The 115,901-nt window shown below is 43.1% G+C and overlaps 1 protein-coding gene across 4 annotated transcripts; it reads left to right on the top strand.

Moving 5' to 3' along the window:
- Positions 1-52,406: 52,406 nt before the first annotated feature.
- On the top strand, positions 52,407-110,258 carry dnajc3a (DnaJ (Hsp40) homolog, subfamily C, member 3a). 4 transcript variants are annotated; one of them, XM_048532969.2, is made up of 14 exons: positions 52,407-52,878; positions 76,103-76,213; positions 83,793-83,917; positions 84,599-84,673; positions 89,634-89,723; positions 94,510-94,662; positions 97,103-97,284; positions 98,700-98,819; positions 100,776-100,881; positions 101,114-101,234; positions 104,593-104,725; positions 105,133-105,281; positions 107,892-107,940; positions 109,882-109,985. In XM_048532969.2, exons 1-13 carry the CDS (start codon positions 52,797-52,799, stop codon positions 107,924-107,926), a joined length of 1,482 nt encoding a protein of 493 aa, XP_048388926.1. In that variant the 5' UTR covers positions 52,407-52,796; the 3' UTR covers positions 107,927-107,940; positions 109,882-109,985. The 4 variants fall into 4 exon arrangements, with proteins under 4 accessions (XP_048388926.1, XP_048388924.1, XP_048388925.1 ...); XM_048532967.2 differs by lacking the exon at positions 107,892-107,940 and having other exon boundaries at positions 52,408-52,878; positions 109,882-110,258; XM_048532970.2 differs by lacking the exon at positions 107,892-107,940 and having other exon boundaries at positions 52,774-52,889; positions 109,882-110,258.
- The last annotated feature ends 5,643 nt before the right edge of the window (positions 110,259-115,901 follow it).

The raw sequence follows: 115,901 nt of genomic DNA, 5'->3' as shown, positions 1-115,901 counted from the left end.
GATCTGGACAACATCTAGGTTTTGGTTGATAAGTAGTAAGTAACAGTCATGCCACACATGCCGAGGCAGTAACTTGCTCTGGCAAGGGGGAATCTAACCCCTTGACATTTAACTGTATTCCTGCCACCGAATACTTGCTATCAACATCCTAGGAAATATTAGTACTTGAGCACGAAGCACAAAAAGCAGCACACAGGTGCAACATATAATAAGGAAGGCTTTATTTCCTTTATCTCAAGGGGGTTGAAGTGTATATGTGTGGATGTTTTGCTGCAACTGTACAAGGTGCTAGTGAGACCACATATGGAGTATTGTGAGTAATCTGAACCACTTATTTAAGTAAATATATTATATCATTGGAAGCAGAGAAGGATCACTAGGATGATCCTGATATGTAGGGTTGTCTTAAGATTAAACAGGTTGGGGCTCTACTCATTGGAATTTGAAAGTATTTAAATATTGAAACATATACGATTCTTGATAGGTAGATGCAGAGAGAATATTTGCCCTGATGGGTGAGTCTAGGACCAGAGGGCATAATCTCAGAATTAAAGTTGGCTAATTTCAGAGGATTGAGAGATTTGGAACTCCTTGCCACAGACAGCTATGGAGGCAGAGTCCTTGTGTATATTTAATTCTGAGATAAATAGATTCTTCATTCATTCAGGGACTCAAGGGTTATAGGGAAAGGTCAGGAAAATGGATAAATGGGCATGCAGAACATCAGATCTGCAATGATCTTATTGAAGATGGAGCAAGCTCGAGGGATCAAATGGATTACTCCTGTTCTTATTCATTATAGTCTTATTAACAAAAAAAATGAACTGGACTTGCCACATAAAAAGTCCAGGTCAGAAGCTAGGAATTCTGCAATAATTCCCCTTTTGTCTCAAATACCTGCCCACCATCTACAAGGCACATGCCAGGATTGTGATTGAATACTCTCTGCTTGCTAGGATTAATGCAGGTACTACAATATTCAAGAGGCTCCACTTTATCCAGTGTAAATCTGCCCATTTGGCTGCACTCCAATCACCACCTCCAACATTAACGTACTCTATCATCAATATTTAATGGCAGAAGTATGTATCATTTACTAGATGCACTGCAGTAGCTCACCAAGGTTCCTCCAATAATACCTCCCAAACTCATGACCTTTACCAACTGGAAGATCAAAGGCAGCAGATTCATAGGAACACCACCATCTGCATGTTTCTCACAGAACCAGTTACTATCCAGACTTGGAACCATACCATCATTCTTTCAGGGTCAAAATCCTTCCTAATAGCACTGTGAATGTCCCTACCCCTTAGATGATTCAAAATGGCAGCACAATAGCACCTTTTCCAGAGCAAATAAAGAAAACTAATGAATAATGTCCTGGCCAGCAATACCGACTCTCCATGGTCAAATAAACAAAACAATTTTTCCTGAAATTTGTGCTCTATCTATCAAGCTAAATAGAGACAGAGATCATACCTGCTCTACTATATTGCTAACTTCAACAGGATCAATTCAACTGTATCTGTAAATCCCTTTGAACCATCAGGACTTGTAGAAAACTGCCTCTCTTCACCTCCTCCACAATTCTCAGTACTTTAGTATGTCCATGTTAACTGATGTTCATGAATCCTCTTTTCCAAACTGTTGGTTCCTCTGTATTAAATCAGTGTGTTTTCAAATTCTGTATTTCCCAGTTTGTTTTAACTGTAAATTTAGTTTTGTTATCATCCCCATTTCCTATTTCTAGATATTGTAAACATCTCCATTTCCAATCTGCATACTACAACCACAGGGAAAATACAGGAAACCAGTATGCAAGTGATAGCCCAGAGAAATCTCATGATTAGATGTAGTCAATGTGCTTCTTATAAAAGGGAAATTGGCCCAACAGATGTAATGAGATTTTTGAAGATGTGACTAAAAGACAGATGAAGGAGACAAGTGGATGTCATCCATGTGCCTTGTTTTTTAAAGGTATGTTGATAATTACCACTTAAAATGCTGATGCAAAGGGCTCATATTTGGGCATGAAATGATTTTTGGCGAAAGGATAGGCAAGGAATAGAAATAAAGGGGCAGTCTATTAATCTATGTTTGGAATAAAGATTAGTGATAAAGTTTCAGCTATTGAAATCCATATCAATGATTTAAATGAAGGGACCCACTGTAATATATTCAAAATTGCTGATGAGACATTGCTGTGTGGTAAAGTAAGCTATAAAGAGGGCAGAGTCTGCAATCAGACTATATATATGTAAAAATGAGTGGATGAAAAAGGTTCACATTAGCATAACGTGGGAAAATGTGCAGTCTCATTCACTCAGTTGGAAAAATAGAAATGGTTATTGACCATGGGAAATTCACTGATAGAACATAGAACAGTACAGCTCAGTACTGTCCCGTCGGCCCACAATGTTGCACTGAACTTTTACATGAAACCCAAAGTCTATCTAACCTCCACCCTGACCTTATACTATCATCCACATGCCTATCTAACTGCTGCCCCAAATGAGGCCGACTCCATTACCTTCTCCGACAATGCATTCCATGCCCCAACCACACTCTGACAAAGAACCTACCTCTGACGTTTCCCCAATATCTACCTCCACTCACTTTAAAACAATGCCCCCTCATACTAGCTACCTCCACCCAAGGAAAAAGTCTCTGACTGTCTGTTCTATCTATACCTCTGATCATTTTGCACACCTCTATCAAGTCACCTCTCATCCTTCGTCGTTCTAAAGAGAAAAGCCCTAGCTCTCTCAACCTTTCCTCATAAGACCTTCCCTCCATTCCAGGCAACATCCTGGTAAATCTCCTCTGCACCTTTTCCAACGCTTCCACATCTTTCCTGTAATGAGGCAACCAGAAGTGGACACAATACTCCAGATGTGGCAAAACCAGGGTTTTGTACAGCTGGAGCATAACTTGGCGGTACTTGAACTCAATCCCTCTATTAATGAGAGCGAACACACCACACGCCTTCTTAGCAATTCTATCCACCTGGGTGGCAGCTTTCAGGGAACTGAAGAAATGAACCCGATATCCCTCTGTTCCTCCACACTGCCAAGAATCTTTCCATTGACGCTGTATTCTGCTTTCAAATTTGTCCTTCCAAAATGAATCACATCATACATTTCAGGGTTAAACTCCATCTGCCACTTGTCAGCCCAGCTCTGAATCCTATCAATGTTCCTTTGTAACCTAGGACAGCATTGAATGTCAAGAGGCAATGGTAAGACTCTCTTTTCCTAGAGATGACCATTGCCTAGCATTTGTGTGGTACAAATGTTACTTGCCATTTCTTAGCCCAAACCTCTGCATCATCCAGGTCTTGCTACATTTGAACATGCACTGCTTCATTATTTGAGGAGTCCCAAATAATGTTGAACACTGTGCAATCATCAGCACACAGCCTCACTTCTGAAGTAGTGAAGGTCACTAATAGAGGACTGAAGAGATCTCCTGGAGCTGAGATGACTGTCCTTTTACAACCACAATTATCTTCCTTTATGCTGTGATTCCAACCAGAAGAGAGCTCTCTGATGCTCCAGTCAAATGCAGCCTTGGTGTCGCAAGCACTCTACCTTCCCTCAGAGGTTCAGCTTGTTTTGTCTATGTTTGAATTAAAGTTGATATGAAGGTAGGTGCTGACTGGTCCTAGCAGAACTCAATTAAAGCATCAGTGAACAGACTATTGCTAAACAAGTGCTGCTTAAGAGCACTACTGATGTCTTTACTGATGATTGAAAGCAAACTGATGGCAGTGCAATCTAGGTTGGGTTTGTCCTGCTTTTTGTATATAGAATATATACCCGTACAATTTTTCATATCACAGGCAGATGACAAGTGTCTCGCAGTATGAGAATAGTTTGGCTAAAGGCACAGCAAGTTCAGGAGCTAAAGCTTTCAGTACTATTGCAAAAATATTGTCAAGATCCAAAGCTTTTGTAGAACCCTCACAACATTAGCATGGGTTCTAGATTAATAATAATATTATTAGTATCCTATTGACATCCCCATATCATAAATTTGGCATGCCAGGATCATAACGGTACTTATATAATCTTGATATCACACTTAAACTCCAGTAAACTCGATTAAGTTTACCTCAATGTTGTTTCTGAACTCAGTCTAAGATAGCATATAGCCCTTTGCATAGCACCTTATCAACTGCATTTTGGAGATCTAAGTGCGCTATATCTGCTGGTGACAGCTGAGAAATGTTACATGATATACTAATATTAGGCAACGTAGTCTAGGATAGAGGAAGCCAACTTCTCGGTAGATTGTTTATTCTGATGCAAACTGTAAGCTCTCTGAAGGCAACCTATTTTTCCTTTAAACTCATAAAATTAATTAGTAAGGAGTCCACGACACTGACTGCAATGGGGAAGCAATGTTCCTTTTAGCTCCCAATTTATTCTGAAAGTGCCAATTATTTCAGGCGTCTATGACATCACGTGTAGGAATGTGAGATATCAACTCACAACTCTGACAACTGCAGCAATAGTATCCACTCCCGCCACCACTCAGTAGCAGCAGTATGTACTATCTACAAGATGCACTGCAGAAATTCACCAAAGATCCTCAGACAGCACCTTCCAAACCCAAGATCACTTCCACCTAGAAGGGCAAGGGCATTAGACATATGGGAACACCATCACCTCCAAGTCACTCACCATTCTGACTTGGAAATATATAGCCATACCTTCACTGTTGCTGGGCCAAAATCCTGAAATTTCTTCCCTAACTGCATTATGGGTCAACCTACAGTTAGGGGGCTGTAGCAGTTCAAGAAGGCAGCTCACCACTACCTTCTCAAGGGTAACTAGGGATGGGCAAGAAATGCTGTTGAGCCAGCAATGTCCTCATCCCGCAAATGGATAGAAAAAAAAATGATGAGAAAAGTCAGTGCAACTGCTGCAAATGCAATCATTTTTCGGTTTCCAAAATAGGTACCTGTCAGAAGTGAACTATTGAGGACTCTTCTCCATTCCTTTACTGAACTTCAAATTTGACAAGAGGGAGGTTCATTTGAAGAAAATCCTAAAGGATAGCAGAAGGAAGACGAGGCTTATGAAGCTAGAAAATAGGTCTCTTCCCTTCTTCACTGTTGTTAAACTACCAGTCTGCTTGCCTTCCTTTCCTTTCATATATTTCACTTGCTCACCACTGACTCCTCTCTCTCCCTGGAAATTGTCCAAGACTGATTCAGATGGCTCACAACCTTAATGTTACATTTCAGCCAAACCAAGAAGAGTTTCTAGCATATCTGCAATCTCTAAGACCAGCACCTTCATCTTCATATGCCCATCGTTGTGGCTGCCTCAGTTTATCTGTGGGTGAAAACTCGTCTATTCCTTGGTTGCTACCATACATCACCAACCCTTTCAAATTTCTAAGAACACAAGCTGACTTGTAGAATATAAAATTTTAACTGTTGGCATGGATCACTGCCAGTTTTAAATAGGAAAGCAAAAATATGAACCTGGTAATTGAAACTGAATTCATATGGCACGGTTTATTGAATGAATAACGGTACGAAGATACCTTTAATAATATTACAAGTGTTTTAAAATCATTAAATTCATTGCTTCGGAGTTCATCAAATAATTTGAAGTCAGTTTGACTATGACATTAAGACAATGCCGAACTGGATTAGATTTGGCAATTCCAGTGTTGGAATCACCTAACCACAACAAATTATTTTCCTGATCATCCACTGAATTGAATAGTCTACATTTTAATAAGTGACCTGATGCTGACATCCCCATGACTTGATAATGAAACTGTACAAAACTTCACAGGCACAACTTCCATCTGCAAACAGATTCTTTTACCCCTCCAATCATCCACCAATTCCATTCGCTACAAAGATGAGCCTTAAGAGTGCTGACATCCAACACCACCACCAACCCCCAAACAAACACACACACACAATCTTGGTGTTATGGCTTGATCTTGCACAACCAGGAGGAGACCTTTTCCACAAATCATTTCATAACTTCACTCCAGAAGGACCAGGGTTCAGGAGCCATGCAGCTATGCAGTTTGGTTTCTTCAAAAGCAATTGTCAACCCACCTCTTGAGCAGGCACCATTGGTGGAACAGTTGCAGGGCAAAAAGATAGGCACATTAGAACATGTGTACCACCTAGAGGGAAAAGGGCAATAGATACAAGGGAACATTGCCATGGGCAAGTATCGCTCCAAGCCATACCATACAGACCTGGAGAATTAGTGTTCCTTCATTGGCACTGAGTCAAAATCTTGGAACTATTCTCAACAGCACTATGATTTTACCTACCCTACATGGACTACAATTCAAGAAGGATCCTCTCCACATTCTCTTAAGGGCAATGAGGAATTTGAAATAAATGCTGGCTGGCAAGCGATGCCTACATTACATGAAAAAAACGTAAATTGGCATCTCAAAACAATGGAGAATAACTACCAAGATAACTACCACTGCTCAAGATTCTCCAAATCAATTGGCAACTAAGGGGGTCCAATAGAGTATCCTTTCCCTTAGGGTGGCACGGTGGCTCAGTGGTTAGCACTGCAGCCTCACAGTGCCAGGGACCCGGGTTCGATTCCAGCCTCAGGTAACTGTCTGTGCAGAGTTTGCACATTCTCCCCTTGTCTGCGTGGGTTTCCTCCGGCTGCGCTAGTATCCTCCCACAGTCCAAAGATGTACAGGCTAGGTGGATCGGCCATGCTAAATTGCCCGTAGTGTTCAGGGGTGTGTGGGTATTAGGGGGATGGGTCTGGGTGGGATGCTGCAAGGGGCGGTGTGGATTTGTTGGGCCGAAGGGCCTGTTTCCACACTGTAGGGAATCAAATCAAACCAATACACCCACTTTAAGATGCTAATCACTAAAAACCAGTTCTGCTGCTGAACATGTTGCTCCCATCTACACCTCTAAATGCTCTAATAAGAGTTCTGTCACATGACATTGACAAGTGGACAATGAAAATTAGAGGGGTCATCAAAGCATTCCTGAGATTTGTCAAAACACTCCAGTATCTCACCTGTACCACCACCAAGCACAAAGTGCAAATTATACAATTAGATCTATCCCTGATCCCAGAACCCCTTTGAGTCACTGAACTAAAACATTCATAATCACAACAAACTCCTTCAGACGCTGAGGGAGACTCTGCAGCATGGTTTGATAGGATAATGACCCCATTCCTTCAACTTTATTTTGAAAGCACATCCGATAACTTACATTATTTCCATGGCAAGAATTTTGTTTGCAACTGACTGACAAGTGTAGAGATAACTGACATAACAAATAAATAGTCACACCATTTATTTATTATAAACTAAGTTCAGCCAAAATTGAAACTATATCTTGAAAGCAATCGAATACCATGTGACAATTATTATTGAGCATTGAAAAGCTGAGTAAGATTCTAATTTTATATTTTTACTGAAGCTTACAAAAAGCACAAGTTGGAAGATTTGTGTTTATTAAAATTTCACTTTTATATTGAAGTCCAGCCACAGACATGTGTTAACACCTCAAAGAGAGTGATAGGTAATTGGTCCATTAATGGAAAAGTATTTATGGAAAAGTATTATCTTTTTGCCCTGCAACTGTTCCACCAATCAGCAGATTCTAATTCCTCCAGTGCAGTGCTCAAATTAAAGAAAAACCATAAAATAGAAAGTGCAATTGCCTCCTGGAAGCAACGTTCAATGGCGTAAACAAAATTGCTGGAAATACTTAGCATGCCTAGCAGCATCTATGAAAAGGCAGAGTTAATGTTTCATCATGCTGAATATTTCTAGCATTTTACGTATTTACATCAGCTTGCCAGCATCAAAAGCACTTGGCTTTTCAGTTAACACATAACTACACAGGCAGCACTTGAATATTCAAACACAATATTCAAATATGGACAGCATTTTTAGAGAGGTGGGCCTAAAGAAGGAAGAGAATAGGTGACCACCAGGCAGTCCAAAAGAAAGGAAATTGAGGAGTAAATATGTGCACAATTCACAGTAGTGTGTAAAAATAATAATTTTAGGGTAATTATACTAGGTGATTCAACTTGGCCAACACTAAGATAGACGTAGTGCAAAGAATTTGGATGGGGTTGATTTCTTGAAATTTGTACAGGAGAACTCTTTAGGCCAATATGTAGAGGGCCCAACAAGGGATAAGGCTGTTCTTGACCTAATTCTGGGAAATGAAGCTAGACAGGTATTTAGGGAGCATTTTAGTGATAGCAATCACAACATGGTATACTTTGAGCATATTATGGACAAAGCAATAGACAAGTCGCAAAACATAAAATAAGTTTTGGATTGGGGAGAGCACATTTTTTTGTAAAATAAGGCAATATATGGCCAAGATAGACTGGGAGCTGCTACAAGCGATGAAATCTACAGAATAGCAGTAGTGTTCAAAAGGTAGTGGGGAAGGTACAATCCAACATGTTCCCTTTAGGATACTATGAAGGAGTAACAGCTCAGAGAATCATGGATAACCACAGATATTCAGGATACAGTGAGAAGGAAAAGAGACAGTTTTAGCAAGTACAACGGGAACAAATCAATGGAGGCATTAATTGAGTACAGAATGTGCTGTATGAGCTCCTGAAAGCAATCAGGAAACAAACAGGGGATATGAGAAAGCTCTGGCTGCTAGAAGTAGGTAATATCACAAAACATTCAATAAGTATATCAAAAGGAAGAGAGGATAACCAGGGAAAGAATAGGGCCCATTAGGTTCCAAAGGGACAATCTGTGGGTGGAGCCCAAGGACATTGACAGAGTGTTGAACCAATAATTTACAACCATCTTCACTCGAGAATCACGATGAAGGTATGGAATCCAGGGGGAAGAGACTGCGAGAAGCTTCAGCAAAACCGACATCGGGAAGGACAAGGTATTGGAAGTATTGGCAAGATTAAAGGTAGACAAATATCCAGGACCAGATGAATTGTATCCCAGGCTGCAACAGAAGATAAGGGAGGAGACTGCAGGATTATTGGCCAATTTTTTAAATTCCTCTCTAATCATGGGGCAGCTGTGAGAGAACAGCTAAAGTTGTTCCAATGTTGAAGAAGGGTTGTAGAGATATGCTACAGAACTACAGATCAATGAGTTTCACACAATGGGAGGGAAACGACTGGAGAAAACGCTGAAGGACAGCATTTGTCTCGACTTGAAGAGATAGGACTTGATCAGGGATAGTCAGCAATGGCTTTGTTGGGGGTGGGTGGGCGGCATGCCCAACAAATTTGTTTGATTATTTTTGTGAAGGTGACTAAGCGTGTAGATGGAGGATAGCATAGGTGATATAGTTTTTGGATTTCAGCAAAACTTTTGACAAGATCCCATACAGGAGACTTATTAAGAAGGCAAATGCATACAGGATACAGGGTAATTTGAAAAAGTGGAATCAAAATTGGCTCAGTTGTTGGAGACAGAGGGTAGTGACAGGAAGTTACTTTAGTGACTGGAAGCCAGTGTCCAATGGTGTGCCACAGAGGTCTGTGCTGGGTCCTTTATTATTTGTCATTTATATAAAATACAGATTACTGTGAGAGAGTTTGGATTAATACGTTTGTGGATGACACAAAAATTGGTTGGATTGTTAACAGTCAGGTTGTGTGTCTTGGGCTACAAGAAAATATAGACAGGATAGTCAAATGGGCTTATAAGTAACAGATAGAATTCAACCCTGAAAATTGGAAGATGAATCGCTTTGGAAGGAATAATTTGACAAGAAAGCATTCAACGAACAGCATGACACTAATAAGTTTATGGAACAAAAAGACCTTGGCATCTTTGGCCATAGGTCTCTGAAGGCAGAAGGGCATGTTAGAAGGGTGGTGAAATAAAGGCCACAGCTAGCGTACTGTGTGTATTTTTGTTTGCCACAATACAAAAAAGATGTGACTGTACTGAAGAGGGTTCGGGGAGATTCACCAGAATACTGCCTGAGATGAAAAATTTAAATTAGAAGGTTGGTTAGGCTTGGGTTATTTTCACTGGAGCAGAAAAGCTAAGGACCGATGTGATCAAGGCATACAAAATTATGAAAGGCATGAACAAAATGGATAAGGAGGAGCTGTTCCTTAGTTGTAGGGTCAGTCTCAAGGGGACACAAGTTTAAGGTGAGGCGCAGGAATTTTTGGGGGAGAATGTGAGGAAAATCTTCTTCATCCAGAGGGTGGTGACTGTCTGGAATGTACGGCCTAAGGAGTTGGTGGTAACAAGTTGCTTCACATCCACCAAAAAGTACTTGGATTCACTTGACATGTCATAACAATGACACATGGGATTACAATAACTACAAGCCAAGTGCTGGTGAATGGGGTTATGTTGAAGGTCAGGTGTTTCTCACGCATTGGTGTAAACTCAATGGAAAAAGGGACTCTTCCGAACTGTATGATTATATGAGCTCCAATGGAATTTATTGTTTGGGGCAGTGGATCAGCAAACTCACCTTGCGGCTGGAAAAACAGGTTAATGTCCAGCTCACTCCTTTAGTCAACCCTGACAAAACTGCTTAATCTCATTTCACTCCCTTCCTTGGTTAAAACAAGTTGAACCCGGCTAAACTATGTAAAAAGCAAAAGGGAAGACAAAAAAAAATTCTACATCAGTAGAGGTGAAATGCTGAAGTCTATTATAAAAGACACAACAACAGAACATTTGCAAAGTAGTATAGCTGGAGAGAACGAGTGGATTTGAGGTATTTGGATTTTCTGAAGGCCTTTAAAATGGTCTGTCAGAAGAGGTTAGGGTAAAATTATAGCTCATGGGATAGGGATTTATGTGTCAGAATGGACTGACACGCAGAAAACAGTAAGTGGCTATAAATGTGATAATGGGAACTGCAGATGCTGGAGAATCCAAGATAACAAAGTGTGGAGCTGGATGAACACAGCAGGCCAAGCAGCATCTCAGGAGCACAAAAGCTGACGTTTCAGGCCTAGACCCTTCATCTGATGAAGGGTCTAGGCCCAAAACGTCAGCTTTTGTGCTCTTGAGATGCTGCTTGGCCTGCGGTGTTCATCCAGCTCCATATTTTGTTCTCTTATAAGTGGCTATAAATGAGTGGTTTTCCAAGTTAAGGGCAGCGACGAGTGGGGTATTTAAAGGACTGAGTTTGGGCCCAGCTATTCATGATATATATATATACAAATGACCTGGATGAGGACACCAGAAATAACATTTCCCAAGTTTGCTAATGACAGAAAACTGGGCAGGATTGAGCATTGAGGTGGTGACAGGGAAGCTTCAAGATGGTTGAGACAAGTTCAGTGGAGTGGCAGATGCTGTACACTGTGGCTAAATGTGAAGTTTACACTTCAGTGAGAAAAACAGAAAGGAGGAACATTATTTAAATGGAGATACAGGGGAAATATGGATATGCAAAGGCATTGTACTCCAGCCACAGAATCCCTACAGTAAGGAAGCAGCCCATTTAGCCCCTCCAGGCCACATACCATCCACGCAGCATCCCACCCAGAACTGCCCTGCTAGCCCATCCCCGTAACCCTGCACTTCCCATGGCTAATCCACCTAGCCTGCACAGCCCCTGGACATTATCCACCTAAACTGGCCATCTTTGGTCAGTGGGAAGAAACTGGAGCACTCAGATGAAATCCCGCAAAGACATGTATAAACTTCAAACAGACAGTCGCCCAAGGGTGGAATCGCACCTGGGTTCCTGGTGGGGTGAGGCAGCAGTGCTAGCCAATGATTCACCATCAGTTAATCTCTCTACTGTCTTGCCATTCCTCCCCCTCCCCCAAAAGGTTATTTCTCTTCCTCTCCCCTCCTTTTCTATTTGAACTGCGCTGAACGGCTACTTCCAACTAGTTCTATCCCTTTTTAAGCGGCTAGCCATATTCTAACTGGCTCTACCCTGCTGTAACCTGTTGAAACTGGCTCAAACCGATTTCTCCCTCTGGGTCTATCCCACTCTCAATGGTTTATCTCCAGTTCATTCCCACTAACCACTTTAATCATGACGTCCATCCCGGCTCATTCCAGCTCCAACCGGTTTATACTCCAGATTTATCTTCTGCCCGTCCAGGTTCCGACAAATCTATACGTCCCTGACCACTCCAGAACTGTTGTGTCGACCAACTGCCACTTGGTCTGCCCTCGCACTGTCTGAAACAAACATTCTTTGTTCCGGTTTGGGACAGGATCGACGTCACAGGCAATGGGAATTAGGTTGCCCTCCAATTCCGCTCTTTTGAAGAATATATTTCTTCTTTCAGGTGCAACGGTGAGGCTGATTAAAATTATCTCTAATGTTTTTCCTAGCGTCCAGACTCACTACTAATGGAGAAAATGAGTCGTAACTATTCTGGACCTCTGGATGAAAAACTGGCTGTTACAAACAGCTTCAAAAAGGACAGAGTTTTGATCCTACCGCAGGAAAAGATACATGAACTGATATGACCTGTATCTCACCGACTGCTTATTTGGCTTTTAATGATTAGGGTTGTTCACTCTGATGAAACATACTCCTGGGAGTTTTGCTCGTCCCACACTCTAGCCATTAGTGGGCCAACACAATCATGGTTGTGTTGCACTGGTTTCCTAAACCAATTTAGAAAGCAACATTTTACAAATGGTAAGGACAAATGGCAAAAAAAATCTTTTTTGCCCTGGCTATGATTTTTTCATCAGGGTTACACACGTGTGTCTTGGAGATTCATCTTCAATGTCTGGAGACTCCAGACCAATCATGGGGATTAGCAAATCTACATATTTCACAAATTGCAACATAATATATGAAATAGAGATTTTGTTGCTGTCAGACAAATGTTTATGTTGATGTGTTCACCAGCAAAACTTCAATGTTTCTTCAACTTGGCAACTGGGCAAAATAACTGTTGATGTTTGTTCTGTACTTCTTTCAATGTGTTGTATTTGGTATGTTTTAGTTATGGATCATCTGAGCCTTGAAATAGAGCAAAATCAAAATTTGCAGCAAATGTGAAATTGGAAGATGTGACTAATTAGAAGAAAGATTTGTCCCTGGTAGTAAATTAGTGAAATTGGCAGATTGTTGGAAAAAAATGAAAAATGGGGAAATAATTTTGCAAGGTTATAATAGTGGAAGGATCTGCAGACTTGCTAACCAAATCTTATTCCTATCCATGATAATGGGAACTGCAGATTCTGGAGAATCCAAGATAATAAAGTGTGAAGCTGGATGAACACAGCAGGCCAAGCAGCATCTCAGGAGCACAAAAGCTGACGTTTCGGGCCTAGACCCTTCATCAGAGACGGGGATGAGGTGAGGGTTCTGGAATAAATAGGGAGAGAGTGGGAGGCGGACCGAAGATGGAGAGAAAAGAAGATAGGTGGAGAGGAGAGTATGGGGGGATAGGTCAGTCCAGGAAAGATGGACAGGTCAAGGAGGTGGGATGAGGTTAGTAGGTAGGAAATGGAGGTGCGGCTTGGGGTGGGAGGAAGGGATGGGTGAGAGGAAGAACAGGCTAGGGAGGCAGAGACAGGCTGGGCTGGTTTTGGGATGCAGTGGGGGGGAGGGGATGAACTGGGCTGGTTTAGGGATGCGGTGGGGGAAGGGGAGATTTTGAAGCTGGTGAAGTCCACATTGATACCATTGGGCTGCAGGGTTCCCAAGCGGAATATGAGTTGCTTTTCCTGCAACCTTCGGGTGGCATCATTGTGGCACTGCAGGAGGCCCATGATGGACATGTCATCTAAGGAACGGGAGGGGGAGTTGAAATGGCTCGCGACTGGGACGTGCAGTTGTTTATTGCGAACCGAGCGGACGTGTTCTGCAAAGTGGTCCCCAAGCCTCCACTTGGTTTCCCCAATGTAGAGGAGGCCACACCGGGTACAGTATTGGCAGATGTGCAGGTGAACCTCTGCTTAATATGGAAAGTCATCTTGCCTCTTTGTAGGTTACATGGAACAGTCCCTCTTCCGCACCTACACAGGCCTCAAACCCCATCTCTTCCTCCGTTATATTGATGACTGTATCGGCGCCGCCTCTTGCTCCCCAGAGGAGCTCGAACGGTTCATCCACTTCACCAACTCCTTCCACCCCAACCTTCAGTTCACCTGGGCCATCTCCAGCACATCCCTCATCTGCCTGGACCTCTCAGTCTCCATCTCAGGCAACCAGCTTGTAACTGATATCCATTTCAAGCCCACCGACTCCCACAGCTACCTAGAATACACCTCCTCCCACCCACCCTCCTGCAAAAATTGCATCCCCAATCCCAATTCTTCCGCCTCCGGCGCATCTGCTCCCACGATGAGACATTCCACTCCCGCACAACCCAGATGTCCAAGTTCTTCAAGGACTGCAATTTTCCCCCCACAGTGGTCGAGAACGCCCTTGACCACGTCTCCCGCATTTCCCGCAACATATCCCTCACACCCCACCCCTGCCACAACCGCCCAAAGAGGATCCCCCTCATTCTCACACACCACCCCACCAACCTCCGGATACAACGCATCATCCTCCGACACTTCCGCTATCTACAATCCGATCCCACCACCCAAGACATTTTTCCATCCCAACCCTTGTCTGCTTTCCGGAGAGACCACTCTCTCCGTGACTCCCTTGTTCGCTCCACACTGCCCTCCAACCCCACCACACCCGGCACCTTCCCCTGCAACCGCAGGAAATGCTACACTTGCCCCCACACCTCCTCGCTCACCCCTATCCCAGGCCCCAAGATGACTTTCCATATTAAGCAGAGGTTCAGCTGCACATCTGCCAATGTGATATACTGTATCCATTGTACCCGGTGTGGCTTCCTCGACATTGGGGAAATCAAGCGGAGGCTTGGGGACCGCTTTGCAGAACACGTCCGCTCAGTTCGCAATAAACAACTGCACCTCCCAATCGCGAACCATTTCCACTCCCCCTCCCGTTCCTTAGATGACATGTCCATCATGGGCCTCCTGCAGTGCCACAACGATGCCACCCGAAGGTTGCAGGAACAGCAACTCCTATTCCGCTTGGGAACCCTGCAGCCCAATGGTATCAATGTGGACTTCACCAGCTTCAAAATCTCCCCTTGCCCCACCGCATCCCAAAACCAGCCCAGTTCGTCCCCTCCCCCCACTGCACCACACAACCAACCAGCTCTTCCCCTCCACCCACTGCATCCCAAAACCAGTCCAATCTGTCTCGCCTCCCTAACCTGTTCTTCCTCTCACCCATCCCTTCCTCCCACCCCAAGCTGCACCTCCATTTCCTACCGACTAACCGCATCCCACCTCCTTGACCTGTCCGTCTTCCCTGGACTGACCTATCCCCCCCATACTCTCCTCTCCACCTGTCTTCTTTTCTCTCCATCTTCGGTCCGCCTCCCCCTCTCCCTATTTATTCCAGAACCCTCACCCCATCCCCCTTTCTGATGAAGGGTCTAGGCCTGAAACGTCAGCTTTTGTGCTCCTGAGATGCTGCTTGGCTGCTGTGTTCATCCAGCTTCACACTTTATTATATCTCATTCCTATCCAAATTGTTTGTATAAATGACAAAGAACAGTGGACCCAGCACTGAGCCCTGTGGCACTCTGCTGGTCAACGGCCTCCAGTCTGAAAAGCAACCCTCCTCCAACACCATGCTCACTCTACCTTTGAGCTGATTTTGTATCCAATTGGCTAGTACTCCCCATATTCCGTGTGTGATACAACCTTGTTAACTAGTCAAACATGCGTAAGCTTGTCGATCACCTTACTGAAGTACACATAGACAATGTCCATCACTCTGCCTTCATCAATCCTCTTTGTCACTTCAAAAAAAATCCAAGTCAGAGACACAATTTCCTGTGCACAAAGTAGTGTTGGCTATCCCTAATCAGTCCTTGCCTTTTCAAATACATGTCCCTCAGGATTCCCCGCAACAAGTCGCCCACTACTGATGTCAGGCTCACTGGCATATAGCTCCCTGGCTTTTCCTTACCACCTTTCTGAAATAATGACACCATGTTACCCAACCTGTAGTCTTCTGGCACCTCACCTGTGGCGATCGATGATACAAATATCTTGTCACGTGGCCCGATCACTTCCCTAGCTTCCCACAAAGGTTTAGGCTACATCTGATCCAGTCCTGGGGATTTAACCACCTTTATGCATTTTAAGACATCCAGAACCTCCTCTGTAATATGGACACTTAGACATCCCTATTTATTTCCCCAAGTCCTCTATTCTGGACAGTAAACACTGATGCAGAATAGTCGTTTAGTATCTTCTTGATGTCCTGCGGTTCCACGCATAGGTGGCCTTGCTGGTCTTTCAGGGGCTCTATTCTCTCCCTGGTTACAATTGTTGTCTTTAATGTATTAGTAAAAACCCTTTGGATTCTCCTTAACCCTATTTGCTACAGTTATCTCATGTCCTTTTTTACTCTTCTGAGTATACTCCTACTGCTGTTGTACTCCTTTAGGGATTCACTCGATCCCTGCTATCTATACCTGAAATATGCTTCCTTCTTTTTCATGAAAAATTTCTCTAGTCATCCAGCATTCCCTACAACTACCGGCCATGCCCTTCACCCTAAAGGAATATACTGTCTCCGGATTCATTTTCTCATTTTTGAAGGCTTCCCACTTTTCAGCTGTCTCTTCCTGCAAATATTAGGGGCGGCACGGTGGCTCACTGGTTAGCACTGCAGCCTCACAGTGCCAGGCACCCGGGTTCGATTCCCGCCTCGGGCAACTGTCTGTGTGGAGTTTGCACATTCTCCCTGTGCCTGCATGGGTTTCCTCCGTGTGCTCCAGTTTCCTCCCACAGTCCAAAGATGTGCAGGTTGGGTGGATTGGCCATGCTAAAAATTGCCCGTAGTGTTCAGGGGTGTATGAGTTATAGGGGGATGGATCTGTTTGGGATGCTTCAAGGGGTGGTGTGGACTTGTTGGGCCAAAGAGCCTGTTTCCACACTGTAGGGAATCTAATCTAATATCTGCCCCCAATTATCTCTCAAAAGTTCTTGCCTAATACTGTCAAAATTGGCCGTTGGAAAGTTAAAATCTTCTTCTACCATTACCACCCTATTATTTTTCTAGATGGCAGATCTCCCCACTAATTTGCTTCTCAATTTCCCATTGACAATTGAGGGGGTCCACAGTATAATCTCAATGAGGTGATCATTTCTATCTTTCTCAGTTCTACCCAATTGACTTACCTGGATGTACTTCCTAGAATATCCTCCCTAAGTACAGCAGAGATATTATCCCTGACCAAAAACACAGTTCCACCTCCTATCTTCCTCGTGCCTTTCCACCCTTCGTATAGTGTCTATATTCTGGAATGTTAAGGTGCTACTCTTGTCCATTTCTCAACCCTGTCACTGTAATGGCTTTGATATCCCAGTCGCATGTTCCCAACCATGCCTGAGTTCATCTGCCTGAATTGCCAGGCCTTTTGCATTGAAATAAATGCAGTTTAATTTAACAGCCCTACCCCAGTTCTGTTTTGCTCCTGCTTGCCTTGACTATCTGACTTGCTTCTTCTTCCAACTACACCAACCTCCGACTGATCCCTTTTCTCAATATTTTTTGGTTCCCCCCACTAGTTTAAATCCTCCTGGGTGGCTCTAGAATATTTCCTTGACAACATATTAGGCCCTTTCCAATTCAGGTGCAATCCGTCCTCCTTATAAAGGTTGCTTCTACCCCAGAAGCAGAGAGATTCCACAGATCCAAAAATGTGCACCATAGAACATAGAACAGTACCGCAAAGTACAGGCCTATGGTCCACGATGTTATGCCAACCAATGATCCTACTAAGGTCAATCTACCCTGCATACCCTACATTTTACTACCCTCCATGTGCCTAATCTAGAGCCACTTAAATGTCTCTAAAATGACCACTCTCTCCGGGACTCCATTGTCCGCTCCACACTCCCCTCCAACCCCACCACACCCGGCACTTTCCCCTGCAACCGCAGGAAGTGCGACACTTGCCCCCACACCTCCTTCGTCACTCCCATCCCAGGCCTCAAGATGACTTTCCACATCAAGCAGATGTTCATCTGCACATCTGCCAATGTGGCATACTGCATCTGCTGTACCCGTTGTGGCTCCCTCGACATTGGGGAAACCAAGCAGAGGCTTGGGGACCGCTTTGCAGAACACCTACGCTCGGTTCGCAATAAACAACTCCACCTCCCAGTCGCGAACCATTTCAACTCCCCCCTCCTATTCCTTAGATGACATGTCCATCCTGGGCCTCCTGCAGTGCCATAATGATGCCAACCGAAGGTTGCAGGAACAGTAACTCATATTCCGCTTGGGAACCCTGCAGCCCAATGGTATCAATGTGGATTTCACAATCTTCAAAATCTCCCGTCCCCCCACTGCATCCCAAAACCTGCCCAGCTCGTCCCCGCCTCCCTAACCTGTTCTTCCTCTCATTTATCCCATCCTCCCACCTGAAGTCGCACCTCCATTTCCTACCTACCAACCTCATCCTGCCCCCTTGACCTGTCCATCCTCCCCGGACTGACCTATCCCTTCCCTACCTCCCCACCTATACTCTCCTCTCCACCTATCTTCTCCTCTATCCATCTTCGGTCCACCTCCCCCTTTCTCCCTATTTATTTCAGAACTCTCTCCCCATTCCCCTTTTCTGATGAAGGGTCTAGGCCTGAAATGTCAGCTTTTGTGCTCCCAAGATGCTGCTTGGCCTGCTGTGTTCATCTAGCTGCATACTTTGTTATCTCTAAAGTATCTGACTCCACTACCACTGCTGGCAGCGCATTCCACATGCCCACCACTTTGTGTGATAAACCTACCTCTGACATCTCCCCTATTACTTTCTTCCAATTACCTTAAAATTATGCCCCCTCATAATAGTCATTTCCACACTGGGAAAATGTTTCTGACTATCCACTCTATCTTTGCCTGTCATCATCTTGTATACCTCCATCAAGTCTCCTCTCATCCTTCTTTTCTCCAATAAAAAAACCCTAGCTCCCTCAATCTTTCCTCACAAGACCTGCCCTCCAGTCCAGAGAGCATCCTGAAAATCTCCTCTGCACCCTGTCTAAAGCTTCTGCATCCTTCGTATAATGAGGGGACCAGAACTGAACACAATAATCCAAGTGTGGTCTAACCAGAGTTTTATAGAGCTGCTGCATAACCTCACGGCTGTTGAACTCAATTCCTCTGCCAACACACCATACACCTGGGTAGCAACGTTGAGGGATGTATGGATGTGGACCCCATTACCCTCTGTTCCTCCACACTGCCAAGAATCCTGCCAGTAACCCTATATTCTACATTCAAATTCAACCCTCCAGAATTAATCACCACACTTTTCTGGGTTGAATTCCATCTGCCACTTCTTTGCCCAGCTCTGCATCCTGTCAATGTCCCAGTGTAACCTATAACAGCTGTTCATGCTGTCTACAATTCCACCAACCTTCGTGTCATTGGCAAACTTACTAATACACCCTTCCACTTCCTTTATAATTTGTATTGTCATTTATAATTGGTCCCAGAACAGATCTCTGGAGAACACCACTGATCACCGAGCTCCACGCTGAATACTTTCCATCCACTACCTCCCTCTGTCTTCTATTGGACAGCCAGTTTTGTATTCAGACAGCCAAATTTCCCTGAATTCCATGCCGCCTAATGAGTCTACCATGTGGAACCTTATCAAATGCCTTGCTGAAATCCATATACATCACATCCACTGCTCTACCTTCATCGATATGTTTTGTCACATCCTCAAAGAATTCAATAAGGCTTAAGAGACATGACCTGCCCCTCACAAAGCCTCGCAGACTAGTTGCAATCAAACTGTGCTTTCCCAGATAATCATAAACACTATTTCTCAGAATCCTCTCCAATAAGTTGCACACCACGGAAGTGCAACTGACTGGTATGTAATTCCCACGATTATCCCTATTCCCTTTCTTGAACAAAGGAATGACATTTGCCATCCTCCAATCTTCTGGTACTACTCCAGCAGACAGTGAGGACGCAGAGATCATTGCCAAAGGGGCAGCAATCTTTTCCCTCGCTTCCCATAGCAACCTTGGATATGTCCCTTCTGGCCCAGGGGCCTTATCTATCCTTCTCCCTGCACCAGCTCCTCAGCCATGCAATCATCTGCTCTATCATCCTATTCCTACCTCTCCCTAGCACATGGCACCAGGTGTAATCTAGATATTACTATCCTGCAGGACCCACTGTTTAAACCTCCTGCTTAATTTCCTATATTCTCTCCACAGAACATTGGTTCCAATGTGTAGAATGACTTCCTGCTGGTCTTTTTCCCTTTGAAAATACTCTGCAAACTTTGAGGCATTCTTGACCCTGGCATCTAGAAGGCAATACTATTCTGGCATCTCAATGCTGACGTCAGAAATGTCTGTCTGGGCCTCTGACAAGACAGTCCCCTATCACAATTGAATGCTTACAACCTGATATACCCCTTGTTCCAGTACAGCCAGCCTCAGTACCAGAAACTTGATTATCAGTGCTATATTCACCTGAGTGTCTATCACTCCCTACATTTTCCAAAACAGCATACTTGTTTGAGATGGGGATATGACAGAAGACTCCTGCACTTACCTGTCTACCTCTCCCAGAGGTAGCCCATCGAGAGGACTGTATCTGTGGTTTTTCTACCTTCCTGAAAGTGCCATTTGTCATATCTGCTAGCAATTCCTCATTGCTTCTAACTGCCACTCCACCTGTCCAAGCAATCCTACAGGATTCACAACCAAACACTTCCTGCAGACATCATCAGTAACATTGAAATTCTCCCTAATCTCCCACATTTGATAGGAACAGCACATCACTCTACTAAAGACCATCTTTGCACCTAATCTACAGACCTAGAAGATAGCACAGCCTTACCTCTCGCTACATTTTATATTTAATGTTTTATATTTTAACAGAAGTTTAATCTAGTGACAAATCTCAATAAAACATGTAAACAAACCAAAAATACTCTACCCTCTATTGTAGATTTACTAAATAAATGTATAGGTGGACTTAAAAAAAACACTTAGCAGTTCCTCAACTGTGAGCAGTTTTTTTTAAGATTAGATTAGAATACCTACAGTGTGGAAACAGGCCCTTCGGCCCAACAAGCCCACACTGCCCCTTGAAGCATCCCACCCAAACCCATCCTCATTCCCCGAAAACCCACAAACCCCTGAACACTACAGACAATTTAGCATGGCCAATCCACCTAGTCTGCACATCTACAGTTCCCAATACAGGTTCCTCCACGGTCAACTATGAATTTCACTTTATTTTTCTTTGACCAAATTTTGATGTCTAGAGATAGTAATTAAACGGCACAGACTATCAGATGTGAAAGTTCACTGCTCGATCATCAGCTGTGCAGGTTCAGTGCTCCTTTTTTCACCTCCCACATGGTACCTCTTCTCTGTCTTACTTTAAAGCACTTTTTTGATTTTTTTTCAAAAGTTCCAAAACAAAGCAACAGCTTAAGACAGTAATTACTGCTGTAAGAAATTGAGCAAATCAGTTCCATCACTGAAAAAAACCTCAAAAAAAGCAGCTCTTACAGCCACAATTTTCTTCTGTCCTCCGTCTTTGATCACCCAGAATTCCAGACTTATACAGCGATCAATATACCTTATAACTCACAGGCTCTACTTGCTTTATTTCCAACTATATTGTAACATCTGTTTGTAGTCCAGCTGAGCTTCAGCTAACAGGCATTTTGCATTGTTATATCGCAGATGATGTAAGCATCTCAGGAGAGATTGAACCAAATTCACAAGCTTCTATGAGTCATCCTTACCTGCTCAAAAACCCCAATACAGATTTCTCTGTTTCTCAAATTGTTGTGTAAAAACAATAGCACCTGAGAATTAGAAGAGTTTTAGAATCATAATATTAATTAACTGTGTCAGTCAGTTCTTGAAAGGCTTAGTATTTGGTGCCTCAGAGAAAGTTTGGCTCCAAAAGACTGGAAAAGCTGCAGCTGCACAGGCTGTTAGGATAATTACTCATTATTTTTTCATCTGCCACAATGTTGTGTGCCCATTAATTCCACATACTAAGCCCATCCTCAACAGGTGTGGCAAAAGAATCAAGCTTCCCAAACAAAGGCATGAAGTTAAAAAAAAAATGCTTACCTCAATTCAAAGACAATTGTTGCCAGCAAGTTTCTTCAGGATCATGCTTTACTCTCGTTGTCAATTAAATGATTCTACAGAGGCCTGTATCCCATCACTGAGTTACCCTTTATTTGCAGGATATGGGAGGTAAGAGTTAATAGCAGTGACTCTGCTGACTTCACCTGTGGGAAGTGTATCCATCTCCACCTCCTCAAAGACCGCGTTAGGGAATTGGAGCTGGAGCTGGATGAACACAGGATCGTTCGGGAGGCTGAGGTGGCAATAGAAACGAGCTATAGGGACATAGTTACCCCTAAGAATGCATGCAGTTGGGTGGCAATAAGGAAAGGGAAGGGAAGAAAAACAGTCAGTGCAGGGATCCCCTATGGTCATTCCCCTCAACAATAAGTATACTGCTTTGGATACTGTTGGAGATGACGACCTACCAGGGGTAAGCCACAGGGGCCGTATCTCTGGTACAGGGTTTTGCCCTGTGGCTCAGAAGGGAAGGGGGGAGAATAGGAGAGCAATTGTAGTGGGGGATTCAATAGTTAGAGGCACGGACAGGTGATTCTGTGAATGAGAACTAGACAAAGGAATGGTACGTTGCCTCCCAGGTGACAGAGTCCATGCCATCTCAGATCATGTCTTCAAGATTCTTAAGGGGGAGGGTGAGCAACCAGCAGTCATGGTACACATCAGTACCAATGACATAGGTAGAAACAGGACTGAGAATGTGAAAAACGAGTACAGGGAGTAAGGTTGGAAGCTGAAGTCCAGGACAAACAGGGTAGTTTTCTCTGGATTACGTACCATGTGATAACGAGGAGAGAAATAAGGAGAGAGTGCAGCTCAATACGTGATTACAGGGCTGATATAGGAGGGAGGGCTTCCATTATGTGGATAATTGGAGCACATTCTGGGGAATGTGGAAACTGTGCGGTAAGGATGGGTTGCACTTGAACCGGAAAGGCATAAATATCCCAGGAGGGAGGTTTGATCAAGCTGTACAGGATGGTTTAAACTAGATTGGCAGGGGGTGGGGAACTGGATTTGTAATTCAGAAGATGAGGTATTCAGCTTATTGACAGACACAATGAAAGAAATTCAGTCGAAGGAGCGTAATTGTGGACACAGGGATGGTTTGAAGTGTGTATACATCAATGTTAGAAGTATCAGAAATAAAGCTGATAAACTTAGAGCATGGGTCGATATTCGGAACTACAATGTTGTGACCGTTACAGAAATTTGGGTAACTCAGGGACAGGAATAGTTGTTGGAAGTTCCGGGATTTAGATGCTTTAAAAGAAATAGGGAGGGTGGTAAAAGGCAGTTCGAGAATGATATGTCTATGGAGTCAGTTTAGATTGAGGCCAGGAACAAGAAAGGAGCAGTCACTTTGTTGGGGATTTGTTACAGACTCCAAATAGTTGCAGAGAAGTGGAGGAGAGGATTGGGAGGCAGATATTGAAAGGGCGCAGAAGTCACAGGGTTGTAGTCATGGGTGACTGTAACTTTCCAAATATTCATTGGAAACTTTTTAGTAGCAATGGTTTGGATGGAACGGATTTTGTCCAGTGCATTCAGGAAGGATTTCTGACACAGTATGTAGATAGACCAACAGGAGGACAGGCCACTTTGGACTTGGTGCTTGGCAATGAACTGGTCCAAGTGTTAGACCTGTTGGTAGGAGAGCATTTTGGCAGTAGCAAACATAAATCTGTTTCATTTACAATAGTCATGAAAAAGGATAGGTACACACAGCAGGGTAAGCCTTATAATTGGGAGAAGGGTAAATACAATTCTGTTAGGCAAGAACTGGGTAATGTAAAGTGGGAAGAGATGCTGTCAGGGAAGAGCACAGTAGAAATGTGGAGATTGTTAAAGGAATGCATACTGCATGTGTTCGATATGTTTACAGAGCAGAGAGCGGCAAGAGCCAGGCGGAAGTGAGGTCGCAGCACAGAGGCAGTCAGGAAGGTTGGTGAGTGCTATTTAAGTAGGCGTGTTCTAGGCCCCAGGTCCTACTCGGTAGGGCCTCCCTCCCAACCTCCTCCTCTAACCTAATTAAGAGCCCACAGACTCGCAGCAAGGAAAAAGGGGGTTGAGCGAAGTGTCTGGTGACAGAAGTGCATGTCTTTGGCTCAGGAGTCTTGGTGAAGAGGCTGAGTGAGGAGATTACGCCACCGTTGAAGAGGGTGAAGACATGACTGCCAAGCTGATGCAGTTTGCTTCGTGCATGATGTGGGAGGTCAGGGACAATGATGGTACTTCTGGCTCCTATAGCTGTGGAAAGTGTGTACACATTCAGCTTCTGAAGGAGCATGTTGCAGCACTGAAGAAAGAGCTAGATGACCTCAGGCTCATCCGAGAGAACGAGAATTTTCTAGACAGGACCTTCAGGGAGGTCATTATACCAAGGATACCAGAAGAGAGAAGGGAGATGACGATGAGGAAGGAAGAGATGATTCAAGTACAAGTGACCCTGGGGGAAGAACCTCTCGTGAACAGGTTGACTCTCTTGGAAACTGTCGAGACAGATGACACTGCCAGTCCGAGAGGCAGACAGGTCTGCCAATTGAAAATTAGCGTGGAGGCGGAGCCGAGGAGGTAGACATCGTGCAAAGCCGTGGTAATAGGAGACTCCATAGTGAGAGGATCTGAAAGGGGTTTCTGCAGCAACAGGTGGGATTTGAGGATGGTGTGTTGCCTTCCTGGTGCCAGGATCCAGGATGTCACCGACAGAGTGCAGGGAATCCTCAAGGGTGAAGGTGAAGAGCCATAGGTGGTGGTACATGTCGGCACAAATGATGACGGGAAGAAGAGGAGGGACATTCTGCAGCAGGACTTCATTGAACTCGAAAGAAGGCTGCAAAGCAGGACTTTCAGGGTGTTTATCTACGGTTTCCTTCCAGTTCCTCGGGCTGGAGAGGGAAGGCACAGGGAGATAATGGACTTGAATGTGTGGCTGAGGAACTGGTGCAGAAAGCAAGGATTTAAATTCTTGGATCACTGGGATATGTTTTGCGGTAAGAATAAATTATACAAGAGGGACAGGTTGCACCTTAATAGGTGGGGGACCAGCATTCTGACAGGCAGGTTTGCCACTGCAACACAGGTGTGTGTAAACTAAGTAATGGGGGGGAAGGGACAAACTGGAAATGTAAGAAGGAAGTTAAAGGGAAAGTGAAAATAAGGGAAGTTAAGAAAGACAACAGAATCAACCGAGCAGAAAACTCAAGATGGGATCATACAGTTCATCCACTTCACCAACACCTTCCACCCCAACCTTCAGTTCACCTGGGCCATCTCCAGCACATCCCTCACCTTCCTGGACCTCTCAGTCTCCATCTCAGGCAACCAGCTTGTAACTGATGTCCATTTCAAGCCCACCGACTCCCACAGCTACCTAGAATACACCTCCTCCCACCCACCTTCCTGCAAAAATTGCATCCCCAATCCCAATTCTTCCGCCTCCGCCGCATCTGCTCCCACGATGAGGCATTCCACATCCCAGATGTCCAAGTTCTTCTAGGACCGCAAATTTCCACCGACAGTGGTCGAGAACGCCCTTGACCGCGTCTCCCGCATTTCCCGCAACACATCCCTCACACCCTGCCACCGCTACAACCGCCCAAAGAGGATCTCCCTCATTCTCACACACCACCCCACCAACCTCCGGATAGAACGCATCATCCTCCGACACTTCCGCCATCTACAATCCGACCCCACCACCCAAGACATTTTTCCATCCCCACACTTGTCTGCTTTCCAGAGAGACCACTCTCTCTGTGACTCCCTTGTTCGCTCCACACTGCCCTCCAACCCCACCACACCCGGCACCTTCCCCTGCAACCACTTGCCCCCACACCTCCTCCCTCACCCCCATCCCAGGCCCCAAGATGACATTCCACATTAAGCAGAGGTTCACCTGCACATCTGCCAATGTGGTATACTGCATCCACTGTACCTGGTATGGCTTCCTCTACATTGGGGAAACCAAGCAGAGGCTTGGGGACCGCTTTGCAGAACACCTCCGCTCGGTTCGCAATAAACAACTGCACCTCCCAGTCGCGAACCATTTCCACTCCCCCTCCCATTCTTTAGATGTCATGTCCATCATGGACCTCCTGCAGTGCCACAATGATGCCACCCGAACATTGCAGGAACAGCAACTCATATTCCACTTGGGAACCCTGCAGCCCAATGGTATCAATGTGGACTTCACCAGCTTCAAAATCTCCCCTTCCCCCACCGCATCCCTAAACCAGCCCAGTTCATCCCCTCCCCCCACTGCACCATACAACCAGCCCAGCTCTTCCCCTCCACCCACTGCATCCCAAAACCAGTCCAATCTGTCTCGCCTCCCTAACCTGTTCTTCCTCTCACCCATCCCTTCCTCCCACCCCTAGCCGCACCACCATCTCCTACCTACTAACCTCATCCCACCTCCTTGACCTGTCCGTCTTCCCTGGACTGACCTATCCCCTCCCTACCTCCCCACCTATACTCTCATCTCCACCTATCTTCCTTTCTCTCCATCTTCGGCCCACCTCCCCCTCTCTCCCTATTTATTCCAGAACCCTCACCCCATCCCCCTCTCTGATGAAGGGTCTAGGCCCAAAACGTCAGCTTTTGTGCTCCTGAGATGCTGCTTGGCCTGCTGTGTTCATCCAGCCTCACATTTTATTATCTTGGATTCTCCAGCATCTGCAGCTCCCATTATCACTCATGGGATCATACAGAATGGTCAGGTGAAATAGGGATTGATAGGAAGGGTGAGGGGAGTAACAAATTAAAAATATTATATATGAATGCACGAAGCATAAGAAATAAGGTGGATGAGCTTGAGGCTCAGTTGGAAATTGGAAGGTCCGATGTTGTGGGGATAACTGAGATGTGGCTTCAGGTGGACAGGGCCTGGGAAATGAATATTGAAGGCTATACGTGTTATCGAAAGGACAGACTGGTGGGCAGAGGGGGTGGGGTGGCCCTGTTGGTGAGGAATGATATTCAGTTCCTTGCGAGGGGTGTCATAGAATCAGGAGATGTAGAGTCAGTATGGATAGAGCTGAGGAATTCTTAAGGGTAGAAAGACCATAATGGGAGTTATCTACAGGCCCCCAAACAGTAGTCTGGATGTAGGGTGTAAGTTGAATCAGGAGTTGAAATTGGCCTGTCACAAAGTTATTACTACAGTTTTAATGTCAGATTTCAACATGCATGTAGACTGGGAGAATCAGGATGGTACTGGACCCCAAGAAAGGGAGTTTGTGGAGTGCCTCCGAGATGGATTCTTGGAATAGCTGGTACTGGAGCCTAGCAGGGAGAAGGCAACTCTGGATCTGGTGTTGTGCAACGAACCAGATTTGATCAGGGACCTTGAAGTAAAGGAGCCATTAGCAGGTAGTGACCATAATATGATAAGTTTTAATTTGCAATTTGAGAGGGAGAAGGGAGAATTGGAAGTGTCAGTATTGCAGTTGAACAAAGGGAACTACAGAACAATGAGGGAGGAGCTGGTCAAAGTTCAATGGTTCAATACCCTATCAGGGATGGCAGTGGAACAACAATGGCAGGTATTTCTGGATATTTCTGGATAATCTGAAAGGTTATAGACAATAGGTGCAGGAGTAGGCCATTCGGCCCTTCGAGCCAGCGTCACCATTCGTTATGATCATGGCTGATCATCCACAATCAGTATCCTGTTCCTGCCTTATGCCCATAACCCTTGATTCCACTATCTTTAAGAGCTCTATCTATCTCTTTCTTGAAACTATCCTGAGACTTGGCCTCCACTGCCTTCTGGGACAGAGCATTCCATATATCCACTACTCTCTGGGTGAAGAGGTTTCTCCTCAACTCTGTTCTAAGTGGCCTACCTCTTATTTTTAAACTGTGTCCTCTGGTTCTGGACTCCCCCATCAATGGAAACATACTTCCTGCCTCCAGATTGTCCAATCCCTTAATAATCTTTTAAGTCTCAATCAGATCCCCTCTCATCCTCCTAAACTCAAGTGTATACAAGCCCAGTCACTCCAATCTTTCAACATATGATAGTCCCGCCATTCCGGGAATTGACCTCGTGAACCTACGCTGCACTCCTTCAATAGCAAGAATGTCCTTCCTCAAATTTGGAGACCAAAACTGCACACAATACTCCAGGTGTGGTCTTACCAGGGCCCTGTACAGCTGCAGAAGGACCTCTTTGCTCCTATACTCAATTCCTCTTGTTATGAAGGCTAGCATGTCATTAGCTTTCTTCACTGCCTGCTGTACCTGCATGCTTGCTTTCATTGACTGATGTACAAGAACACCCAGATCTCGTTGAACTTGCCCTTTAACTGACTTGACGCCATTTAGATAGTAATCTGCCTTCCTGTTCTTGCCTCCAAAGTGGATAACCACACATTTACCCACATTAAACTGCATCTGCCATGTATCCGTCCACTCACCTAGCCTGTCCCAGTCACCCTGTATTCTCATAACATCTTCCTCACATTTCACCCTGCCACCCAGCTTTGTGTCATCAGCAAATTTGCTCATATTACTTTTAATCCCTTCATCTATATCATTAATGTATATTGTAAATAGCTGCGGTCCCAGCACCGAACCTTGTGGGACCCCACTAGTCACTGCCTGCCATTCCGAAAGGGACCCGTTTATCACTCCTCTTTGCTTCCTGTCAGCCAGGTAATTTTCAATCCAACTCAGTATTTTGCCCCCAATACCACGTGCCCTAATTTTCCTCACTAATCTCCTATGTGGGACTTAATCAAAGGCTTTCTGAAAGTCCAGGTATACTACATCCACTGGCTCTCCCTAGTTCATCTTCAGAGTTACATCCTCAAAAAATTCCAGAAGATTAGTCAAGCATGATTTCCCCTTCGTAAATCCATGCTGACTCTGACCTATCCTGTTGCTGCTGTCCAAATGATTCGTAATTTCATCTTTTATAATTGATTCCAGAATCTTTCCCACTACTGATGTCAGGCTAACTGGTCTATAATTCCCTGTTTTCTCTCTCCCTCCTTTCTTGAAAAGTGGGACAACATTAGCCACCCTCCAATCCGCAGGAACTGATCCTGAATCTATAGAACATTGGAAAATAATTACCAATCCGCCCATGATTTCTAGAGCCACCTCCTTAAGTACACTGGGATGCAGACCATCAGGTCCCGGGAGTACTCTGGGATGCAGACCATCAGGTCCCGGGGACTTATCAGTCTTCAGACCTAACAATTGGAGCAACTGGTCTTGTATACAGAGATAATGGGAACTGCAGATGCTGGTGAATCCAAGATAACAAAGTGTGAATCTGGCTGAACACAGCAGGCCAAGCAGCATCTCAGGAGATGATCTTGAGATGCTGCTTGGCCTGCTGTGTTCAGCCAGCTTCACACTTTGTGGTCTTGTATACACTTGAGTTTAGGAGGATGAGAGGGGATCTGATTGAGACGTATAAGATAATTAAAGGATTGGACACTCTGGAGGCAGGAAGCATGTTTCCGCTGAAGGGGGAGTCCAGACCCAGAGGACACAGTTTAAAAATAAGGGGTAGGCCATTTAGAACAGAGTTGAGGAGAAACTTCTTCACCCAGAGAGTGGTGGATATGTGGAATGCTCTGCCCCAGAACGCAGTGGAGGCCAAGTCTCTGGATACTTTCAAGAAAGAGATGGATAGAGCTCTTAAAGATAGTGGAATCAAGGGTTAGTGGAATCAAGGGTTATGGGGATAAGGCAGGAACAGGATACTGATTGTGGATGATCAGCCATGATCATAATGAATGGTGGTGCTGGCTTGAAGGACCGAATGGCCTACTCCTGCACCTATTGTCTATTGTCTATATTGTCTATTGTCCCTAGCAGGCAGGGAAGATGTGATCGAGAGAGGGAGACTTGGTTCTCAAGGGAGGTCGAATGACTAGTTAAGAGGAAGAAGGATGCTTATATAAAGTTTGGGAAACAAGCATCAGAAAAAGCTCTAGAGAGATACAAATTAGGCAGGAAGGAGTTGAAGAAAGGGCTTGGGAGAGCTAAAGGGGGCATGAGAAAACCTTGTTAGATAGGATCAAGGAAAACCCCAAGGCTTTTTACACATACCTGAGGAATAAGAGAATGACCAGAGCAATGGTTGGGCTGATCAAGGATTGTAAAGAGAATTTGTACACGGAGCCTAAAGAGATAGGAGAAGTCCTTAATGAATACTTTTCTTTGGTATTCAGAACTGAGAGGGATCTAGTTGTTGAGGAGGACAGTGTGAAACAGGCTGGTAGGCTAAAGGAGGTGGATGTTAGTAAGGAAGATGTACTGGAAATTTTGAGGAACTTGAAGATAGATAAGATCCCCCCCAGGCCTGATGGGATTTATCCAGGACTTCTATGGGAAGCGAGGGAAGAGATTGCAGGGCCTTTGGCAATGATCCTTTCATCCTCACAGTCTACAGGTATAGTGCTGGAAGATTGGAGAGAGGCACACGTCATTCCCTTGTTCAGAAAAGGGAATAGGGACAACCCCGGAAATTACAGGCCCCTTAGTCTTATTTCAGTGGTGGGCAAATTATTGGAAAGGGCACTGAGAGATAGGATTTATGATCACTTGGATAGACACAGTTTGATTTGTGATAGTCAGAATGGATTTGTGAGGGGTAGATCAAGCCTCACAAACCTAATTGAATTCTTTGAAGAGGTGACCAAACGCATGAAGGTAGAGTAGTGGATGTGGTATACATGGATTTAAGTAAGGTATTTGATAAGGTTCCCCATGGTAGGCTCATGCAGAAAGTAGGGAGGCATGGGATGGGGGGAAATGGAAAGGGATTGAATTCAGAATTGACTGACCCTTGGAAAATAAAGGATGATAGTGGACAGAAAATATTCAACATGGTGCTCAGTTACGCGTGGTATACCACAAGGACCTGTTCTGAGTCCTTTTCTATTTGTGATATTTGTAAATGATTTGGATGCCAGAGAAGAAGGGTGGATTAGTAAGTTCGTGGATGATACAAAGGTGGGTCGAGTTGTATCAGAGATAATGGGGACTGCAGATGCTGGAGAATCCGAGATAACAAAGTGTGGTGCTGGATGAACACAGCAGGCCAAGCAACATCTTAGGAGCACAAAAGCTGATGTTTCGGGCATGGACTCTTCATCATTTTTTCTGATGAAGGGTCTAGGCCCAAAACGTCAGCTTTTGTGCTCCTAAGATGCTGCTTGACCTGCCGTGTTCATCTATCTCCACTCTTTGTTATCTGGATTGAGTTGTAGATAGTGCAGAGGGCTATTCTAGTTTACAAAGGCACATTGATAGGATGCAGAGCTGGGCTGAGAAGTGGCAGATGGAGTTTAACCCTGAAAAGTATGAGGTGATACATTTTGGAAGGACAAATTTGAAAGCAGAATACAAGGTTACTGGAAAGATTCTCAGGGAACACCAGAGGGATCTCAGGGTTCACGTCCACAGTTCCCCGAAAGCTACCACCCAGGTGGATAGAGTTGTTAAGATGACGTATGGTGTGTTAGTTTTCATTAATAGAGGGATTGAGTTCAAGAACCATGAAGTTATGCTCCAGCTATACAAAAGCCTGGTTCGGCCACATCTGGAGTATCGTGTCCACTTTGGGTCACCTCATTACAGGAAAGATGTGGAAGCGTTAGAAAAGGTGCAGAGGAGATTTACCAGGATGTTGCCTGGAATGGGGGGGCGGGGGTAAGGTCTTATGAGGAAAGGTTGAGAGACCTAGGGTTTTTCTGTTTAGAACGATGAAGGATGAGAGGTGACTTGATAGAGGTGTACAAAATGATCAGATGTATAGATAAAGTGGACAGCCAAAGTGGAGGTAGCTATTACAAGGGGGCATAGTTTTAAAGTGAGTGGAGGTAGATATAGGGGAGATGTCAGAGGTAGGTTCTTTACTCAGAGAGTGGTAGGAGCATGGAATGCATTGCCGAGAGGGCAGTGGAACGTGGTACATTCTACATTCTACATTCTACATTCTACATTCTACATTCTACATTCTACATTCTACATTCTACATTCTACATTCTACATTCTACATGAGTAGCCCTTGACTATAGTACTGACTTATACAGAATCAGACATCAGTAGTTTAGACCTCACCGTTTTTATAGGTCAGTCTGGGCTCCCTGATTGGACCAGATTAGCAGCCCAATTACGGAACTCATTTTCCATGCGGTCCAGCTAGCTGACCTTGTTACAATTACTACAATAGCCAGTGCCTCAAAGACAACCACAAACACCTTTCCCCATACCAGCAATATTTGGCAATGCTAACAAATAACAGATGACCTTGTCAAATTAAAAGTAAAGACCAGAAAATCCTTTGAGTTAGTTTTGAAATGTCAGTCAATGAAACAATTAGTGTGTTATGCCAGTAAAACTGTAATCTGTAGGAAAATTTGCAACTAAATGTGTAATTTAGCATTTTCAGTATTTACATGCAAAATAAATTTTCTGAATTGGCACTGAAAATTAGGCAAAAATTTAGATGTTTAATGTGGGTAAAGTTGAGAATTGGGTCTCATAATAGTTAAATATCCATAACAATTTCATCATGTGACTATCTCATAATGTTGAGAAAGGTTTTATTGGCCCAAGAAAACCATGACAATGTGTAGCATGTTGTGATTAAGAACTATTTTAGTAGTCTGATAGGGGTGAAACCCTATTGGAGGCATTAAAATGTAGAATTTCATTATGGATGGATGAATTTAGGAGGCAAAACACATTCTACAAAGTCTGAAGGAGCTACTGGTCAGAGATAATGGGATCTGCAGATGCTGGAGAATCCAAGATAACAAAGTGTGGGGCTGGATGAACACAGCAGACCAAGCAGTACCTTATGAGCACAAAAGCTGACGTTTCAGGCCTAGACCCTTCATCAAGGAGCTACTTGCGTTTGTTTTTAAGCTGAGGGTGATGACATCAATCTGAAAGAGTGTATAACAGTGTCTGAGGATAAAGAAGCTTAGGAGGGGTAATTAAGAGTTCGGCAGGTACAGAGGTCACAGTGCATTAGTTCTACAGTAACACAGCATAATTTAGAAAAGGAATCAAGGCAGAACTAGTTCAGCCAAACGGTGTCTCAAGGGAATAAAGTGTGGCTGATGGCCTCTACTTTAATGCCAGGAGTATTAAAGACAGATGAGTTAAGGGTGTGGATTGATACATATAACTGCAACATTGCTACCATCAGAGATGAGTTGGGATAAAATTGCTAATTTAACATTTCAGGGTGTGGGATCTTCAGGTGGGATGGGGGAGGGAGCAAAAGTGGATGTGGTGTTGTATTATTAGTTGGGGAAACTGTTACTACGATAGGGAGGAATGTTATCTTGGAAGCATGGTCAAATGAGGCTGTGTGGGTAGAACTTAGAAATGAAAAGGGAATGGTCACACTGCAAGGAGTGTATCATAGGCCCAGGATAGCAGACAAGGAGCAGATATGTAATTAATTCACTAAACATTAAAAATAACAATGAGGTCATATATGTTAGAGAATTTTGTCACCATAATATTAGTTGGGATAATCATTGTATAAAGGGTTTGGAGGAGGCAAATTTCCCGAAATATATAGAAGAGAGATTTTTGACAATATGTAAATAGATTTCCAAGGAATGGTGCAGTACCTGACCTAATTCTGGGCCATTGAATCAGACTGGTGTTGTTAGAGCTGTCAGTGGAGAGTATTTTAGTGATAGTGACCAGAACACCTCATGTTTTGAGTTTGTTATAGAAAAAGAGAAAGAAAATAAAGCAGGATCTAGTCAAAGTAGACTGGAACAACTGCTTGCAGGCAAATCTACAGAACCGTGGGAGGCATTCAAAAAGGTGCTGGATGGATACAGGCCCAACGTGTTCCCTTTAGGGTGAAATGTAGGAGCAATATGTCCAAAGAACTATAGATGTCTAGGAATATTCAGGACTGGATAAAAAGGAAAAGGGAGGCGTATGGCAGGTACAAAGAGAGCAAAACGATGGAGGTGGGAGTGGAATACAAGGTAACTGCAGGGGGATCTCAAGAAAGTAAAGAAGGAATATGAGAAAAACTGGAGGGCAAGATGATTTGGTTTGATTTGATTTATTGTTGTCATGTGTACAAGCAAATCATAGCAAACAAGGATGTATAGATCATAGGGTGCTTAGACAGAGCGAGGCCTACAGGTTACAATTATATTGGAGGTGTGCAAATCAAGATCAACATTAGCAAAATCATATTTTTTGAAGTTAGACAAAAACGGCAGGGGAGAAACTGTTCTTGAACCTGTTTGTGCATTTGATCAAGCTTCTGAATCTTCTGGCTGATGGAAGAGCTCAGAAGAGAGCAATACTGGGGTGGGAGGGAACTTTGATGTTGGCAGCCTTTCCCCAGCAACAAGAAGTGTAAATGGAGTCCATGGAGGTTGGCTTCTGTGATGGTTTGAGCATTGCACATGACCTTCTGTAGTTTCTTACAGCCCTGGGCTGAGCAGTTGCCGTATCAGGCAGTTATGCACCTGGATAGTATGCTTTCTTTGTTGTATCTGTAAAAGTTGGTGAGGGTCCTTACGGCTTAGTCCCAACATACTCCACAAGTATGTCAATGGAAAGAGAATATCCAAGGAAAGAGTAGGGCCTATTAGGACCAAGAGACAATGTGTGCACGAAGTCAAAGGACATTGATAGAGTGTTAAATGAGTACTTCACATCTGTCTATACTCAGAGAAGGAGAATGTAAGAGCAGAATTTCAGAATGTAGACTGTGATGTTTTTGAGCAGGTTGCTACAAAAGTAAGGAGGATTTTGGCAGATTTAAAAGTGGACAAACTCCTAGGTCTGAATAAGTTGTATCCCAGGCCATTATGGGAGACAAGGGAGAAAATTTTATAAGGGTCCTGACCCAAATTTTTAAATCATCAATGGCTACAGGGGAGGTTCCAGAAGATGAGGACAGGTAACATGGTTCTATTTCCCAAGATGGATCGTAGAGATAGGCTAGGAAATTATAGACCAGTAAGTCTTACGTCAGTGGTGGGAAAACTATTGGAAAAAATTCATCTCCATTTAGAGATGCAGAGTTTGATCAGGGATAATCAGCATTGCTTTGTCAGAGGGAAATCACATGTAACAAATCTGGCAGAATTTTTGAAGGAGGTGACCATGTGTTTAGATGGGGGTAGGGCAGTTTGATGTAGTTTATGTGAATTTCAGCAATACCTTGACAAGGTTCCACATGGGAATTTGATTATGAAGGTAAAAACTCATGGGATCCAGGGTTATTCAGCAAATTGACTTCATGATAGGAGACAGAGGCTGGTGGTAGAAGAATGTTTGTGTGACTGGAGTCTGGTGTGTACTTTTGTACGACAGGGATCTGTGCTGGGTTCCTTATTATTTGTGATATCATAAATGATGAAGATCCGAACATGGAAGGAATACTAAGCAAGTTTGCTGAAGGCACAAGGAGTGGCTTGGTGGATGGCAGTGAAGGAGAAGATGTTAAGTTGTAGGGGAATATAACTTGGTCATTTGGGCAAACCAGTGGCAGATGGAATTTAACCCTGACAACTGTGAGATGATGCATTTTGAAAGAAGCAAAAGACACAGAAATACTCAATAACTGTCGAGACACTAGGAAGCTCAAGGAAACAGAGGGATTTTGGAGCACTTATCCACAGATCTCTGAATGTGGCTGGACATGTTAATCATATCGTTCAGAAGATACTCAGAATGCTTTTCTTTATTAGTTGTGGCATAGATTACAAGAGCAATGAGGTCATATTGGAGCTGTACAAAACTTTGGTTAGGTCACAGCTGAAGTTCTAAGTGCAGTTCTGCTCACCAGATTATATGAAGGATGTGATTGTGCTGGATGGAAATTCGTCACAATGTTGCCTTAGATGGGGTATTTCAGCTATGGATAAGTTTACATTGTTTTCTTTGGAGGAGAAACGTTTGTAGGATAGAGCAAAGGTTATAAAGAACCTGGACGGGACAAATAGAAAACAGTTATTTCCCTTCATTGAAGGTTAGTAACAAGAAGCTTTAATTTTAAAGAAGTTAGGGGGGATTTGAGGAAAAGCGTTTTCACCCAGAGGATGGTGGCAGTCTTAAATGCAATGCCTGGAAAAGGATAGTTGGGGCAGGAAACCTCACAAACAATCTTCTTTCACCAGACTTTATCTCCTATAAGAAAGTCAACTAGGGATCCATCTTGCCAAGTAACCCTGGATCCCATCAGCTTTTACCACGTTATCAGTTTCCCTTGTGGGATCTTGTCAAAGGTATTGCTGAAATCCATATAAATACATCAAACTGCCCTACCCTCATCCAAACACTTGGTCACCTCCTTGAAAAAATCCACCACATTTCTTAGGTATGACTTCTCTTTGACAAAGCCATGCTGATGATTCCTGATCAAACTCTGCCTCTCTAGATGGAGATGTTCAGAAATCATATGACACCAGGTTGTAGTCCAACAGGTTCATTTGAAAACACAAGCTTCTAGTGCTTAGCTCCTTCTTCGGGTGTTATTGAGAGTTAGAATCAGACAGAGAATTTATAAGTAAAAGATCAAAGGGTCACATCATTGATGAGATACATACTCATCATTAGGTAAACAAACCTTCAGTTGGAAGGTTTTGGTTGATTAATATGTATATGTACATCCCCGAATTTCTTTCAAGTCACTGTCCTGAGAGAACTAAAGATTTCATCAGTGTAAAGAAGAGGTGACATTTTAGGTCAGATGATGCATGTTAGGTGCGAGGTCTTGTCTAGAATCTGTGTTCTAGTTTGGAGTCAGACTGGTTTTATTTCTAAAGCAGGAATTTATAAAACCCCATATTGACTATCTATAAATTACGTGCTTTTTGAACAAAATAGTTTTTTGTCTGCAAATACAAATTTGCCCCATAGATTTATATATATGTGTGTGTGTGTGTGTGTGTATCAACAACAAGCCCAATGAGACAACCAATGAACCAGATCAATCGACATAGAGATCCATGGGAGAGCAGGCAAAGAAGGACTTGAATTAAACCGTCCAGAGGGCTGTTGCCTGGGGCTTGACAGGTATGCTCAAGCCATCAGAGAATGCATAAATGCCAGATTCATCAGATACACTCACAAGGTAGCACAAAATGTCACCAGGCAATACACAATGCTATCCATGCTCTCAAGACCAATTTCAACATTGTCAGCAAACCAGCAGTCTAAGGAGGAGCCATCGTCATACAGAATAGAATGGATGTTTTATCGAAGATCTGTAGCTCGGGTTATGGTCGGGGTTGTTGGTTGGCTTGTCAAGCTGACTGGTTTTCGTGCAAACGTTTCATCCCGCTCCTACATGAAATCTTCAGTGCCATTTGACTTCTGTTGAAACACTGTTGTTCTGTTCCAGTCCAAATTTATATTGCCTGGTCTGTATGAACATCAACTTGCAGCAAAACGGTATGACCAACTTTCCTTCATTTTTCTTCACTCTGACAAAGAAGGGCATCAGTGTAATTGGGACAATGTAACAGCACTAGGACAAGCAAAACAAACACCAGAATTCCTGGAAGCCTGGTTTTCACCCAACGGTACCATAAACAAACATGTTGAAATAGACCTCATCTACATACCATTCTGGAGCATAACAGAAACAGAACTACCCACCATTACAGACCGGATCATATAAATTCAGAACAGAACAGAACATCAGCGTTTCAGCAGAGGTTAGATAGCACTGAAGATGTCACCTGGAAGGGGTTGACACATTTGCATGAAAACTAGTCAGCTTGGTGAACCAAACAACAACTCTGGAATAGAAAGGACTACTGCAAGGAAGTGCATCGACAATTGAACAACCAGGAACACCACAGACAATTACCTACTGATCCAACCAAAGAACACAACTGTCAACTGAACAGACCCAGTCAAGATTTTTGAACCAGTCCTTCAGAGTACACTATGCGCTCTCATCCCATGTACTTCCCACTTAAGGGACTTGTATTCCCTTCCAAAGATACACAAAGCCAACTCACCTGGACATCACATCATACCATCTATGGGATGCTGTGTGAGAACCTCTCTGGCTATGTTGAGTATATCTTGAAACCCATTGTACAGGGAACCTTCAGCTTCTGTCAGATTTCTTATAGAAATTCAGCACACACAGACTAATCAAACCAGGAACATTCCTTGTCACAATGGATATCTTGGCGCTCTACACCAGCACCCCCACAAAAATGGCATCACAGTAACAGCTTCAGTACTCAATGCCACCAACTGCCAATTTGCAGACACACACCTACACACTCTCTTTCTCTCTCTCTCTCTGTCTCCCCTCCTTACTCACTCTTTCACACACACACACACGCGCACACACACACACACACACACACACACACACTCTCCCTCTCTCTCTCTTCCCCTGCCACTCACTCACATGCACTCATTCTGTCTCTCCCCTCCCCACACATTCATGCACAAACAGTCTCTCTCTCTCTTCCCCCCACTCAATCTCTCTCACACACTCACACACACACACATAAATCTATGGAATAAATTTGTATTTGCAGATACATTCTAGTTTGTTCAAAAAGCACACAAGTTATAGGCAGTCAGTCAAACCAAAACACAAACAGAAGCAAAAACAGAAATTGCTGGAAAAGCTCAGCAGGTCTGGCAGCATCTGTGGAGAAAAAATCAGAGTTAACATTGCGGATCTGGTGACCCATCCTCAGAACCCCAAATGTTAACCCTGATTCTTTTCTTCACAGATGCTGCCAGACCTGCTGAGCTTTTCCAACAGTTTTTGTTCCTGATTTACAGCACCCACAATTCTTTCGGTTCAAACTACAAAGAGATTCTAGACAAGGCATCACACCTAACATGCATTGTCTGACCTAAAATGTCACCTCTTCTTTACACTGATAAAATCTTTAGTTCTCTCAGAACAGTCACTTGAAAAGAATTCGGCGATTTACAAATACACATTAATCAATTAAACCTTCTGACTGATTAAAGGTTTAACAGCATCTTATCAGTGGTTTGACCATTTGATCTTTCACTTATAACTTCTATGTCAGATACTACCTGTCTGACTAACACCTGAAGAAGGAACTAAGCTCTAGAAGCTTGTATTTTCAAATAAACTTGTTCGTCTATAACCTCTGTCATGTGATCTCTGACTTTGTCCACCCCAGTCCAGCAGTGGTAACTCAACAAAATAAATGGTGATGAATTTCACTTCACTGTTTCCTCCAATAGTTTTCCTACTACTGATGAGACTTTGGTCAAAAATAGAAGGCAGTATATGACATGTGGCATATGTCAGCCAGGATCAAGTGCCTCAAGGAGGATAGAATACAATTGAAAGAAATCAGGAGGGCTAAAAGGGAAATGAGATGACTTTGGCAGATAAGGTAAGGGAGAATCCAAAGAGATTCTACAAGTACACGAAGAGCAAAAAAGTAACTGGGGAGAGATTAGAGCCTCTTAAACATCAACAGGGCTGTCTATATGCGGAGCCACAACAGATGAGCGGATCCTAAATGAATATTTCTCATCAGTATTTACCATCAAGAAAGGTATGGGTATTAGGGAACTTGGGAAAATAGATAGTGATGTCTTGAAGAGTGCCCGTATTACAGAAGAGGAGGTGCTGCAAGTCTTAAAATGCATTAAGTTAAATAAACCTCTGGGAAATGATGAGGCATATTCCAAGACTTTGTTGGAGGCTAGGGAGGAAATTGCAGGGCCCCTAGCAGAGATATTTGTATCATTGACAATTACAGGTAAAGTGCCCAAAGATTGGAAGGTGGCTAATATTGTGCTATTATTTAAGAAAAGCTGCAGGGAAATGCCTGGGAACTACAGATCAGTGAGCCGTTACATCTGTGGTGTGTAAGTTGTTAAAGGGGATTCTAAGAAGTAGGATCCACAGGCACTTGCAGAGACAAGGGCTGATTTGGGATAGTTAGTGTGGCTTTGTGCATGTTCTTTGAAGGGGTGGCTAAGAAAATAAATGAGGGCTGTGCATAGACTTTGTCTCCATGGACTTTAGCAAGGTCTTTGACAAGGTACCACATGGCTGGCTGTTGAGTAAGGTTAAATCTCATGGGATACATGGAGAGCTAGCCAATTGGATACAAAATTGGCTTGATAATAGAAGACAATGGTGGTAGTAGAGAGTTGATTTTCAGACTAAATGCCTGTGACCAGCAATGTGCCACAGGAATCAGTGCTGAGCCCACTGTTATTCATACTTTATATAAATGATTTGAATGAGAGTTTATGAAGTATGGTTAATATGATGACACCAAGATTGGTGATATGGTGAACTATGAAGAAGGTTATCTGGGAATGCAGCAAGGTCTTGAGCAACTAGGTCTGTGCGCTGAGGGATGGCAGATGGAGTTTTATTTAGATAAACATAAGGTATTGCGTTTTGGTGGGTCAAACCAGGTGAGACTTACACAGTCAATAGTAGGGCACTGGAGAGTGTTATACAACAAAGAGACCTAGGGGTACAGGTTCACTGCTTGAAAGTGGTATGTATCACAGTTAGCTGGGGTTGTAAAGAAGGCTTTTGGTATGCTTGCTTTCATCAGTCGGAGTATTGAGTATAGGAGTTGGGATTTGGCCTTGTTGCAGCTATACAAAACATTGGCGTGGCCACATTTGGATACTGGCTGCAGTTCTGATCACCCAACTGTGGAAAGGATATTATTAAACTAGAAAGACTGCGGAACAGATTAACTAGGATGCTAAATGAACTGGAAGGTTTGAGTTATATGGAAAGGCTGGATAGGCTGGGACTCTTTTCCTTGGAGCATAGGAGACTGAAGAGTGACCTTATGGAGGTCTAAAAAACCATAAGAGGTGTAAATAAGATGGACAACCCACAGCTTTTCTCCATGGTAGGGGAGTCTAAAACTAGAATGCAAAGGTTTAAGGTCAGAGGGGAGAGATACAAAATGGCCCAGAGGGCAATTTTTTCACAAGAGTAGTGAGTGCCTAGAAATAGTGGTGGAAGCAAATACAATTTTATCATTTAAGAAACATTTAGACAGATATGTAGATGAGATAGGAATGGACCAAATGCAGACAAATGGAATAGTTTGTTTGTGAAAACTGGGCAGCATGGACAGGTTGGGCTGAAGGACCAGTTTCCATGCTGCAGACCTCTCTAACTCTAAGAGGATATCTTTACATCCTAGCAGCTTTGGAAGACAAGCAGGTCCCTGGTCTGCATCAGTCATTGACTGTTGTTTAGAAAGCAAACAGTCCCTGTTTATTCCCAGAAGTAAACATAGCTCTTTTTATAAATATAAAGATTAATGTTTTCAACTGTTTGAAGGCTTTCCATCATATGATGTTGGCTGTTTTACCGAGACCATGGGAAGTATAGACTGAGTCAATAGAAGGCTGGTTTACAGTTGCCATACCAAGCTGTGATGTATCCATCTAGGATGCCTTTTGTGGTCCATCTATAAAAATATGGTAAGAATCATAGTGGCCATGCCTAATTATTTTTGCCTTCTGATGAAGTAGAGGCATTGATGTTCTTTCTTGACTGTAGCATTGACGTGGATGAACCAGGACAGACATATTCCTAAGAACTTGAAGCTCTCAACTATCTCCATCTCAGCTCCATTGTTAAAGACAGAGCATGTTCTCCACTCAGCTTCCTGAATTCAATGACAAGATCCTTCATTTTGCTGACATTGAAGGAGTGATTGTTGTCTTTAAACCATGCCACTAAGTTCTTTATCCCTTTCCTGTATTCCATGTCATTGTTGTTTGAGATCTGACCTACAACAGTGGTGTCATTAGCAAATTTGTAAATAGAGTTTTGGCTGAATTTGGCGACACAGTCATGAAGAGTATAGTAAGGGGCTGAGAACACAGCCTTGCTGACCTTCCTCTGAGACTGCATCTCTCTGTTTTGGCCATACTATGGTCCAAGTAGTAACATAAGCATTGTTCCAGATCCTCAACTAAGTTGCATAGAACATAGAACATTACAGCACAGTACAGGCCCTTTGGCCCTCGATGTTGTGCCGATCTGTCATACCGATCTCAAGCCCATGTAACCTACACTATTCCATGTACATCCATATGCTTATCTAATGACGCCTTAAATGTACCCAAAGTTGGCGAATCTACTACCGTTGCAGGCAAAGCATTCCATTCCCTTACTACTCTCTGAGTAAAGAAACTACCTCTGACATCTGTCCTATATCTTTCACCCCTCAATTTAAAGCTATGCCCCCTCGTGCTTGCTGTCACCATCCTAGGAAAAAGGCTCTCCCTATCCACTCTATCTAACCCTCTGATTATTTTATATGTTTCAATTAAGTCACCTCTCAACCTTCTTCTCTCGAATGAAAACAGCCTCACGTTCCTCAGCCTTTCCTCATAAGACCTTCCCTTCAGACCAGGCAACATCCTAGTAAATCTCCTCTGCACCCTTTCCAAAGCTTCCACATCCTTCTTATAATGCGGTGATCAGAACTGTACACAATACTCCAAGTGCGGCCGCACCAGAGCTTTGTACAGCTTCACCGTAACCTCTTGGTTCCAGAACTCGATCCTTCTATTAATAAAAGCTAAAACACTGTATGCCTTCTTAACAGCCCTGTCAAGCTGGGTGGCAACTCTCAAGGACCTGTGTACATGGACACCGAGATCTCTCTGCTCATCTACACTGCTAAGAATCTTACCATTCGCCCTGTACTTTGCCTTCTGGTTACTCCTACCAAAGTGCATCACCTCACACATGTCTGCATTAAACTCCATTTGCCACCTCTCAGCCCAGCTCTGCAGCTCACCTATGTCTCTCTGCAACCAATAGCATCCTTCGTCACTATCCACAACTCCACCGACCTTAGTCTTGTCTGCAAATTTACTAACCCATCCTTCTACGCCCTCATCCAGGTCATTTATAAAAATGACAAACAGCAGTGGACCCAACACTGACCCTTGCGGTACACCACTAGTAACTGGTCTCCAGGATGAACATTTCCCATCAAGTACCACCCTCTGTCTTCTTTCAGCAAGCCAATTTCCGATCCAAACTGCTATATCTCCCACAATTCCATTCCTCCGCATTTTGTACCATAGCCTATTGTGGGGAACCTTATCGAACGCCTTGCTGAAATCCATATACACCACATCAATCAGTTTACTCTCATCTACCTGTTTGGTCACCTTCTCAAAGAACTAGTTGCTGTTAACCACTGCTCACCTCCCAGTTATTCAATCGTTTTTAAGGTTGAGCCCCACAATGCAACACACCAGCAACTAATTGTTGGTGTAATCTGAGTTCTTTAGCTTTTCGGAGCAAAACACTCCTGCCTATGGACTATTCTTTGCCTCAATTACATGTGTGTAGGTGCCAGTGTTGGACTGGGATGGTCAAAGTCAGAAATCACATCACATGTTGGAGTCCAACAGGTTTATTTATCAACACATGCGTCCGGAGCTTCAGTCCCACGTTGTCAAATTAACCTCTTAGACTATAACCTGGTGTCATGTGATTTCTGACCTTATCAACTACATGTCACCAGCTAACAGCAGCACATTAGCAGCATGGGTTCATTTACCTTCTCTGATGCTGTCTCACTCACTGATGAACTGACTGATGTTGATTGCTTTTAACTGACTGTTGAACTGGTCTGAGTGACCTACTAAAAATCTTGCAACAAGCTGTTTCTTGTTCCTGGTCAAGTAAATTGATACAGAAAATGGATTTTATGACAAGCTTCACATTAGAGTATGGTTGAACAGATAAGCAACTGTGAAAGTGTCTTGATGAATAAAGAGGCGAAAGCTGGTAGTGGACAGTGAAGAAGGTTATCTCATGCTACAACGGGACCTTGATCATTGGGCTAATGGGCCAAGGAGAGGTAGACAGAGTTTAATTTAGATAAATGTAAGGTGTGGCATTTTGGTAAGGCAAACCAGGGCAGGACTTATACAGGCCCTAGGGAGTGTTACAAAGAGACCAAGGGTGCAGGTGCATAGTTCCCTGAAAGTTGAGATGCAGGTAGACGGGATGGTGAAGAAGGCCTATGGCATCTTACCTTCATTGGGCAATGCATTGAGTGTAGGAGTTGGAACATAATGTTGCAGATGTATAGGATATTGATGAGGCCACTTTTAGAAAACTGTATGCAATCCTGGTCAGAGGAACTGCAGATGCTGGAGAATTCCAAGATAATAAAATGTGAGGCTGGATGAACACAGCAGGCCAAGCAGCATCTCAGGAGCACAAAAGCTGACGTTTCGGGCCTAGACCCTTCATCAGAGAGGGGGATGGGGAGAGGGAACTGGAATAAATAGGGAGAGAGGGGGAGGCGGACCGAAGATGGAGAGTAAAGAAGATAGGTGGAGAGAGTATAGGTGGGGAGGTAGGGAGGGGATAGGTCAGTCCAGGGAAGACGGACAGGTCAAGGAGGTGGGATGAGGTTAGTAGGTAGCTGGGGGTGCGGCTTGGGGTGGGAGGAAGGGATGGGTGAGAGGAAGAACCGGTTAGGGAGGCAGAGACAGGTTGGACTGGTATTGGGATGCAGTGGGTGGGGGGGGAAGAGCTGGGCTGGTTGTGTGGTGCAGTGGGGGGAGGGAACGAACTAGGCTGGTTTAGGGATGCAGTAGGGGAAGGGGAGATTTTGAAACTGGTGAAGTCCACATTGATACCATATGGCTGCAGGGTTCCCAGGCGGAATATGAGTTGCTGTTCCTGAAACCTTCGGGTGGCATCATTGTGGCAGTGCAGGAGGCCCATGATGGACATGTCATCTAGAGAATGGGAGGGGGAGTGGAAATGGTTTGCGACTGGGAGGTGCAGTTGTTTGTTGCGAACTGAGCGGAGGTGTTCTGCAAAGCGGTCCCCAAGCCTCCGCTTGGTTTCCCCAATGTAGAGGAAGCCGCACCGGGTACAGTGGATGCAGTATACCACATTGGCAGATGTGCAGGTGAACCTCTGCTTAATGTGGAATGTCATCTTGGGTCCTGGGATAGAGGTGAGGGAGGAGGTGTGGGGACAAGTGTAGCATTTCCTGCGGTTGCAGGGGAAGGTGCCGGGTGTGGTGGGGTTGGAGGGCAGTGTGGAGCGAACAAGGGAGTCACGGAGAGAGTGGTCTCTCCGGAAAGCAGACAGGGGAGGGGATGGAAAAATGTCTTGGGTGGTGGGGTCGGATTGTAAATGGCGGAAGTGTCGGAGGATGATGCGTTGTATCCGGAGGTTGGTAGGGTGGTGTGTGAGAACGAGGGGGATCCTCTTAGGGCGGTTGTGGCGGGGGCGGGGTGTGAGGGATGTGTTGTGGGAAATACGGGAGACGCGGTCAAGGGCATTCTCGATCACTGTGGGGGGAAAGTTGCGGTCCTTAAAGAACTTGGACATCTGGGATGTGCGGGAGTGGAATGTCTTATCGTGGGAGCAGATGCGGCGGAGGCGGAGGAATTGGGAATAGGGGATGGAATTTTTGCAGGAGGGTGCGTGGGAGGAGGTGTATTCTAGGTAGCTGTGGGAGTCGGTGGGCTTGAAATGGACATCAGTTACAAGCTGGTTGCCTGAGATGGAGACTGAGAGGTCCAGGAAGGTGAGGGATGTGCTGGAGATGGCCCAGGTGAACTGAAGGTTGGGGTGGAAGGTGTTGGTGAAGTGGATGAACTGTTCGAGCTCCTCTGGGGAGCAAGAGGCGGTGCCGATACAGTCATCAATGTACCGGAGGAAGAGGTGTGGTTTGGGGCCTGTGTAGGTGCGGAAGAGGGACTGTTCCATGTAACCTACAAAGAGGCAGGCATAGCTGGGGCCCATGCGGGTGCCCATGGCCACCCCCTTAGTCTGTAGGAAGTGGGAGGAGTCAAAAGAGAAGTTGTTGAGTGTGAGGACGAGTTCAGCTAGGCGGATGAAAGTGTCGGTGGAGGGGGACTGGTCGGGCCTGCGGGACAGGAAGAAGCGGAGGGCCTTTGGAGGACCTGCAATTCTGGTCATCCTGCCACAGGAAAGGTGTTGTTAAATGTGAAAGGGCTCAGAAAAGATTTACTGGAATGTTGCCAAAATTGGAGGGTTTTACATATAGAGAGAGGCTGAATAAGTGGAAAGCATCAGAGGCTGAGAGGTGACCTGATAGAGGTTTATAAAATCACAGGGAGCATAGATCGTGTGAATAGCCAACTTCCTTCTCCCAGAATGAGACAGACTACAGGAAAGGGATAAAGAGCTTAGTGACAAGGTTTAAAGACAACAATCACTCCTTCAATGTCAGCAAAATGAAGGATCTTGTCATTGGCTTCAGGACGCTGAGTGGAGGACATGCCCTGTCTTTATCAATGGAGCTGAGACGGAGATAGTTGAGAGCTTCAAGTTCTTAGGAGTAAATATAACTAATTGCCTGTCCTGGTTCATCCATGTCAATGTTACAGTCAAGAAGGAACATCAATGCCTCTACTTCCTCAGTCCAAAACTACAGGGCAGAGGTTTAAGGTGAGAGGGGAAAAGATTTAAAAGGGACCTAATGGGCAACTTCTCCATGCAGAGGGAGCTGCATGTATGGAATAAGCTGCCAGAGGAGGTGGTGAAGGCAGGTATGATTATAACATTTAGAAGGCATCTGGATGGATACATGAATAGGAGCAGTTTAGAGAGATATGGGCCAAATACTGGCAAACAAGACTAGATCAGTTCAAGTTAAGAGATAACAAAGTGTGGAGCTGCATGAACACAGCAGGCCAAGCAGCATCAGAGGAGCAGGAAAGCTGACGTTTCGGGCCACACTTTGTTATCTCGAATTCTCCAGCATCTGCACTTCCCATTATCTATAGATCAGTTCAGGTTATCTGGTTGGTGCAAACGGATTGGACTGAAAGGTCTGTTTCCATGCTGTATAACCCTATGATTCTATGACAATTGAGATTTTGAAAATGTGGTTGCAAAGAAATTTGGATAGAACATTTCACAAAACGGCAAGAAAGAAATAGGGTTGGAAGGGAGAAAGGGATATAAGCCGTAAGCATTACAAGTGAGGAATGAAATTATGTCAAATAAAGTTGGCATTGCAATAAATGGTGATTCTTTCTCGGCATTCAAATTTTACCAATATAAAAGTGAAATACTTCACTGGAAGTCTGCAATAAGAACAAAAAGAATCCAAAAATAATCAGTGATTAGTCAGCATCTGTGGAGAGAAACAGTGGTAACATTTTACCCATTTATTGCACTGAAACTAGCTTTCTATTTATCTTTTGTTTTCAGCTTTACATGCCCATGCCAAAGGCTTACATGGATGTTTCTTACAATCTGATCAAGTAATAATAATAAAAATTAGCCTTCTTTCAGAATACTTCCTAGCCCACTTTGCTTTTAAAGGGACTTTGCATGAAAAGACATACAATCAGATCCAGTTGTATGGACCATCAAAAGGTTTGGAGGAGATTTGACAGTTGTTCAAAATCACAATGAGCTGCACAGAGAATAGGGGAGAAATTGTTCCCATTGATATAAGTTTAAAGAACTGGAGGTACAGCTGTAAGATTATTGATGGAAGCACAGGGGCAATATCAGGAATAGTGCTTTGATGCAGCAAATGTCTAAGATCAGTATTGGCCTACGCAAAATGCTGTGGACACTGAGACACAAATAATTTCAAAGAGAAGGTAGACAGAGTTTTGATTATTAATGGGTTGAAAGTTGAAGAGTTATGTGGAGCCAGCAAGAAAGAGGAGTTGAAGTTGAGGTGAGATCAGCAATGATTGTGTGAAATTGCAGAGTAGGCATAAGGCACCAAATTACCTCATCCTGTATCTAGCTCACATGTTCTTACTTAAAGGAAGAATGTGCAAGGCTATGACAGAAAGTCACTGAAGTCTCTGTGGATAAATTGACCCTTCATAGAAACAGAACAGATATGACTGGCTAAATGGTCTTCTTCTATGCAATAGCTATTCTTTGGCCTAGATTTTCTGATAGCCAGCCAATTTTTACTTCAGCATTAATCGAAGATTCACATAGGAATCCTGAATGTCCATTGTAGAACATTCCAAAGGATTTGCACAGGAAATTGGATCGTCTTCTTGGCAATTTTATTGTTTGGAACTCTCAGAAACTCTTGATTTAAATTGGAGACTTTGATGGGCTCCAGCAAAATTAAATAAAATTACTATGTAACAAAGATAGCAGGAACTGCCGATGCTGGAGAATCTGAGATAACACAGAGTGAAGCTGGATGAACACAGCGGGCCAAGCAGCATCAGAGGAGTAGGAAAGCTTGACATTTCGGGTCAGGAGGGGAAGGGGATTCTGAAATAAATAGGGAGACGGGGGAGGCGGATAGTAGATGGAGAAAAGAGAAGATAGGGTGAGAGGAGACAGACAGATCAAAGAGGCGGGGTTAGAGCCAGTGAAGGTGAATGTAGGTGGGGAATGGGGGGGATAGGGCAGTCCAGGGAGGACGGACAAGTCGGGGGCGGGATGAGGTTAGTGGGTAGGGGATAGGAGTGGGGCTTGAGGTGGGAGGAATGGTTAGGGAGGCAGGGACGAGCTGCACTGGTTTTGGCATGTGGTCGGGGAGGGAAGATTTTGAAGCTTGTGAAATCCACATTGATACCCTTGCGCTACCTACGCTGTGTTCGCAACAAACAACTACACCTCCCAGTCGCGAACCATTTCAATTCCCACACCCGCACTCCTCGGACGACATGTCCATCCTGGGCCTCCTGCATTGCCACAATGACGCCACCCAAAGGTTGCAGGAACCACAACTCATATTCCACTTGGGAACCCTGCAGCCCAATGGTATCAATGTGGATTTCACAGGCTTTAAAATCTTCCCTCCCCATACTGCATCCCAAAACCAGCCCAGCCTGTCCCTGCCTCCCTAACCTGTTCTTCCTCTCACCTATCCCCTCCTCACAGCTCAAGCCGCACCTCCATTTTCTACCTTCTAACCTCATCCTGCCCCCTTGACCTGTCCGTCCTCCCCGGACTGACCTATCCCCTCCCTACCTCCCCACCTAAACTCACCTCTACAGGCTCCATCCCCGCCCCTTTAACTTGTCGGTCTCCGCTCCACCTATCTTCTTTTCTCTCCATCTTCGATCTGCCTCCCCCTCTCTCCCTATTTATTTCAGAACCCTCTCCCCATCCCCCCTTTCTGATGAAGGGTCTAGGCCCGAAACGTCAGCTTTTGTGCTCCTAAGATGCTGCTTGGCCTGCTGTGTTCATCCAGCTCCACACTTTGTTATTTTGGATTCTCCAGCATCTGCAGTTCACATTATCAGTGATACTTACAACTTAGTTTCTATTGTCTGAACTTTCAGTACTTGATAATGGGAGATTTGGCAGGGAGACTTCAAACTTTCATGCTATAGCATCAACAGCCAAACTCCCTTCATCACTAACTACAGTTGACAGTTAACCATTATTGCTGGAGTGTGGAGTTACAGGTATCCCAGGCTTGTTAAAGATGCCTGACTTTCTTTCCTAAAATGCTTTAGTGCAGTAGACAATAATAGTAACAAAAAGTGTAGGAGAAACTCAATGGGTCTTCTCAATGAGGAGGGCTCAGTAGAGGTTATTACAACTTCCAGAATAAGCAATAGGACAAAGAGTATGGAAAGTGTCAGTTATCTAATTTCATTGTGCAGCAGATAAGGCGACAATGATGAGAAGAGGGACAATCAATGCAGGACTAGTACACACAAGCCAATGAGGATGTGAGTTTGCCCGCTGAGCTGGAAGGTTAGTTTTCAGACGTTTCATCACCATTCTAGGTAACATCATCAGTGAGCCTCCGGTGAAGCGCTGGTGTTATGTCCCGCTTTCTATTTATCTGTAAATGAGCTTGTAGCACATGTTTAAATTGTTAGTACGATGTTGAGGGTATCTGGATATCACAGAGACATGGCTGAAGGGAATCAGAACTAGGAACTAAACGTCCAAGGATCCACGTCCTTTTGAATTGACAGGGAGATGGGCAGAGGGGTTGGAGTTACCTTATTTGTAAAAAATGAAATTGAATCAATAGCAAGACTTAATACAGCACTTCAGGCATAGAATTTTGTGTGGGTAGAGTTGAGAAACCACAAAATAAAAAAGACTCTGATCGAAGTAAAATACATTCAGTAGGCAGGATGGGGGAAGAAAATCAATCTGGAGATATAAAAGGCATGTAAGAAAAGTACTGATATAATATTCATAGGAGACCTCAATATGCAGGTGCACTGGGAAAATCAGGTTGTTCGCAGATCTCAAGGAAAGGAATTCGTTGAGTGTGCATAACATACTATTTTTGGAGTAGCTTGTGAAGACCCCCCTACGGAACAGGCAAATGTGGATTTGTTGATGTGTAATGAGGTAGATTTTTTTTAGGGACCTTAACATGAAGGAGCCCCTCAGGGACAGTGTCTAAAATGTAAAAGAATTCATCTGTAGTTTGAGAGGGAGAAATTGGTATCAGATGTAGTGGTGTTACAATTGAATATGGTAACTATAGACATATGAAGGAGGAGCTGGCCAGAGTTGATTGGAAGGGGAGCCTAACAGAGAAGACAGTGGAGCAGCAATGGCAGGAGTTTCTGGGAATAATTTGGGAGGCATAGCAGAAATTCATTCTAAGGAAGGAAAAACATACTGAGGCGAGAACGAGGCAACTAAGGCTGACAAGAAAAGTCAGGAACAGCATAAAAGCAAAGGTAAAGGCATACAATGTGATGAAGAGATAACAAAGTCTGGAGCTGGTTGAACACAGCAGGCCAAGCAGCATCTTAGGAGCACAAAAGCTGATGTTTCGGGCCTAGACCCTTCATCAGAAAAGGGGGATGGGGAGACGATTCTGATCATCTACGCTCGGTTCGCAATAAACAACTGCACCTCCCAGTTGTGAACCATTTCAACTCCCCCTCCTATTCCTTAGATGACATGTCCATCCTGGGCCTCCTGCAGTGCCATAATGATGCCACCGGAAGGTTGCAGGAACAGTAACTCATATTCAGCTTGGGAACCCTGCAACCCAATGGTATCAATGTGGATTTCACAAGCTTCAAAATCTCCCATCCCCCCACTGCATCCCAAAACCAGCCCAGCTCGTCCCTACCTGTCTAACCTGTTCTTCCTCGCACCTATCCCCTCCTCCCACCTCAAGTCACACCTCCATTTCCTACCTAGTACCTCATCCCACCCCTTTGACCTGTCCATCCTCCCTGGACTGACCTTTTCCCTCCCTACTCCCTGCCCCCCCATACTGTCCTCTCCACCTATCTTCCCCTCTATCCATCTTCAGTCCGCCTCCCCCTCGGTCCCTATTTATTTCAGAATCCTTTCCCTATCCCCCTTTTCTGATGAAGGGTCTAGGCCTGAAACGTCAGCTTTTGTGCTCCTAAGATGCTGCTTGGCCTGCTGTGTTCATCCAGCTCCACACTTTGTTATCTCGGATTCTCCAGCATCTGCAGTTCCCATTGTCTTTGAATACAATGTGATGAAAATTGGTGGGAAGCCAGAGAACTGGAAGCGTTTAAAAACCAGCAGAAGACAACTAAAAAAGCAATGAGGAAGAAAATGAAACACAAGGGTTAAACTAGCTAGTAATAGAAAATAATGTTGCAACAGTCTTTTTAGATAGATAATAGGGGAGAGGCAAGAGTGGACGTTGGACTGCTGGAAAAATGAGGCTAGGGAAGTAGTAAGGGGAGTAAAGAAATAGTGGATGAACAGAATATGTACTTTGCAACAGTTTTCACCATGGAAGACACCCACAGCATACCAGAACTTTAGTCAGAGGGCAATGATGAGTGTCGTGGCCTGCCGCAGAAGTCTTTGGAGGCCAAATCATTGAGTATATTTGAGGCAGAGATGGATAGGTTTTTCATCTGTAAAGGGATCAATGGTTATTGGGAGAAGACTGCATAACGGGTTTGAGGAACATATCAGTCATGATCGATTGATAGAATAGGTTCGATGGGCCGAATGGCCTAATTTCTCATGATTAGGATTATTGATGCTAGATCTATTTTGGATATTTATTCAGTACAGTTGAAATTCTCTGTGCTGCTGCGATGGATTGTGAACCTATATCCTCCAGTACATTGGGAGCAAAACGGTGGAGGTCCACGGCAGAGGCGATTTATGGGCCATGAAAGGCCCGACGCAGGTTCACTCAGGGAATTACAGGGTTGGAGCGGCATGGGAACAGTCAACGCGGAAGGGCGGGGCTATCTTGTCAGGGGCGGGGCAACGGGTTGGCAAGGTGCTCACTAGGGGCGGGGCCAGGACTGTTGTGACGGCATTTGTTTCGGAGCCCCACGTCATCCAGTTCGTCAGGGTGTGGATTGGAGTCTTGCGCAGCTACTGCCCATTTGGAGTGGGAGTAACCTGCTCTTTTGCTGTCCAATCAGAGCAGACCACGACTGATAGGTTCTGGATTTTGAGAGAAAGACCTTGCGTCGAAGGTATTAACTGAGTGCTTACTGGTTTGTGGGGATGGGATCAACTCATCACTGCGGGGTAGTGGGGAAGGAATCAACCCAGCAGTGCACGGCCTGATACCGGGAGAGGTTACTCTTAATCCTTGAGTGCGGCCCAGAGACAGATTTGATTCCTGTGAAACAGTGACGGGGCGGGGGAGAAAAGTAGCTTCTTCCGGAGAGCCGGCAAGTGAAGATCAATTTTGGCCGAGGTAGAGCTCCACGCCCCGCTGCACGTCCGAGGATTTGAAGGCTTCGGAATGGTAGCGCCACGGGCCTGCCTGAGGAAAGTGAACTCCTACATCCCTTTCCTGTTGGTCCTCATCGATCTTCAGTGTGAAGGTGAGGGGCGGGTGAGTCGCATTCCGGCCTTGGCCGCTTCCTTCCAATCTGCATGATCCAGAGCCAGGGCATGTGACTGGGACAAGGCCCAGCAGTCATCTCTTGCGCATTATGCCTGCTGAGGTTTACAGTCAAATTGGTTTCGGCAACAGTTAGCCCCTATACAAATTGGAAAGACTAGCGACGTAGAAATGCTGCTAATCATTCTCCTGAAGGAAGCGTTAGATTTCGGTTCAAGTTGAGCTAATTGTTTGGTACCTAGCATTTGCCATTTGTGTAACTAAGGGTTGAATTAATTGTACAATACTTGGTGCTGACACACTAGTAGAGTTTATTTTTAAGTATATTTTTAAAATGTCATTTTGTGCAGATTTATTGAGCACAATTTGGACCGGAAAATCTCTCTGTGCAAATCTAACTTTGTAAATTGAAATCTGTAACAAAATCAGTTCTGTAGTTGCCAGCCTTGTGTGGGTTTTAACAAGGCTCCAATAAATAGTTTTACTTAAAAAGTAGCTGAAGCTACATTGAGTTAGGTAAGTTGTTTTATCTTAGAACATATAAAACTAACCAAACTAATGTGTGTGCTTCAGTGGAGATCAAACTTGGATACTAAAGTGGATATTGGAAGAAGGGGTGTTCTGCCTTTGTGTTTCCTAAGCTCTTTCAGTCTACAGAATTTGTGCTATTACAAATAGCTAATGTTTGGTGAGTATCTGGTAGGTGACTAAAGTTTATTCTATTCCTGAGGTTCAATAATGCTAAGGTTAACAAAATATATAAAAATATGAACTATAAAGTTGAATGTAATTAAGTAGTTCTTTAAACATAATTGTCAATGGATTATGTTGCACTTGCAACATCTGGGAACTCCAGAATGCTGACTTGATCCGAAATAAGCATGCTTGTGGCACAAGTGTTGTGAAGTTTGAGCAGCTTTGGCTCGGGGCTTGAGCTGAATTGATTGATCCAGGTCACCCTGCCTAAAGTTGGATTGTTTGGTTGATGTTCAGAGGTGGGAGACTGTGACTTCAAATGAGGCAGTTAAGGGGATTTGTAAGGTAGGGCCCTTTGCCTTCATCCAGGAGCTTGAATAGTAGTCAATCAGGGCTGACCAGTGAAGGTGATTTTGCTGTGTGGCTTCGAGAGGATGTAAGAAGGAATGCAGTGGCGGTTCAAGACAGTATAGTGACAGCTTTCCCAGAAAAGAACTGAGTCCAGACATCTGTATTGCCTTCTGCCAGACTTGCACATGTCTGCTTCTGGAGTGGAGGTGTGGGGTCCAGTCATTATGTGCCATGTGGGTACCAAGGTACAGGTGGTTCTGCATATCTATTTGAAGGCTAGATGCCAGGCTAAGAAGCATAACATCACATTTGTTTAAGCCACACGCAAATTACTGTAAGAAAAATCAGATTAGAAAGATGAGAGCTGGATAAACACAGCAGGCCAGGCAGGATCAGAGGAGCAAACAAGCTAATGTTTCAGGTCTGGACCCTTCTTCAGAAGAATTTCTGAATTTCCCCAAATGGATTGCAATCTACATTCAGGCCATCCCGTTTTGGTCCCAACTGTGACGACTGCTAAATACAGAACATTCAGATCCTCCAAAAACTCTTCTCTGCGACTTCTCAAGCACACACTTGCAGCAATACACCAGCAACTCCTGACCCTCCAATCAAGCATACCCCACCTCAGAGCTTCCTTCTTCCAGACTCGCAAAGGACTTCTCCTGTTCTTCATTCTTGGCACAATCACAACCTCAACTCATGATTCTACTTTGCCTTATTAGACATTAAAAACCATAAGTATACTAAACTTACTGGATGCCTGCCACCCAACACAGGCCTCTTCCAACCCTCAAGTCCCCAACCCTACCCAGGACCTTCCTCACAACATGCGTGCTGCTATTGACCACGTGGCCAGTATCGTTGCACCTGTGGACTCCACTGATGATGTCATATCTGGTGCCTGGCACGCCTGTTGTATGGCTACTGCCATCCACAACACTGATACTGCCACCTCCGTTGTCGGTAGTGCTGTCGGTCTTGGCATCGAGGATGCACCTGCCAACACTGCTCTGCCCACAGCCAGCAGCTTCACAGTAAACACCAGCCCCCAGTCCTGCTGGGTGTTCACCACCCCCCCCCCCCCCCGACCTCCCCTCACTGAGGACGCATGGTCAGTCCTCAGTGAAGAACTCACCTTTATCCCCCTCCCTCCGACATCGGTGAATACTGCTCATGCCTGGACGTAGACAGTTTTTCTACCACCTTCGGCAGCTCTACAGGGCCCTGGTGAGACCACACCTGGAGTATTGTGTGCAGTTCTGGTCTCCAAATTTGAGGAAGGACATTCTTGCTATTGAGGGAGTGCAGCGTAGGTTCACGAGGTCAATACCCGGAATGGCGGGACTAACATATGTTGAAAGATTGGAACGACTTCTTGTATACGCTTGAGTTTAGAAGGATGAGAGAGGATTATTAAGGGATTGGACACTCTGGAGGCAGGAAGCATGTTTCTGCTGAAGGGGGAGTCCAGAACCAGAGGAAAGAGTTTAAAAATAAGGGGTAGGCGACTTAGAACAGAGTTGAGGAAAAACGGCTCTTCACCCAGAGTGGTGGATGTATGGAATGCTCTGCCCCAGAAGGCAGTGGAGGCCAACTCTCTGGATACTTTCAAGAAAGAGATGGATAGAGCTCTTAAAGATAGCGGAATCAAGGGTTATGGGAATAAGGCAGGAACAAGATACTGATTGTGGATGATCAGCCATGACCATAATGAATGGTGGTGCTGGCTCGAAGAGCCCAATGGCCAACTCCAGCACCTATTGTCTTCACCTACGCACTTAGCTCTTTGCCAGCCTACCTCCCACCCTGCGCTGACAGAAAGTTGCTGGAGACACTCAGCCAGTCACGCAGCATCTGTGAAGAAAAAAATGTGAACGTTTAGGGTCTGGTCTGGTGACCCTTTCTCCCACCTCCAACATACCTCTTCCTCTTGGACACCACCCCAAGGTCTCCTCCCCTCCCTCAAGCTCTTCATCTCCAACTGCTGTCAGGACATCAATTTTCTCAACCTCTTCATCCCTGTCACCCACTCCAACCTCTTCCCCCACAGAATGTGCAGCCCTCCACTCCAAACCTAACCTCGCTATAAAACCCGTGGACAAGGGAGGCGCAGTTGAGGTCAGTGCGCCATACAACTACATTGCCAAGGTTGGGCGCCAACTCTCTGACACCTCCTGCTGCCCCCTTGATAATGACCCCACCCCTGACCAGCAAAACATCATCTCCCAGACCATCCATAACCTTGTCACCTCAAGTGACTTCCCACCCACAGCCTGTAACCTCAACAGCCCCAACCCTGCACCAGCCGCTTCTACCTCCTTCTCAAAATCCACAAACCTGACTGCCCCGGCCAACGCATTGTCTCTACCTGATCCTGCTGTACTGAACTTACCTCTTACTCTATTTCCACATCTCTTACTCCACCCCCTCCCCCCCCCCAAGTCCCTGGACCAGGAACTCCCCACCTACATCAGTGATGCCACCCACACCCTCCGCCACCTCCCAAATTTCCGATTCCCTGGTCCTCAACACCACATCTTCACCATGGATGTCCAGTCCCTATGTACTTGCAATCCCCATGCAGATGGCCTAAAAGCCCTCTGCTTCTTCCTCTCCCTCAGGCCTCACCAGCACCCCCCCTCCACTGACACCCTTATCTGCTTAACCAAACTCCAACTCTTCCTTACCCTTACCAACTTCTCCTTCAACTCCTTCCACTTCCTACAGACAAAAAGTGTGGCTATGGGTACCCGCATGGGCCCAAGCTTTGCCTGCCTCTTTGTAGGATACGTAGAACTGTTCCTCTTCGGCAGCTGCACCAGCCCTATCCCCCACTTCTTCCTCCGTTATATCGATTGACTGTATCTGCCATTTCATGCTCCCATGAGGAGCTCAAACAGTTCGTCCACTTCACTCACACCTTCCACCACAACCTTAAGTCGACCATCTCTGATACCTCTCCATCTCCGTCTCTGTTCACCACCTGGAAACTGATATCTGTTTCAAACCCACTGACTCCCACAGCTATCTGGAATACACCTCCTCTCTCCCACCATCCTGCAAGAATGCCATCCCCTATTCCCATTCCTTGGCCTCCACTCCCAGACCTCCCAGATGTCCCTATTTTTCAAGGACAGCAATTTCCCCTCCACAGTGGTTGTAAACGCCTTTGACCACATCACTCACGTTTCCCGCACCTCAGCCCTCTCATCCCTCCCAGCAATAACAACAGAGACAGAATTCCCCTTGTCCACATGTATTGCCAATTCAACCTTTGGAAACGTGTCATTTTCTGCCACCTGCAAGCTATTAAGGATATATTTCCCTCCCCACCCTTATCTGCCTACCGGAGGGATTGCTCCCTCCGTGACTCCCTCGTCTGCTCCACACTCCCCGCTAGCCCCACCACCCTGGCACTTTTCCCTGCAACCACAGGATGTGCTATGCCTACTCCTACACCTCCCCCCTCACCTCCATTCCAGGCCCCAAGAAAACCTTCCACATTTAGCAGATTAGATTCCCTACAGTGTGGAAACAGGCCCTTCGGTCCAACAAGTCCACACCGCCTCTTGGATCATCCCACACACCCCTGAACACTACGGACAATTTAGCATGGCCAATCTACCTAGCCTGCACATCTTTGGACTGTGGGAGGAAACCGGAGCACCCGGAGAAAACCCACGCAGACATGGGGAGTATGTGCAAACTCCACACGGAGTTACCCGAGGCTGGAATCACACCCGGGTCCCTGGCGTTGTGAGGCTGCAGTGCTAACCACTGATGTGCTGATGAACAAACGTTCAGTATGGTGTACTGAACCTGCTGTTCCTGATGTGGCCTCCTGTACATCGGGGAAACCAAGCGGAGCATCTATGCTCGGTTCGTGACAAACAACAGCACCTCCCAGTGGCAAACCACTTCAACTTCCCCTCCCACCCCTTGGATGACACATGCATCTTGGGCCACCTTCAGTGCCACAACAATGCCACCCGAAGGCTGGAGGAACAGCACCTCGTATTCCGCTTAGGAACCCTGCAGCTAATAGTCTCCATGTAGACTTCACAAGCTTCAAAATCACCCCAATCCCGACCTCATTCCCAAACCAACCCATCTCATCCCCACCTCCTTGACCTGTCTGTCTCCTCTCCACCCATCTTCTGGTCTATCCACCTTCTCCCTCTCTCTCTATTTATTTCAGAATCCCCTTCCCCCTCCGCCATTTCTGAAGAAGGGTCCAGACCCAAAAAATCAGCTTTCCTGCCCCTCTGCTGCCTGGTCTGCTCTGTTCATCCGGCTCTACACCTTGTTATCTCAGACTCCAGCATCGGCAGTTCCAACTATCATCTAAGTAATGGCGATGTGTTGGGATCAATGTACATGTGCGTGAATTACAAAAAGTTAGTATGCAGATACAAGTAATTGGGGAAGTGAATAGAAGTTTTTGTCATTGGAATGTGGCTGACATTGGCAAGGGCCATCGCTTTTATTGAACATCCTTAACTGCCCTCTCAACAGCATTGCTGTGTTTGAAGTCACATGTAAACCAGGGAAGAACAGTAAATTTCCTTCCCTAAAAAGTCTGTAACAAACACTGGGTTCTTTTTACAGCAATTGACAATGGTCATCATTAGACTGTCTAATCCCATATTGTGAATTCAAACTCCACCTTCTGCTGTGGCACAATTTGAACCCCAGAAAATTGCCTGTGTCCCTAAATTAACAGTCAGTAATCTAATTACAATAGGCCATTGCCTATATTAGCACCAAGGAAATTGAATGCAAAAGTATGGCGATTATGATTCTGTATAAATAGAAACATTACTTAGACTGCATCTAGATTATTTGCACAGGCATGGTCACCTTTTTATTTAAGCAACAATATGAATTGGTTCAGAGGGTTGACCAGACTAATACCTGGAATAAGGGATAACAAAGTGTGGAGCTGGAGGAACACAGCAGGCCAGGCAGCATCAGAGGAACAGGAAATTCGACGTTTTGCGTCATCACCCTTCATCTTCTGAAATGTCAACTTTCCTGTTCCTCTGCTGCGTTCCTCCAGCTCCACACTTTGTCATGTGATTTCAGTGTCTGCAGTTCTTGCTATGTACCTGGAATAAGGGTGGTTTATTGAGAAGATTGAACAGCCTTGGTTTTATTTGCTGAGGTTTATCCTTGAAAGTTGCCACCCAGGTTGACAGGGCCGTTAAGAAGGCATACAGTGTTTTAGCTTTGATTTAATAGAGGGATCGAGCTCCGGAACCAAGAGGTTATGGTGATGCTGTGCAAAACTCTGGTGCGGCCGCACTTGGAGTATTGTGTACAGTTCTGGTCACCACATTATAAGAAGGATGTGGAAGCTTTGGAAAGGGTGCGGAGGAGATTTACTAGGATGTTGCCTGGTATGGAGGGAAGGTCTTACGAGGAGAGGCTGAGGGACTTGAGGCTGTTTTCATTAGAGAGAAGAAGGTTGAGAGGTGACTTAATTGAAACATATAAAATAATCAGAGGGTTAGATAGGGTGGATAGGGAGAGCCTTTTTCCTAGGATGGTGACGGCAAGCACGAGGGGGCATAGCTTTAAATTGAAGGGTGAAAGATATATAGGACAGATGTCAGAGGTAGTTTCTTTACTCAGAGAGTAGTAAGGGAATGGAACGCTTTGCCTGCAGCGGTAGTAGATTCGCCAACTTTGGGTGCATTTAAGTAGTCATTGGACAAGCATATGGACGTACATGGAATAGTGTAGGTGAGATGGGCTTGAGATCGGTATGACAGGTCGGCACAACATCGAGGGCCGAATGGGCTGTAATGTCCTATGTTTAGAGTAAAAGTTGAATTCTTTTAGATATACAATCCAAAGAAGTCTTGATTGACTGGGAATATGAGGAGGATGATCCTCTGGAGAATCTAGAACTATGGGTCACTATTTTAAAAATCGGCGTGGCCCATTTAAAACTAATTAGGTGAATTTTCTTTACACTTAGGGTAGTGAAGATTTGGAACTTTTCTTTGAGTTATTGGAAGTACTGTCCTCCAGATATTCAAGTGAAAGTAGATCACTGTTAAGCAAGGTGACTATGCTCCATATTAACAACTAGATAAAGAAGGTAAAATCACGTGGGATCTAGGGTAACTTGGCAACTAGACCACAATGCTCTGTCCCTAACTGTCAAGTTAACTTTGTATCTACTTGGTTAGCTCTCCCTGGATCCCATGTGATCTAATCTTGGTAACCAGTGTACCATGTGGAACCTTGTCAATAGGGATGTTAGCAATGTCTGCTGCTTTACCTTCATCGATCTTCTTGGTCACATCTTCACAAACCTGATTTAGTTTCCATGCACAAAGCTATGCTGACTATCCCTAATTAGTCCTTGCCTTTCCAAATGCATGTAGATCCTGTCTTTCGGAATCTCTTCTGAATTACCCACCACTGACATCAGGCTAACTAGTCAGTTGTTCCTTGCCTTTTCTTTGCAGCCTTTCTTAAAAACACAATGTAGCCACCCTCCCGTCTTCCAGCATCTCACTTGTGGCTAGGACAGATGTCAGAGGTAGTTTCTTTACTCAGTAGTAAGGGAATGGAACGCTTTGCCTGCCGCGGTAGTAGATTTGCCAACTTTGGGTACACTTAAGTAGTCATTGGACAAGCATATGGACGTACATGGAATTGATATACCTATCTATGCTAGATGTCCCCCCAATTTCTTCCCTGGGATTCATTTGATCAAGTCCTAGTGATTTATCTAATTTTCTGCATTTTAAGACTTCCAGCACCACTATTAATGTCAAGTCTTCAAGACATAACTATTTTACTTCCTTGCATTCTTAATTTTTTGTCTTTGTATATGGTAAATCCTCATCTAAAACATTAATTTCAGATCTCTCCCTTTCCTGTGATTCCACACATGGATGGCCTTGTTGATCTTTAAGAAGCCTTATTATCTGTCTTTTTTTTCCCCTTTTTAATGTTCTTGTAGAATCTCTTTGGATAAGGGGTTCACTTGATCCTAGATATCTACACCAGACATATCAGCTGTTCCTTGTCCAGAGCCTCAATACCTCTAATGATTGTGTTCCTTATTCCTGTTAGCCTTGCCCTTCACCCTACCAGGAATGTGCTGTCTCTGCACTCATTTGCTCTTTTGAAAGCCTCCCACTAGTCACATGTCTTGTTATCTGCAAACCGCCTCCCTGACCCAGTCAATTTTTTACAAGTTCCTAATACCATCAAAGTTGCTCCAATTTAGGCCTGTCCTTTTGATTTCCATTTTAAACTAATAGAAGTATGGTCACTGGTCCCAACATGCTCTCCTAACACCTCAATCCTGCATTTTTAAAGAGGAGATTGAGTTTTGCTGCTTGTCTAATAGAGATATCTACATAATTGAGTTTTCTTGAACTCGGTTAAATTTCTCCCCAATCTATATTTGGACAGTTAAAATCCCCTACAGTTATAACCCTATTATTCTTGTAACAATCTATGATCTACAGATTTGCTGTTCAATTTCCTACTAACTGTTGGGTGTCTATAGTACAATCCCATCAAAGTCATTATCCCTTTATTTCTCATGGGTCCAATTGACTTAGTGGTAGGAGACAAGAGGGTTGGTAGAAGGTTGACTGTGACTGGAGCTGGTCTCCAGCTGCATACCACAGGGAATAGTGCAGTGTCCCTTTATCGCCCATGAAATAAATAAATGTAGATGAGAAAATGTTACAGGATGCTAAATAAGGAGCAAGACCAGAAGCATTCAATGAATAGCAGCATACCGAAAAGCATGGAAACCGGGATGTTTGCGATGCTTTGCACAGATTCACCTTATTGAGAGGGGCAGGAGAGGATGTGCAGTGCCTTGTTTGGAACATTTTAACTGTGAAAGGCTGAATAAATTCTGTCTTTTTTTAAAGAACAGAAAAGTTCTTTTTCCATTGGAAGGTGGTGGGAATCTAGAATGCACTGCCTGACAGTAATTAGAGGTGAGAAATTTGTTTTTAAAAAGTACACTTGTGCTTGAAATGCCATCGTTGTATTCAAGGCTATGGACCAAGTGCTGGAAGGTAGGACTAGTGTGGATAGGTTGCCAACAACTTGATGGGCCAAGAGTTCCTTCTATGCTGTATGACTAAAGGGTTAACAGTTATCAGGAGTAGGTGGGAGTATGAATTTGAAGGCACAATCAAGTCAGGTAAGGTCTTATTGAATGGTGTAGCAGGCTTGAGGGGCTGAATGGCCTATGCCAGCTTCTAATTCATGCTGACATGAAGTTGTTATCAATGTGTAACGATTGAATTATTTCCCATAAATTTAAGGTCAGGTTTTAATTAGAGCAGTTATGAAAACAAAGGAAGAACTCCAGATCCCTGTTGAGAGAAGTTGTTTGCATGACTGCCTACAGACAGGAAAATGGGTTGAATTTCTTGGCTACCTAGGAGCTGATGTAACCACATCTATTTTTGTAGGCACCTTTCTTTTACAATGCTGTGCTAGTCTCAAGCTGCTTTCACACTGGTGTTTTGAAACAAATCTAGGTGGGCAAGCATGTTAGATCTTGGCCAGTGACCTAAGAGAAATTTTGAGTATGGAGAAATCCCAAGACTTCTGCCTTCAGCCAGCTGGTGGCAGCAGTGGTCAAGTGATGTAAAGCTATGGTGCTAAACGTCAGAATTGGAACAGCTATCCAACGGCTAGAGAAGACTGTCAAAAAGGCATATGAGAATGGAAAATTGGGAAACATGAATGAGAATTCTAAAATTTTGGTTTTGCTCAACTCCCAAGTCAACTTTGGTCCAGAAGCATAGTCATGATGGATGAGCAGGAATTGCTTTTGAGTTAGACTACAGAAGGACTTCGAACATGGAACATTACAGCACAGTACAGGCCCATTGGCCCTCGATGTTGTGCTGACCTGTCATACCGATCTGAAGCCCATCTAACCTACACTATTCCATGTACATCCATATGCTTGTCCAATGACTACTTAAATGTACCTAAAGTTGGCGAATCTACTACCATTGCAGGCAAAGCATTCCATTCCCTTACCATTCTGAGTAAAGAAACTACCCCTGACATCTGTCCTATATCTTTCACCCCTCAATTTAAAGCTATGCCCCCTCGTGCTCGCCGGCACCATCCTAGGAAAAAGGTTCTCCCTATCCACCCTATCTAACCCTCTGACTATTTCATATGTTTCAATTAAGTCACCTCTCAACCTTCTTCTCTCTAATGAAAACAGCCTCAAGTCCCTCAGCCTTTCCTCGTAAGACCTTCCCTCCATACCAGGCAACATCCTAGCAAATCTCCTCTGCACCCTTTCCAAAGCTTCCACATCCTCCTTATAATGCAGTGACCAGAACTGTACACAATACTCCAAGTGCGGCCGCACCAGAGTTTTGTACAGCTTCACCATAACCTCTTGGTTCCGGAACTCGATCCCTCTATTAATCAAAGCTAAAACACTGTATGCCTTCTTAACAGCCCTGTCAACCTGGATGGCAACTTTCAAGGATCTGTGTACGTGGACACCGAGATCTCTCTGCTCATCTACACTGCTAAGAATCTTACCATTAGCCCTATACTCTGCCTTCTGGTTACTCCTACCAAAGTGCATCACCTCTTACTTGTCTGCATTAAACTCCATTTGCCACCTCTCAGCCCAGCTCTGCAGCTTATCTGTGTCTCTGTGCAACCTACAGCATCCTTCGTCACTATCCACAACTCCACTGACCTTAGGGTCATCTGTAAATTTACTAACCCATCCTTCTACGCCCTCATCCAGGTCATTTATAAAAATGACAAACAGCAGTGGACCCAACACCGACCCTTGCGGTACACCACTAGTAACTGCTGTCCAGGATGAACATTTCCCATCAACTACCACCCTGTCGTCTTTCAGCAAGCCAATTTCCGATCCAAACTGCTATATCTCCCACAATTCCATTCCTCCGCATTTTGTACAATAGCCTATTGTGGGGTACTTTATCGAACGCCTTGCTGAAATCCATATACACCACATCAACCGGTTGACTCTCATCTACCTGTTTGGTGACCTTCTCAAAGAACTCAATAAGGTTTGTGAGGCACGACCTTCCCTTCACAAAACCGTGCTGACTATCCCTAATCAATTTATTCTTTTCTAGATGATTATAAATCCTATCCCTTATAACCTTTTCCAACACTTTACCAACAACTGAGGTAAGGCTCACTGGTCTATAATTACCAGGGTTGTCTCTACTCCCCTTCTTGAACAGGGGAACCACACTTGTTATCCTCCAGTCATCTGACACTATTCCTGTAGACAATGACGAGTTAAAGATCAATGCCAAAGGCTTGGCAATCTCCTCCCTGGCTTCCCGAATGATCAGAGGATAAATCCCATCCGGCCCAGGGGACTTATCTATCGGTAGGATTTCTAATACCTCTTCCTTGTGAACCTCAATCCCACCTAGTCTAGTAGCCTGTATCTCAGTATTCTCCTCGACAACATTGTCGTTTTCTCAAGTGAATACTGTTGAAAAATATTCATTTAGCACTTCCCCTATCTCATCTGACTCCATACACAACTTAACACTACTATCCTTGATTGGGCCTAATCTAACTTTCGTCATTCTTTTATTCCTTAAATACCTATAGAAAGCCTTAGGGTTTATCCTGATCCTATCCGCCAACAACTTCTCTTGTCTCCTCCTGGCTCTTTTGAGCTCTGTCTTTAGGTCTTTCCTGGCTACCTTGTAGCCCTCTAGTGCCCTAACTGAGCCTTCACATCTCATCCTAACATAAGCCTTCTTCCTCTTGACCAGAAACTCCACCTCCTTCGTAAACCACGACTCCTGCACTCTACAGCTTCCTCCCTGCCTGACAGGTACATATTTATCTAGGACACACAGGAGCTTTTCCTTGAATAAGCTCCACATTTCTAATGTGCCCATCCCCTGCAGTTTCCTATTCCATTCTATGCTCCTTAAATCTTGCCAAATCTCATCGTAATTGCCTTCCCCCAGCTATAACTCTTGCCCAGTGGTATACACCTATCCCTTTCCATCACTAAAGTAAACATAACAGAATTGTGATCGCTATCACCAAAGTGCTCACCTGCTTCCAAATCTAACACCTGGCTGGGCTCATTACCCAGTACCAAATCTAATGTGGCTTTGCCCCTTGTTGGCCTATCTACATACTGTGTCAGGAAGCCCTCCTGCACACTCTGGACAAAAACTGACCCATCTATAGTACTCGAACTATAGTGTTCCCAGTCAGTATCTAGAAAGTTGAAGTCCCCCATGACAACTACCCTGTCTGTCTCACTCCTATCGAGAATCATCTTTGCTATCCTTTCCTCTACATCTCTGGAACTATTCGGAGGCCTATAGAAATCCCAACAGGGTAACCTCTCCTTTCCTGTTTCTAACCTCAGCCCATACTACCTCAGTTGACGAGTCCCCAAACATCCTTTTTGCAACTATAATTCTGTCCTTGACCAACAATGCCAGACCTCCGCCCCTTTTACCATCTTCTCTGTTCTTACTGAAACATTTAAATCCCGGAACCTGCAACAACCATTCCGCTCTATCCATGTCTCTGAAATGGCCACAACATCGAAGTCCCAGGTACTAACCCATGCTGCAAGTTCACCCACCTTATTCCGGACGCTCCTGGCATTGAAGTAGACACACTTCACTTCAATCCAACTTCTTGCCTGCTGGTGCCATCTTGCTTCCCTGAAACTGTATTTCGGACCACCCTACACTCAACCTTTTCTCTAGTCGAACTACAATTTTGGTGCCCATCCCCCTGCTGAATTAGTTTGAACCCGCCCGAACAGCCTTAGCAAATCCCTCCGCCCCCCCCAAAGGATATCGGTACCCCTCTGGTTCAGGTGAAGACCATCTTGCTTGTAGAGGTCCCACCTACCCCAGAAAGAGCCCCAATTATCCAAGAATCCAAAACCCTCGCTCCTGCACCATCCCTGTAGACACGTGTTCAACTCCTCTCTCTCTCCCTATTCCTCGCCTCACTAGCACGTGGCACGGGCAACAAACCAGAGACAACAACTCTGTTTTTCCGAGCTCTCGGCTTCCGTCCCTCTTCCTACCTATGTCGTTGGTGCCAATATGGACCATGACTTGGGGCTGCTCCCCCTCCCCCTTAAGGATCCCAAAAACACGATCAGAGACATCACGCACCCTGGCACCTGGGAGGCAACACACCAACCGTGAGTCTCTCTCATCCCCACAGAACCTCCTATCTGTCCCCCTAACTATGGAGTCCCCAATGACTAATGCTCTGCTCCTCTTCTCCCTTCCCTTCTGAGCAGCAGGGACAGACTCTGTGCCCCACTGCTTTCCCCTGGTAAGTCGTGTGTGTCTCTTCCCCCCCCCGCCCCCCTACCCCCAAAAGTATCCAAAACGGTATACTTATTGTTGTGGGGAATGGCCACAGGGGATCCCTGCACTGCCTGCTGGTTCCCTTTCCATCCCCTGACCGTAACCCATCTGCCTTTTCCTGTACTTGAGGAGTGACTACCTCTCTGTAACTCCTCTCAATAACCCCCTCTGCCTCCTGAATGATCCGAAGTTCATCCAGCTCCAGCTCCAGTTCCCTAACGCGGTTTTCAAGGAGCTGGAGTTGGGTGCACGTCCCGCAGACGTAGTCAGCAGGGACACTAGTGGTGACTCTTACCTCCCACATTCTGCAGGAGGAACATACAACTGCCCTGACCTCCATTCCCATTATTCTAAATTCCCAAGGCTTAAAAAATAAACTTGTTACCTTACCAATCAGGCACACAGATCCTTTTTTTAAATGTTTGCATGGAGGGTAGCTAGGACTTCATTAAATAGTCAAATCTAGGTGGAATAAAAAAATGGATGAACATTTTTATCGCTGAAGGGAGATACGGATGGAATCAGGTAATGGTGCAGAGATGGCTGAGTGTGGTCTTCGGGGTCATATAGCTATATTTTTGGGTGCTCAACTCTGTAATCGTGAAGTAACTTCACCAAAGATTTGGTTCGTGCTGTGGACCTCTCAAGGAGAGGAAAGAAATTTCTTTTTTTTTAAAGGAGTCAGTTTTGTGGATATGTTGAGATTTGACTTTGGTGTTCCTGATATTTGCATGTAAGTACTGATCATTATTTAAGCAGTCTGACAATTTGGATTTGCGTTGAACGGTGATGTTAGAGCATACTTCTGTTTATGAACCAGTCCCCCTCAAATATTTTAAGGTAGTTTAGACCCGCAATTCTTCCTTATTTTAAAAGCAAATGTTGAAGTGGTGTATTCCAGATGCAACTCAGCTGGTCAAACTATCTGATGTTAAGCAAAACACTTTATTCAGTTTTGTATTTAATAACTTTGTTAAAATACCACTATTAATTTTATTGGAAAAGTTAACAACAGAATAAAAGATGCAGTACCAATTATTAACTGATCAATATATTAACATGCCAAAAATATTGCCCTTGACGAAAAGGTGAATTCAGAAAACGGAATCTTACCATCAGTGTCTACAGTAGGAAGAGAAACCTCAGCTTTCAAGTCGCTGAAGTGACAGAATGTGATTTCAAGCTGCTGAAATGACTGGCTTGAACAGAGATCACTGACCTGGCCAATTGCAGAAGTCTCACACCTTTACAAATGTTTCCCACCCAATCCTCTTCTGGCAGGAAGTTTAAGACAGTTTCCACATACCCCTGTGTTAGAAGGTAAGGAGCATAAAAATCATTGGAATGTTATCCCATTAACATCTCAACTTGAGCAGGGATAGAGATGTACTAAGGCTTTCCCTTGTAAGATGACCATCCAAGCACCATCTCAGAAACAGCTCAGTGGTCTAGTTTCTTCTTTGCCATGCTGTATTATCCCATGTTTCTACAGTCTTCACAAGTAATCCCTTTAGTACTAGGATCCATGTAGCCCAAAAGGAGCCATTTGGCTCGTATCCAAAAAAAGTCATCAAAGATCTAACTACACTAATCACACTTACTAATCACACTTACCATCTCTTAGCTCATTAGCCTTGGAGGCTGTGAAAATGCACGTGATCGTCTAAGTGCTACTTAAATGTTTCAATAGTTTGTGATCACCATTTTAGGTATTGAGCTCCAGATTCTCACCATCCTCTTTAAAAAGGTTTCTCTTCAGTTCTCCTTGTGGCTTTCTGTCTTGGCCTTCTGAGTGCTTTCAGTAAAGGCCCCAGGTAAGAGATTAGCATGTAAAATTAAAGCACATGGAATGGAGATAGTATGCTGACAAGGGTAGAGAACCGTTTGGGAGGCGCAGCAGAAATCCATCTCTTTCTAAGAAGCAGTCAGTGATTAGTGAGGTGCCAAAGGGGTCAATGCTTGGACCCCAGCTGTTCATAACAATATATAAACTGGAAGGTGGAGGTGAAATGACACAGTTGCTGAATGTGAGCATACAATTGCAGTATGTGGTGTAAAAAGGTAAAGTTTGTACTTCCTAGCATCCTACCATTCATAGTGTAATCCCTTGGATTGTTAGCAAACACAAAAATGCTTTTGCAGGTTGAATTTTACTCGCCAGTGCTGTGCCCAGCTCAACCTGTCTTGATATCCTCCTGCAGGAGACAGCTCTCCTTCTCACTGTTTACCACCCATATCATTTTTTTGTTTTCCATGAAGTCTGTGATCATTCTGCATTTAGATCCAAATTAACGTATTCTGCAAGGACTGAGCCCTGCAATCTGTCACAAACATAACTGTCATCAACCTCGCTTGCTGCCTGTCAGCCACTTGGATACAAATGGTGATTGCATGGGTTTTTGTCATGAGGGTCCTTTTTCAAAGTCTTGAAGTCCACGTAGGTTGCATCAAGTACATTGTTGTCAGCACTTGCCTCATGTGACCCTTCTTTTAACTGAATGCTGACTATCCATGATTATCCAAATGCAGATAAATTCAGTTGTTGTGAATTGATTCTAATAACATCCCCACCACTGAGGATAGACAGGCTTGTAATTTGCTGATCTGTCCTTTTTTTTTCCCCCTCTTAAAATAACAGGGCAATGTTGGCAATCCTCCAGTCCTGTGACACTTCACCTGTGGCCAGAAGGGATTTCAAAATTAATATCAGTATCCTGATATCTTCTGTGCCTTCCTCAGCAGCCTAGGATACGTGCCATCCAAATCTGTAGATTCAGGCACTTTCTAAGGCCACTAAATCTGCTTGTAACTTCACACTCCCATGCATGCTGACTGTCTTGTTTTTTTGTTAATATTCTGACATTATTGGGAGATGAGTGCTCGTGGTATTATCACTGAACTACAAAACCAGAGACCTAGATAGTGTTTTGAGGACCTGGGTTCAAATCCTGCCATGGCAGATTTGAATTGAATTCAGCGAAAAATCTGGAATTAGTGTTTTAAGTTGTGAGTGGTTTGACCATTATCAATTATCAGGAAGAACTCATCTGGTTCTCTACATATCCTTTACGAAAGAAAATTACTGTCCTTACTTGGTCTGGCCTTCGTGGGACTCCAGATCCATAGCAATAGGCTTGTCTCAAGTGAACCATCAATGAAGATGGGCAGCAAATGATGTTGACTTTCATCATCCCGTGAATGAATCATAGAAACGTTTTGAGCCATTAGGCATTCTCTACCTTTTCTTAAGGTTGAATTATCATTAAGTGTTTAGCCATTGAATCATGCAGTGTAGAAGAGGTCCTTTAGCCACTCAAGTTTATATTGCTAAAACTATACCGGAACACCAGAACTGTCTAAATGCTTCAGCAGTGGCCTAAGTGAACTTTTGAACTTCTTCACCATAACCTCCTTGCTCTTACAATCTTGCCTTGACTGAAAGGTAAGTGTTTTGTATGCTTTATTAACCTGCTGTGCATCTTTAGGGATTTAGAACATAGAATGTAGAACAGTACAGCACAAAACAGGCCCTTCAGCCCACGATGTTGTGCCGACCATTGGTCCTCATGTATGCACCCTCAAATTTCTGTGACCATATGCGTGTCCAGCAGTCTCTTAAATGTCCCCAATGACCTTGCTTCCACAACTGCTGGCAACGCATTCCATGCTCTCACAACTCCGTGTAAAGAACCCGCCTCTGACATCCCCTCTATACTTTCCTCCAACCAGCTTAAAACTATGACCCCTCGTGTTAGCCTTTTCTGCCCTGGGAAATAGTCTCTGGCTATCAACTCTATCTATGCCTCTCATTATCTTGTACACCGCAATTAGGTCCCCTCTCCTCCTCCTCCTCCTTTTCTCCAATGAAAAGAGTCCGAGCTCAGTCAACCTCTCTTCATAAGATAAGCCCTCCTTGTCCAGGCAGCATCCTGGTAAACCTCCTCTGAACCCTCTCCAAAGCATCCACATCTTTCCTATAATAGGGTGACCAGAACTGGTCACAGTATTCCAAGTGCGGTCTAACCAAAGTTGTTTTTTTTTTTATAGAGCTGCAACAAGATCTCACGACTCTTAAACTCAATTCCCCTGTTAATGAAAGCCAAAACACCATATGCTTTCTTAACAGCCCTGTCCACTTGGGTGGCCATTTTAAGGGATCTATGTATCTGCACACCGAGATCCCTCTGTTCTTCCACGCTGCCAAGAATCCTATCCTTAATCCTGTACTCAGCTTTCAAATTTATGGACAAGCACCCCAAGATCATAGTGTTCCATGAGCTTGCTTGAATTCAGTTGTTTATTGACTACTTCCTTGTCCTATTCCTTGTTCCAAGATGCAGTGCCTCACTTTTTTTCATATTAATTCCATCTGTCACTGGTCCAATCCCCTTATCCCCCTAATAACCTAAGATCATCTTCTTTACTGTCAGCTACCTGGCCAGTGATTGTCATCTACAAACTTATCACCCCATGTTTTCTTCTGTAATTGTAAAATATATCATAGCTTCCCTACAGTGTGGAAGCAAGCCATCAACTCCACTCCTCCGATCTTCCAAGAACATCCCATCCAGACTCATGCCTCTACCCTATCAAAGTAATACAACATGGAAACTAGTTCCAATTGCTTGCATTTGGTCCATATCCCACTAAACTCTTCCCATCCACGTGCCTATCCAAATGTTTTTAAATGTTGCTATTGCGCCTGCTTCATCCGTTTTATTTTTTCCTGGCAGCCCATTCCATTTGCACTCTGAACAAGTTGCCCCTTCGGTCCTTTTAAATCTATCCCTTCACCTTAACCCTAAGTCCTCGCTTTCAATTTCCCAGTCCTGTGGAAAAAGACTATAAACTTTTGTCCTACCTATGCCCTTCATGTTACATCCCTCAATAATGTTCCTCTTTTTATTCCTCAATGTAGGAGAATGAAGTCCTATCTTGACCAATCTCTCCCTATAACTCTGGCCTACGAGTTCTGGCAACATTGTCATAAATCTTCTTTGCACACTTTCCAGTTTAACAATGTATTTCCTATGACGGGGGGATCAAAGCTGTACATAATACTGCAGGTGTGGTCTCACCAACGACTTGTGCAACTGTAACAAAGCATCCCAATTCCTATTCTCAGTGCATCGATTGATGAAGGCCAGCATGCTAAATGCCTTCTTCGCCACTCTGTCCACTTGTGACACCAGTTTCAATGAACTATGTAATTGTAGTCCCAGGTCCTCTGTTCCATAACATTGCTCAGGACCTTACCATTTACTGCATAAGTCCTACTTTGGTTTGACTGTCCAAAGTCCAAAACCTCTCACTTGTCTGTATTGAATTACATCTGTCAAACCTCAGCCCACTTCCCCCATATGATCAAGATACCTCTAATTTTTCCACCTTCCTCACTACCATCAATGCCTCCTAATTTTGTATCATTGACAAACTTGAAATCATTCCTTGTATATTCACATCCAGTTCATTTTTTGTAAATAACAAAAGGTTCCAGCACTGACCCCTGTGGCACACCACTGGTCACAGGCCTCTAGCCTGAGAAACAACCTTTCAACTATCACCCTCTGCTTTCCACCATCAAGCCAATTTTTGAATCCAATTAGTTAGTTCTCCCTGGATCCCATGCAACTTAACCTTCATGATTAGCTTGCCATGTGGGACCTTGTCCAAGGCCTTAATAAAATCCATATAGTCAGCACTCACTGTCTTGTCCTCATCCATCCTCTTGGGAAAAACTTAGATTTGTCAGACATGAAATCTGTGCTGGCATAAGCCTAATCTGTCCTTGACTATCCAAATGTTGGTTGATCCTGTCCCTCAGGTTGATCCTATCCACTCCAATAACTTGGCTACCACTGATGTCAGACCCACTGGCCTGTAGTTGCCTGGCTAGACTTTGCTACCTTTCTTAAACAATGGAACAACATTAGCCAACTTCCAGAGCTTGTTCAGTGGCTACAGAAGCCAAAATTCCTGCAAGGACCTCTGCAATATCTGTTTTAGCATCCCACAATGTCTAAGGATGGACTTGATCAGCCCCAGGAGATTTACTCACCTTTAGAGTTCGCTAAGGCTGTCAACACCACCTCTCTGGTTATGTGTATGCAGTCCAAAAGCTCCCAGTTGTTTCCCTTATTTCCTTGTCATCCATAACACACTCCTCAGTAAACAGAGGAGACATTCATTTAAACTCTTCCCCACATGCTCCATGCCTAGATGGCCATGCTGATGTTTAAGGGGACCTGTTCTGTTCCTAGCCATCCTCTTGCTCTTAATCACAAGAGATTCTATAGCTATATTATCTTTAACCTTATCTGCCAGGTCCATCTCATACCTTCTTTACTCTTCTGATTTCCCTCTTTAAGTGTGCATCTACACTTGAGGGAGTTGGGTAAGAAATTAAAAGGCAGTACCTTGAGGGTAGTGATCTCTGGAGTACTCGGTGCCACAAGCCAGTGAAGATAGAAAGAGACCAGATGAATGCATGCCTGAGGAGCTGGTGTAGGGGACAGCGTTACAGTTGGATCATTGGATCTCTTCTGGTGTAGAGGTGACCTGTACAAGAGGAACAGGTTGCACTCTAACTGGAGGGGACCCAACAGCCATGTTGGGGAGATTTGCTAGTGTTACCTGGGAGGGTTTAAATTAGTTTGGCAGTGGGTGGGACTCTGAATAAGAGAGTGGCTTTTGAGAAGTCAGGGGAAAATACGTTGACCACAGGGCAGATTTACAATTCAGGATTGTTGGGGGCTCAGCAAAGGGAAGATAAATGCTTCTGGTTTAAAGTGCATCTATTTCAAGGCGATGAGCTCGGAGGATGGATCAGCTGTGAGAACTGAGCTGGTATAGTCATAATGGAAACATGGCTGAGAAAAGGGCAAGACTGGCAGTTCTGTGTTCCAGGATACAGAAGCTACAAGCATGACCTCCTTGTAAGTGAGGGGAGGGGGGAGGGGTGGTGTTGCTATTTTGTAAGGAAGGACGTAAGTGATTAGAGAGGATATTCTTAACAAGTCATTAATTGAGGCCATATGGTTAGAACTTAAAAACAAAACGGGGATGGTCACTTTTGGGATTCTATAGTGGACCCCAAATAGCCAGCACGTGTGGAGAGATTACAGATATCTGTAGGAATAAGAGAATAGTATTGGTTGGAGATTTTGATTTCCCCTGTAATGACTGGGCCACCTCGAATGTAAAAAGTCCAGATGGAATGGAGTTAATCAAAATGTGTGTAAAAGTTTCCTAAATCGATTATGTCGAGGGCTCTACTCGAGGATGCAACACTGGACATCCTCTTAGGAAGCAAGGTTGGGCAGTAACTAAGGTGTCGGTCAGAGAGCATTTTGAGTCCAGTGACCGTATCTATTTTAGTTTTAATACAATTATGGAAAATGATAGGACAGATCCACAGGTTAAGGTGCTAGACTAGGGCATGGCCAATTTTGGGGCCATTAGGCAGGATCTAGCAGGTCCTTCGGGTAACTCTCTGTTTTGAAGGAAAAAGAATGACTGGCTAATGGGAGGCTTTTAAGTGTGATATCAAGAGTCCAGGGACAGTGTCCCTGCTAGGATGAAGGGAAAAGCTGGCAGGTTTAGGAATCCCTAGCTGACAAGGGGTATTGAAGTTCTGGAAAAAGAAGGCATACATTGGGTGTAAGCTAATGGGCTTAAGAGAATCCCTGTAACTCTACATTTTCCACAGCAAGCCCACCTATCCTGTACATCTTTGAGCTGTGGGAGGAAACTGGAACACCTGGAGAAAACCCCCACAGACATGCTGAGTGTGTGCAAACTCGGCACAGTTGCCTGAGGCTGGAATCAAAACTAGGCCCGAAACGTCAGCTTTTGTGCTCCTGAGATGCTGCTTGGCCTGCTGTGTTCATCCAGCCTCACATTTTATTATCTTGGGTCCTTAGCACTGTTGTGTCAGTGCATTGAGCCACCATGCTGCCAAACTAATCCTAAAAAATAAGGGACTGAATGCTGCTCCCTGTTTGATGCCATTGGGCGCCAGCCTCCAATCATGCAAAAAGCCTTCCACCACTTTAGGTATGACAAAAAATCTAATTGTCCATTGTTCTCATTCTTTTTCAATATAGACCATTGCTTTCAGGGTAGTTACGAGCAGTTCTACTGTTTACTGTAATTGCATCATGTGTATATAAAGCAGTGCCATTTTAATTATATTTTGATTTATAATCTGTGGCTTCTTTTTAAATGGTATTTGAAATTCCAGTAACTGATTTAAATTACCTTTTGAAGATTTGACTTTTCAGGTTTCCGTTATTGCAGTAAATATTTCACCTGATATTTTGTACTGTAAACTTCAGTTACTTCCATTTAACCACTTCAACTTTTTTATAACTAATCAAAGCTTTCCCCTTTTTTAATCTCCATACCTCTTGGCCAATAACCTAATCATGATTATACTTTGAGATTGTAGGAACTACCTTTTGCTGGAGTCTGAGATAACAAGGTGTGGGGCTGGACGAACATAGGCCAGGCAGCATCAGATGAATAGGAAAGCTGACATTTTGGGTTTTTCTGAAGAATGGTCCAGATCTGAAATGTCAGTTTTCCTGCTCCTCTGCAGTCTGGCCTGCTGTGTTCATCCAGCCTCCCACCATGAATATACTTTACTTTTTTTGTCCCCTATGCAGGTGCTTCATCCGCCAGGAAATACAGTTCAAAGCTATTCTCACTTCTGTTTCCTTTTCTAGCCACACAACACAGTTGCCTCCTGAACTAGTCATGATTATAGGATGTAGTAAACCCTTCAGTCGTTTTCACAGCTGTCCAAGCTGTAGGTTCTCTTTTAATATAAAAATCATTTGATGCATTCAAAGTTGCATTGTGATTCAGACACTGGCTGTCATAATGTTGAAAATCTCTGATTATGCTAGAGACCAGCCCAAGCTGGCTACTCACTGGGTGCTCTGTTTACATGCCAGGCTAACCTTGTAGTGCGTTTGCTGCCATCTGTCACTGTTGGTTTGTTGCATTTCAGTCAATTCTAGTTTCCAAGTGTTTAGCAGTTTCATTGGGTTTGGTAGGTTTCTTTTCGCTTCATCCTGATGAAGCTTGATGCTTTCATAAATTTGTCATGCCAGTGGGTGGTGCAGGTTTCATTTGACTTTCAAAGTGTCTTGTACTAATTACAACTTGCCATCATTTTTAAGTTGGAACTTTGTTTTGTTCCCCTCTTTCTAAAAAGATTGAAGCAAAGTGGCCTCAATTTGTTTTTCTATCAAGAACAACTGCACAATCAGTGTTGCATGTACTAACAGCAGTAAAGGAGGTGAAGTTCACCATTCAGGAGTTTAATTGCCCTCTTCATATGTGAACATGAATACAAATAAGCATCATCTGTGCCTGAATATCAGCAGTGTCCATACCTCCAAAATAGTGAATGGATTTCTTGCATTCTTTCAATTGCACATTTTCTCAAGATGTGGATAATTAATTTCTGCAGCCCCTTCCAATCTGACAATCACATTTTTAAATTATTCTTTTGCAGGAGGCATTTTCTCAATGCTTTCCGGCTACCAGTTCTTTGTCCATGTTGGTACATCGTGCCCAATCCATGCTTTAATTTTATATGCTAATCTGATGTGGGACCTTCGTCAAAAGTCTTCTACCTTAAATTTTAAAATGTTACTTTTACTTTTCTTTGTAGTTACATTCAAACTAGTGATAACTGAAATTCTAGGTGCCTGTATTAATGTCTACAGTGCTTAATGCTATGTTGTGACTTCTTTCTAACAGGAATAGAAGGGGGCATAAATGCTGAAGTTGAAAAGCACCTTGAAATGGGGAAGAAACTGCTGGCTGCGGGACAGTTAGCAGATGCACTGTCTCATTTTCATGCTGCTGTAGGTATGTGCATGTTGGAAATGCATTATTAATGTTTGGCTGCTAATAGTAATGCATGGGTGCATTCAAGGCATTGCCTCTAGAAATAGTCTACTTGTCAACCAATTAGCACCCGTTTCACAGTATAATAGAAAATATGAGCAGGTGAAGGCCCTTCATGCTTGCTCTGCCGTTCAGTATGATAGTGGCACATCACCCAACTGTGTACCCTGTTCCTTCCTTGTTTCCTCTAGCTTCCTTTAACCCTATTAAGTATATCTAATTCCTTCTTAAACATTGTGTTTTAATCTCAACTGTTTTCTGTGACACAGAATTCCACAGGTTCACCCTGTAGATGAAAACATGTCTTGTCACTTCAGTCCTAATCTTGTTTGTAGATTCGCTGGTTGTCAGGAACATCCATCTTACGTTCATCATGTCTAGTCCTTTTAGAATTTTAAGTTTGAGATTCCTCTCCATTTATCCTCTTAAATGCAAGTTGATCCAGTCTCTGTCAGCCCTGCTATCCCAAGAATCTGATTGCTAAACCTTTAGTACAGTCCCTCCACAGCCAGAACATCCATCCTGTGATAAGGACAATGTTGCACACAGTACTCCAGATATTGTCTCACCAAGGCATGAGACGATTGCAACAAAACATCCTACTCTATATCAGTCTTCTCAGTGTGAAGGCCAATGTACCATTTACCTCTTCACCTGCCAAATCTGCATGCATACTTTCAGCAACTGGTTTACAAGAATATCCAGGTCTTGATGCCCTTTCCCCTTGACCAAGCTATCACTGTGCTGATAATCTGCCTTCCAGTTTTTGGTAACATAAGTGAATAACCTCATGTTCAGTGACTTTGTGACGTGTAATTACCAACTCTCAACTTGTCCAAATCACACTGCATTATTCACCAAGCTTTATCATTTGTGAACTTTGAGGTATTGTATACAGTCCTCAAATTTAAATCATGTATTAGTGAATAGGTGCAGCCCAAGAACTTGACTTGTGGAGTGCCACAGAGTTATTATCTGATAACCTGTTATGGGATCTGATTTTTAAAGAAGTCTTGATTCTTGAAATTTCCTGAAATGCAATAAACTTTGACAAAATGTCTTTTCAACAATATTTCCTCATTTTTCATAAAACCATTAGAGATATAAACAAGAGTAGCCCATTTGGCTGGGAATCCACTTTGCCGTTCAGTGAGATCATGGCTGATCTGATGATTCTCAGCTCCAGTTTATTGCCTTATCTGTAACACTTGATTCCTTTGAATAGATGTCTATCTCTCAAAACATTTGAGGGATTGTAAAAGTTGTTCATTATGTTAAAAGTCCATAGATTTACTACCCTAAGAAGAAATTGATGTTCTTCTCAAATGGCTGACAACTTTCTATAATGGTGGAGTCATAGATGTCTGCATCATAGAGAAAGGTCTTTTAGCCTATTGTGCCTGTTGGTCAGAATGAAGCACCTAACTATTCTAATGGTATCTTCCAGCACTTGTCAAGGCATACAAGGTTGTAGCCCACTTCAAATGAGCATCTAATTACTGAAGAGTTGAGGTTCTGCCTGTACTGCCCTTATAGACAGAAGTTCACATTCTCACCATCCTCCTAGATAAGAGGTTTTCCTGACATTCCCTTTCAACCTCTTGCCTTTACTTTTTATCTATGCCCATAGTCCCCAAAGGGAGAAGTTTGTTCCTGTCTGTCTTATCCATGCCCCTTTTTAAAATTTAATAATCCCAATTTCTCTTCTCCTCTGCTCCAGGGAAACCACCTCAGTCTACCCACAATTCTTTTGTAACCAGAACTCCAGCCCAAGCAACATCCTGGTAATCTTTTTTTGCATCCTTTCCAGTATAATCATATCCCTCTCAGGTAAAGTTGCCATAGTTCCAAAGGGCTGCTCTCAATCAAGCTGACTTGGTGGTTTTGCCTCACCCCTTGGGTGTGGGGACAGTTTGAGAAGGAGAGTCCTTTGTGATAACCACAGGTGGTGTGGGAGCTGACCCCTTGCTGTTCACATCACTTGCAATGAAAACCAACCATCCAGCCAACTGAATTCATTGATCCTCTTATTTAGATTCCAGAAATGCACAGAATACTCTAGCTATGGTCTGCCCCATTTTAATAGCCTCAGCATAAAGAGGATCATTGATTAAGATTAACTCTATCCTATATTTGAATTCAGAATCTGATTAGCATGAATCCATTTATTGTCAGAAAAACTGCTCACAAATGCCCTTTTTGGGGAGGGGAAACAGCCATCCTTAACCAGTCTGGCCTACAGATGCATAGTGGTGTGGTTGACTCCTAATATTAAGGATTGGAAGTAATGACCTAGCTAGCATGCCCCCATTCTTCGGTAAGAGAATTTAAAATAAAAATTATAAAAAAATCCTGCCTTTCTCCCCATTGTTCTTTTTGAAGCCTTTGATAATTCAAAAGCAAAAACTTTCTTGAATATGTTCCATGACTTGACTCCAGCCTTCTGTGTAGAAAATTCCATGGATTCACCACTCATTTCTCTTCCCTATTGCCACCGTGTTGCTCCTTTTTGTGACTCATGCTCGTGCCCACGGATGTCTCTGTTCTGTAGCTTCCTGCTAAATTACATAACCTCTAATTTTTCCAAATTATATTCCATCAGTCAAGTTTCTTTTTGTTCTCAAAAACCTAGCTTTTGTCTCTCACCATAGACTTCTCATGTCATGCTCACTACAAGCCTTCCCATCTATTTTGTCATCTGCAGATTTGCTAATACTACACTCAGTTCTCTTATCCAAGTCATTGTGAGTAATCCTGGTTGTGGCACTGATCTGTGGCACTCTATTAATTACAGTTATAGAGATGTTTTGGCTTGTGCTCCATGGAATTTAGAAGAAAAATGCCATCTTGAAAGCAAGATACTACTTACCCTGTCTTGCAGAGTCTAGAACCAGAAGATGGAATCTCAGGACGCAGGTTAGGACTGATAACAGGAAACATTTCTTTACACAGGGTAATGAATAGTGGCTAGTACTGAGGCCTTGCAGCACCAGATACCCAGATTCAAATTCTCCATAAGTTTGGAAAGATTGAGTTTTCACATTCTCACTATATCTGCGTGGGTTTCTGCTGGGTGCTCCAGTTTCCACCCATGGTCCAGGCGTGCAGGTTTGGTGGATTGGCTGTGCTAAAACTGTTTGTTTGTAGTGTCCAGAGATGTGCAGGGTGGGTGGGTGGGTGGGTTAGTCAGGGTAAATGCACAGTTATGTGAATCGCAAGTGGGGATGAAAAATGGATGGGATGATCTTTGGAGAGTCAGTGAAGACTCCATGAACTGAATGGCCTCTTGTGCACTGTAGTGACTTTAAGATTCTGTGAATCTGTGGACATCTGAAAGTTCCCACTTATCCCAATTGTATCTTCTAATAGTTAGCCTGTCCTCCATGTTATTCTACTAAACTATTATCTTTACTTATAAGCCTTTGGCTTATTAAATAGACTTGTCAAGCCTTTGGAAGTGGAAATGTATTAAGTCTACAGGTTTTCTTTTATCTATGCTGCTTGTTACCACTTGAGGACATCATTCCTCTTCACAAAGAGGAGCTGACTCTGCTTGGTTTTTTTAAATGTATTTAAGTATCCTGCGTATTCTTTAAGTCAACTGTAGCAATTTCCCAGTGACAAATGCTGAGCTAACTGGCCTAGTTATGTTTTTGCTTAGTCTTCCCTTCCCCCTCCCTCTTGAATAAGGGGGTTAACTTTGATTACCTTGCAGGTTCTAATTTTTAATTTAGCTCCTCAATATTTTTTAAGCAGAATCTTCTTTCCATGTTGGGTACAGACAATATTGGACAAAATTAATTGGACCCTTTTCAAGTTTCCCTCTAACTCTTCAATGTCTTTGATCCTCACCAGGCAAGTGACCTTTATTTGAGTCATGCTCATAGCTACAGAGAGCAGTATAGTTATTTTCATCTTAACCCCCACCTCGACTGCCTTCCATCACTACGTACCTCCTCCTTGCATCTGAATGCTTTCCTGTTCCACGGTCAGTTTGCTTATCATTCCTGCAGCCTCCACAGTCGTTCACACAGCTTGCAACAAGTCACAACTCATGAACAATTGCAGGGACAGTGACCATCCCTTGAGTCCTCATACTTGCCTCACCTACAGTTGGACCAACCTATTATCGTAGACCAAGTTTGAATGACCTAATCTAAGTGGTGTGACCACCTCTTGGAGCAAAGTATCCAGGTAACTTTCCCTTTGCTGAAGTGGCACAGCATGTGAGCTCACACTAGCTCCTGTGATCTGAAGTTGCCTGAAGCTGCAAACATTTACTGCAGATGTGTTTGCTGTGGGCGACCTTATGTCCAGCATCTCCTGTGTTACAGCTGTAACATCACCTGATATGCTATTTAGAATATTTCAGTCAAGAATTCAGTAACGTTGTGTTCTACACTTGTAGAATTCCCACTTTGAACAGTTTACTGTATTTCTCCTGGATTATATAGTAATATTAAGCTTTTACTAAACAAACATTTGTAAGAAAAGGAATTCAAGGAAATACAGGATCTAGACAGAAACTTGCCTTTACATTTAAAAAAAAAAACTTAATTCTTGCTAATTAGCTAAATATTGTTAGTAAAAAGCAAACTTTTTTTTCCTTCCACTGAACTCACTATCAACTCCAAACTTCAGCTCCCTGTAAAGTGGCAACACAAGTGGATAATGTGGCAAAGAAGGCTTATGGCATGGTTGCCTTCATTGGTCAGAACTGAGTATAAAAGTTGGCAGTCATGTTGCAGCTAGAGTAGTGTGTGCAAGTTCTGGTCCAAGGAGAGGTTGGACAAACTTGGTTTGTTTTCACTAGAGTATTGAAGGTTGCTTCTCAACCTAATAGAGTACAAAATTAAGAGCTGTGGATAGTCAGTTGTATTGCTAGGATGAAAATACCAAATACTTGGGGACATAGCTTGAAGGTGAGAGGGCAAGAGTTTAAAGATGTGAGGCATCTTTTCATTCAGGGTGGTAGGTGTCTGGAATGTGCTGCCAGAGGAAGTGGTAGAAGCAGATATGATAGAAATGTTTGAGGCATGTTGATAGATATGAATAGGCAGAGAATAAAAGGGTACAGACCAAGGGCAGGCAAATAGGATTAGTTTAGAATTGCATTAAGGTCAGCACAGATATGGTGGGCTGAGTGGCCTGCTCTGCCTTTTTCAGTTTAACTAATTGTATTTTCTTTCAAACGAAGTGTTATTGATAACATGCACAGCTTACTGCACAAATCACTAAATCATCAATGGAACAGCTTCCACTCAAATAGTGTGACTTCAGGACCCTCTTTGTTGTGCATGCTAATAATATGGCAAAAGAGGCTTGAAAAAACATGTATGCCATAATATTTGCTGGATTAACAGGTGTCTAGAACTTCAATTTATGCAAATTAGCATGTTTTTAAAATTCTGAAGTTGCAAACTTTTTTGAGCAAATTTAAATTTCAAGGTGTGCCTAGAAAGACCAGTCAAATTAAGAACTGGTGAAATGATTGTCAGGAAGAAAACCCATCGGGTCCATTGCGATCCGATCCTTGCCTTGCCTGGCCTATGACTGCAGATCCCCAGCAATGTAAAGACACTGAACTGCACTCTGGGCAATTAGGGATAGACAATATGCCTAGCTAGTGATGCCCTCATCCTGTGATTCAAAGATATTCATTAAGCAAGTGAGCTAGACCCTCTTGAGTGTACATTATAGTTTGTCGAACTTCTCATCGAGCTAACACTCCAATTCAGATAACAACTGCACCTCCCAGTCGCGAACGATTTCGACTCCCTCTCCCATTCTTTAGATGACATGTCCATCATGGGCCTCCTGCAGTGCCACAACGATGCCACCCGAAGGTTGCAGGAACAGCAACTCCTATTCCGCTTGGGAACCCTGCAGCCCAATGGTATCAATGTGGACTTCACCAGCTTCAAAATCTCTCCTTCCCCCACCGCATCCCAAAACCAGCCCAGTTTGCCCCCCCCCCCGCCACTGCACCACACAACCAGCCCAGCTCGTCCCCTCCACCCACTGCATCCCAAAACCAGTTCAGCCTGTCTCTGCCTCCCTAACCTGTTCTTCCTCTCACCCATCCCTTCCTCCCACCCCAAGCCGCACCTCCATCTCCTACCTACTAACCTCATCCCACCTCCTTGACCTGTCTGTCTTCCCTGGACTGACCTATCCCCTCCATACCTCCCCACCTATACTCTCCTCTCCACTTATCTTCTCTTCTCTCCATCTTCGGTCCGCCTCCCCCTCTCTCCCTATTTATTCCAGAACCCTCACCCCGTCCCCCTCTCTGATGAAGGGTCTAGGCCCAAAACGTCAGCTTTTGTGCTCCTGAGATGCTGCTTGGCCTGCTGTGTTCATGTAGCCTCACATTTTATTATCTTGGATTCTCCAGCATCTGCAGTTCCTATTATCACTCACACCCAATTCAGACAACAATCTGGTAAAACTCTTGCACCCTCTCAAGTCTCCACATCCTTCCTGTAGCATGGTGACCAGTACACACTATGCCAAATGTGGCCTAACTAACTCAGCAGGTCTGGTGGCATCTGTGAAGGAAAACAGTTAACATTTTGGGTCTGTTCTGAGGAAAAGTTACTGCACCCAAAACGTTAACTCTGTTTTCCTTCACAGATGCTGCTGGACCTGCTGAGCTTTCCCAGCAGCTTTGTTTTTGTTCCTGATTTACAGCATCTGCAGTTCTTTTGGTTTTTCTTCTACAGATATGCATGACTTGCCAACATCTGCACTCAATGCCCCAACTGATGAAGACATGTATGCCTTTTATCCACTTGTGTTGCTATTTTTAGGGAGATAGATCCCTCTAATATCAATGCGCCTAAGGGTATTCCTTTCCTCTTGCATTTCATTTCCCAAAATGCACCACCTCACGCTTGTCCAGATTAAACTCCATCTACCACTTCTCCACCCAACTTTCCCATTGGTCTGTATCCTTTTGATAGCCTTCCTGACTTTCGACAACACCAAATTTTTTTCATTTCAATTTACAAATCAGACTACCTACTTTTTCATCCAAGTCTTTTCTTTTAAAATTGAGATCCCCAACAGATCCTTGTAGAGCATAACTGATCAGACACCCAGTCAGAAGAAGGGTCTAGGCCCGAAACATCAGCTTTCCTGCTCCTCTGCTGCTTGGCCTGCTGTGTTCATCCAGCTCGACAGCTTTGTTATCTCCAGATTCTCCAGCATCTGCAGTTCCTACTACCCCAGACCTATCCTTTCTTCTGTGGTCTCTGTCCCACCCCGTCCGTCCCTCCGTGAATCCCCTGCGTCTTCATCTTCTGGGCCCCTCATGGTAGGCTGGTCAAGGTAGAAGAACATATGCATCTAAGACATTTTGTTACTGAACCAAGCACTTGTTTGAAGAGATTGCAAATAAGTTTCTGTGCTACAGCTGTACACAACCACTTCAACATGTGGATTGTCTTTTTATTAAGAGTTTTGGGTTGTTGGTGTATATTTTGTGGGGTGGAGGGGGGAATCTTGGCGCAATCATGATTTCTGTTTTCATTTGCAGATGGGGACCCAGATAACTATGTTGCCTATTATAGGCGAGCCACAGTCTATCTGGCTATGGGTAAATCAAAATCTGCTCTCCCAGACCTGAGTAAAGTTATTGAACTGAAACCAGACTTCACATCTGTAAGTAATATTCTATGACATTGCTGTTCAACAGAAGAAATGAGAATGTGGCCATACACAGAATTGTGCTAATGGTAATGCCATATGTTTTGGATAAATAGAAATGATCTTTGTTATAAGATAATAAAATGTGAGGCTGGATGAACACAGCAGGCCAAGCAGCATCTCAGGAGCACAAAAGCTGACGTTTCGGGCCTAGACCCTTCATCAGAGAGGGGGATGGGGTGAGGGTTCTGGAATAAATAGGGAGAGAGGGGGAGGCGGACCGAAGATGGAGAGAAAAGAAGATAGGTAGGGAGGGGATAGGTCAGTCCAGGGAAGACGGACAGGTCAAGGAGGTGGGATGAGGTTGGTAGGTAGGAGATGGGGGTGTGGCTTGGGGTGGGTGGAAGGGATGGGTGAGAGGAAGAACAGGTTAGGGAGGCAGAGACAAATTGGACTGGTTTTGGGATGCACTGGGTGGAGGGGAAGAGCTGGGCTGGTTGTGTGGTGCAGTGGGGGGAGGGGATGAACTGGGCTGGTTTAGGGATGCGGTGGGGGAAAGGGAGATTTTGAAGCTGGTGAAGTCCACATTGATACCATTAGGCTGCAGGGTTCCCATGTTCATCCAGCTCACATTGTATTATCTTGGATTCTCCAGCATCTGCAGTTCCCATTATCTATGATCTTTGTTATGTTTAGGCAAGGTTACAGAGGGGAAATTTGCTGCTAAAACAAGGAAAATTGGATGAAGCAGAACACGACTTCAAGAAAGTGGTAAGTTTGTACAAATATAGACCATGTTGCTTTTTGGCTTTAAATTGGTAATCTTGATTTTGGAACTTATAGACCACTTACCACCATTCATATCATTTAAAGAACTCCAGAGCAGAAATGCTCTCTTGGCCTCTGCACAGCATTTTATCCCTGTCACCCAAGCATTGAACAGTTCAGATGTGTTTTTTTAACTTGCTAGCATAACCCTTTTTTTGTTTGAGATTAACGTTAAAATAAACTTCATTTACAGTGCCTTTCACCACCACTGCATCTCAAGTTTGAAGATAACTGCTTAATTTATAAAATACAGTCATTGCTTTACATAAAAATTGTTTTGGCCAATTTTGACATGGCAAGGTTCCAAAAATAACTTAAAGGTGTTTTTGTTTTGCTTTTGAGGGGACTAAATGTCAGCGGGATTCTCTCCTTTCTGTCCTCTTAAGATACTGTTATGTCACTTGAATTGTAAGTGTTTATTTCCTCTTTGAAATACTTTTCAAGAAAATCTACACCATGGGCAATTCTAGTTGTGCTCTCGTCTCAATTCTGAGACAGGAGTGCTACTATTAGGCCAAGGCTGGTGTATTGACCACATTTAGAGGAGACGTTTTAAAGATGCTTTAGTGCTTTTTCTTTCCAGGAAGTATTGAAGTTTGATAAGTATGGAGGGTGAAAAAACTTGATTACAAAACCTCTAAGAATCATACAGCCTTTGAAAGTCCCTGGAACCACCTTTTTAAAGGTCCTACACTGTTAACATCTCACACCACTTGTAAAGATTGAATCTGTCAAAGAGTGCAATCTTTTTCTTTCTACTCCATTATAATTAATTAATGGCTGATGCACAAATACTCTGCATGCTAAAGAATTTAACAACAAAATTTTCTTCTGGCTGTTCTACTGGTGTTTACTTTCAGGCTCTGCCTGGTTATGAAACTTGATGGAAGTCACAAGTAGTGTTAGAATTTTTGTCCCATGCCATTGCAGTTCTTTATCCAAGTCCAAAAAGCTTGGTTTTTTTTTGAAAGGATTTTGTTTTCAATAGACCTACTAATTTTGTTTAATGCTTCAAATTAGCAAATTATTGATATAGGTGCTGATTACCTAAATTTAATCCTGTACTTCAACATCTTGACCTGCCAGTAAAATCCAGTTCTCATGTCCACATAGCCTATGTCTCAGGCCTTCATGATGTTATGACATAGATGGATGCTGGTCTTATAAAGTGACTCATATATGGCTGCTAAGCAGGCTTTTTGAAAGACTAGTCCTAGACATTGAGTGATCCAGAGTAGATACCAGATTTTTGTCTCGTCTTTAAAATACTTAAGTCGCTGTTATAAATTGAATAAAGCTTGACATTAGAATATGGTTCATTATATAAACCTTATAACCTTAGTTTTTTTTACTACCTGTTCACAAACAAGACAGACCAATCAACAGTTGAGGGATAATTTTTTGACTGTAGAAAAACAAAAATTGGCCAGATTTATTTAAGCGGCTTTTGTAATGTGGTATTTCATAAAGACACAGGATGTCTCTTGATTTTGTATTTTCTGGAGGCTTTGGTCAGTACTACCTTTTTTCATTTGAGGTTCAATAATATTTGTCACTTAATTTCTCATCACTGAACTTCTAGTAACTTTCTTACAATGGGAGGTTAGACAGAGATTTCAAATCTTCATCCTGGAGCATCAACAATCAAATCCCACCCCCACCACAGTTCAAAAAGAAACTCCTGTTACTCCTTGATAGTGTTCTGTTCCAGACTTGCTGACACCAGTTCCTAGCTACTCCTCTCCTTAGTAGTGAAACATCTCTCTGGTTAGGCATAAGGCCTCTCCCCATTCAAAGTACCTGCAGAGTACTTTTTTTGAAGAGCAATCTTGAATTGACTTTCAAGCCTGGCTTCAGACAAATAGCTTTGTTTATTTTTATTTTAAAACACCAGCTGCTGCGCACAGTCCACAGGTCATCTTTCAGGTTTCTGTTTAAAGTTCACCTCCAAATGAAAAAGATTTTTTAAAAAAAATCTGTGGTTCTAGTAATGATCCTGCTGCTTAAAATTTGTTGGAACATCAATTTGAGGGTGTTCTGGATCTGAATGTAGAGAGAGTAGATATCTGGTTTATTAGCATGTTTAACTTGTCATTGCATAATTGTCTCTTAGATTTCCTTTGGTTCTGATGTTATAATGGAAACCAGAGCACTGGATTTTAATGACACCGGTAACACTTGGGTTTAGGGCATCAGATTATTATTTTTATGAAAACCATTTTAGATGCTGATAACAGATCACAAATCTGTAATTAACTAGGATATCATAGCCATAAACATCCAATTATGCTTTTATTTCATCTACAAGGCCAATAAATTTGGGACTGTAGACTTAATTTGGCTTTTGTGCATGTCTTAAAAGTAACAGATTCTGCTGAAGAGTGCTAACTTTGGAGGCATTCCCCCCCCCCCCTGCCTGTCGTGTCCATCAGGAAGATCATGCTGATCTGATTGTGACCTTAAGTTGGATTTCCTGCTTGCTCTCCTTAAATCCTTGACTTCCTTGTAAATTTAATAAAGATCTGTAAGTCTAAATCTTTTGCTGTTTGTGTTGAGTTAGTACATTCTCTGTCTGCGTGGATTTGCTCAGGTTTCAAAGAAACAAAAACCTACAGCATAGGAACAGGCCCTTCGGCCCTCCAAGCCTGCGCTGATCAAGATCCTCTGTCTAACCTGTCATCTAGTTTCTAACGGCGTATGTCTATTTGCTCCCTGCCCATCCATGTACCTGTCCAAATATATCTTAAAAGACACTAAGGAGTCTGCGTCTACCACCTCCGCTGGCAATGCATTCCAGGCACCCACCACCCTTTGTGTAAAGAACTTTCCAGGCATATCTCCCTTAAACTTTCCTCCTCTCACTTTGAACTCATGACCCTTAGCAACTGAGTCCCCCACTCTGGGAGGGCGGGGGGGGGGAAGCTTTTTGCTATCCACCCTGTCTATACCCCTCATGATTTTGTAGACCTCGATCAGGTGCCCTCCTCAATCTCCACCTTTCTAATGAAAATAATCCTAATCTATTCAACCTCTCTTCTTAGCTAGCACCCTCCATACCAGGCAACATCCTGGTGAACCTCCTCTGCACCCTCTCCAAAGCATCCACATCCTTTTGGTAATGTCGCAACCAGAACTGTACACAGTACTCCAAATGTGGCCGAACCAAAGTCCTATACGACTGCAACATGACCTGCCAACTTTTGTACTCAGTACCCTGCCCAATGAAGGAAAGCATGCCGTGTTTGTCGCCTTGACCACCCTATTGACCTGTGTTGCCACCTTCAGGGAACAATGGACCTGAACACCCAGATCTCTCTGTTCATCAATTTTCCCCAGGACTTTTCCATTTACTGTATAGTTCGCCCTTGAATTTGATCTTCCAAAATGCATCACCTTGCATTTGCCTGGATTGAACTCCATCTGCCATTTATCTGCCCAACTCTCCAGTCTATCTATATTCTGCTGTAATCTCTGACAGTCCCCTTCACTATCAGCTGCTCCACCAATCTTAGTGTCATCAGCAAACGTGCTGATCAGACCACCTACACCTTTCCCCAGATCATTTACGTATATCACAAACAACAGATCCAACAATCCTCCCACAGATCAAAGATGTGCAGGTTAGTTGGATTAGCTGTGGGAAATGCAGGATTACAGGGATCAGTTAGTGGGTGTGGGTCTAGGTTGTATGCCCTTCAGAGTGTTGGTGTGGACTGGATGGACCAAATGGCCAATTCCCACACTGTTAGGAGTCCTCTGATTCTATGGCTTGAGCTGTGGAGGCTGGTTCATTGAATAGATTCACGGGCTCAGGTTCAAGAAAAAAAGGCAAAGATCTGCAGTTTGTTGGAAAGTTCTCTGGTCTGTCTTCAATGAAAAACACTTTCTTATGCTACCCTAGTTGCAAATATGTCCTCCTCTAAGGACAAACCTCTGTTTCGGAGACAGTAGGAACTGCCGATGCTGGAGAATCTGAGATAACCAGGTGTAGAGCTGGATGAACACAGCAGGCCAAGCAGCATCAGAGGAGTAGGAAGGCTGATGTTTCGGGCCAAGACCCTTCTTCAAAAATGGGGGCGGTGAAGGGAATTCTGAAATAAGAGGGTGGGGGGAGTGGGTGGAAGGTGGATAAAGGAGCAGATAGGTGGAGCTCTACACCTTGTTACCTCAAATCTCAGTTTGTGCTTTTGTCATGTCTACTCAGAACTTGTGTATTTAATAAGATAGTCTACACACTTTAAACTAGACTGCCAAACATGAATCAAGCAAGCTTTCTACCTGTTTCTATATTTCATTCAGCAATATAGAATTTTCTCTGAACAATATACTGTAATGCATTCCAACACTTGCATAATGGTGGTAAATATAGTGCTTAAGTTACCTTTCCTGGACAGAGCCTCATTTCGGAGCCTGTTTAAAAACATCCAGGGCAGGGGTGGAGGTGTGGTGGCAAAACCTGTGAACATGCAAAACTAGTGCGCAGTACACTTAATGTTTTAATCAATTTAAAGCCCTTCAGTTTGGAAGGTATTTGTTGCAGTTTGATTGTTATTGTGCTTCAGTACTCCTTTTTAAAATTTGAATGCGTTGCATATCAACTTTCCTACAAGCAGAAGACTGGTGTAGGACAAATTTTGAAAGATGAAGCAGTAGTATAAAATGTTTCATAGATATGTGGTAATACTGTGCAAATTGCTTTGCTTAATGCATCCAAAATGGTACAAATGTTTCTTTAAGTTTGTTTTCCTTGCTTTTTAAATAAGCAAATACTAAGTTAATATTGGCCAACCAATAAATTCAGCAGTTATAATAGTAGGCAGGCATTCCAGAAGTGAGTTCAAATCCCACCATGGAAGCTTGTCAAATTGAAATAACAAATGTAGTAATTTGTGCTTTATTTCAGGATGAAATGACAAAGCCATCAAATGATCATAACATCCACTTGTTCAGTAATGTCTTTTGGCAGGGGGAGAAAGGAAGAAAGGATCTACATGTGAGACAGTCCTCTATTACAGCAGTTTTAATGACTTCTGGGGGAAAATTAGATTTGGGTAATTATGACCACCTTGCCATTACTTGAATTTCAGAGCTCTTTCTCTTTTTTTATGCCCTTGGGAAAAACTGGGATCTTGAAGTTTTCCATTATTTGATTCTCTTGATTGCAAGAGGAGCAAGTCTTGAGTATTTATAGGGTTAGATATGCCAAGTAGATGTTTGTTCTAATCGCATGAGCAGCTAGCTTTATTTTCAATGCTAGATTTAATTGGAGGCTGGTTACCTTCAACTGATTCAAAGATATTTGAAGCTGGGCCAAAAATGCCAGGAGACATTGGAAGATTTTGTCTTTGAAAGAATTGTCTAGATTCTCTCTCCTTGCAGCACTTCTTATGATGAGCCAAAACTTCCCATTTTGAGTTCAATTTAGAATTCTAGTATTGTCTCATTCTTTCAAATCCTTGCCAAACTTGCATTTACTTGAGCACCAGTCTAAACTTGATGATACAGTAATACTTGTTTCTTTCCACGGATGCAGCTTGACCTGCTGAGCTTTCCCAGTGCTGATTTTTGTTTTTGTGCCTAAATCCCCAAGAACCTGAAACTGACCTTTCTGCACTATGCCTCATGCTATTTCACATTATGCAGTAGTGTCTTGTAAATGTGCAGTCTCATTTTCCTATTCTGTTCTCACTATCATATGGTGCTGTTAATAACCCATCGAATACTAACTTTAAGTGCTGCCTTCTCTCAAATGGCTGAAACTGCCAGACTTCCAATAACTGTTTGGTATCTCAGCTAATATATACCAAATGTTTTGGTCGGCCAAAGGAAGGCCATTGTATAGTTGTAATATCACTGGATTATTGCAGAAATCCTGGCTGATTCTTTGGACATATGGCTTCAAATATCGTTTCAACACCTGTTGAAATTAAAAATCAATTAGATCTGAACCTTGTAAGCAAATCTGTGTTGACCCTGAATCAGTTGTAGAATTCCATCTGGTTAACTAATATTCCTAATATGACTTCAGACCCATTAAAATGTGGTTGGCCCTTTGTCTTCTGAAATGGACCAGTAAGCCACTCTTTGGTTTCATTACTTTGCATAGTGTAATGCAGAAAGATCACCTAGTACAGACCTACACACTAGAAATGACCATGGCTAATCCACCTGTTGCAGATGTGTCTGCGATTGGTATCAGGAGTTACCACCAGTCCTTTTGGAGATGCAGTCACATGTTCAGTGAGATATTCTCCATCTTATGTGGTCCTATCAACTTGTTTAAGTGGAATGAATTTAGAACAGACAGATCAAGACTAGGTGACTGACACCCTTTGGACTGTCTGCTGTAGCAGATTTGTACACTACTCCTTTTGTAACTTTACAGTGGTATGTCTCTGGCATTCTCAAGCCAGGACATCAGCCTGCCTTAATGAAGAGTGCAGGAGATCTTGCAGGGACAGCATGAGACATACCTAAAAATTCAACCCAATTAAATTGCAAGCTTGACTAAGGCAAATTGTAGAAATAGCATGCATTTGAGAGCTAAGCAGTCTCACAACAAACAGTTTAGAGCTCTGTTTGAGTTGTTTTCATCCAGCTGTGAGTAGGGGTGGACTGATTACACAACTGGAGATCTCCAGGCATGTGCATTCTGTGATAGTGGACACCAGCACATCTGTATAAAAGAGAAGTCTGAGGCATTTGCAAACGTTTTCATCCCAAAAGCTGTGGATAACCTGTCTTGGATCACTTTCAGCATGGTCATATAGATTAAACTAAATAGGCCCAATGGCCCACTTCACCTATTTTTGTACTACTTTGAATTTTGTGTGTTTTTTCAAGTTTGCTGTTTTCGTTTATTTCTTTAGTTAACAACACAAGGTGAATGGCCTTAGAATTTTGTTTCATAGGAATTTTACATGTCTATTCTGGAAATATCCCTTTCTAATGTCTAAGTCTGCTTCTCTACTGATCTGTCCCCTAGCATAGAATCACCTTTAGGTCTACTTCATGCCCAGATCTTTGCCCTTTTTAAAAATTTAAATTATTTGGCACACTTCTCCCCTTTTCAAACAGATTTAATTTTGCACATTTGAGGTTAGGACTACCAGGGGATGCCTTTTCTGAGTTTAATCATTTAGCCTTTCACATTATACAGTAGTGTCTTGTAAATGTGCGGTCTAGTTGATTTCCAGAATCTGCTGCTCTGCCACACTAAAAGTATTTTGTGAACTCTTCATTCAAGCAACTGCTGCTAATTTGATTTTCTTACAGTTTGTAGCTAGACTAAAATCATCTGTGTTTACTGCGTTCCTTTATCATAAGCCAGTATTTCTGTTTATACTTCATTTCATCCAATAGGTTTCTATCATGGCTTAATGAGCCAAGTTCCTTTTAAAGACTGCAGAAATGTCATTCTTATCCCTGCTACACGTTCACCGTTAGCTTCCTATTTAATATCCTACACCCCTCAATTTTAAGAAACTGAAACCTGTTGTAATTCAGCCAAGTTGTTCTAGCTGTCAGACCTTGTGTATTTACTTAATCGTGTGCTTGTAAATTTGTTTACTTTATGAATACTTTGTGTATTCAGATACAAAACCTTTTCCTCTCTCATTACCTCCTTTTATTGCATTGGTCTGAGTGTGGAGAAAGTTGAATTCAGGACATGGGGACAGAGTGACTGCCTTTGATGCCAAGGCAGCACTTCATAGTGTGGCACCAAGAAGTTCCAGCAAAATGAGTTAATGGGAACCAGTTTAAAAACCATCCACTGATTGGAGTCATACCTAATACCAAGGAATATGTCTTTGGTTATTGAAGGTCAGTTGCTTTAGTTCCACAATATGATCTCGTGTCAATGATGATCTCTCTGTAAGGTCAGAGGTGGTGATGTTCACTGTTGATTGGTACTAATTGCACATCGACTTAATACTGTGGCAGTCCATGCCCAGGCTTCACTAGTAACACTTGTGCCACAGAGGTGGCCGTTTCCAGCAAGCGAATCCAGTCTTCCACACTTGACCGTTTTGTGATATTACTACTGCCAAATTCTTGACTTACCAGCTCCCTTGGCTTTACCTTTTGACCATAACTGAACTAGATGAACCACAAAACAACTCTACATGTGGCAGTCATGTAGAGACTGGGAATTCTGTAGTGAGTAACTCCTCTGAGGTCCCTTTTGATAGTGTGTTTATACCTTGATCTTAAAATGTAGTGTCTCATCTTTCATATGTGGTCATTCTGTACTAATTCATGCATTTTTGTTATTTTGAAATGTTCGGTATAAATTGCAGGCCATGCCCATTGGATAATAAAGATTTCGGTGTTTACTTTCTTGATGGGGTGGGGGGAAATGGGGATAAATGTAGGTCTTTTTTAGAGGCTAGTGGTAACATCAAATGCTCTAATTTGCCTAATTCTGCAGATTGTATTCAATCTTCAGCAATAATGATGTATACTATTTACATAATTAAAGCCCCAATTTAAACTACTGATTTGTTATGGTGGCTAATTTCAATTTGAGACTGGTTAGTTCAAAATTTCATGCTTCGTGGTTTTTCAGCTCTGGTTTACTTCACTCTAGCCTGAGTCCAGTCCTATTCGGATCGTAAATCAAGGTTGATATTTGATCATTAGGCATTACCTTAAATAGAGGTGTTGTTCTGAGTGGCCTGGGTAATATGTATCTCAAACACTTGTATGATTAATAGGTACTCTTTTATGTTGCTATCTTTGGAAACTTGCTGTGCAAAATGACTGCTACTATTGTGCATTGTACCTTTTTTAAGTAGTGTTTTGAGATGTCTGGTGTTTCTGTTGAGTATTTGTGAACCTTAAACATTTCTATGTCTGTTAGGAAGAAAATGAAAATGCATCCTGTACTGCACAAGAACAGGTCATTTGGACCACCATATCTGTGCTGACCATGATATCATGCTAAACTATTTTCAGCTGCCTGCACGTGGTCTGTATCTCACTTCCCTGGCTGTTCACGTGCTTATGTGTTGAGGCAACACTGCTAACCAATGTGCTCCCCTTGTCCAACCTCATTATAGTTAATACTCTCCAATCCAGGCAACATCAGAGTAAACCTCTTCTGCACCCTTTCCAAAGCCTGTGTACCCTTCCTATCGTACGGTGTCCAGTGCTGTGCACAGCACTCCAAATGTGGCCTGACCAAAGTCTGATACAGTTGCAACATGACTTGCCAACTTCATTAAAAATGGCTAGAAATCAGAAATGCTGGGAATAGTCAAATGTGGCAGCAACTTGGCGAGTGTAACTCCTTTGTTCTAAATTCAGTTGAACTTGGCAACAAGACCAGCTGTCAGTCTTAAATAGTGACCATACCATCCACAAAGAAATATGCTGTAATCTGTAGGATTTTTAAAATAGAATATAACAATAAATTCTACAAAAGTACATCCCTGCAGAGAATACAGAAATGTTCAAGATTACAAATTTCTGGGATCACTTACTCCTAAATGCTGAACTGGCTTTCTTGTTTCATTGGGATGTAAGAACTGATTCTAAATAGGTTTAGATTAAGAAAAATTGAATTTGAAAAGCTGTATCCCAAAGACTGCAGCAAAACATTTTTTTTCACTTTATAGAAATTGACTGCCCAAGAACTAAATGTTTAGGAAACAATTGAAGTGAGCAGGTTTTTTTATGGTATAAATTGGGTGGAGACACAGGAGGCAGTAGAATTTGTGCAGATTATCTTGGATGTTTTAAGATTAAATGCTGAATCTGTCATTTTTGTTTTTCAGCTAAAATCTAACCCCAATGAGAAAGAAGAAAACGAAGCAAAGTCCCAACTAACTAAAGCAGATGAACTACAACGGATCATTATGCAGGCGCGAACTGCATATGAAAACCAGGATTACATGGCAGCAATTGAATTCCTAGACACACTTATCGAGGTAAGCTTTAACTATATTTCCTTACAAGACAAAGATGTATATTTGTCTACTTATAATCTGTTCCACTATTTTAACATTACTCTGGACGAGTATAGTGCAGAATTGGGTTCTGCAGTACAGAAGTGTGCATTTCTCTGATTTTGTTACTGGTAATTCATTAATCCTACTGTGAATTTCTGACTTAATGTATTGTTTTCTCATTTTGACCCTAGTCACATTGTGTAGCTTATCAAATTGAATGAAACCCTTCCCCTCAACATCCTCCAGTCAAATGTCTTTTTAGTCATATTGCATTGCATTGCTTGCTGCTTTTCTGGGATTATGCATTAAATTTGTTTAATGTGTCTACTCCTGAAAGCCAGTCTAAAAAAATTTTCATTTTATAGCCTTAACCTTTATAAGAATCCTCTTTAACCATCATACGAATACACCTTGGTGATATTGCATCAATACATCTGTCTTTTTTTAAACTTACTGCCTGATGTCTGGCATTTATCAGCTCGTTTTTTTTAACATCTGACACTATCTCCCAAGGCATGTATTCAGTCATCTTTTACTTTACAGCTTAAGTTATTACATTTTTTTAATCTAGCAATTTTATCGGTGTGTAATTTAGCTGTAGCTCTGACTTAGCATGGTGAGGAGCAATGTAAAATTTTTGTGTTTTGTGGAGCCAACTGCTGTAACTACCTCCAAAATGGGGTCACTAGTCCTGTTTTGTTTGTACTGATTTATCTGGTGCCTGTTTGAAAGGAATATGCAGCTGGGTGCTTTTAAATTACTTTCCTATTAGGTATAAAGTTCCACTTCAGTTTTCGTAAGGCTTACAGGAAGCCAATTGCTATGTTTGGCTGGAAATTTATAGGACCTTGCACATTCTGCAAAATTTTTGGGTAATAGAGAAGGAAAATGCAAATTGCTTAAGCTGCTCCTATCTACCTTCCTCTAAGAGGTAGGTGTGTGCCATATCTCCTATCATCATCCTCACCAGGAAAGTTCATCCAGCTTCATGTAGGGTGTTTCAGTCTGTCAGCTAGATGCAGCTATGTAGTGCCTTTTTTTTATAAATGACCTTTCTCAGTGTCTTGAATGTTATGAAACACAATTTAACGTAGGCCCACATGAGGACAGATTGTGGCATATCTTCCAGTTGGAGATAGATAGAAAATTTGAAAGGTCTGGGAGGTAATTGTAAAGCTAAGGATGCAAGGGATTGAAAACAGACTTCTATTAGTGGAACAGTTAAAATTTCTCTAGGTTGTGCAAGAGGCCAGGATTGGAGGAGCATAGTGATCTTTAAGAGGTGTAAGGCTAGAGATTAAAGAACTGAGGGGTAAGGCAATGAAGGAATCTAAACTAAAACTAGAATCTAAAATTGTGGTGTTGCCAAGTCAAGAGCCCCTGTAGTGTTGGGGCGGGGTGCTGTCAATAGATACATGTTAGGGCATCCGAGATGTGCATGCGTGTGTGAGATGCAGTGGACAAGATTAACTGCGTTATTACCTTTATAGTCTCATGGTGTTGTGTATATGTTTCCTCCAGCAGTTATTTCCATATTGCTGTCACTCTTGCTTTTTGAGCATGTTCTCTCACTGTGGTCATGCTGTGGTGCACTGGATTGTTTTGTTACCTTCGTCTGCTCTCCATTCTTATGAATATCTGTCATTACACCATCCTGCAACCCTGTATAAAGTTGATCTATTCTAAAATGCTGCCCTATTCTAGTTTTCCTTTTTTGGCTTCTAGAAAGCCCAGATTTAAAGATATTTTAAATTTCTTCATGGCCCCCTCTCCTATTTGCATGATTTTTTTCCACCTCTCCTGTCCTTGTCTTTCCGCTGAATTCATGTAATTACTGCGTCATGCATCCCTTTTTTTCACTTGTCACCCATTAGAAATTTCTAATCATATCACACTTGGCCCAGCATTTGTTACACAATTAATTTATCCCTCATTAGGAAACCTACTTTTAAAGATCCTGTATACCATAGAACACAGCATACAGATTGGCTCAATATTAGAATCTTTTTCACCTCCAGAATCATGTGTTTTGATGTGTTCAGCATATTAAGTTGACTGCTCTTTTCAGCCATAACATGCTACATTTGTATTAGTAGTTAACCTTAACTTTTTGACCCCACAAATGTGGATTTGCTGACTGGCACATCACTCGATGCGGGAGTTCAAAAATGCTCAAGCTGAGGAGATCTCGCATGGCAGCTTTTTAAAAATATAGCTGATGTACAAGGTGACCTCTCCACTCTTAAGCCACGAACATGCTATGCACACAATTGTTTTATGAGTGATCTCTTTGAGGCGTCAGAGGTCAACTTCTACAATGACATCTACAGTAAATGCAAGTTGTTCCCTTAAGTTTCGCAAAGCATATTTAAACAATTTAGCACTAAAGGTCTGTGTGTCTGTCTGTCTTCTGCAACAGACATGTATTTGGGATTCTGAGTTACGAGAACTCCGTGCAGAATGCTACACACAGATTGATGAAAGTGGAAAAGCAATAAGTGACTTGAAAGCAGCATCAAAACTTAAACATGACAACACTGAAGCATTCTACAAAGTCAGTATAATCTATTACCAACTTGGAGACCATGAAATGTCTCTTAGGCAAGTATCCTACCACTTTATTACATTTATCTCCTATGATTTTTGAACTACAAATCATTATCTTTTTGTGAGGATTGTTAACTTTGCAATTCTTTTTTGTTTATCTGGCTTGTCAGCCATTTGTAAATTGTTTTTGTTTTGTGAAGGAGGTTAATGTTTTATGGATTAATTCTCATGTAGGAGAAATCTAGAATTTCAAGTTGCTTCCTTTTTGAAGTACCTAACAGGTAATTGCAGTTTAGTAGCTCTTAAGCATTCTTGTATTTATTGCTGGAAGGAACATGAGAAGCAGGAGTAGACTGAACAACCTGTGGAGCCTACTCTGTCATTCATTATCATCATCGCTGGATCTTGGGCTTTAATTCCACTCTGTTACCTGGCTCCCCCATGTCCCTCAACTCAGATTAAAAATTGGTCTTGACCTTGAACGTAGTCAGTGACTGTACACACAACCTTCTGAGATGTAAATTTCAAAATGTCCAACTCTTGAGTCCACCTCCTAAATAATGGACTCCACTCCTGGGATGCTGTTTCTCCTTGTTCTAGATTCCCTAGCTAGGGTAACTAACATCTTTATTTTTAATATCTTTTATCTTCATTAACTTGTATGTCTGAGATTCCCCTCATTCATCTTTCCACAAAATAGGGAGCCAATTTCCTCAACCCCTCAAGACAATCCTCTTCTCTCAAGAACTAATCTAGTGAGTCCTCTTTTCTTTCTTTTTCCCCCAAGTGGGGCTTGAGGGGAAGATGGCAGATGATGGGATGTGTTTTTCCTTAGTAAGTTATGACCTGCAATCAACTCCTTATAAGAATCAGGGAGTAACATCAGTAGAAAATTGTGCTGCTTGGATCTGGTGTAGAGTCACATGATCCAGTGTGACACTACAGTGCTAAATATAAGTACTAGCCCCATTAGCTAAACAATGTAAAAGAAGAACGAATAACGTAAAATGGGAGCTTGCTTTAAAATGCGTGAAACAAAGTAAAATCAGATGTTGTCTGAAAATAAACTGCCACTAAGCCTCTGAGTTCTGGAGAAAGTATTACAGAAATAACATTTCTAGGCAGTTTAAAATTGTTATAGGAAGTAAAGAACTATATATTCTGCAGGATCTTCACTATTTTGAATAAAGTTGTCATTCTGCAATTCTATACAAAGCAATTGTACTGCAAATGCATGTTCTTCATGAAATATTAGTTTTTGTTTTAAACCAGTTCAATATTTGTCATCTTTTGGTTGAGTGCAAGAGGTTGGGATTAAAAATAGACATTAAACTTGTGATGGATATGAGCCCAACTGTTTCCACTAGTCACACCGTTCATTTTCCTTATTTTCCTGTTCCTTTGTAGAAATAAAATTTGTCTCTCTGAACGCTTGCCAGCTTTGCAGTGACATTTTTTGTTTTGTGTAGTGAAATTCGAGAATGCCTGAAATTGGACCCAGATCACAAACTCTGTTTTGCCCATTACAAGCAAGTGAAAAAACTCAACAAGCAGCTGGCAACTGCAGAAGAACTGATAAAACAAGAAAAGTAAGAAATTTTTAAATTGCCCTAGTTTTGATTTATCATAGTGGTATTGTGCTAATCACCATGTGGTTTCCCTCTACATTGGGGAGACAAAATGCAGACTGTAAGTGTTCCAAAAAGCATTTGCCCATTTCGTCTGTTATTTAAAATTCCCGTTGATTTGCCATTTCAGCGCAACTTGTTCACTTGCCAACATTTATGTCTTGAGTCTGTCTCAATGCATGCTGGAAGTAAAGTATCTCATCTTTGTCTTGGGGACCCCGTGGCCTTCAGGAATCTACAAGGAATTCAGTAATTTTAAAGACTGAACACTTCCTCTAATGTCCTCTTTTACACACCCCATTAACGGTGGTTCTGCCACGACATGGACTGTTTTCAGCATAGCTGATGCATTTTCATCTATTGGTGACCCCCACAGTCAGTTTTCTTTCCTCCCTAGGCTTAATATCATCCATCCCGTTGTCTGCACTCATTCTCTCTGCCGTTACCCCAGTTGGCATAAATACCATCTCCACAGGTCCTGCTAGACTTGCTGGGTTTCTTGAACATTTTCTGTTTCGTATTTCTTCTGTTGCTCCTAATGCAGCTTTGTCTTTCCTAAGTTATCCTTTTGTTCTTCATAGAATTGAAGAATGAAGTCTGTCATCTTTTGTATTTGTGAACAATGTCTTGTCTGCTAAATTTTTTTACACCCACCCTTCTCGTACTTTTATACTGCTTGTATTTTGATTTGAATTCTTGTATTTGAATTCTGCTGTATTGAACTTTTGGCATCTGTCATAAACTTCTACTTATGTAACTTTCAAGCCTGTGTTCCTTGACCACTGGGCATTCTGGAGTCTTAGTTCCACTAACTGCCTTAACAACAGGATCATATTTGCCCTCTTATGTTCTCATTCTTGCTTGAATACCCTCCACTGCCCAAAAACACTTTTTGTATGCAAGTAGCTGCTCCTAATCTACTTTTTTACTTTTTTAAAAAGCAGAGAAGCTAATTTTACATTTGTCAGTAAACTCTGATCCTCCTCCATTACTATCTCAAATTTAAAGTGGGGTGGCACAGTGGCTCAGTTGTTAGCACTGCTGCCTCACAACAGTGCCAGGGACTCTGGTTCAATTCCACCCTCGGGTGAGCATCTGTGTGGAGTTTGCACGTTTTCCCAGTGTCTGCATGGGTTTCCTCTGGGCACTGTGGTTTCCTCCCACAATCCAAAGATGTGCAGGCTAGGTGGATTGGCCATGCTAAATTGCCTGTGGTGTCCAGAGATGTGTAGATTAGTGGGTTATAAGGGGATGGCTTTGAGTGGGTTGGTGTGGACTTGTTGGGTCGAAGGGCCTGTTTCCACACTGTAGGGATTCTATGACTTCTATGATTCTGTGTTTATCTCTAAAATGTTCCCACACTGATGCATCTTCCTCTTGCTTGATCTCATTTCCAAAAATTAGCTCCAGAACTGCTTCCTTGTTTGGGATTCTTGCATTCTGTCAGAAAGCTCTCCTGGGTGTAATCAAAGAATCCCTATAGAGCAGAAGGAGCCATTCAGCCTGTACCAACATGCAGAGCCTCTCACCCAGAAACACCTTTTATCTCTGTAACCCCGAATTTACTTTGGCTAACCCACCTATCCTGCACATCCCTGGACACGCCAGAGCAACTTAGCATAGCCAATCAACCTAACATAATATCTTCAGACTGTGGGAGGTAAAGCCTTCCTGCAAGCAAGATAGCCTTGCTCCTCCTATCTCTGGGGTTTGCATCATCCTCCTACACTATCTTTGATCCTTCAACTTAAAATGCATTATTTGCAAACTAATACTTTAGGGACATTATTTGGCATAGCTTTCTGGTAATAGTATATAGATTCCATAACTGAAAGGTTCCTCTGCTTATCACAAGAAATACAGAAGATTTTGCTTCCAATTCTTAATCCAATGAAAATGTTTTATTTCTTGCCATAGATACCCTGATGCTGTCAGTAAATATGAAACTGCTATGAAAACTGAGCCAAACGTTCTGCAGTATAGCTTGTATGCAAAAGAGAGAATTTGTCATTGTTTATCAAAGGTAAGAACTTGAGTTATTTGGGATTTTAGTTTTGATTGTGTCATCCTGTGACGGATTATAATTCCATTTTGCTGAATAGGCCATGTAAATTTTATTCACTTCAGTCTCCTATTTGCAAGTAATGTAAATCTAACTGCAATTATGTCCAGGTTTTTTCCTTCAAGGATAATTAGTGAGTGATTCTTGAAGATAGTATTTATTAAATTGTGCCCTGCTATTATATCTTGTTTAGAACCAACAAGGAAAAGAAGCCATAAAAACTTGCACAGAAGTATTGCAGCTGGATACCAACAATATAAATGCATTAAAGGACCGAGCAGAAGCTTACATTTTAGAGGAGCAATATGAAGAAGGTACTTTTTTTGTCATTGTATTCAAATTTAAAATCTCATTATTCCTTTTTGAACTGGCTTTGAAACTGTGAAGAAAACTTGTACACTTCTTCTACATGTCTTGAATCTGTACTTGTGATCTTTACAGTTGGTGTAACAATAGTCCTATCCTCAGTTTTGTAACTGTTTGTTTGGATAGTCAGTTTAAACTGGTTAGACTCTGCAGCTAAACATGAAGCTCACTTAAAAGTTTGACAGTTTGTGAATAAGCAGGGGAAGCTCTAAGCTGTGAATTTGGGTGCAGTGAATCCTTTCTGTCTGTCCCTTCTTTGCATTGTTTTCTTGATGCAATACTTGCTTCAACCATACTTAGTTTGTACTCATGTAAGTATGTGCAAATACAGAAAGACTTGAGTAGTCTGGTCCAGGAAGGATATATAATGTTACCGTAGTGACATTACTGAACTTTCCCTCGAATTTTTTTGTCTACCCCTACAGATGTTAACTTGTGCTGGGCTAAGCCCTTGACTGCATTTAAAATCAATGCTGGAAACCCTTAGCAGATCATCTCCACTTTTTTTTTTGGGTCTGCAATTACAGTTACCCTTGTATCGATTTATAGCAATTTGAATGTATTGAAATGCACCAGTTTAGATATGGTACATTGTTCTCTTCTACTTGACTGAAATTCACGATCCATGACAGATGAGTGTCCTTCATTGATTCCCAAATCCATTCTCTCAAATTTTGGGTAGGAGCAACACACTTGCACATCACTGATACCTTGGTCATTTTTTTTGGTGGTCTCTTGGTATCAACAGGACTTTTTTGTTCTTGCCTTTTGGACTAACGAAGGCAATGCTCAAGTCTCTACTTAAGGATCTTCATGCCACTCCTCCCCACCTATCACTATTAGTAGATGGCCAGCCTGCAAACTGGGACCTATGCCATTTCAATCCCTGTTGAAACCCTCTCAGCAGTTGACCATGGGACAGCTGTTCACAATATTGGATGACTGTCCCTTGCCCACCTCCCTTTTGATGTTTTGGTTTTCATTCCTTCTCAGAGCAAAACCTTTATTCATGCAGACTGTTGAAAGTATGGGATAGGGTGGCAACTAGTGGGAGTCATGACTAGTGATTCACACTTTCCTGTGTACTAAACATTTGCTTGTTTTCAGAAAACTAATTATTAATGTGATAGATGTAAATGATGTCTTGTGCTATACAGGAAATACCAAATATGGAATTTTTTTCTATGCATTTGTGGGATGTGGGTGTCGCTGACTGGCTAACACTACTTGCCTATTCCTAGTTGCTCTTGAAGGTGGTGGTGAACTGCCATATTTAAACAACTGCAGTCCACCTACTGTAGGTTGACTCTCAACAGCATTAGGTAGGGAATTCCAGGATTTTAACCCCAGCAACTGTGATAAATTTGAGTTGGAGGGGAACTTGGAGGAGGTGGTGTTCCCATATGTCTGCTGCCCTGTTCTAGATGGAAGTGTTGTGGGTTTGGAAGGTGCTGTCCAAGGATCTTTGGTGAATTTCTGCAGTGTATCTTGTAGGTGGTACACGCTGCTGCTACTGTGCATCAGTGGTGGAGGGAGTGGATGTAGTGCCAGTCAAGCAGGCTGCTTTGCCCTGGATGGTGTCGAGCTTCTTGGTGTTTTTGGGCTGTGATCATCCAAGCAAGTGAGGAGTATTCCATGTCACTCCTGACTTCAGCCCCGTGACTGGACAGGTTTTGGGGTGTCAGGAAGTGAGTTGCTCATTGTAAGATTCGTAGCTTCTGACCTGCTGTTGTAGCCACTTTTTGTGGTGAGTCCAGTTGAGTTTCTGGTCAATGGGGGGAGTTCACCAATGGTGACACCATTGGATATCAAGGGGTGTTGCCTGCCTACCCATCACTACTGATAATTGAGAGTAGACTGAGGCGGCGTTAGGCCAGGTTGGGTTTGTCCTGCTTTTTTGTATACTTGACGTATTGGGCAATGTTGCACATTGCCACTAGATACCAGTGTTGTAACTATACTAGGACAGCTTGGCTAGGGGAGTGGCAAGTTCTAGAGCACAAGTCTTCAGTATTATTGACAGAATGTTGTCAGGGCCTTTAGCCTTTGCAGGATCCAGTGGCTCTCTCCGTTTCTTCATATTATGTGGAGTGTGCCACAATGGTATTGTTGGTATAAGTGGTTTAGCAGCAAGCACTAAGACTGATATCAATGATGGTGGCATGTAAGAACCACACTACATGCAGAACTTGTGTTAGAACCCCCTTGTCATGGATTGGTCACTTCAGATGTCAGCAAAAATGCAGTACACAAGTGTACCAAAAGTGTACCATTCACTCCCTAACTTCTCTGCTAGCTAATTTGATCTGTAACCTCATCTCTATTCCTACCAACCCCTGATTATCCTAGCTTCCTTACTGAACAAGAATACGTTTACCCTTGCCTTAAATATACTCAAGGACTGTGAAACTCTCCATGAAAAGGTGGTGGAAGCAAAGATTCAGGAGTTTCACAGTATATTTTCACCTGACCTTTGATTGTAAATAGGCAAGCCGCTACTTGCTCTAAGTCCCAACAGATGCAAGTCCAACCTTTCCTCAATGGATACCTAATTAGACTCTCCTCCCTCCCACCCTCACGACCATATGAATTCCTCTTCTCCAGTTGTTTGATTTGTTTCATGGCCTTTGTGTGCAGGTGAAAAGGATGCTGGTGTCAAATTTGACATATGGAGTCAAGAATGACTATGTCACAAGAGAAGGTCATTTGGACCATCACACTTGTGCTATCCCTCTGACACAACAGTTTTTCTTATGCTATTCCCTGTCTTTCTCTGTGACTGTCATATTTACACTTCTTAAATAATGATCCACTTCCCTTCTGCTACTTGAACTTACTTCCAATGCACTCTGAACAGTACATTTTCAGATCCTAACCACTCACTGCAGGAGCTTTTCCCCGTGTCACCATTGCTTGTATTGCAAAATACCTGAGATCTGTGAACCAGAAGGCACAATACTCCTGACACTGGAAGCTTCTCTTTTGTTTTACTCTGCCAGACACTGTAATTTTGAATATGTGGTCCTCACTTGCTCACTAACATTGCAAGTAGTGGATTATATTGTTTTTGAATTCTGGCTTTTTCTTTCACCAACCCGCCTGTCTGATTTAATTAAGAAGTACAATGGATAATGAAGACTTTTTTAAACTTTGCTTAATGTCAGTTGGCAAAAGTAAGTAATTATAAAACTAGTTTTTTTCAAACTGTGAAATAAACTACAGCTTGTCTTAAGCCCACTTAAGTGAGTAAGAGACTTGATGTTCAACATGCGAAGAGTAAATTCTGGTGTCTGTATTGTTGTATAGCAATTAAAGACTATGAAGTTGCAAGAGACCACAGTGACCACGATCAAGAAATAAAGGAAGGACTGGAAAGAGCACAGAAACTTTTAAAACAGTCACAGAAAAAAGATTACTACAAGATATTAGGAGTGAAAAGGTATTTACGAAAATCTTTGCTAAGTGGTGCAGTATCTAAAGATCCTGAATCTGGAGTAAAGTAATTGAAAAGCTCTGCTTAACCTACAAGTTGCAAATAATAACTAATTCAGTAGCCTGTAGTCTGTACCATTATTACAGTATGCATGAGTTTCTTTATTTACTGACTGTGGCACTGTATTAAATTATAATGCTTTAAGACAATGTATTTTAAATGTAGGAATATTCTTTGAGCATGCATTCTGAACTGTTCCAGCTTTTACTTTTATGATTGGTTGAAATATGGAGAAAATTAACTTCTACTCTTTCAGATAGCTCAGACCCACTCAATATTTATGGATATAGATGTTGTACAGAGGACCTCCAAAAATCATAAAATGTAGTTTCTGTAAACTTTGCCATTTTCAGAAGTGCCAAAAAACGTGAGATTATAAAAGCATACAGGAAGCTTGCAATGCAATGGCATCCTGATAACTTCCAGGAAGAAACTGAAAAGAAACAAGCAGAAAAAAAATTCATCGACATAGCAGCTGCGAAAGAAGTGCTCACCGATCCAGGTATGGAGCAACCTTTTTATTGCTTATCTTTAATGGCAGAAATAATTTATTGGCATTCCATTTCAATATGCAATAGAAGTTTTCTCCAGACTCTGAAATCCGTGTTTGAAGTGCAAATATTTATTTGCTGCTGTTCTTGAACCTGTAAAGAGGTGCAGATATCTGCAACAGAATGTACTGCAGAGTGAGCAGGCAAGCTCTAGTTGGACCTTTTTAAATTGGAGAAGTGAGAGATTAGGAAAAGAGAAAGAGATAATTAACTGTTACATATTTAGTGTGCAGGGGCAAGACCTGAGATGAACAACCTTTGAAGGAGGGCAGCAATCATATCACAATATTGTAATTAGCAAAGCATGGGGAAATCTGGAGCTTCATATAAAGATGTTTGAGTGCAAAAGCAAAGTTATGCTGAATCTTTATAATATTCCAGGTAGGCTACAATTACATTGGGGCACCCTGAATCTGGTCACCATAGTTGAGTAGGATGTGAAAATTCTTGAGGATGCAGAGGAGTTTCCAGACTGCTTCCAGGGATGAGGGATTTTAGCTACAAATTGAATTTGTTAATGCTGGGTAATAAAATGTGAGGCTGGATGAACACAGCAGGTCAAGCAGCATCTCAGGAGCACAAAAGCTGACGTTTCGGGCCTAGACCCTTCTTCAGAGAGCTCTCTGAAGGGTCTAGGCCCGAAACGTCAGCTTTTGTGCTCCTGAGATGCTGCTTGACCTGCTGTGTTCATCCAGCCTCACATTTTATTATCTTGGGAATTCTCCAGCATCTGCAGTTCCCAAATTCTCTGATACTTGTTAATGCTGGGTCTATATTTATGGAAGGAGATCTGTTTGAGGTACACCACTTCAGACAAAATAGACAGTTATTTTCTGAGTTAGGATACCACTTACCTCATCTGGCCTGCGCTGGTTCTCCCGATGAGAAATTCCCTCTGCAGGGTTGCATGGAGATGAGACTTAGCACAGCCGCCTCCATCTAATTCTCTTATGCTTCTGTTGAATCTCTCTCCACAGTTTCTGACAGCGTTCTTGTGTGCTGTATAATTTCCATGTGACAACAATTTCTACATAACTATTCTGTTCAGATTTCTCCTGAATTTGAATGCCTGTATCAAATATCCTCTCAGCTCCCTTCTCCAAGAAAGATTGTACCCAATTTCTGCAATTTGCCTTAACTGAAGTTCTTCATGCCTTGAACAATTAACTTTAATGCTGTCACGCATGCTACTTATTTTTTTGTCTTCATGCTCCATTATTTCACATCCTATCACAAAATGTAGGAGACTAACTCGGGTCTCCAATTTGCCAGACTGACTATTAGTCAGGACAAAAACATTTCCTACCAGGTTTTGTAGAACAGGACAGCCCTTTGGTCTATATATCTGCAGCACTCAAACTAACTAACTCTGCCTGTTTGTGGTCTGCACCCCTTTGCCCTGCAAAAAAAAAACCTTTCCTCACATATCTCCTTTTTAAACTTCTGTCAGGTTGCTACTAGCCTCTGATGTTCTCTCAAAAATAATTCCAATTTGTTCAATGTCCTCTTAGAGCTAATGCACTCCAATCCAGGCAACATCCTGGTAAAGTTCTCATTTGCACCCTCTCCAAAACTTCTCTGTCCTTCATTTTAGTGTGACCAGAGTGGGACACATACTTTGCCATTAACAGAAAATAACTCAACTCTAATGTTAAAAACAGGAAAAGTATTTCTAATTACCTCTGTGCAACTTAGTTTGTATTCCTTTTTAAAAAGCTCATATGTAATCACTAGTGATCTCCAGCAAAAGACAGATGATTTGGCACCTCAGGTGGGAGAAAAAAGATGGAGAACAAAAATTCTTAAGACCACCAATCCAGAACACAAGTCTAGGTTAAACGGTCATTGTTCCTTTTGAGTTTTGGCATTAATAATCTGTTTATGAAGTGATAGTTCTCTTCCACACTTGATATTCAGTTAACCCAGGACTTGTTTGTTTTTAGCTTCCTTGTTTTGTTTACATCCGCACAGAGGGAGAGAGACTTTTCAATTCTATTGGCTCTTAATTGCCTTGTGCCTATAGATTTGTAGCAAACTAAAACTTGACTATTGGAAGGGCTGTTCTTCCTTAGGACAAAGTGGCACTGAAGTCTTTGGAAATAAAGTCTCAGTTTCAAAAAGGTAACATTGTCCCTACAGTTGAAAATGTTCATGACTTCATTTTTGCAGTAGTAGGGAGTTCGTGTTCTGAGAGGGAAAGTGAGGTCCCTTCTACTTTGTAAAATGAAGATGCCAATAACTGCACACAGTATACTTGCGCTGAGGCTGAACTAGTGTCTTGTGCAAAATCATTTTCTTGCTCTTGTACTCTGAGCCCTTGTTATTAAAGCCTAGGACACTTAACCACGTTCTCAACCTACATCCATAAGTGATTTTATGCACCTCCTCTGGAATGTTGTCTACGTTCATCCTTCCCAGCTATAATCCCACGGTTTTGTTGGATTGTACAGTTGCATAATATGCTGCTTACTGTTGTTCAGCATTCATGTAATTCAGGGTTGTACTGTCACCGTGTCTCATTTTGAGATGCCTTCAGCATCTTTCTGTATATTAATTCCCAGATTATTATGAAATTTACCCTACAATCAGATTGTGACAGCACAGAAATAGGTAAGTCAACTTCTTGTATTGATGTTGTCTCTCTGCAAGAGCAACTTTTAGTTCCAGTGCCTTGATCTTTTCCTGTTATCCTGAAAATTATCTCAAGGTAATTACTCAATTCCCTTTTGAAAGCCATGATTGCCTCCATGCTGTGTGGAGAGAGTCCTCAATATGCTGCATAACCAAATGTGACAAGATGAAAACATATTATTTCCCCCATTTTAAAAACCAAAAGAATTGTGGATGCTGTAAATGGGAAACAAAAACAGATGTTGCTGGAAAGGCTCAAGGTCTGGCAGCATCAGTGAAGTGAAAATTAGAGTTAACATTTCAGGTCTGTTAGGGTCACATGACCCAGAAGATTAATTCTGATTTTCTCTTCGCTGATGCTGCTAGACCTACTGAGCTTTTCCACCTAGTCTTATTTTCCCCCTGTTGCTGTGCTCCTAAAATCGTGCTTTCTGATGCTTTACCTCCTAACTGGAAAGAGTCTCCCATTTTTAATCTGTATTCAGACCCACAGTGATTTGGAATAGCTAAAAGTTCCAGGAGGAAAAGTGAGGGAGATGAGTTTTATTTTTAATAAATACACTTTAAGGTTGCACAGTTGAGTGGTATCTTTTTGGCTTTCTGTCCACCTTTGAGTGTTTTTCTTCTCCCCTTCCTGACTCCCTTTTGGCCTTCATGTTAATGGCAATCTCATCAGCATTACTGAGACCAGCTTCTTGCCGTAGGATTGTGTAAAATAGCCCAGGTGCTGCAATGGGATTTTAATGAATGTCTTCACATCATTATTCGACTGGTAACCAAAAGTCCAGACTAATGTGACCACTATTGTAACATTGTGCTAATTGTAGATCGCTAGGGCTAGGGCATGGGAGAGTTTAAAAATTATTTAACTCTATAGAGTCCAGAGAGCTGCAGGGTCCCCAAGTGGAAAATGAGATGTTACTCTTCTAGCTTGTGTTGAGCTTCACTGGAACACTGCATCAAGCTAGAGACGGATGAACAACTATTCACCCTCCCAGTTGGATCATTGGATAAGCATATGGACGTACATGGAATAGTTTAGGTTAGATGGGCTTGAGATCGGTATGACAGGTCGGCACAACATCGAGGGCCAAAGGGCCTGTACTGTGCTGTTATGTTCTCTGTTCTAGTTATTAACTCTTATCTGTCCAACTGTTCTCTCTCTAGGCTCTATCCTGTTGTTTACTTGCTATTCCAATCCCCTGTCTATTTTCTGCATATAAACTGACATTTTCCCAGCTCCCATCAGTTCTGAGGAAGGGTCACTGGACTCAAAACATTAACTGATTTTTTTTCTTCATAGATGCTGCCAGACCTGAGCTTTTCCAGCAACTTCTGTTTTTGTGCCACGACAACCTGTTTGGCTCACTTTTTTTTAAAAAAAAGGAGAGAAACTGCTCTCCTTACCTGTGTGTGATTCCAGACCCACAGCAAATGTGTTTGACTCTTAACTGCCCTCTTGGCAGTTAGGGCTGGGCATTAAATGTTCAGCCAATGATGCTGTCAGAGGATGTACTTCTTTCTTTGGAACAAGATTGAATTTTGGAAGATTTGATAATGTTGAAGATAACTTCTGATAGGCTTTTTTAAAGGTAGAAAACAAAGCTGTTAATGTTGGCTGATTGCACAAAGACTTCCACCTATTTCTTATCAAAAGCTTATGGGGGATGGGTGGTGAGGCAGAATTAACTTGTGCAGCAAATGATCCAGCGTTTGCTGCCTCCAGGGTGGTGTAAGTGGAAATGACCAATAAAATCAAAAGGAAACTAGGTGGCACTTAAAGGAAATAGATTCAGGGCTGTGGGGAATGGGGCTAACTGGATTGCTCAACAAAGGTGACATGGACACTGGATGCTGGCTACTGTTTATCGGTCAGTGCTCTAACCTTGTGCTAATATTTTTTTGTTTCTTTTGTAATAGAAATGAGGAAGAAATTTGATTCTGGGGAGGATCCTCTTGATCCAGAAAATCAACAAGGTGGCGGTGGTCACAGTTTTCACAGATCCTGGAACCAGTGGCAAGGATTTAATCCTTTTGGCTCAGGAGGACCTTTTAATTTTAAATTCCACTTTAACTAAGTCTTGAGTATCATCTACTCATTTCTATAAAGACTTTTTATAGAACAGAAATATTGAATGTGATGCCAGAAACTCAGATCTGAAAGTTTAAACAGTGTGACTTTGTTCAGCCAAAAATGTTCAGAATGTAGTATTTTTCACTTTTGAAAAAGTTTAAATATTTTCATTAAATATAGATGTGATGTACACTTCTAATAAAGCAGATTGCCTTAAATGTAATTCCTGTCAAGTAATTTATTCCTCCATAAATATTTATCATTCTCTTGCATAGGTGAGGTCTAAAGCCTCTAAGAAAAGAATTGCAATAACAGCAATTTAGTATCATTAAAACTGGCCTTGTAAAATTTTTCAGTGGCATGAGATTGGTTTAGTAGCTTGAAATGACATTTATCTGATCCTTTAATTTAATTTATGTTATGGGACTGTTGCAAATTCATGGAATTGAACTTCTAAGACTTAAGATAATTAGAACATTTTTTTGAATTGTTTTGAACACATTGATATCCCATTCACTATTTGATCCATTTTAATTTGCTTCTAACTGTATTGGAAGTGGACACTACAATGGTTGCATCCAGGAAAAAAAGTTGTTCCATCTAGCAAGTGACTGTACAAGTGTCACTGTACACGGTATGAAGCTGGATGAACACAGCAAGGCTAAGCAGCGTCAGATGAGCAGGAAAGTTTGACGTTTTGGGTCGAGACCTTCTTCAGAAGTGGGGTAGGGGAACGAGATTCTGAAGTAAATAGGGAGGCGGGGTTGGTGGATAGAAGATGGAGAAAGAAGATGGGGCGAGAGGAGACAGACAGGTTGAAGAGGTGGAGTTAGAGCCAGTGAAGGTGAATGTAGGTGGGGAGTTACGGAGTGGATAGGTCAGTCCAGGGAGGACAGACAAGTTGAGGAGGTGGGATGAGGTTAGTGATTAGGATTTGGGGGTGGGGCTTGATGGGAAGAATGGTTAGGGAGGTGGGACTAGCTGGGCTGGTTTTGGGGTATGGTTGGGGGAGGGGAGATTTTGAAGCTTGTGAAGTCCACGTTGATACCATTGGACTGCAGGGTTCTGAAGTGAAATGAGATGCTGTCCCTGCATCTTTCGGGTGGCGTCATTGTGGCAATGCAGGAGGCCCAAGATGGATATGTCACCTAAGTTGGGGGGGGGGGAGGAAAGAGTTGAAATGGTTCACGATTGGGAGGCTTAGTTGCGAACTGAGCATAGGTGTTCTGCAAAGCAGTCATCAAGCCTCTGCTGGTTTCCCCAATTTAGAGGAGGCCACAACAGGAACAGTGGATACAGTATACTACATTTACAGATGTGCAGGTGAACATCTGTTTGATGTGGAAAGCCGCCTTAGGGCTTGGGACGGGGGTGAGGGGGCAGGTGTTGCACTTGCTTCAGTTGCAGGGAAATATGCTGGGGGTGGTGGGGCTGAAGAGGAATGTGGAGCGGACAAGGGAGTCAGAGCGGTCCCTCCGGAAAGCACAAAGGTGGGGAGGGAAAAATGTCTTTGGTAGTGGGGTCAGATTGCAGATGGTGGAAATGTTTGACAATGCGTTGGATTTGGAGGTTGGTACGTGAGGATGAGGGGGATTCTGTTTTGGTTATTATTGTGGGGAGAGGGTGTGAGGGATGAGGTGCAGGGAATGTGGGAGACATAGTTGAGAGCATTTTCGACCACTGGAGGGGAAGTTGCAGTTCTTGGTGGGGTGAGAGAACATCTGGGATGTTGGGAGTGGAATGTCCCATCTCTGGAGCAGATGCGGCAGAGGCAAAGGAATTGGGAATAGGGAATGGTCTTTTTACAGGAAGATGGGTAAAAGGAGGAATATTCTTGGTAGTTGTGGGAGTCGGTAGGCTTGAATTGGATATCTGTTTCCAGGTGGATGCCAGAGATGGAGAAAGAGTGGTCCAGAAAGGAGAGAGGTGTCAGATGGTCCAGGTAAACTTAGGTTCGGGTGGAAGGTGTTAGTGAAGTGGATGAACTGTTTGAGCTCCTCGTGGGAACAGGAGATGGTGCTGAAACAGTCAATGTAATGGAGGAAGAGATGGGTGATAGGGCCAGTGTAGCTTTGAAAGAGGGATTGTTCCACGTATCCTACAAAGGGGCAGGCATAGCTTGGGCCCCTGCGGGTACCAATGGCCATCCCTTTTTGTCTATAGGAAGTGGAAAGAATTAAAAGAGAAGTTGAGGGTGAGGATGAGTTCAGATAAGTAGGTGAGGGTGTCAGTGGAGGGGGACTTTAGGCCATCTGCATGGGGAATGCAGGTGTATAGGGACTGGATGGCCATTGTGAATGAGGTGTTGGGGACCAGGGAATTAGACGTTCTGGAGGAGGTGGAGAGTGGATGGAGTCATGGACGTAGGTGGGGAGAAAATGGAGTCCAGATAGGTGGAGATAAATTCGGTGGGGCAGGAGCAGGCAGAGACAGTGTCGACCAGGGCAGTCAGGTTTGTGGATTTTGGGAAGCAGGTGGTGCAGGGTTGGGGAACGATTGAGGTTGGAGGCTGGGGGTGGGAGGTCACCTGACGTGATGAGGTTGATGATGGTTTGGTGCTAGAGGGTGGGGTCATGATTAAGGGGACGATAGGAAGGGTCAGAGAGCTGGCGTCCGGCCTCTGATGTAGAGGTCACTGCGCCATACTACAACTGCACCTCCCTTGTCTGGGCTCTTAGGGTGAGGTTGGGATTGGAGTGGGTGAGGGGTGGAGAGGTTGATGCGATCAATGTCTTGATGACAATTAGAGGTGAAGAGGGAAGGTAAGAGGCCTTGGTGTGGTGTCCAGGATGAGGGGGTGTGTTGGAGGCGGCAGAAGGGGTCAGCAGAGGGAGCGTTAGGCTCAAGAAATAAGTGAGGAGGCTCAATATCCAAACGAGAGCTGTATTTGTCAATGTGTGGGTGGAGGGGAACAAAGATGAGTGCTTTTGAGGACTGACCATTCATCCTCAGTAAGGGAGAGGTCTGGGGAGGATGGTGAAGACTTGGTAGGGCTGGATGTTACGGTCTTGTCTGGAGGTGCTGGCTGTGAAGGCGGTGGGTGGAGTGATGTCAGTTGGTAAATTGACATTGGCAGCCGCAGAATCTTCAATGTCTGTGTTGGCCTTAAATGGAGGTGGTGGCATCAGTAGTGGTGTTGGTGTCGACTGTACCGGAAGTGGCATACCGGGTGACAGCGGATGTGCTTTCATCCACAGAAACGGAGGCCATGTGGCTAATGGCGACAGGCACATGGTGGGGAAGGTTCTGGGTATAGTGGAAGCACCAGTGCAGTTTTTAGTGTCTAATAACAGAGTAAAATTGAGTGTTCAGCTTGTGGATCTTACGAAGGATTTAAAAAAAAAAAGGAGGTCCTTTGCAGGTCTGGGACAGGGAGGCTGAGTTGGGATAGGCTTGATAGTAGTATTTGAGATGCTAGCACATTGCAGTGTGTGTGTATCAGAAGTCACAGCGAGAAACACTTCTGTAAGAGATCAGTGTTCTGATCATAGTGGTCATCGTGGTTGGGGCCAAATTTGGAAGATTTAAATGTAGACTTTAGTCTGGGGATTATCCAGTTCCGTTACTCTAAGGTAATGTGGCTGTAGTACCTGGTTTGCTTTAGGAAGTGGTCGATAGAAAAATGAACTCTGAAGGCTGTCTTGCAACTCTATTTTCTATTCTAGTAACATATCAGAAAATGCAGTTAAGTGTATATCTTTTTTAGACCATCCATGATTGCTGAACATGAAGGTATGGTGCAGACTCTGCACTAGTGTGTAGATTTGAATGCTAATTTTTGACATTGATACACAAGTCTTTGTTTTCATTTCTGCTCTCTTTGGGGCAGATCTGGTGATACCAGAATCTGCCATTAGTTGTATCCTACAAGTTATTAATTTGAAATACTAAAATACTAAATGCATTTCTTGCCTGTTGTACTGGGGTTAGTGAGATATTTGTCTTGTTTAGCAACTTTTTTGCAATAGCATACACTCCTTTTTTCTGGTGAATACCAGATTGTTATTTTGACATCTCGCATCTCACGTGTTGACTTTAATGTTACAGGTGGGCTTTTAATATCTAGAATCAGACTAGTATTCCATTTCCATTACTTTCAAGGCTGACTGTTCACTGTTTGTTTGTGAATCTTTGACAAGCATTACTGAAGTCTGGAAATAACATTAGTTACTAGAAATACCCTCAAGTTACACCGTACTTATTTGGAGAGAAGTTAATGTTGGAGTTGAGGACTTTGTCATCAGTGGAGCCCTGCCTCTAACCAAATGGATGGAGATTTTGATAAGCAAAATAGTGTGTGTGTATAGTTACGTTAAAAAAAATTCAGAACCAAGTTGAATATAGGAAAAACTAAAGGAATGGTGAAAATGCAAATAAATGATGCAAAGAGGGAGCACAAAGAAACTGGCTAACGTCAAAGGGAATCCCAAAATAATAGAATATAAGAGCTGTAGAAGGACAATGCAGTCAAAGACCAAAGTGAACTTACATGGAGGCTCATACAGTAAGTCATACAGCACAAAATTCAGTTTGGCTCATTTAAGTCTATGCTGACCTATCTATACTAATCCCACTTTCCAGCACTTAGAGTCATAGAGATGTACAGCACAAACAGACCTTTCAGTCTAACTTGTCCATGGTGTCCCATTTACCAGCATTTGGCTAGTGTCCCTCTCAAACCCTTTCTCTTCGTATACCCAGCCAGATTCCTTTTAAACAGTGCAGCTGTACCAGCCTTCACCAGCTCATTCCATATATGCAGCACCCTCTGCATGAAAAAGTTGCCTTTTGGTTATCCATGCCCCTCAAGATTTTATAAACCTCTCTATGGTCACCACTCAGCTTCCACTGCTCCAGGGAAGGTAGCCCTAGCCTATTTCAGTGCCTCTACTACATCTGAAACACTCCAAACCTGACAACATCTTTATAAATCTTTTCCGATTCCTTTCAGGTTTCATAGCATTGTTCCTATAGCAGGGAAACTAGAACACAGCACTCCAAAAGTGGCCTAACTGATGTCCTTGGCTCAACTTTGAATGTTTTTGATGTTAAATGCTCATCCACATACTTTTTGAAAATGAAGGTTTCTTCTCTCTACTGCTCTTCTAGGCAGTGTGTTTCAAATTCCCACCACCCTCTGGCAGAAAAGGCTTTCTTCCCAAACCCACCTAAATCTTTGTCCCTCACCTTTAAACAATTATGGCCCCTCATTGAGGACTAGTTCCTTCTGACTCACCTTGTTTATGCTACTCAGTGTTATACACCTAATTCAGGTCTCCTGTGAGCCTTCTCTGTTCTAATGAAAATAACCTGAGTCTATCCAGCTTTCCTTCAGTGCTAAAATGGACCAACCTAGGCAACATTGTGGCAAATCTCTGGTGCAATCCCATCCTTCCAATACTGTAATGATCAACAGTGGCTTAACCAGTTTTGTATAGTTCCAACAGTTCAATAGTTTGAGTGAACTGTACGGTAAATGGAAAAGTCCTGGGAAAATAGATGTGCAGAGACATCTGGGTGTTCAGGTGTATTGTTCCTTGAAGGTGGCAATGCAGATCAATAGAGCGGTCAAGGCGGCAAACACTGCATGCTTTCCTTCAGCGGACGGGGTATTGAGTACAAGAGTTGGCAGGTCATGTTGCAGTTGTATAGGACTTTGGTTCGGCCCCATTGAGGACTGCGTACAGTTCTGGTTGCCACATTGCCAAAAGGATGTGGATGCTTTGGAGAGGGTGCAGAGGAGGTTCACCAGGATGTTGCCTGGTATGGAGGGCACTAGCTATTAAAGAAAAGCTGAGTAGATTAGGATTTCTTTCATTAGAAAGACGGAGTGTAAGGGGAGACCTGATTGAGGTCTACAAAATCA

Source organism: Stegostoma tigrinum, chromosome 6 (assembly GCF_030684315.1).
Source record: "Stegostoma tigrinum isolate sSteTig4 chromosome 6, sSteTig4.hap1, whole genome shotgun sequence".
Taxonomy (NCBI): domain Eukaryota; kingdom Metazoa; phylum Chordata; class Chondrichthyes; order Orectolobiformes; family Stegostomatidae; genus Stegostoma; species Stegostoma tigrinum.
This window is presented reverse-complemented; position numbering and strand designations above follow the sequence as displayed.

Excerpts from the sequence above, each read along its gene's own strand:
- dnajc3a (XM_048532967.2), top strand. The coding sequence starts at position 52,797 with ATGGTAGCGCCACGGGCCTGCCTGAGGAAAGTGAACTCCTACATCCCT. Across the intron at positions 89,724-94,509 it reads AAGGAAGAAAGGATCTACAT|CTAAAATCTAACCCCAATGA; the intron begins GTGAGACAGTCC and ends TTTGTTTTTCAG. Across the intron at positions 97,285-98,699 it reads GACCATGAAATGTCTCTTAG|TGAAATTCGAGAATGCCTGA; the intron begins GCAAGTATCCTA and ends TGTTTTGTGTAG.